The following is a 144,179-nucleotide window of genomic DNA, read 5'->3' on the forward strand; positions in this document are numbered from 1 at the left end:
CAGAGCATGTATTCATGTGGGACAGTCCCAGAGGAGGTGAGTGACCATCCCTGTGCCCTGGTCAGGTTCTAGCACCTTCTGAGTGCCTTTGATCTGGACCAGACCAGTGGCAGCTTGTGTACCTAGGGGACTCTTGTGGGTTACTTACTTTGCTCTTGTACACTTAAAGAGATATTTAAAAATATCTTCTAGCCTCGAAGTTGTGACTCTGTAATAGAATTTGCTTAGTTTGGGTGAGGTCATGGGTTCAAGCCCCAGCACAGGAAAGAGATCTTAGCTTTTGGGTTTTGTGAGGAGTGCTGTCCTGGAAATGGGATGTGTTCTGTGTTTAATGGAGGCCTTTCCACTATATTTAGAGACACATCGGTCCTCGCCAGGAAAAACTTACCCAGAAGAGATGGGAAGTTGAGGCCTCAAGAACACAAGAGAAGGTGCTCTGGACAGAGGAATGGGGGGCATCTCTGTACCCCCAGGACATCCTTACTGGTAGGTGGAGCCTCGGTGGCCTTAGAAGGATGGCTGATCTATTCACAAAGATGACTTTGCAAGGGGCCGGGGTGTTGCGGTGGGCTGCTGGCCTTGGAGAGTTGTATCAACGGAGACAGTTGACAGCAGAGCTGTGTTTAGGTCAGTTTCTCCTCTAGTGGGGTCTCAGTCCCTGTGCCCGGGGCATCACTCGGCTAGATCGCCTCATTCTCTAAGTGTGTGCATGTGCCATGGCAGGAGAGCTCACACAAAGCACTGATTTCAAAACAGATGTGTCTTTTCTCACACTGCAGATGCTGGGAGCTGATTCTCTGTCTGAAAGTGGGTTTGTCCTGGATGTGGGTTCTGGAAGCTGTTATGGGCAATGGTATGATTGGATCTTCCCAGAATGAAGGCATCCCCCTGCAGTGGTTCTGCAGAGTTTTCTGGAGTGAAGTCTGGCTGGAAAGGCAGAACGCAGGCCTGTGAGTGGTAGTAGAGGCAGCCATTACGGACGGCTTCCTCTTCCCAGCCAGAGCTCATGCCCATCTCTACCAATGGATAGTTCTGGAAGTCTCCTGCGTGTGCTTCCTCAGCCCAGTGACATCATCTCCTGGGGGTCCCTGCCATTTGGAAGCTAGTCTTCTAACTCCCCAGCTCTTCTGGGAAGGTGTGTGGGAGCAGGGTGTGGAGCGGGAGCAGACATCTTCGGGACCGGAAGAGGAAGGCCACTGTCAGTAGAGGAGGCTGCAGGCGGAGGAACCCCCTGCATTGACAGGAGGGGCGGGTGGGGCTTGTCCTTTCAGGGAACCAGACTTGTGTCTTAATTTTGTGGAAATATGGAACCTTGTTGCAGACTAACCTACAACCCTGAGGTGCCGTTTGTTTATGAACAAAAAAGGCACCTTATCTGGTGAATCTGAACGCAGAAACTCCTTTACTGTGCTTGACTATCTTCTTGGACATTTGGAGTGAAGTTCACAACTGTAAACGAGCCTCGCCGTCAACTCCGTCCGCTCGAAAGCTTCGTTCTCAAGCCAGAGTTCATTCCACTGATTGTCCCTCTGCGGGAGTCAGTCAGGTCCTGACGTGCTGGCCCCCAAGGGTACTTGTCTCTTGCAGATGTCTTCCTGGCCCAGAACCTCCAGGACTGGGGATGGAGGGTGGGGGGTGGGGGAACACAGGAAAGGGGTGGAGAAATCTTTAAGCACTTCCCTCACGACCAAGGAGAAGAGCATCTGCCACTTCCTGGAAGGTCTTGGAGGCATCCGGGCAGGCACCTTGGGCCCTTGGCCGCAGGGTGGTTTTGCTGCCTGCTTCTAGGTCGGTGTTTCTCCTGAACCCCGGTTCTGGCGTGGGGAAGAAGTCTTTGTCCTCACTTGTATCTCTGAGCAGCGTCCCACGGAGGGGAAACCTCACATCATTTCTTGTTGCCACCATTTCAGAAAGACCCAGCTAACCGGTTTCCTCCTACCTGTTCTAGTCACAACCGAGAACAGGCGCTTTCAGGCTCCTCGCGGGATTAGCCCCTCTCAGAATATCCTTGCAAAGGAGGTATTTTGAAGGTTTTCAAATCCTAAGGAAATAAAGCTATTCCTTAGCTATGAAATGTGGAGGATTCCAAATATACCATAACTCAGGCCGGGCGGTGGTGGCACATGCCTTCAATCCCAGTACTCAGGAGGCAGTGGCAGGGGGATTGCTTCAAGTGGAGGCCAACCTGGTTTACATAGACGATTACTGAGATCCTGTTTCAAAATAACACTTTTTGTTTGTTTTTGTTTTTTATTTCTTTCTTTCTTTCTTTCTTTATTTATTTTTTATTTTTTATTTTTTTTGGTTTTTCGAGACAGGGTTTCTCTGTGGTTTTGTAGCCTGTCCTGGAACTAGCTCTGTAGACCAGGCTGGTCTCGAACTCACAGAGATCCGCCTGCCTCTGCCTCCCAAGTGCTGGGATTAAAGGCGTGCGCCATCACCGCCCGGCTGTTTTTGTTTTTTCAAGGCAGAACCCTGTAGTTCCTAGAGACTGTCCTGGAACTCACAGAGATCCCGAGTGCAGGGATTAAAGATGTGTGCCACCACCTCCTGGCCCAATCTTGCTTTTTAAGACAAAGTTTCATATAGCCCAGGCTGGCTGGCTTCATTATGTAGCTGAGGCTGGCCTTGAAGTCTGAATCCTTTTGACTTCATAAACCAAGTGCTAGGGTTTGTGCGACCATGCCTCTTTTTTTTGTTTTGTTTTTGTTTTTTGGTTATTTTTGTTTGTTTGTTTCTGAGCCTTTATGGCTCTGGCTGGCTTGGAATTTGCTATGTAGACCAGGCTGGCCTCAAACTTCCAGAGATCCACCTGGAATTAATCCTAAGTGTTAGGATTAATAAAGGCGTGTGCCACTACTGCTTGGACTTCCTGTCTTGTTTGAACCAGTGACACCATTTAGCCTCTTCAAACCAGATCTAATGGAACCCTTTATTCTACCAAGGTTGGCCTGAGTCAACTGTGTGTGGTCTCTGGTCTCTGGCTTCTTATTCATGTTGATTTCCTCTTTAAACATAAATATCTTTTATGTAATCTGCTCCAAGACACTTTTTTTTTTTGGAAAAAAGTACTTAAAAATGGCCTCTTATTGTAAAAATAAAAATGTTCTAAAATCAGATTGTGATGGAAGTATAGTTTTATAAAGCACCAAGGTTACAGGGATGGTGGGCACGGGAGGCTGGGCACACTGCTGTCATAAGGGCTCCTAATGTACCAACTCAGACCTCAGGCTCCATTTGGGCCATCAGGCCCCATGCTCCTTGGTGCTGCCTTTGCGTCACAGCCCTGATCCCCCCTGGGTTTGAACTTTGTGGCTGAACCCCTGGCCACCACTGAGTGAGTCACAGTGGGCATGTATCCCCAGCTGGTCAACAGACTACACTCTCCAATACTGTAGCAGAGAGGCGGGCTTCCCAGGGGCTGCCAACCTCAGGGGAAGCCTCCAACTCCAGCAGGTGGATGGGAGCCTGGCCACCTACACGGTCCTTCACAGATGAGGTCATCCTGGCATCCTTCCGGTCAGTCTCGCTGAATCAGATGGGTGGAAACAGAAGCCAGGCCCCATGGTCATCAGAGGCCCCACCCGAGTCCACTGCATAGACTGCTCACAGTCTGGAATGCCAGGACGGGAGCCAGCTCAGTTTAAAGTTGAGGAAGAGCATTTGGAGGTGGCTCCTGCTGGGTGCCACGTGACCCCAGGCTTCTTCCTCCCTCTGGACAGGCATTTGAAAATACAGCTCATTTGCTCATTTTATTTGTATGTCTGTGTCTACATATGTACCCGCGTGCCCATCCTGGAGCTGGAGTTACAGGCAATTGTAAGCTGCTAACCAAACCTGCTAACTTCTCAGCCATCTCTCTAGCCTCTCTGGCTAGGCCTTCACCTTCACAGGTAAAAGGGATTGGGTGCTAGCTAAGGCTATCCTCAAATCTAACGCTGCCTTGCACCCACGGGCAAGCCTGTGGCTTAGACCCAACTGACTTCACAATCCAGTGACTTCCAAGTTTGGCCTGGCCTCCTTGTTTGATACCTCTTGAGTTTTGTTGCTCAAGTGGGTCCTGGAGCTTTTAAAGATAACAAAATCTTGGGGCAACATGGCCCTTCAGCCCTTGCGGGACTGTGAATTAAATCACATTTTTACACCAAATTGTTCAACAGTGCTAACACTTTCTTTTGTGGAAGTGTTAAAGGGAAATGCATTTTGGGGGCTCTTTGTATTTCCGGTTTAAAAAACCACTGGAAAACTAGGGTGATGTTCTCAGCCCCTGCTAATGCATGCCTGCTAATGCATGCCTGCCTGCACTCGCGATGAAGAGGCCGGGCCACAGCTGTGTCAAGCCCTGGATGAGGCCCATGGCGCAATTACAGGCCTGACTCAGAACAAGCTGACCATGCGTGGGAGGAGCTGAGCTCAAGATGCCCCTGGCCTGCAAAGCAAGTTCTAGGCCAGCTATGTATAGTGAGACCCTGACTATGTTTATATAGAATCTAATATGCAGTTTGTTCTGTGTGACCTCTCTGCGTGCCAGCATACACAGTAAGGCTGCTGGGGGGACAGTCACACATGTGTACTTCAGCACTCCATTTGTTTTTTTTTTTTTAAATATATATTTATTTATTTATTATGCATACATTATTCTGTCTGTGTGTATGCCTGAAGGCCAGAAGAGGGCACCAGACCTCATTACAGATGGTTGTGAGCCACCATGTGGTTGCTGGGAATTGAACTCAGGACCTTTGGCAGAGCAGGCAATGCTCTTAACCACTGAGCCATCTCTCTCCAGCCCTTTTTTTTTTTTTAATTTTTTTTTTTTTTATTTTCGAGACAGGGTTTCTCCATAGCTTTTTGGTTCCTGTCCTGGAACTAGCTCTTGTAGACCAGGCTGGCCTCGAACTCACAGAGATCCACCTGCCTCTGCCTCCCGAGTGCTGGGATTAAAGGCGTGTGCCACCACCGCCTGGCTCAGCACTCCATTTGTGAGTTCACACTTAGTTGGGGAAGATGCTGAGTCTCAGTGGCTACAGCTGTAAACTGGGTCTCCTCACAGCTGGAGTGGACAGAGCTGAGGGTGCAAGGCGTCTGACCGCACCGTGCAGAGCCGTTTAGAACGCAGTACCGTTTAACTGTTAGCATCTTCCCTTTCTGCACAGCCCTGGCTGTCCTGGAACTCACTGTATAAACCAGGCTGGCCTTGAACTCAAAAGATCCACCTGCCTCTGCCTTCCAAGTGCTGGGATTAAAGGCGTGTGCCACTACCTCCTGGCCCCACTGCTAGTTTCTTAAAAGGTACATAAATCCAGAAGAAATTTAAGTGGAACCCAGTGAATTAATTAACTGATTAGTTTTTGAGGCTGTGTTTTACTCTGTAGCCCAGCCTGCCCTGGAAGTCTGTATCCAAACTGACCTCTAATGGCAATTCTGTCAGCCTCCCAAACACTGGGATTTAGCACATGGGCCATCACACCTGGCGGGACCCAGTTCATTGAGTTTTGCTCCCAGTCCTCCCTCCACCAACTGTGTTGGGTTTTGAACCTGGGGCCTTGCAAATGCTAGGCAGGTAATCTGCAAGAAGCTACACCCTCAGCCTCACGACTTCATCTGCAAGGGCATTAAATTTGGGGGAATGCACCTAGCTCTTCCCGCAAATAATAGCTCAGCCACTTAAAAATATAACTGTGCCCTTGCACGCGCCACATTTCCCCAGCTCAAGCATATGAAGTAATATTTCTGGGTATGGATTCTAGGCTAGCCCTCCTGGCTTCTCTCTTTCTGGCTGAGTGAACTTGGTGTGGTAATTTAATTTGCTCTCTTTGGAGCTCGTTGCGCAGGATGATAGTACTTCATCCAGGTTCAGTCGGCTAGTAGCGTAAGGACCGAAAACTATTATTTCTCTAGACGTCCTCTAATTACAGGCAAGCCTGTGTTCATAGTAAGAACTAGGAGCGCCTGTGGCAGGGTTAGGGCCCAGCCTGACCTCACCTGTCTCCTTAAGGCGGCTCCAGAGAGACCCCATCTACCCCCACTCACCCTGCAGATGATACTACCTTCCCCTTCTTTCCCTTCCCTATTCTGGAGAAATGCATTTCAGGCCCTAGCACTAAAAATTAAAAAAAAAAAAAAAGCTAGCAAACCGCTCGATGGTCTTCAGGAGGGAGAAGCTGCTGAGGAAGTGCAGCCCCAAGAACGGATGGCAGGTGGAGAGCCTCCACTCTGTAGCTGCTTCAGTGCAGCCGCAGCTCAAAATCCGGGCTCCCTTCTATCACCCCACCTTCTATCACCCCCACCTTCCTCTTTTTGAGACAGGGTTTCCATGTGTAAACAGGTGTGATGGTCCTGGAACTCGCTCTGCAGACCAGGCTGGCCTCAGAACGCAGAGATCCGCCTGTTTCTGCCTCCCAAGAGATGGGACTAAAGGCGCGCACCACTGTCCAGCTTCCTTGCTTCAAGAGCTGCTGGGTGAGGACAGTGATCTCAGTGACAAGCAGCTGAGGCCTGGGCCAGTGACCTGCGTGACCCACAGCTGCAGTGTGGGGTAAGGGGGATGTGGACCCTGTTCCACAATCAAGTTGGTTTTCTCCCAGATAGGTCTGCTGCTCACTGCCCTGTGCCCTGCAGCCTGAGCTGCTCTTCCAGCGATCTCAGCTTGGTCACTGGAGTGTAGACGACTCCAGCACCACCAGGGCGTAGCTCTAGCTGCAAGACCACCAAGAATTCCTGGATCGCAGGTCTCTTGGCTTCTCTGAGCTCCGGATTCCTGTCTGCAGCACAATGACAGGCTTTTTAGCATGGATGCTCAGGATACAACACACTGGCTGGCGCAGGTCCCACCATCTCGGGCTGTGACAGTCTGGTGACAGGACCATCTTCTCTATTCCTGTGAGTGCTGGACCAAGGGCTTTGTGCACGCTGGGCAAATGCTCTACAACTCAGCACAACCCCCCAAACCTCCTCTTACTTCTCATGGACAACTGCCGTGTGTGTGTGTGTGTGTGTGTGTACTCACACGTGCCATGCTACATACGTGGAGGTCAGGGGACCACCTTAGGGAATCAGTTCTCTCCTATGTGAGCTTCAGGGACCAAACTCGGATCACAAGATTTGGCAGCAAACACTTCTTACCGGCCAAGTTACTTCCCAGGCCCACGCCAAGCTTTCTTTACCTGGGACATGCCAGTATTTGTGAATTTAGCCTAACAGACCCTCAGGTCAGCTCTAGATGACAGAACAGATTATGTTGTGCCTGCAGAGCACATTCTGAATTTTATCTTGCTAATAAAATCACATTTCATATAAAACCCAATTCCCCAGATCCTTTTGAAAGTAGCAAGGCCTACTGCCTTCGAGGTGACATTCAGTTAGAACCAACTTTGGAGACACTACCCATTGGTTGCCACTTCGCCTGTCTCGTGCCCATCTCTACTGTTGCTCTTCTTCATTGACTAGACTTAGCTGGCTGCTGGGCACAGATCAGTTTAGAGGCCCCCGGCTAGTGGTTTAGGCAGGAGTGGAAGAGAAGCTTGGTGTCACCTGTGGAAGACAGTGTCGACACAAGCTTGGAGGAAGGCACCGTCTGGGTCTGGCTGGCAAACAGCAGGGTTAGTAACAAGCATCTTGGAAAGGCCGATGCCCAGATAACCTGTGTTCTGGGCAGCTGCACCCACTCTGGTCCACCCTCTCTGGAGAACATGGATGGCGGTGCACCATGTATGCACGCGGAGAAGCAGGCACCTGACATTACTGAGCCAAGGTTAAACACCAAAGGAAAACGTGTCCTCGTTCTTCTGTTACTCTTTAATCCTACCAGAAGGAAACGCAGAGCCATTTACTAACAAAAATGGGCAGAGAATGGGCATTCGGGGTGAGTAAGAAAGCCAGAGACTTTTGGGAAGTGTCCAAGCTAGGGTGTGGCAGGAGACAGCGGAGTGGCAGTTGCCATCTTAAAACAGTGAGGGAGTGAGGCGTGTGGCTGTGTGAGAAACCAAGACATGAGGACATAGGAGCAACGCAGCGCCTTGTGCTCTGAGGACATTCCTGTATCAAACACTCACTGGGGGGACCCTCCACACCCCGAGTGGAGCCCTCACACCGTGACCTTGAGGCTTTCTTTTTTTTTGGGGGGGGGGGGATAGGGTTTCTCTGTAGCTTTGGAGCCTGTCCTAGAACTTACTTGGTAGACCAGAATGGCCTCTGCCTCCTGCATGCTGGGATTAAAGGCTTGCACCACCGCTGCCTGGCTTATCATGAGGTTTGCTGAAGTATGACTGTTCCACAACACCATAATATAGAAAACAAGAGTTCACCCAGCACATTCCTGGAGCCTCCCGGAGCCCCTGGAACGTTCCATGTAAAGACCTCTAGCACATGTCTTTTGAAAAGGACGAGCCACCCTCCCCCACCCCCAAGAGGCCGAGGCTGCTGCAGAGAGGGTCACGTCTTATTGCCACATTTAAACTATTTATTGAATGAGGCAGTTTAGACAGAATGGAGAACAACACAGAATCCATGCTCTGCTACTGGGGTCTTGCTTGTTTCTTCTTGGCAATTTCTCAAACTATTGGGAGGTTATTTTACCACAAAGGAACACGGACCTTAAAGCCCCTGAACGGCTTCACAATATATGATAAAAAATAATAATTAAAAAAATAACAAATTGTAGAACCAGGGCTGTTTATATGCAAATCTCCCGCTCCTCCCCCATTACGTACAGAAAAGAACATACAAAAAACATTGGATAGTTTTATATAAAACAAGCAAATATAAGAATTGGAAACTTTTCTCAAAGGCTGAGCAAGACATGAAGAATCTTTTAATGTCTCATTAAAAAACAAAAAACCAGAACAGCACATTAAATACACTATCACACACATGGGAGGACCCGGGAGGAGGGAGGAAGAGTTGTCCCTGTACGCGAGGAGCGGAGATTTGGCTTGTCAAGAAGTCAGATGAATTAGCCCCTGGAGACTCAGGGCTGGTGGCTGAAGCACAGGCCACACCGGCAGAGAACGCTCAGTCCAGTCCACACTGTGAGCAGGAAAGCTGTGCCAGCCTGGGCTGCCGGGATGTGCCTGGGAAAACGTCCTTGCAGAGTCCTCCTGGAGCAGGGCCACACCAGGAACATGGTCCCTTCTGTCCTGCCGCCCTGTGACGGCCAGCCTTCAGGCAGAGGTCCTTTGCGGGGCAGTCTCCTCTGCTAACGTACTAGACAGCGGGAGAGCACGGCTCCCATGGGTGCACCCTGGTTTATTAAGTTTTCTCCCTCCTTCCCTTCCCGCTCTCCCATACTCTCCTCATTCTCTCCCCAGCACACACACACACACACACACACACACCTGCATTTACACCCGCCTGCTCCACAAGCATTTCCTTAGCCCCCCAACACTCCTGCTGCCTTCAGTTCACAGGGAACTGGTTCCGGACTGCCCTGGCAACCAGAGCAACTCTTTATTAGTCAAGGATTTATTAGACCAAGGATTCCCGGGAAGGGAGGAGGTGGGAACCAGAGGACAGATTTCTTGCCCCTGCCAGGAGCCTGTAGGGCATTTACCTGCCTGAGGCAAGGTCAGCACCTGGGCCAGCCTGAAGAGTCTCTGCGTGGTGACTGGACTCCCTTAAGCACTTTCTGGACTGCATTGCGTCCTGGATCTTCCTCCCCTCGCTTGAATCTAGCAGAGTTCTAGGCGGCCACTGGGAGGCAGCTTTGGTGAAGGACGTGGTCACCTCTGCCTGAGTTTGTCAGTAGCTCAATGCATGACCCTGGTATGAACGAAAACCAGGTGACTGTGTCTGGCCATGTACCCTACCACCCACTACACTGGGTGGGTTATTTTTCCACAGTTCACCTTGATTTCATACAGTTAATTCCATGCGGGTTTCATACATATATATGTATGTACATATATACTTTATACACATATGCAAATGTGTATGTCCATATGTACACATATACATATATTCACACTCACACATACACACACATAAGTATACACACGTTTCCGCACAATATGTCCGGCCACAATTTGGCTTTTTTGGGACAGTGAAATCGGTGTGGTTTCTCGCTCCACCAAATCCCAGAAGTGGTGCTTTAAAAAAATGTGATTCCAAAGTCTGCTGCCTTTCGTCCTTTTTAAAAAAAGGTTACCAAAACTTTTCTTTCCAAGTCGAGAGACTTAATTCCATTTGATTGCACCTCTGCAAACATGTAAAAAAATTGAAGTAGACTAGAAAACGATGCCACGATAGGGCTGCGCGTCACTGTTCCAATGTCACCACTTCCACAGCCTGGCCGTCCATGGTGACTGCGCTGTCCGATATCCTGGTGGTTACTGGGGCCATGGCCACCTGCACTGGCCCGTTGCCTTGGGCAAGGCTGGTTACCACAGTCTGGTACATGCTCACAGGGATCTGGACCAGGCCTGGAGAGACAAAGCAAGACCGTTGGTAGGGCCAGTGCTCAGGACCCAGGTGCTGGCGGGGGCAACTGGCCCTGCTCCTTCAGGCTACCAGCGTCTGCCAGCCCCAGCTAGTGACTCACCTGCTTCCCTGGCACAGATAAGTTTCAATTCTTTTTTTTTCCTTTAAGTTAGAGAGGGGCTGGTTGTGGAGCCCAGGTTGGCCTTGAACTCTGAACCCTACCATCTCTGCCTCCTATATGCTGTGTGTGTGGGGGCCGTGGCAGTTCGTTTTAGTTCTTTAAGAAACTTCTAAGAAAGAGAAGTGTGGAGACACTTCCACACAGACCTGCCTGCCTCCAGCCACAGGTCGCCCGCCGTTCTGATCCTCTGCTAAGCTGCTGTCTCTTTCAGCTCTCTAGTGCCCAAGCTCGAGCTTCCATCAGCTTGAAAAGAAACAACGAAAACACACATTTCTGTCTTCTGTCCTGGTGTTTGGCCACTGGTCCATCTATGTCCCTTCCTCCAGAGTCAAGGGTATAGAAGAAACAAAACCAAACTAAACTAGCCTATTTATCTACTAATTTTAGAATTTCATAGGCTGGTATAATTTCAAAACCATTTTAGGGTTAACTAAAAAAAAAAAAAATCAACAACCCCCCAATCTATCATCTCCCAGCGCCACCATTACTTAGAGCAGAGCCACTGCACAAACAACCGGCATGGAACCTTCGAGAAGGGTGGCCCAGTTCCAGTTAACTTGGGCCAAATAATCGTGTGCTTTGGTCTTGTCTTCCCGTTGGAAGTAGAATTACAACGAACAGGGAAGGGCTATGCTTGGGAAGCCGCACAGCACAGGAGTAGTTCTGTCAGTGAAGCAGAAGATATAATCCCTGCCCCAACCCCCACGAGATCTTGCAGGAAGGCGGAGGAGGCTGATAGCAGGAGTTAGTGTGAAATGAGTGTTTAGCTGAGTGGGTTAGTAACATCTAGACCACTCAGACAGGACATCTGAGATTTAGCCCGAAGAAAAGCTGCCTAGCTCTGGCCCTGAACAACCTGGGAAGCAGCATCATTCTGATATATCTCTCTTAAGGGGCACAGGACTATACAAAGACAACTTAGGAAGAAAACAAATAAGTGCTGGCACAGCCTAGTATCCTCAGAGATTGTCTTAAAATGGGATCTATTAAAAACAAAACAAAGCAAAACAAAAAACAAACCCACACCTGCTGTGGGAGTGTGAGACAGGCGCATCACTTGAGGCCAGGAGTTTCAGACTAGCCTAAGACATAACATAGGAAACTCCATTTTAGAAATACAAAATATAGAGCTGGGAGTATAGCTCAGTAGAAGAAATCTTATCCAACTCTAAGTTAGATCCCTAAAACCACAAACAACAGCTACTCAAACTAACCAGGTAATCAGTCAACCAACCAGCCAACTAACCAGTCAGCCAGCCAGCCAACCAACCATCCATCCATCCAACCATCCATCCAAGAAACCAGCCAATCAACCAATCAACCTCAAACCCCAAGACCTGTGATGGGGGTATGTCTATAATCCTAGCATCCAGGAGACTGAGACAGGAGAATTGTGGGTTTGAAACCAATCTGGGCTACATATAGACCGTCACATAAGAATAACAGCAGCAACAACAAACCCCTAAACAACTCCTCCAAAATCCTACAACTAATTAGAAAAATGTGAGGTATTTTAAAAATAAAAAGTATAATAAATTAAACACATTCCAAAAGTTGTAAGATAACGAAGAAATCTTCCAAATTCAGAAAAGATTAGAAAGTAGGGAAATTAGACACACAAGAAAACTTCTGTTACTAAGAAAATGAACTTGTCACGGAAAAGGCCACTTGGTACACCTGGTACAATGGATGACGAGAGACCCAGACACCTAGACACATCTCGGAACATGAGGGAAACAGTGAAAAGCCCAAAAGATTCCAGAAAAAATGAAGTACAGAGGGGGAGCATATGAAAAAACTGGGCATGAGAATACAGGACTCTGTGGTAAACCTAGAAGCTAAGATGATGGAGTCATGCCTTCAAGCACCCTGGTTCAAGTATTCCAGAATAGCTCGCAGCCTAGAATCCCATACCCAGTTACAGTGATCTGTGTGAACTACAGACCACACAGCTTTAGATAGGGCTCAACACTCTGGCTGCCCACACACACTTTCTCAGGAAGTTTGAAAGAATGTGCACAGAAACCTCAGATGGCAGCCACACGGACTTTGGAGATCCTGAAGAGAGAAATGGGAGCGAGGCAAGGAACAGAGCTGGGTCTAAGCGTCAGGAGCCACTGGAAGAGGCAAAGCCAGGTACCGCAGTTATAGTAGGCCATGGCACTAGTTTCTGTGCCCAGTCCATATTCAAGTGCCAAGATTGGTTATCTATCTAGCAGCTCGACTTTAAGACCCCCATAAAAGTGGCCATAAATTTGGGTCCCCTCTCATGCTCTCCAGCTGTGTGTGACTTTATGTGGTACCATACTTGGGCTGGTTTTATTAAGCTCTGTGACGCTGCCAGAGGCGGCAATCCTGGCTAGAGTTGCACCTGAAAATAAAAATGAGTGCACCTGGGAAGTAGAGGCGGGTGCACCTCTGTGAGCTGGAGGCAAATCTGATATACACGTGAGTTCCGAGTCAGCCATGGCAAATAATGAGACCTAGAGAGAGAGAGAGAGAGAGAGAGAGAGAGAGAGAGAGAGAGAGAGAGAGAGAGAGAGAGAGAGAGAGAGAGAGAAGGGTGAGGTGGGGGAGGCGGAAGCTTTGGGCCAGTTAGTAGGCCCAGTGAGTGAGAGTCCTTGTCACCAAGCCTGATGACCTGAGTTCAATTCCTGGGACCCATGTGGTGGTGAGCACTCACTCCTACAAGTTGTCTTCTGACCATCACCTACACTTGGTGGCATGCATCCACATGTGTGTGCCTGCCCAGGTGGTGGAGGGAGAGGGGGGATCTAAACCGAAAGAAATCAATGCAAAAGAAAATCTGATTTCATAGTATTAACTGTGTGTGAGCATTTTCTAGGAGTCAGTCTTGCCAATTTAGGGATAAGCACTTGATGGCACAACATGAAGCAGGGCTTGACAGGTTGGTTTTGACGACAGTCACTTTTAAAACCCCACTTATACGGGTGTGTTAACAAAACAAAGGCAGAGTCAGTGAGAGTCTCCTCTGTGTGACAGGGAAAAGCCAGCAGTGGAAGGAACGAGAGCTGTGACTTCGGGTTTCTTCTGAACCAGTCCAAATGGGTTTTGTTTGGTGTTTTTGAGACAGGGTTTCTCTGTAGCTTTGGAGCCTGTTCTGGCACTAGCTCTGTAGACCACAAGAGATCAGAGATCCGCCTGCCTCTGCGTGCTGAGTGCTAAGCTTAAAGGTGTGTGCCACCACACCGCCAGGCTCCAAATGGCTTTTAAGTGCTGAATCAATTCTGTCCCTTCACCCTTCCTTGCCACAGAAGTTACTTTTATATATACAACGTTGCTTAGCCATCTAGTCTCCCAGTCAGTGATGTTAACATGACCCCAAAGCCCACAGCAGTCTGTTGGCGGGGTGCTCAAGGCACTCAAGATTACTCTAGTCTATCTTCTTGCTTTGAGGCAGGATCTCAATATGGAGCACAAGCTGGCCTTGAACCTTTGATCCTTCTGCCAAGTGCTAGGAAGAGATGCTGCACCCACTATGCTTCGGCCTGTAAAGGCTTCGATGCACTTGATCTTCTCCACAAGTACCTCTATGCTTGTGCACACCATGACTTCTGCAGCACCTGTCCTTGACTTGTTCGCTGGTTCTTCCAGTCTCTGCCCTCCAATGGTTTGGGTCCTTTTCCCTGGTAGCTCCATGGCACTGTGCCCAGTCTTCTACAGAGGAACAATCTTACATATTATCATTGTTTGCATATTTTGGTTTCAATTCGATTGCAAATTTCTTAAGAAGTGACCAAGTCTATCACTGAGTCCCTAACAGTGAGCAGGTGCTCCATGCATTTTTCCACACTCACAAATGAAAACTCAAATGTCAATCACAGCTAAGAGTGGCTGCTCCAGGGTGATCTCAGCAGTCAGTAGGGCTGCCTCAAGTTCAAGACCAGCCTGGAATAAATAGTGAGACATTTTCTCCTAAAAGCAAAAACAAAAAATACCATACCCAAGACCTATCCAAATAAAATATTTTTTTACAGACTGCATTTTGTGTATTTTACATAACTCAGGGAAGAAGTCACCTATCCAAATAAAATATTTTTTTACAGACTGCATTTTGTTATTTCACATAACTCAGGGAAGAAGTCAGTTCAGCCCCAACAACTGAGTTCTGAAATGACTTCCACAGAAAGCTGTCTCAAGGTGAGTAACTGTGACAGGCACCACATAGCTTAAAGGGGTCTCAAAGACAGAAATTCCATATACAGGGTCATTGCATAACCTCAAAGGCGTTGAAAACTCAACTCCTGCCTTTTTTTTGGTCTATGTCCACCTTAAATAACATAAATGTATTGCCATCTTCATGTGCTGATTTTAAGATCTCTCTCCCACACAAACACCCACGCAGGCATTTGGACATGGGATTAGATTAAATCTCCCCAGTCTCTGACCTAGCAGTCTTTACGTCCACAGCATGGGGGAGGGGCCAAAAGCTTGGAAACCCAGTACACACTAAGTCAGGCGGCTGCCCTTGGAAGAGATGATTAAATGCTGAGGTACAGTAATCAGTCTGGGAGTGTCCCTGCATCTGCTCAGGCTGCCCCTATTAGCCCTAATCTAGGGACACACGCTAATCCATACTTGCGTTCTGGGTCATTTCAATTGATTAAGCAACAGGAAGCCCTTCATGTTCTACTTTAAGGGCCTGAAGTTCTTTTTCCTTTCCAGGGAGACCCAGTGCTGTCTTAGTAACCAGACTCCTTGCTGTGTGTGGCTGCATGCTCCTGGATTTGTGCTATGACCCCAGAGAGAGATGTAGGATGAAATCTTTCATAAATGAGCACTCTATCAGCAGAACCTTGGGCCTATCAGGAAGGCACAGATTCACAATGTCCTCAAGACTCATATTCCAAAACGTCAAAGTCACACAAATACCAGAGTTTAGCAAATCTAAACTGTTTCTTTAAATTCAAAGTTTATTATAATTTGACCTGGGCTGGTCTCAAATTCATGGCACAGATATGATGCCCAGCTGTAAGTCATTTATTCAATTCCAGCACCTGGGAGGCAGAAGCAGGTGAATTTCTGTATGAGGTCAGTCTGGTCTACACAGCCAGTTCTAGGTCCATTAGAGCCACAAAATGAGACTCCCCCACAAAAAAAGTCTACCAAAAAAACAAAATGCAAGGACAAGCAAGATGGCTCAGCAGGTGAAGGTGCTTACCACCAAACCTAACAACCCAAGTTCAATCCCCAGGACTCACGTGACGGAGAGAAAGGACTTCAATAAGTGGTTTTCTGATCTCCACTTGTGTGCCCTGGGGTGTGCACACACACACACACACACACACACACACACACACGCACGCACGCACCAAACAAGTAAATGTGATAACAACACCCAGCAGCTATAGACTGTGGTGATAGATGTCCAAGATAAGCACTTGAGCCGGGTGGCGGTGGTGGCGCACGCCTTTAATCCCAGCACTCGGGAGGCAGAGGCAGGCGGATCTCTGTGAGTTTGAGGCCAGCCTGGTCTACAAGAGCTAGTTCCAGGACAGGCTCCAAAGCTACAGAGAAAGAAACCCTTCTCAAAACAACAACAACCAAAACCCAACCAAAAAACAAAACAAAAAATCCAAACAAACAAACAAAAAACAAAACAAAGATAAGCACCCGAGAAGTGGAGGCAGGAGGATTTGAAGTCAGCCCAGGCTAAAGGGTGAAATCATGTCTCAAAGTCAAAACCAACCCCCACACCCCAAAGCCTTTCCATGCCCCAGAACACCCTTGACAAATGGCAATCCTTCCAGGGCTCACTGCTGCCTCTTCAGGCTCCATGGTAAACCATGGCAGCACTGTCCAAATGAGAACAGAGGTGAAAGGGGAATTCAGAGAGCCAGGTCTCACTACTAGGATCTTCTAATTAACACTCCAACCCCCTGAAGGAATGGTTAGCCTAGAAAATGTTTCCTCTGGAATGAGACCTGAGCCTGCCCTGTCTTGATAAGCAGAGACAGGGAGCCCGCCTTCTCTCTCCTCCTTACCTCAGTACATGGCAAGTACATCCTTCCCGTTGCTCAGGTTCAAGTTTCTGAAGCCTCCCTCACCACCCTTGACTTCACATCCAATACACAAACTCATGCCAGCTCTCCTTCCTTCCCCCTTTTTAAAAAAATGTTTTTATTAACTTGTGTGTCTATATGCATCCGTGTAAGCAAATGGCAAGTGTGAGGTACCCCTGGAAGCCAGAAGAGGGCACTAGGTCCCTTGGACCAGATCCACTGATGCTCATGGGGTGGGTTGGTTGTTAGGACAGTGAGCACTCCTGACTGTTGCTTCCACTCCAACCAAACTCTCCTTCCAAAAGGAAACCAGAACTCAACTTCTATTTTAATGTAACGATTTTTACAAGAGTCCCACGCCAACTGTGTGCCTTCAGGTAACGGACACTTGAGCTAAAAACAAAAACAACTACCCCAAAGTCAAAACCAAAACCATACATATGCTAAAGTTAAGAGCTAAACTTTATTTCTTTTTCAGGTGCTGAGGTGAATTAAATTTGAAGAAGATAATATCTCCATCTTCAACAACGTAAGTTCTGCCTTGTTGTCTGTACTTCCCGGCAGCCATAGCTGCATTGTCAGAACTTTCCTCTTTAAGATCTTCGTCTTTCATTACTTCCGCCATAATGAATCCCTTTCCAAAATCTGTATGAATCTTTCCTGCAGCCCGATGAGCCTTCACGGCTTTCCTGATGGTCCATGCATGAACGTCATCTGGGCCTGCGTGAGAAAGTATTCTAGTTGGCGTGCTGTCAACCCAGCCTTAGTGGTCTCCGGTAAAGCACTCAAGCTCACGTCCGGGTACTTCTGCTTCTCCTCAGCACTTTAACCCAGGGTAGTCTCAAACTCTCAATGCTACTGCCTCCGCTTCCCAGATGCTGAGACCACACAACCACCATGCCAGGTTAGCTGAATTTGGAGCAAGTACACACTAATTGGCCCCAAATTGTCAGCATTGTCCCTCCATCACAAGCCTGTTTGTTCCGTCAACACCCTAAATGCTACACATACTTGTTCAGGCATATTTCCCTGCCTAGGGCTCTTTTTCTTTTTGAGACAGGTTTCTCTGTGTAACCGTCCTGGCTGTCCGGGAACTCGCTTTGTAGACCAGGCTGGCCTCGAACTCACTGAGATCCCCTGCCTCCCAAGTGCTGGGATTAAAGGTGTGTACCACCACCACCCAGCCCCTCCCTGCCTAGATTATTCCTGCAGATTGAAGTCAGACTCTTTTGACAATCCAGGGGGCTCGAGCAGACACACAGTCCGCTCTGTTCTCTGCCTCCTGTGATGTCGTGGGCTGCACCATTCACTCAAACTTGCGTGGACCTGCCCTGCTTCCGAGTAGCTGCTGGGTCTCTCTTTACAAGTCTGCTCACTTCAGTTGCTGACAGGCCTGTCACTAAATACCGAGCAGCCTAAGCCCAGTAGCTGCTCACTAATAGGACACATTGTGACAGAATCGATCACATTCTTGGTGACTCTTTAGAAACTGGGCTACACTCCTTACAGCCCTGCCCTCTGCAGACTGCTTTGCTCTGCTCTAGAATGACCAGCTTTCTTCACATCATCCTTAAGGTGCTGTAGTCAAATATTTTGTGGAAATCTGGGACTTTGCATGGGAAAGCCATTTTACCCTATAGGCTATCTTATTAAAGGGTTCTTAGTCACAAAGACCTGTTTGATTTCTGTCATTCAAAGTCTGTGGGCATTAGTTTCCTCATATGTAAAATGCTAATTACTAATCTCAAGGGGATGCTGAACCCTTGGAACAGTGTCCGGCACACAGAGGTCTACAGTACTTGTCTGTTCCTTTTCAAGACGACTGTGAGAAGTCTAGCGCTCCCAGGGAGCAGCACACAAGTGGAAACAGCACACACTTTGCAACATATCATTTGCCAAAGGCCTCCAAAGACACAGATCTGAGCTAAAGGTCATGGAATCACGCCGAGAGAAGCGGCAGGCAATCTCCATCTGCAGCACAGCAGCGGTCTCAATAGCACGGGAACCGTTATGAGGGAGACAAAGCAGCTGCCAACCCAGTGCACAGGTGAGTGAGCAATCCTGGGCAAACCAAAGTTAAACACAGGATGGACAGGAGCTGGGGATGTAGCTCTGCAGTAAAATACTTGTCTAACATATGCAGGTCTCTGGGCACAATCCCTGGCGCTGACCTAAGTGTGTTATATATATGCATGATCAGGTATAATATATTATCAACAACTCTTCAGCAGTAAACAGGATAGACATGAATCAAACAGAACCCAGGGCATCAGGACTGGCTGGCCACTCAGCACCACAGCTTTCCCTCCCCCTACCCCACGACAAGATAGGGCAGGACAGACAGCTTTCAGAAGAATGGGCCTTTCATTTGCCCTCCAAGCTGGGAAACCTTTGGGAATTGTTGTTTGCTGTAATTCAACCTTTCAGGCCAAAGGTCTTGTGAGTTGGCTGTGGAAATATCTTTAGTTGGGAGAACATGGACGGTCATGAGAGAGAGAAAAATCTACACAAAACAAACACAACAGTTGGTGGAAAAATTTATTCTTTCTTTTGGAGACAGGTTTCATACTGTAGACTTGGCTGGTCTGGAAATCACTATATGGTGTTGGCTGGCCTTACACTCAGCTATCCTCCTGCCTCAGTCTCCTGAGTGCTGAAATTACAGGTGTGAGCCACCACACTTGACTGAGAAATGATTCTTAAAACTAAAAGGAAATGATGTTGTAATGCCTTCTGTATTTATTTTATTCTTTATTTTTTGTCTTTTTAGACAGGGTTTCTCTGTGTAACAGCCCTGGCTGTCCTGGAACTAGCTCTGTAGACCAGGCTGGCCTCAAACTCAAGAGATCCACCTGGCCCTGCCTCCCAAGTGCTGGGATTAAAGGCGTGCGCCACCACCTGGCTTCCTTCTGTAGCTCGTTAACTAGAAGGCTAATATATGTACAAGAACACTGGTGGAGAATCCAGTCTATGACCAGGACAGATAATGAACAAGAAAGGGCTGGAGAGATGGCTTAATTTTCAGCACCCACATGATGGCTCACAACTAACCTCAACTCCAGTTCCAGCGAATCTGATGCCCTTCTTCTGACCTGCAGGCGCCATTTGCACATGTGTATATATACATGTAGGGAAAGCACTCATTCATACAAAACTAAATATATCTGAAAAAGTGGGGGAGAACAAAGAATTAAACCAACCACTCTCCCATCATAAAACTCCTCAAGTTCTTGCCAGGTGGTGGTGGTGCAGGCCGTTACTCCCAGCACCTGGGAGAAAGAGGCAGGTGAATCTCTGTGAGTTCAAGGTCAGCCTGGTCTACAAAGGACAGCCAACACTGTAGAGAGACCCTGTCTTGAAAAATCAAAACCAAAAAAACTTGTCATGTTCTTAGGACAAGCAAGGGGAGGAAAATCTTTCTTGAAAAAATACACCAGTGGCTGATGTCTAAAGAAAGGCACCATCACACAAATCAAATTAAGACTGGTTACCTGGCAGGGAAGGTAGTCCAGCAGGTGGGAGACAGAGGCGGAGGTCTAAATGAAGACCAAACAGAAAGAAGACAGACAGAGGACAAGAATGGAAAGTCATGAAAAGAATGCCAACCTCAAACTGAAGAGAGGCCCAGGCAGCCCTATGCTAGCAAGGCAGGGAGCAGGGGCCATTTAGCCTTTATTTGTGTGCTGTCTTGGTAGAAACTCCTCTTGCTCCCGACATAAATCAAATATTAAAACTAAATTTATCTTTAATTTTTAGTACATATATCTCAGAAGAGAGCTTGGAAATATACACTCATTATTTCCTCTTGACCACTGTGGGGATGCTCGGGAACACTATGAAATGAGGTTTGGGCTTTGGTATTGGATCCCCTGTGGTTTATTATCCTGTAGACTAAACTCTAGGCTTGCTGACCATAAAGGCTCTCCTGAAAATATAAGCAAGGACCAGCCTTCAATTAGAATGTGCAGAACTGCCGGGCGGTGGTGGCGCACGCCTTTAATCCCAGCACTCGGGAGGCAGAGGCAGGCAGATCTCTGTGAGTTCGAGGCCAGCTTGGTCTACAAGAGTTAGCTCCAGGACAGGAACCAAAGCTATAGAGAAACTCTGTCTCAAAAAAAAAAAAAAAAAAAGGAATGTGCAGAACACAGCTCAGAATGTGTGATCAAGCTACACAGAGAAGGCAGGGGCGTGAGAGCAGGGCTACAAACCACACAGCAGTGGCTTGCATCTGCTCAGAAGTCACCACGCTGAGTTTTACTGCAGAGATGAGGAGTTCCCCGGAGTGCGGAAAGGAGTGGTAACTGGACAGTTTCACAGCTCGACAGTCACCCAGAAAGACAGCTACCTCAGTAAAGCCTCATCTTTTCTGCAAAAACAGTCACTTTTTATTGGGTGTCAATTCTGAGGGTAGGAAATGAGTCAGCAAAGACGGAGTTCCCCACACAGGCGCTGGGGTGAGGCGATCATGATTCAGAGTGCACCCTGGGCACTGTTCCCTATTCAGTGGTTATATGGTTGCTGTTCAGGTTTGCGTTCTTCATAGCTGAAAAGGACGTAGGCTACCAGCACCAAGCCACCCTAGCAGTGCTTCCTTTCTTCTGACTCCTGCATGTGCTGTAGTGACCACTTAGAAATGCTCCACGATGCCTTTAGGAGTGAAATCCCATATCCATGGCTAGCATGGCAGCTGCTTCACTTTGACATCTAAAGGTTTCTTTTTCTTCTTCACTGGTAGGACTGGCGCCATCTTGGAGTCCAAGCCTTGTAAACTTCATCTTGACCGGAGAGTCATTCTTTCTGAACTTTGCTTGCATAGCCAACTTGTCCCAGAGACAAGGCTTTATATCAAGGACTCCAGCCAATCAACAACCAAAAAAGCAACAACACTAAAGGCAGCAGTTAGCAACAGTTACTAAAGCTAGTAGGTGACTAGGTGAGGGAGGCTGTATCGTAGGGAATGAGGGCATCCACGGAAGACAGAGCCTGGGAAGGCCTGCTGCAGCTACTGTGCCCTCAGCTGCTTCCTTCTCTCCCCACAGATGAACCCACCTGCAGCCTTCTTGCCAGGATCCACTTGGAACCTCCATAGTCTGCCATAAAGAGGCCTGACAAGAACATAGAACTGTTAAAAGGCACTGGCCAAGATGGTCCACCAGAACCTGCCAGAGTTCTGCAGCTTCCCATCCACCCCAGTGCACAGCGTTCTGTGAAACAGTGACCAGACCCAGCTCATCTGAACACACCAGCTCACTGAGCGTGAATGGTGCATGTGTTTACAAAAGTGTATCTTATAGCCAGTCCCTACCTGGGCCAAAGGGGAGTAGATGACTCCCGCTCACCGCCTTCCTCAAGCAGCCTTTGTGACATGGTTTTCTTGTAGCGGATCTCCCTTCCTAATTACGTCTTCATTAAGCTAATATGAAAACTAATTTGTGTTTCCTAAGCTCCTAGCAGCTGGGCTGAGAATGGTGGGGATAGCCTAGGCTTACACTGGCCCGCTTAGCTCGAAATTGCCCAAGGATTTAGAATGTGTCACAAGCAATCTACATGAGAGATAATCCATATGTGACAGCTAAGACTTCTAACTGTCAGAGCTGACCTGTGCTAAGAAACATTACATGCATTAGGAATACATTAGAAAAATAAAATACTGCCGGGCAGTGGTGGCACACACCTTTAATCCCAGCACTGGGGAGTCAGAGGCAGGCAGATACCTGTGAGTTCAAGGTCAGCCTGGTCTACAAGAGCTAGTTCCAGGAGAGGCATCAAAGCTACGGAGAAACCCTGTCTAAACCCTGTCTCGATAAACAAAATACAAACGGGGGGGGGGGGGGGGGGGCAGGGCAGAAAAAGAAAATAGTCTAAACTTGAGGTAACAGTATTTATTTTATTTGAGCCTTCTCCCAGGAGACAAAGCAACCATGTAGTGGCTACTGGAAGCAGAGTGAGGAGGAATGATTAAAAGCCACTTACACATTGGTCTTAAAGTCTACTGGGAAGGGAAGGTGCCAATAACCTACATTTGAACTTTTTGCTGTCTATACAATGTCAATTCCTACACATCTGTGGCCCCCGAGTTTCACATGGCCTCTTGTTAGAGGCTGCTCACGAGAAAAGCGTTCTCTAGTCCTCACAGCTGGGCCATGAAAACTGAGGGGAGAGAAGAGAAGGCTGGGGAGAGGAGTTGAAAACAGACATTCATTCCTGCTGGTGGTGGTGACACACACCTTGAGTCTTAGCACTGGGAGGCAGAGTCAGGTGGAGTTCCAGGATTGCCTGGTCTACAGAGCGAGTTCCAAGCCAGCCAGGGCTGCACAGCGAGTCTGTCTCAAACAAAACAAAGTAGGCATTCCTAAAATTAGCATTTCCCCTTCCTTTTGTGAGGTTGGTGGTGAAATTCTTGGAGGTAAACATTTTGTAGAACTTGAGAATACAGTCTGGGTAGCATAGCTAGAAGGAGGTATTCTACATGTTCAGACACTCCTTCCTTTCTCTCTCTCTCTTTTATTTTTTATTATTATTATTTTTAAAGATTTATTTATTATGTACACAGCATTCAGCCTCCTTGTATGCCTGCAGACCAGAAGAGGGCACCAGACCTCATTACAGATGGTTGTGAGCCACCATGTGGTTTCTGGTAACTGAACTCAGGACCTCCAGAAGATCAGCCAGTGCTTTTAACCACTGAGCCATCTCTCCAGCCCCTCTTTCTCTCTCTTTTATTATTTTTTTTAAATTATTTTATTTTATTTTTTATTTTTTTAGTTTTTCGAGACAGGGTTTCTCTGTGGTTTTGAAGCCTGTCCTGGAACTAGCTCTTGTAGACCAGGCTGGTCTCGAACTCAGAGATCCGCCTGCCTCTGCCTCCCAAGTGCTGGGATTAAAGGCGTGCGCCACCACCGCCCGGCTTTTTTTTTTTTTTTTTTTTTTTAAATGTGTTTTTGAGACAGGGTTTCTCTTTAGCTTTGGAGCTTGTCCTGGAACCTGCCTGCCTCTGCCTCCTGAGTGCTGGGATTAAAGGCATGCACCACCACGGCCTGGCTTCCTTTCTCCTCTTTCACCAAGACTGCACTAGATACTCCAAGGACTCTAAAGCAACCAACACATTTCCAGTTCAGACCAGTGTCTCAGAGAATTCCTCATGACAGGAGACATTCAGTCTGTGTGTTCGCTACCATAGTGGCTATGGAGGGTGATGAAGGAATCACATTTTAAATCTTATTTCATTTTAATTAACCTAAATAGTTACAATATTAAAAACCTTTCTAGAGTTTCTAGTATGCCGATTCCACATCATAGATGTGTGTCAGTCACACGCACACACACACACACTCAGACACAGAGACATACACCGTGGAAGAGCTGCCTTTGTTTAGATGGAAACTCAATCTGAAAATGGACACTTTGTATTACCCAGAAATATATTTCCTGGACATTTCCTTGTTTTATATCACAATTCTTTCTTTCCTTTTCTTCCCTACCTTATCAATTTAGGTTAACATTTTCTTGCTCCTTAGGCCCGTCCAGGAGAAACTACACTATCATTACAAGCACCTTATGTTAGTACTGAGCACCACGGAGAGGCCGGGGCGGACAGAGTCAGAAGAGCCAATCTGATAGCATTGCCTTTGTTGCCCTGCTCAGAGTCGATGTCTCTGTTCCCATACTTAGATCCCTTCAGTGATTCTCAGATCCAATTGCTGGCTTTACAACAGCAAAGATTTTTTTAAAAATCAATTTCACTTTGAAAACCCCATTTAGGTTTTCAAAATCTCTAAATTGGAGCCCTTCTGACAATGAAGATTTGGTGTAATTATAATGTCACAGGCAATTGTGCTGACAAAGCAGAACCAGCACGTCTTCTTGCTGGGCCCTTGCTCTCAGTCTGACCAACAGGAGGAGAAAGGGGCTTTGTCAGGAGCAGATGTGCAGTGGGAGGCCCAGGAAAGCAGATCTATTGAATGAAGCAGGTGCCACTTAGACATTCATAGTCCCGACTCCAGCCACAGCCTTCCCTTCATTTGATACCCTACTCCTGGAGGAGACGGAGAGAGCGCCACACAAAAAAGAAGCATGCTTATCCTGCTCAGACTACTTCTCCTGCCAGACTGCTGCTGCTGGGCTCTGCACATTTGCTCTTTATTAAGCAAATGGAATAGCTGGATGCAGGGAAGTGAATCCTGTATTATACAGGTAACCTGAGAGTCAGAAGGCCCCAAAGCAACCACACTGTGCTGTGCAATTTATTAGAGTTAATAACAGGCATGCTGACATTCCTTCAAAGTTCTAACAGAAGCATAAACTAGAGGAAGGTCTTCTCTTTTACCCAAGATCTTTGAGAACTTTATTCTCCAAAAGCTTGTCCTGTTATGATGTGGGTCCCTGTGTGAACAGTAGCTAAGGCCCCTTGTACACAATTTACTAAACCTGCAAGAATATGGAGAAAAACCAAATAACTACTTTCCAATCATGAATTGAACAGAAATGACTACAATTAAATTTGTTCAATTATGTATCTTAATTTGATATTAAAAAAGAAAAAAATCTCTTTGTAGAGTATTGACTTTAAGTGTGTCAAGCTGGCTTGCTGGCATCTGCTAATACCCTTTGGAGTGCTAAGGAACCAAATGGAAGGCATCTAGCTTTAAACACGAGAACAGCTAAGCACTACATTCGAAGGCCACAGCACAGATCAAATGAGCACTAAGAGTACAGACGAAGGCACAATAGTCTAACATTTCACACAAAGGATCTCAACGCACACTAGCAGTCTACCATCTTAAGGCAGAGATGAGAATCAATTTCTCTCTCATTTTCTTTCTCTCCCTCTTTCCTTCCTCCATTCCCTATTCCCGAACTCTCTCTAGCAGGGTATTCCTGTGCATCCCAGAAAGGTCAGAACTTACTATGTGGTCTATACTCAAACTTGTAAGCCCCCTGCCTCAGCCTCCTCAGCGCAGGAATTACAGGTAGAACAACATGCCATACTAAACGATGTGTTAGCCCATAGGAAGGGACAGGAGACCTTGCAAAAGGCACTGTTACTTCTTTTGAAGGTGTCCACAGCACACTCTGTTTGCAGGGGCAGAGTGAAGAGCTAGAGGCTATGTCCCAGGGACAGGAAGGCCTGAGACCTCAGAAGAACACAAACTCGGCATGCCTGAGGGATATAATTCCATCAGAGGCTTCCTGAAGTAGGCTCTTGCCTCCCTTCCCCACTCAAGTATTTTTTCTCTAGTGACAATGGTAGTTACTTCCACAGTGGTAACTGAGGGAAGATATTATGCGCACAGACACCCCAGGCACTAAAAAAGTGTGACAAAACAGTTTCTGCTGTCCCTTAATTAGTGTAAATATTACACCTCCCTGGATGGGAAAAACTGCGGAGTTAGGAAAACTACCTTCTATAGAGAGCTATTCTGGAAGGCACTTTGGATTTCAGAGTCAGAAGGGAGGGAGAAGAGGCTTCCGGGATGAAGACTCACTACTGCACAGCCCCTCTCTTCTTCTGGGCTACCAAAAGGCAGACTCAGTAACACCCATGAGCAGAGATAAAGAATTGGAGGCTCTTCTGTGCTACAGAACAAGGGCTGCAGCAGTTTCATGCTCCCACTTCTCAGCAGCATCTGTTTGTGGTGCACTCTGGAATTCATTCAGTAGTAATGGCTACTTTCAGACTCAGGACCCTCCAGGCTTTCCATATTTGGTTGTGGGTACCATTACAAATGCATTAGGGCACCTGGCTCCAAGGACCTATAACTACAAGGAAGAACTCGCACTGACGTGAGGATTCTAAGCAGAAATAAGCAAGTGGCTGCGCCATGAAGAGTGGAGCGGACTAGGAAGTGGGACTAGGTGTTGCCACTGACTCCTGCCTCAGGTTTTCCTACTCTGCTGTCTGCAGTCTCTGAATTACTGTCGTCATACGGATGGCTTTTTCTTTTCTCTGTTTCTCTCTCTCTCTCTCTCTCTCTCTCTCTCTCAAACAAACAAACAAACAAACAAACAAAGCAAAGCTGTGATAGCCAGGTGGTGATGGCGCGTGCCTTTAATCCCAGCACTTGGGAGGAAGAGGCAGGGCGGATCTCTGTGAGTTCAAGACTGGGCTTGTCTACAGAGTGAATTCCAGGAAAAGCACAACTGCACTAACTAGCACTGTGAGCTCGGTACCGCTTGACCGTCTATGTAAAACATGGAGACACTGCCCCACGTGCAATGTACCTACATACTTGTTATGCTACGCCCTAGACAGGCATCATCTTGTTCAGTGCTCACTGCCATATGAACAAAGACCAAAACCTTTATCTCACTGCACAGCTAAGGCTTAGGAGGTTACCCTGTAGCCTGCTGTCATCTTAGTGATACACTGTTGCACTTATCATCCCCCACTCTCAACCTGCCACACCAGATACTCACAAAGTTAAACAACCCTGTTACCACTCCCCCACTCACTGAGGAACCACAGCTCTGCACAAGCAAAGCACATGCTCTACTACTGACCTGTATCCCTGCCCCCCCACCTTCTGTGGCAGAGCATCTTAATCTCAATTTGCGTGTGTGCACCTAAGAGAGACGTAGCTCTATTACATACCTGATTACAACTATGATCCCAGAAGGAAACAGTTTATAGACCTCACATTAAAGATATTCTAATGTTCTTACAATACACACCAAGGAGGTTTTAACAGGAAATTAAAACACGTGCACGCTCCTTTGTGTTCAGCTGTACTCATTTGCTTACAGGCAGGCCTTAGAGCCTGTACTTTCTATTGTCTCCTGTGAGGATGCCCCCTGGAACGCTGCTCCTTTCGCAGAACCTCACGCTTGTTAGAAAAAACGATCAGTTTTTCTTTTCTTTTCTTGCCTTTTAGTCCTAGGTCCTGCACATGCCAGGCAGTCTCTCTACCACTGAACCCACAGTCTCAAGGCCTAAAGACCAAACGTTAGAGAGATATTTTAATACAGTTGAGATCAAGTTAAAGCAGAGATTTTAAAAGTAAGGAGGACACAGGGCATGGTAGTACATGCCTTAATCTCTGTGAGCTTGAGGCCAGCCTTGCCTACAGGCCAGGATAGTCAGGGCTATGTAGAGGGACCCTGCTTTAAAACACAACAAATGGTGGGATGGAGAGATGGCTCAGAGGTTAAGAGCATTGCCTGCTCTTCCAAAGGTCCTGAGTTCAATTCCCAGCAACCACATGGTGGCTCACAACCATCTGTAATGGGGTCTGGTGCCCTCTTCTGGCCTGCAGGCATACACACAGACAGAATATTGTATACATAATAAATAAATAAATAAATAAATATTAAAAAACAAAAGAGTAAAGAGGTCAGTAAGAGGCCATGTTAAGAGGAGAAGAGACAGCACAGCAGGATGAGCAGTGAACGGACACGTGCTTGTGATACAGCAAGACTGTGGCAGAGCCTTAAAGGAAGCTGAAGAAGGGAGCTGCTGCCAGGGCCAGCTGGGGAAAGCAGGCTCTGCAGCCCAAAGGTGAGCAGGACAAGACAGGCGCCTTCTGTAGATGCCCTGCAGGCTGGCAGCTTTGATGTTTCCACAGTCTCCAGTCCTTCTGAAGGAAGCCGAGACCCCAGGTCGTAGCCAGACAACACAGGGAGTGCTGCTAAGAGCTCGCAGGGATCAAGTAGGTGAACTTCAAAGCTAGTGTAAAGCTCACTCTCTGTAATTTTGATGACACACATATGCACACATTTAACAAAGAACATTATCAGGACAAAACAGTCACACGAAATGCACAAATGCAGATAAAAATAAGAGTTGAGCAGTGTTTACTCCCGCCTGTAACCCCAGCAGTTAGGGATGATGTGGGAGGGCCACCTTTCAGTTTGAGGCCAGCCTGGACAACATAATAGCCCATTTCAAAAATAAAAATTAATGAAAAAGGCAACATTTATTACTAATATAAAAATGCAAATTAAATAAGACAGAACTTATTACCTGTCCTAAAATAGAGAAAAATTATAATCATGCTAATATGCTCAGTGCAAGGCAAAGCAGCAGGTCAATTCCAGTATGGGAGAATAAGCAAGCATGGGCAATGTGACACTAACTAACTAAATAAAGGTGTGTAAAATCTTGTAAAAAGATAACCAATACTATCTTACTGGGAAAAAAAAACTATTAGTAAGCTAAATTACTAATAACAGATGGCTCACTAATTATGGACAATATCATGAAGTATTATCAAGCATAATAAAATGTCTTTTTGAAAAATGATTTAATGACAAGAAAATGGTTAAGACACTTTAAAAAGAGTTACAAAATAACACTGACAATACAGTCCTATTTATCTTGAAAACTTTTTTTTTAAAATATACATATATTGTTCTTTTTTTAATTTTTTTTATTTATTTATTATGCATACAATATTCTGTCTGTGTGTATGCCTGAAGGCCAGAAGAGGGTACCAGACCTCATTACAGATGGTTGTGAGCCACCATGTGGTTGCTGGGAATTGAACTCAGGACCTTTGGAAGAACAGGCAATGCTCTTAACCACTGAGCCATCTTTCCAGCCCCCAACTTTTTTTTTTTTTTTAAAGAAACAGAAAGAAAGGCCAGATTTAAAAAACAAACTTCAAACATCAACATTCTACTATTCAACTGGGTGGAATTATCAATAATTTTATAATAAAGGCAAGACCAAAAAATACTGAAACACTCCCACAAATAAACAAACAAAAGGAAAACAAAACCAAACAAAGCAAAGGCAAACTGGAGGCCACATCAGATCCTATCTTTGTCCTGTCTTTTCTCTTCTGGCTCACTGGAAGAGTGAGGTCAGCTAACTTAGGAAATGCTTAGACGTTCAACAGCTCTAGGAAGAAGCAAGGGCACCTAGCAACTTCAGGCATCTGTTTTGCTTGGCCTCATCTTGTTTTTAGGAAGAAAGAATCTGTGATAATATTTCTGACATTAAAATAGGCGTTGCTGAGGTGGCCAGGAGCTGTAAAATAGGAAGGAGTGCCTGTATCTGATGGTCCTGCAGGCCACGAGTCCTGGGAGTACAGGGGCCGGGGCCTGGCAGAGAAGAGGACGGTAAAGGGAAATGAACAGGCTGATGTGCACAGCCTCTCGGAACACAAACAGAGTCAAGCAACGCTAGGGTTCCAACTTCCTGTCGTGTTGGGTAGAGCTGGTGCCCAGAAAAAAAAAGAGTATGTCTTCAGGGGTGAAGAGTGCATTTATCAGGTCTGCCTGACGACCCAGAACTTTACCTCTGCTATGCATGGGTCATGATCTTCAACACTGTCTTACAGGATAACAGTTTATATTCTCAGTACCTTAACCTACCAAGGTTACTTTACTCCAGCAAATTCTGAGGCCAGTCATCCTCTATTCCTGCTAGTTCTGCCCACAAACTCCTCTTCAGGCATGAACCCCTATCTGAATGGCTCTAAGAAGAATCATTTTTGCTGGGCGGTGGTGGCACACACCTTTAATCCCAGCACTTGGGAGGCAGAGGCAGGCGGATCTCTGTGAGTTCGAGGCCAGCCTGGTCTACAAAAGGAGTTCCAGGACAGGCTCCAAAGCTACAGAGAAACCCTGTCTCGAAAAACCGAAAAAAAAAAAAAAAAAAAAAAAGAAGAAGATTCATTTTTATTTGGGTTGTTCTTTAGACTTCTCTGGAGTCTGTGATGCACTTCCCCCAGGGAGTGTCCATTTTCAAGTCAGGATTTTATTCTACCATCATTAGTCTTCCTGATAATAAACTTTCTGATTTAAAAACAAACAACAAAAAAATCTTATTGGCTTACTGGCAGATACTTTGAGTTTATCAATACACAAGTGACAAGGACCACAAGAACATACACAGAAAGAATGAAGAATGGTCTGGCCAGCTACCATTAGCTGGATGAGGAGGACACCCAACTCTACCCCGGAGTAAACCGTACAGCACTCTAGATGAAAAGTGTCAGCACAGAAGAGACGTCGGAACAATCAGGATCGTTCCCACATCACACCCGTTAAGTTCCTAAGAGCAGATAGAAATGACTGGCTTTTGCCTGAAATCAATGAGATGAGGCACAAGGCACTAGTTTAGTTTGACTGAGAAAGGGACAAGCCCAGGTCAGAGGTCCTCAGTTTGGCAAGCACTGGCTTGTTTGGGAGACTAATGATAGCTTTTTAATTAATTAATCTACTTATTATTATTTGGACGGGGTTCAAGACAGGGTTTCTCTGTAGCTTTGGAGCAAGTCCTGTAACTTCCTCTGTAGATCAGACTGACCTCAAACTCACAAAGATTCACTTGCCTCTGCCTCCCGAGTGCTGGGATTAAAGGCGTGCACCACCACCGCCCAGCTAACAATCTTTTTTTTTTTTTTTTTTTTTTTTTGAGATAGGGTTTCTCTACGGAATTGGAACTCACTCTGTAGCCCAGGTTGGCCTTGAACTCGTATTTTTTAATTTTTAAAACTTTATTTTTATACTATTCTTATCGTATTGCCTAGGATGTTCTCTAACTCATGGGCGTGAGTGGCCCTCCATTCTCAGCCTTCTGAGAAGTAGGACTACAGGCATGGTCACTATGCTTGGCTGGAACTATAGGCTCTTGGGGCATAGATCACAAATGTGGTCTTATTAAGAATATAGCCAACAACATGAAGACTACTAGACAAGAGGCGACTTCCAGTACTGCTAATGAATAGCAGAGAATGTGATTCGATATTATTATATTGCCCATCTATCTGGCTGCATACCCAGAGCACACTTAGAATTCTCTCTAAGTTTGTCATCCTGAAAAGGGGAGCCTGGGGAGGAGATGGGACCCAGACAGTGACAGCACCTGTACTTGAGGAGAATGTCATGGCTAGAGAGCCTACCTTCCTCTCTGAGTAGATGAGGAAGGGAAAAGGTAAAGAAACAGAGGCAGGGTCCCAGCCACAAAGGGAGCTTTTCCTTAATTCTCTGCATGGTCCACTGCATCCTGAATACACAGGTGTAAGATATCCTTTATCCTGCAGTATTCTGGCTAAAGCCAACCCTACGTCCACTCAGGTTAGTGGAGGAAAGCCCCCCAGCCTCAGAGAAAAGAGCCTGTGGTTGTAGTATGTAATTTGGGAAACTGCTTCTCAGAAGTGCTAATAGCTCTGGACTTCCTACATCTCTGTCCCTGTGTCTTCACGGCACTGTGTCTTCCTTAGACTCCCCGACTAGCAGGGTATCCAGCTCTTACGGGCTGACCATGTAAACAAACAGTGCTATATCCCCTTCCCTCAGACAGAGTCTCACTGCATAGCTCTGGCTGTCCTTGAACTCAGTGGTCTGCCTGTCTCTGCTTCCCCAGGTGAGATTAAAGAAGAGTAGAAGAGTGCCACTATGCCCAGCTGAAAGTTTTCTTTCAGGCACTTAATGCCAAGAAGAAACTTTCTGTCTAAATAGGGCTGGTTGTCCTTTGACCCAGACTTCTGAGGCACAGACCTGGGAAGCCACAGTCTCCCAGGGGCTGCTGAAGTGGATCCAAAGAGCTGGGGCTGTAAGCCTTTGTCACCATAATTCTATGAACTTTATCCCTTTTGTTTATCTGGGATAGTCACCAATATCCAGGAGGTCAAAGAGCTGGGAAAGAAGGGTGGGGTGGTGGCAGGTTACTGGCTAAATCCAGATGTCCTTGCTAAGGCCACACACATAACAAGAAACAGGACCCACAGGACCAACCAGAAAAGTGCCTTCATCACAGCCTGCTGTGTCCCCTGGGACAGACAGTGACGAGGTGGAGCCTTTATGGGTGTCAGTGCATTCCATCCACATGCAGCTCTCTGCCCCAAGACAGTAAAGACAGGAAATGCCCCACAGCAAATTCTAAAGTAGTCCTCAGCAAGTCTCATTTATCAAAACAGCTAATTTTTGAAAGGCAGTCCAATTAGATGGCCATTACAGAGGCATTTTCCTTCAGGGAACCTCAAAGATCCTATTAGTGAGAGGAATCAGAGGACCCTCGATTTTCCTAGGCGTCAACTGCCGAGCTATGAAGAAAATCTCAAACCAAGCTCAACCTCTTCCTAAAGGGTTTGTTGCCAGCTATATCAGGAAGGTTTAAGTGGAAAGAGGGAATAAATTCAATAAAATATTTATGATCTCTTACCATTAGCATCTTGGACTCCAGTAAGTGCTCCAACGGCTGCTGCGGTTTCCCCAGACAAGACTATCTGTCCCCCGCCTTGTAAGGTGGCTTCAGCCAGTGTGGCGACAGCATGGGCGGCAGCTTCACTGTGGGCACAGGGACAGGACAGAGGGGACATATGCAAGATGAGTGAAGGCACAACACTGTCCTTCCTAGGCTCTCTGGGTGCCAGGCACCAGGGCTAAATGGGTAAGAGCCAAGAGAAATTTTCACTATCAGATGGCTAGTCTTACATCTTCCTGAAGCTCATGTGAAATTTTCTTTAAAACGAGGTCACGAGTGTTTGAGGACAGAGGTATTCATTGCCAGTCTTTCCCTATCATCATCAACTGAACCCAAAGTGGAAGCCCCGTTCACAGTCACACAAAACCATCTTGGTTGTCAATCACAAGGTACCATAAGACAATCAGAAACAGTTCCTCTAACTCAAAGATGGATGATAATCCGAGGAGTCCGCAAGCTGGACGTGCTCTCGGATCAACGTAGTTTACACACTGCCTTTTCAAATACGAAGCAATGGCTGACCAGTAATGTGAATAATCCAGCTCTTCCTTTTGTTTCATTAAAAATGAAGTCTTAGTTTAAAATCATTACTGTAAACCAAAGTTCTGGCCTTTCAAGTTCAAGGAAATCAACAATTCCCTTTCCTACAAAGCCAACACTGCATACAGCAGAGAAATCTGTTTAAAGGGAGCACATGGTTCTAGCAGTTTGGGTCCCGTTTTTTGTTTTTCCTATCTTTACTATCTGCTTTTACTATAGAACTAGCTCTCGTAGACCAGGCTGACCTCGAATTTATAGAGATCCTCCTGTCTTTGCCTCCTGAGTGCTGGGATTAAAGGTGTGCACACCACCGCCAGGCCTAGACTATTTTTTTTTTTTTAACTATGCCAGTAAGGAAGAAACTTCCTGAAGATGGAATTTTAAGACTAAAATTTGTCATCCGAATTTCAATGATTTTAAAAACAAAATAAAAGAGCTCAGAAATCTCAGAATCTCGCCTATGAAGATGGAGGTCATCAGCTGACAACTGGGGTCCCTGAGGGAGCATGAGGAGATAAGGCAGTTTGCTCTGCAAGCTCAAGGATCTGATCTGAACTGACCACCCATAGGAAGATAGCTGGCATGGCTGTGTGTGTCCCGTCACCCAGTGCTGTGGGGCCGACAGCAGGATCAGAGGGGTTTGCTGCCTGCCAGCTTGGCTCTAAGTCAGTGACAGACCCTGTCTGAAACAGTGACAGAGCAGGACACCCACCACTCTCCTCTAGCCCCCACGTGCACACAGGTCCAAGTGACTGCGGCCCCGAAGAAACACCACACACAAACTAAAAACATTTTTTAAGTAAGCGAACACTGGCCAGCAAGATGGCTCAATAGGTGAAAGCATTTGTCACCCAAGTTTGATCCCCAGAACCCACATGGTGAAAGCAGAGAATCAACTCCTACAAACCATCCTCTCATCTCCACATGTGTACTGTGACATAGGCAAATGTGCACATACATACGTAATAAGCAAATATTCAAAAATGCCTGAGTGAGCACACAGTAGAGAAGCTAGTACCATTTAGTTTAGCAGAGGTGGGCTAAGGCCTGGTTCCATCTTCACATAAGGTAATAGATGCAGTTCTGCTCTGAAACTGCAGGCTTTGCACCAATAAAGCCGTTTTCTTGCAATCCCAGGCACTAGTGGGGACTGGTGAGGGAAGAGGACTGGCTGGTATAGACATGTCACTGACTGGGGCAAAGCCATGCACACCCTATTAAATACAGTTCTTTTATTGAAGAAGCTCAACAGGTAAGGCAATGGGCACAGCAACTCCTCAGGGAAGAGAGACAGACCCAAAAGACAGAAAACCTCACAAGTGACAGCTGTAGCAGGTGCCTTTTAGAAGATGAGAAAAGAGTTGTTTATTCTTGAGAACAAAGGTAAAGCCTATGTTTTATATAGAAAAATTACAAATCTTATGAATCCACAGACAGAATAAAGGGCCTGTACAACACAGACATTGGTGGAAACATTACATCCAGACAGCTGTAAGCAGATCCTGCTTTTAATTTCTCATTTGGGAAGATGAGGAAGGAGGAATGCCACAAGTTTGAAGCTAGCCAGGGCTATCTTGCAAGATCCTGTTCTGGGGTAGTTGGAGTAGGGGAAGCCCTGCCTGGGACCTCTAATCCTAGTTATTCAACAGGCTGAGGAGGAATAGCCAAACTGTAGACTACAGAGTAAGTTCAAGGCCAGCCCTGAAACCTTTGTGACACGTACCAGAAAATCATTAAAACTTAAAGTACTGAGGAGATTATGTATGTATGTATGTATGTATGTATGTATGTATGTATCCATCTACCTATCTACCTATCTACCTATCTACCTATCTACCTATCTACCTACCTACCTACCTACCTACCTACCTATCTATCTATCTATCTATCTATCTATCTATCTATCTATCTATCTATCTATCTATCTACCTACGTATCTATCTATCTATCTATCTATCTATCTATCTATCTATCTATCTATCTATCTATCTATCTCTATAAGACAGACAGATAGATATAGATATACTATAGATATAACCAGGTGGTGATGGCACACACCTTTAATACCAGCAGAGGCAGAGGCAGGCGGATCTCTGTGAGTTCGAGGCCAGCCTGGTCTGTAAGAACTAGTTCCAGGACAGCTAGGTCTGTTACACAGAGAAACCCTGTTTCGAAGAACCAAAAATAAACAAGTAAATACAGGTTAAGCGCTCAGTGGGAGAACATGTGCCCAGCATGTGTGAAGTCCTAGGCTCAGTTCTCTATTGAGGAGAAATCTTTAACTTGGGCTGGGGAGAAAGCCTGGTGGTTAAGACTACTGCTGCTCTTGCAAAGGACTCAGGTTTGATCCCCAGCACCCACACAGTGGCTCACAACCACCTGTAAATCCAGTTCCAGGGGATCTGAAGCTCTCTTCTGACTTCTAATAGAACTAGCCTGCATGTGACATACATACATATATGCAGGCAGAATACTTATACACAGAAAATAAATAAACCTAATTTTCTGATTACTTAAAAATATAAATCGGGATTAAATAATGTTCCTTAGCTACCACTTTGTAAATTTTAGTCAAAACCCATTTTCAAGGCAGAACTCTAAAAGACTGATTCCGATCAGTGTGTGTGTGTTGGCCAGAGGCCCACCTTGTTTTCTGAGGCAGGGTCTCTCATTGGCCTGGTGTTCACCCATGAGGCTAGGCTGGCTGGCTACCAAGTCCCAGGGATCTGCTGTCTCTACTTCCTCAGTGCTGAGCCACAAAAGCAAGACACCACACTCTGTAGCCGGGGGATGAGGGTCAAACTCAGGTCTGTGGGTCTGCTACACACCCCCAAACACTTTACTAAGTTATCGCCAAGACCCCTCATCAGTCCTCCCGTCCCCTCCCACCTGAGACAGGGTTTTCTCTGTGTAGCTTTGGTTGGTGTCTGTCCTCCTGGATTAAAGGTACGCACCACCATTGCCTGGCCCCCAACCTTTTATTTGTAGATGTCCAATTTTAATCTAAAGGAAAGCGCATAGTCCTTACCTATTATAGATAAGGACCATCTGATTCACATTCTCCATCCCATCTTATTGGACCAATGTCAATCTATATACTAGAGCAACATTATATTTTAATAATATCTCTAATAATATTTTCAGTTTGAAGAGTATAACAATATATTGAAATGTCACAATACTCCCTAAGTATGTATATTTATGTATCAGTTAAAACTAAAAAGAGAATGAACTTTATTTCAAAATGGTTTACTTCTTTTCCTTCCTGCCCCTTGTTTTGTTTGCAGCTGTTTGTTTGAGATAGGGCTTTGCTAAGTAACCCTGGCATGTGTTTATTTATAAAACACCATGCTATTTTACTTCTTTTTAAAAGCAGTTTCCACAGTTAAAGAAGGGCACATTCTAAGTTTCCTGAAAAGAAACGACCCAAGCAGCAGCTTCCTCACAATGCTGAGTGGAAGCACCGTGCTCAGCAGAACACAAAAATCACACTGACAACACAGGGTAAATACAGGCCCAGCCTCCTAATCCCCACCACGTATCTCTATGCAGGGCTGCGCTGGAGATATGAGAAGTATCTTTGCGGGGGCCTGGTTAAGAGGGACTGAAAGTACAGAAGAGCCGACCAATTACGCAAAGTGTCAACCTCATCAGGTGTCACGATATCACTTCCTTCCCCTGCTGTCTAAGCTGAAAAGCTATTTTTTTGTTTGGTGTGTGTGCACGTGCATGTGTGATACTGTGCTCTGTATTTGTTAACATGGTTCCATTCCCATCTCCTTCCTAAAAGTGCTGGTTTATTCTTTTATTTGAATTATTAAAATGAACACACTTCCCATTTTTAATACTGGTAACTTCTCCATAGCCCTTTGGGTTGTTATGATGCTAGGGTGGGCTACGGCTGTGCATCCCTGGGTCCTGTTCTGACTTGCAGTAAAAATTCTTTTAGTAGCACAGTTGAAAAACAGGTCTGCCTATAGTTGTTCTGACCCTGTCCCCTCTAGTGAATGAAGGAACCTTGTGCCTTCTTAGGCCCCCACTGCCTTTCCCCACAGCTGGCTTCTCCTTTCTTGCTCTGCATTCACATCTGCTGTTTACAGTGCAGCAGAGGTGCAGGTGCTTATTAGAGAATCATGCTTCTTCCATCTGCACCTGAAACAGAGACTGGTGACAGATTATGAAATCACTTTGTTACCATAGGAACAAAGACCAGTGTTCTCTGTGTATTTTTTTTCAAGAGGACTTCCAACAATAAATTTTGTGGGGATAAAGGATTTCATTGCATCTCATGCAATGAGTAAGGGGTTGTCTTGGACCCAGCTAACCTGAAAGTCATTCACTCGTGGGGTACAACTTGCTTTGCTGCCAGGCTCGGCTTCTGCCAGAGGCTGAACATATCACCCCAAGACTCACTGAGCACTGGACTGTCTGATTGCAGACAGATTTCAACATCCCTCTGCTCCTCCTTCAAGCCACAAGGAACCACACTCTCCTTTCTGGAGTTAACACTGTAGCCACCTCGGCTGCACCTGAGGTGCAGCTAACAAGCCCTCAGGGGACACCATTATGCTCATGGCCTTTAGAAATAAGCGTGTCCTCACACAAAGGGAGTCAGAATGTGCTTCAGATTTTCCACTATATGCAGGCTTCCCAGGACACCACATGTCACCGCAAGTCAAGGTGTTGACTAGAAGGCTAGGGTCTTGCTGGTCTTTAGTGATGGTTTGTTAGAAACAAAGTAACAGTAAGGGGACACCAGATTGAAGGAGGGGCTCTCCCTCTGAGGAGCCCTTTGGGAAATTTATCTGAGTACCTGAAAGGAAGGGGTGGAAGAGGGCCAAAGTGTACAGAAGTTATGAGTTCTATGATTCTGAACAGTACACGAATCACTGGGCTGGGAAGTTTCAGCTCCAGGTCACACGGAAATTCATCTGGTAAGTGTGAGAGGCAGAGAGTGAGCGCATGCCTGTGTCTCAGTATTAGGAGTCTGACCAACTACACCTGAGACATGGCTTCCTTCAAATGCCTGGTTTCCAAGCCTTTAACAAAGCACCCCTGGATTCTAGGTTGCCTCATCCTGACTGCTTTTATAATCACACTCCACGATCACAATTCTGACTAGACAAGTCTTCAAGCACAGCTTGAACCTAGGCCTCCCTTTAAGTGTAATTTAAATAAGATGAGCAAGGTGGCTCATACGTATAATCTCAGGAGGCTAAGGCTAAGGATCACATGTCTTTGAGACCAGCCTGGCCTATAGTGAGACCCTCTGGAAAGAAAGAGAGAAGGGGCCAGGTGGTCATGGCGCCGCCTTTAATTTCAGCATTTGGGAGGCAGAGGCAGGCGGATCTCTCTAAGTTCCAGGCCAGCCTGGTCTACACAATGAGTTCCAGGACAGCTATGACTGTTACACAAAGAAACTGTATCTCTAAAAATCAAAATCAAAACAACTAAAACAAACAAAAAACAAAGAAGGAATTAAGGGTAGAGACTAAGTTTCTTAGGGTCAAAAAGATAACAAATGGTTTAGCTGCGATTCAAGCCAGAAATCTATGGACTTTGGAATCTTCTTCTCAAACAATACACTGTACAGCGCTATACACACACTGCACACAGACACACCATTGCTCTCCAGTCATCTGTATCTACCAAGCTAATTCAACAACACACTGTACAGCGCTATACACACACTGCACACAGACACACCATTGCTCTCCAGCCATCTGTATCTACCAAGCTAATTCAACAACAAAAATAGGTCTCTCCAAATCTACACTTCAGTTCATTTTTGTATGTCAGGGAAGGTGACCCCTCTCTCTAGATTTCTACAATGTCCAGTCAGAGTTCCACAATTTAATAGTGAAGAACATTCTAGTATCACCTGATAGGTGGTTTGCTGAAATTAGAGCCTCTCCTCATGGCCTCCCCCAGGAAGAGTGCTGGCTTGTACCGAGGTCAAGGACTATGTGAGACTAAGAGCCACACAGATGACTAGCAGCAGCTCTTATCATATGCCAGGCACCGATCCAAAGATCTCACCCAAAGTGACTTTAGTTGTCTTAACACTTCCTTAAGGCAGGTATTGGTATTACTCCCAGTCTACAAAAAAAGACACCTTGGGCAATGAGAGTTTAGAAAACTGTCCAGGGTCAGCCGGCTAGCAAGTGACAGGGCAGTCCCTGTTCTTAATGATTAATCAAAGTCTGGGTCTCTGAAAATAAAATTGTGTCAACAATGAAGAACAATATGGGCATGATCTTTCCTGTCAATAACCAGCAGGAAGTGGCCAGAAGGAAACTTACAATTCTGTTTTGGAAAAGGCCTCTCTTCCTACATTGCTCTTCTTAACTAGCCCTAAAGAGAAAGGGTTCAATTTTCCTTGGCGAGGGCTGATTAGGAACCAAAGTGCAGTAACTCAGTATTAGAATGTTAGTCTAAATCGGGTGGTGGTGGCGCACGCCTTTAATCCCAGCACTTGGGAGGCAGAGGCAGGCGGATCTCTGTGAGTTCGAGACCAGCCTGGTCTACAAGAGCTAGTTCCAGGACAGGCTCCAAAACCACAGAGAAACCCTGTCTCGAAAAACCAAAACCAAAACCAAAAAAAAAAAGAAACTGTAGAATGTTAGTCTAGCTTGCACAGGGGCCTGGGAGCTCTACTCCCAGGACTGTAGAAAACAAAACAACCCAGCCTCCAGTGTTTTATGACCTTGAAGTTATCCCTAACTGTCACCTCTGACTGAGAAAGAATGAGTCTCTCTTAGGACAGACCTGCAATCCCATTTATTCCCCACCCCTGCCTCCACCTGTTGAGTGCCATGGTGACAGTAGCTCCCTGTTGCATTTCCTGAGAAGCTGCCACTGCGGCCTCTGCCAGTGATGCCACCGCCTGAGTGGCCTCTGATGCCTGCGTTGTCTGGATGGTCATTTCACCTCCCTGTAACGTGGCCCAATTTTGTTCCACCTGAAGCAGAAAGGACAAGGACAGTCAAAAGTCAAAACATGGAACACTATGTTTTCATCCAAATGAACGCACACATGACCTATGATATATGGGGAGAATTTCAGTACACTACAGCTTGTGTGAAAGGGGACCGTTAGAGTTTACATTTGAATTTGTGTCTGTACCAAGAAGTTCTGGAAACACACAGGAGAAATCACTGAAAATACTTTGAGTCAAGTATGGCCAGACCCACCTAAATCCCAAGTCCCAGGTCAGCCTGGGCTACACAGCAAGACCTTATCAAGAAAGGAAAAGAAGGAGGCCAGGGGAAAGAAACAGATGGATGGGAGGCAGAAGGTAGACTTGGCACTACGTACTTCTAAGCAGTGCTTCCCTTGGCCGTGTTTGCTTGAGTGCCTGCTACATTACTCTTCCCTCCTGTATGTAACTGTATGTGCCTGCAGGCTACCATGTTCCAAAGAGAGCTCTAAGCCCAAGAGGTGAAGCTATCCAGAAGATGTCCTATTGCTGAGAGAAACTCACTGTGGTGAAGCCTTTCAAATGGTAGCTCCTCTTACATCTAGCTAGAGCAAGCCACTGTAGCCATTTCACACTTACAAAACTCAGGGCATTTCCATGCTTGCTGCCTTGGCTAGGACATACCCCCATCCCTGTAGCCTTTGCTTTTGCTTGCTTCCCCTAGTCTGAGCTCAGGTCTATTATTCCTCTGGAGAGCACTCAAGCAAATCCACAGCACTACACGCGGGCGCCATTCTCCCCCCTGCTGCTGTTCAATGAATGGCTGACCATGGTTTCCCCACCACCTCTTATGAAAGAGGGTAATCTTTACTGTCCTGTCTCTAGACTGCAAAGCCTGGCATTTACTGAAGGTGAGGGTGGAGAACACACTCCTTTATTTTCCTACTTGTTATTAAGCCTACCCATATTTCAGCTGAACTGACAGTCACTAAGAACCTACCAAAATATGTCATATAATTTCAAACTCATCACATGTGCTGGTGTCTCACTTTGAAATTCAGATCTTTAATGTCTTTGTACTTGGATGGTTTTTTTCCTTTGTGCAGCAGAATTACATATGCCATCATCACCAGAAATCATTTGATTTTTGTAATGTCTAATGTAATCAACATGACCAATAGCAACTGGTGGTCCCATTGCGCAAGATAACTGTTTCTTAATTGCATCTTCAAATAAACTACATATTTTTAAAAGCAACATAGTTCACTTTACAATTTAATGTGGAATTCTAAATGTCCATGTAATTTGTACAGTGTCCCTAAATAACTTTAAACTGCTTAAGGTTAGAGATTTTTTTTCTTTGCAACTACTTACTTAGCTGTGGTCAGCAAGGGAACCCTGAAATGGCTTTTCTTGTAAAAATACTGAAAGGATAATCCCTTTTATTGTGTATACAATATATAAAATACATTACTAATGTGAAATTCTAAGTTTGTATCAGGTCAATTTAGGTTGTAGTGATCCACGAATTTTAATTGTTACAATTAACATACAAAGTATAAAATACTTCTCCAAACTTTCATAGTCTGCTATTACATGGGTTCAAATAATACATGCTGCTCCTTTGTCTTCTGGGCCCTTACTTCTCCTTACTTATTCATGCACTACTTCAATAGGGGCATACCGAAACCTTTTTCTTACCTCTCCATCAGCCACAGCAGAATAATTCACTTGGGCAACAGTGACTGTGGTCGGCAGTTCTGAAGCATCAGCCAATGTAGCTACTGTTGCCCCCGTACCCACCTAAGAAACACAGAAAGTTAAGTGTCTGTAGATGGGCCCTCTGCCTGGTCCCTACAAAGAAGCTAAGTCTCCCTGAATTCAGCACAACATGCCTGGGATATGAAGAGATTACTAAAATCATCTCTCAGGGACTAGCACGAGTTCAGTATTAGAAGAGTGAGTGCAGCTTATTCCAACACTTGGTGCCAACCAACATTCTCCTCTAACCCAACGTGAACTTTAGAGATTCATCTGTCAATAAATGGCGTTTCACCTCAGAAAAGGTATTTTCCTGATGTGCGTGTTCTCAAGTACCCTTATCTATTTTTCCTTCCCTTTCTCCTTCCCTAAATCCTCCTCTAATTCTCGCTACAGGTGATAAGCAGGCATTCTACCACTAAAGTGGACCCTAACCCAAGAAACGATTTTCAAATGCTTTGTTTGGAAATGTCCCAGAAGCTATTGATAGCTCTGAATTAAACAAAATGCAAGCAATGTAAAATACTATTCCAAGACTGGAGATAAACGTAGCCATGTGGTAGAGTACTTTCCTAGTGTGGGTGAAGCCTCGGTCGCATTCCAAGCATCACAAGAAAATGAAATAAAAAATAAATAGAACACTGTTTAGAAGTTATCTCCAAATAAGACTAGAGCAGCTATATGATACCCAGAGAAGAGTGTCTGCATAAGAAACTTCTCCAGTCTGAGGCGAGATGCCATTTGCCCACCTCCCCCAAGCCCGGGCTTACCTGGATGAGCGACACGGTGCCATCAGGGTTACTGAAGGTTTGCACTACAGTCTGTGACGGTACGAGGTGAGCTATACTATGTGTGGTGGTGGCCTGTGTTTGTGTTTGCTGATCTTCAAAAGCATATAAAAGATCTTCCCGCCCATGCTGCTTATAACAATTTTTAACTATGGTCCGTAATGCCTGAGTCCATGAAACCTGTCACCAAAAGACCAGGAAAGCACAATAAGTGACAAAGAATTTTGCTATGTAGGCCACTACGGAATAATCATCTGTGTATTTATTGAACCTTTTGTAGAGCGCATCACAGGAGTTCTCACAGAATTATTCTGGAACAAAAAACTGATTTTTTTTTTGGGCTTTCATTCCTAACCAAGGTCTGGTTTAGTTTTGGTTTTATTTTTTAAGTCCTAGTCCAAACTCTCAAATTTCTCATAAGAGATCTCACTCTGATCAAGAATTATATATTAAGTCTCTTAATAAACTTCCAGATAAAGTAAAAGATCAAATGTATAGAAAAAGTAAGAAGGTTATCTAGATCAGCCTTTCTTCTCCAAGCGTTGGGTAACTAGTACACACTTGGCAGACTTCCCCTCTGCTCCTACACTGATTTCAGAAGTGACAGAAGGTAAGGCAACTGATTCAGAATGGCAAAGCAACGGGCAGCTCAGAGGAACTTACCCTTTGTTTTTGCTCTTCTGTGCGGACATCACTGCGGACATTGGCCCATGGGATGTCTTCTGGCCACCATATAGGTTTGCAGCTTTCTTTCCCCCAGCCTGGTTTTCCCCGACCTGTGGAATACTTGAGCATCTCTGGGATAAATGCCCGGAGCTGAGCCTGAAAGAGAAGAGCATGGTTATAACAATGAAGTCATGACAGACACCTGGGACGTGCTTGTTGCCCCCACCAAAATCTAAGATCATGAAACAGGTAGCTTTCCCAAGTGTGACTGCTGACAGCCTATTGCTTCCTCCAGGTTACTTCTACTCCACGGATGACTGGGGAGGACACATCTGTTGATTAAGGAGACCTTAAAAGCTGCCATTTGTAGACTTATTCTTCAAAGGGCAACAATGTCTCTCTCCAAACTTCACTTCTGCTGCCTGAGACACTACTGGCACTAGGGCCTATTTTTCTTCTCTAACTTTCACGAGCTAACTAACAGTTCATACAAAGGAGTGCAGCACTGTTCTGGAGGTGGCAGTCAAGTCATAGCAGAAGAAGAAAATGAGCAACAGGTTAACCATCAATATCTGTACATGAGAGGACTCGAGCAGGAACACCTCAGAGGAAAATGAAAAACAGTATGAACACTAAAAGGTGGGTTACACCCACGAAGAGGTGGATGCCTATAAAATAAATGAAAATAAATTGCTTTTCTGTTAATAAGATGAAAATAACCCAAGAATTCTTCTATCAAGTTTCTTGGAAGCCAGGCCAGTGTGCACAAGTCTCAAAGTTAGATGTATTGACACTTGTGTACTTTAAATACATTATGGACTTCATTCAGCTTGAATCTGCAGAGCTAACTGAGATCAAATCAGGTTTAAACCACAGACGGTTGACATACACTTCCTGGCATAGTAACTAGTACACACGCTCAGGAAGGTTTGTGCTATGAATATTCTTCAACAAGGGTGAAGATTTGGGGCTAGAAAAGCAATTTATCAGGTTAAGATTTTAGACCCTGCACAGAGAGCAGTATCCTGCATATGCCAAGGACACATCTGTGCTGCCTTTGTACCATAAAACCAGAAGGAGAAGCCATTCTGAGCAAAGAGTCAGAATGAGTACGTCAATACTGCCATATGGAAGAATGTATCTTCTAGGTATATCTATAGTTCTTCATATAATATGGAATCCCATTCTACCAGAAGACAATACAAATTGCTATATAGTAGGGAACCATGAATCCAAATCATCTATGCTTATGTAACCAAGACAGGTCTGGTTAATTCCTGTGCAGACAATGCCACTTCATCTCTTCCTAAATTTTTCCTACTCAGACAATCTCCTGCCTCCAAGCTCTGATTTAATACACTCCAGGTATATTTGACTCTGAAGCATCAAGTAGCAGACTAATAGAAATGTATCCATTTGCAAACCCATGCTATCAGCTGGCTCATGAGGTCACTCCTCCAGTTATTTTAAGAAAGTTCCCCTTTAGTCCTCCACAGATACACAGAGGAAAGACTATCTTTTTGTATTGCTGTTGCTGTTTGTTTGGTTTTTGGTTTTCAAGGCAGGGTTTCTGTGTAGCCCAAGCTGGTATTGAATTTAGAGATCACCTGACTCTGCCTCCTAAGTACTGAGATTAAAAGTGTGTACCACCACCCAGCTGAGACTACTTTTAAACTGTCCCAAATAAATGCTAAGACTTTTTTTTTTTTTTTTTTTTTTTTTTTTTTTTTTTTTTTTTTGGTTTTTCGAGACAGGGTTTCTCTGTGGTTTTGGAGCCTGTCCTGGAACTAGCTCTTGTAGACCAGGCTGGTCTCGAACTCACAGAAATCCGCCTGCCTCTGCCTCCTGAGTGCTGGGATTAAAGGCGTGCGCCACCATTGCCCGGCTTTTTTTTTTGTCTAAGACTTTTTAAAAGACTTAGAATCTCTCTCTCTCTCTCTCTCTCTCTCTCTCTCTCTCTCAAAATAGGCAGTAACAACAACATTCTTTATATATCAGCCTGGTTTTGAACTTGAGATTCTCCTGCCTCAGCCTCCTCGGTGCTGGGACTAAAGGTGTGGATCATCATGCCTGACCTGAAAGGACTACAAAGGAAAATCAGCTATCAACTGTTTAGCATAGAAAAAGTTAAATAATTTCTTTCCAGACTTTAACTCTGTGTCTTCATTACCAGCTGGATTAATTACTGGTCCTAGAGAGTTTGGGAAAGCAAAGCTTCTCAATGTGCTTGTTAAGGAAGGTTCGTTTATAATCCATAGGGAGCCAATCAACAGGGTCAGCAAAGACAAGGCCTTACTTCTCAGGCTGGGCTTTAATTAGGCTAGAACATGCTAGCTTGGTGTCTCATTCTGACGTAGGTCTCTTTGTGAGCCTATAGGACACTAGGTTGGCCAGTAAACTTACTCCAAGTAGAAAATACTACTCCTTCCAGGGCACAACTGCAGAGAAAAGGGTATCAAATTCATGTAAGCAGCAATTAAAAGTAAAGATTATAGGAGCTAGAGAAAGGGCTCACTGAAGAACACTGGCTGCTCTTCCAGAGGACCCAAGTTTGATTCCTAGAATCCACATGGTAGCTCATAATAGTCTGCTAAGTGCAGTCCCAGGGGATCCGATGCCCTCTTCACACATATAAACATAGAGATTATGTGGAAGCTAAACTGTGCATGGTGACCTCTGTCTAATCCCAGAACTTGTGACAGGAAGGCATAAAATCAGTTCAAGGTGATCCTTAGCTACATAGTAAATTCAAGGACGGCCTAGGTTACAGGACATCCAGCCACAAAAGAGCCAAACACATATACATCATAGGTGGTTTTAAAATAAGATTTTATAAAATGCTAAATAGTCTATTTGAAGGGCTGGGGACATGTCACTAAATGGTAGAACATTTCATTCGCATACTCAAGACATGAGTTTTGACTGAGCATTTGGATATATAACAAAAGCCTAAACTAGCTAAAATGAATCAATAGCTCTTACTATGTCAGAAATCTGTCATTTGTAAACTCGATTACTTATCTACTGTTCAGCAAATGCAGAATCCTCAACACATTCCAAAATGCCATTCACGGCTCATTCCCTGTATCTTTAAACTCCAGAGATTTTTGAGGATCCTCATTGGTATTTTGGCTCAATTGTAAGGTAAGAACTCTGAAGTTAGTATGCCTCCCAACTCCATCTCTACTGTACTGGTCTGACAATATAAAGTCAGGGTTCCATATCTGTGAGTTAGGCATCTAAAGATTCCACCAATTGTGAAACAAATACTCGGGGTTAAAAAAAGTCACCTGTACTGAATATGCACCAACTGGTCTTTCCTGTCATTATTTCCTAATAATACAGTGCTCTGAGAGAATGGTCTGTACCTTGTAAAGTTTTGTTACTTGTATTTTAATAAAACACGGATTGGCCAGTAGCCAGGCAGGAAGTAGAGGCAGGCAACGAGAACAGGAGAATTCTGGGAAGAGGAAAGGGTGAGTCTGCCACAGAGGAAGCAAGATGAGACTGCCTCACTGATAAAGGTACCAAGCCACGTGGCCAACACAGACAAGAGATGATTTAAAGTATATGGAAAGATTCAGATAGATTTCATACAAACACTATGTACCATTTTCTGTAAGGGTACGTATAATGAGTCCTCTATGGACACTGAGTATAACTGTGTAACAAATTTAAAGAGAGAATAGCACATATTAAACTACGAAGAAAAGGAAGATTTCTATAGTTGTCAAGAAAATCGTGATGTGGTAGAGAAGATAAACTGGAGACTGGAGGTTTTTATTTTTTTTTATTTTTATTTTATTTTTTATTTTTTTTAGGGTTTCTCTGTATAGTCCTGGTTGTCCTGAAACTAGCTCTTGTAGACCAGGCTGGCCTCAACTCACAGAGATTCACCTGCCTCTGCCTCCCAAGTGCTGGGATTAAAAGCATGTACCACCACCCAGTTCAACTGGAGACTTTTGTCTTCTGTGTGTGTATGATTCATGTTATGGCATTTGTGTGGAGGACAAAGTATAACCTTGGATGAAGGTCCCCACTTTCTACTGCTTGAAAAAAGGTCTCTCTCATTCTTGCTCACCACTGTGCCCACCAGCCAAGTTGGCCTGTGAGCTCCTGGGATTCTCCAGTCTCTGCCTCCAATCTTTCTGTAAGAGGTGGTATTACAGACATGTATTACCATACCTGACTTTATGTCATTCTGGGGATTTGATCAGGTCCCCACACTTGTGAGACAAGCCTTTTATCCAGTATTGAATTTTGGTTCTTAGGATCAGAGACAAGTGCCCCCCCCACCCCCCGGCCCTTTTCTGTTTTTTTGAGACAGGGTTTCTCTGTATAACAGCTCTGGCTATCCTGGAACTCACTCTGTAGACCAGGCTGGTCTTGAACTCACACTCACAGAGATCCACCTGCCTCTGCCTTCCAAGTGCTGGGATTAAAGATGTGGCCACCACTGCCAGGCTTGAGGCAAGTCCCTTTAACTGCTGAACTAACTTGCTGGCCTACACCATATATTTTTGTTATCTCCTTTTTTTTCCTTCGAGACAGGGCTTCCCCGTGTAACAGTCCTAGTTGTCCTGGAACTAGCTCTTATAGACCAGGCTGGCCTCGAACTTACAGGGATTCACCTGCCTCTGCCTCCGAAGTGCTGGGATTAAAAGCATGTACCACCACCACCTGGCATTATCTTCTAATTCTAATCTGCCTATCACACACACACACACACACACACACGCATTCTGGCTATTTGAATTTAGGACCTCATACTTGTGTGACAAGCTCTTTATATAATCTCCCTCGCCAGGTGAAGGCCATAAAGGAAGATGTTTTCTTTCTTTCTTTCTTTCCTTCCTTCCTTTCCTTTCCTTCCTTCTTTCTCCCTTCCTTCCAGTGGCACTGAAGCATGAGCTAGGGTATGGTGCATGTTAGGCATGTATCTATCATCAAGCTATATCCCCTCTACCTGATTATTTTACAAAGCATGGCATATTACACATTCATACTCTGAAAACTTCAGACAGTAGGAAAACCTCACTGAGTGTGGCAGCATATGTCTGTAAACCAAGTATTTGGGAGTCAGAAACAGGAGGACCAGGAGTTCAAAGTCAACCTGCCTGAGTTACATGACACCCTACCCACAAAAAAGGAAGTCTGCTTTTAATGGAGAGGCAGTTTGGAACTACTGTTTATAACAGTGGATAATACAAAATCTGAGGGTTTAAAACTACAGCTAGGCCAGGCGGTGGTGGCGCACGCCTTTAATCCCAGCACTTGGGAGGCAGAGGCAGGCGGATCTCTGTGAGTTCGAGGCCAGCCTGGTCTACAAGAGCTAGTGCCAGGACAGGCTCCAAAGCTACAGAGAAACCTTGTCTCGAAAAACTAAAACAAACAAACAAAAAAACAAAAAAACTACAGCTAGCCGGGTGGCGATGTGCACCTTTAATCCCTGCACTTGGGAGGTTGAGGCAGGCGGATCTATGTGAGTGTGACATTGAGGGCAGCCTGGTCTACAGAGTGAGTTCCAGGACAGGCTCCAAAACTACAGGGAAACCCTGTTTAGGAAAGATAAATAAATAAATAAATCCACAAAGATTCAGACTTAGCTGGCCTGGAGTGTGAACCGCACACTGAGGTTTTAAATCCCCCAGGTGAGTGTGAAGTCATCCTTAAAGACCACCAAACTAGAACACACTTTAGTCAAGCTGCCCCTTCCTCTCCTTTAAATCGCTTTACAACATGAAATCTACTGCGCTAACATGCACAATTCATGGACATTTTGAGCACTCACCATGTGTGATCTCATCACTATTTCCAGAATTATTTTCATCATCATCCCAAATAGAAACTACGTTAAAACTTTAACTGCATTTGGATTCCCCCGTCCCTGGTAACCTTTACTCTTTATCTCCATGGCTTTCCTATTGGAGAACACTCACTTTTGTGAGGTCTTATGTTCATTTTCTTTACTTTATGTAACAATGTTTTCTGCTCTTTGTGTAGGAAAAGACCCGACCTGCGTTTCATGGAAACAAACAAACAAAAAACCTTCAAAAAGCCCAGACTGACAATAGACTGGCAGTTTTCTAAGGAAAATGAACAGTTTGTGACTGTCTTCCTAATGAAGCAGCTGCTGAGTGGACTATTTCTTCCTGACACTCGTGAATCACTGCCCGGTTGCATCATCACTCCCAGGGACTACTTACTAATGCAACGACGATGGCCCAGTGAGAATAGAGGAAGACAGCAAGTTCAAGGGGCAGGAGAAGAGCCAAGGGAAAGAGGAGAATGAACCAGTGATACTGCAGGCTTTCCAGGGATGAGGAGTTTTCTATAATTCTGCCTATAATAATACACTCTTTACCTCTATCTTTTCAAACAGCTCTCTCAAAAATGTCCAACCTCTGCAGACCAAGAGCCCTTTCGTACTCACCTGGGGCACAGGGAACTGTCTCTTTCTCGCCTCTCCCCTAACGCACTACAGAGCTCTGGTTAGCTTGGAACTCACTGTGTAGACCAGGCTATCCTCAAATTAAGAGATCCACTTCCCAGTCTCCCAAGTGCTGGGGTCAAAGGCTGTGTCATTCCTCTCCCCACAACCACCAAGAAGACTGTTTTAAGTGACAAAAACCCTTCAGGAAACAATGTAATTCTCAGGCTCAGAGTGCAGCTGAGAACTAGCAGCACTGGCTAGAATCAGCTGGAGCTAGGCCCCAGGCCTCGTTCCAACCACAGCAGGCATCTGACAAGATGCAGGGCAATGTCTGAGCATAGATGAAGCCCACTCTCTAGACCCTGGTCTGACTGACATACCTACAACAATTTATTAACACAACACTCCAAGTTCCTGAAAAACAAGGCATACGCAGCAGCACACAACTAGAGTCTCTGTTACCTGGCAGACGGAGGCAGAACTGCTTGAACTCAAAAAGTTCAAGACATTCTGGTTATGGTGGCACATACCTTTAATTCCAACACCTGGGAGGCAGAGGCAGGCCCAGAGCTATATAATGAGGCCATATCTCAAAACAAAACACAAACCAATTTAAGGAAGTTATAAATTACCCACAGAGTCTGAAATCCAGGCCATACTTGTATTGTTTCTTTTTTGGCTATAGTCATATATGAATTCTGCTTTCTTGCCTATAGTGTTCTCTCTCTCTCTCTCTCTCTCTCTCTCTCTCTCTCTCTCTCTCTCTCACACACACACACACACACACAACAAATGAATAATTTAATAGTGTGCCTTCCAACACTTGGTAGCTCTAAAGAAATACAAGGTGGTAAAAAGAGTTCTTGCCATTTTTTTGTTCCAATATAAAGAAGAAAAGTGTTCTTTGGTCAAAACAGAGCAGAAACATTATCAAACTTGTACCCTAAAAAAAAAAAATTCAAGCTTATGATGAAAACAAAAAAATTTGATTTGTGATTATAAAAACAATCCATAAGGAAAAAAAATCACAAAATTAATAATTGGTGTTTATCTATCTACAAAGATAATGAAAATCATTCATGATGTCATCATGCAATAGTAATCACTTAATAGTTTGAGGTACATTCTTATACAGAGCACTCTTTTTCGTACCTATTAGGTCACTGAATGGTATAGAACCGTCATCTTTGAGTCATGGTATGCCTCCTCCCATGTAAGCAGTTGACATTCCTATTATAATTTAACCCACTAGTTAAGTTATATATTCTCAAACTTTCCTAATGTAAACAATGCTGCCACAAACAGTAAACAATCACCCCAGCTTTACTAGAGAGCAAACCACATACCTTTTAAAGATTATTTATATTTTTATTTTCAATTATATGCATGAGCTGTCAGGTCTGCTGGAACTGCAGTTATAGGCAGTTGCAAGCTACCCAACACAGGAGCTGAGAAGCAAATTCAGATTAAATGCTGAGCCAACTGTCCAATACTGGACACGCACACTTTAAACTTCACTCTGCCCTACTCTGTTCCTGCCAGCTTATATTCTCAGGGGCAGTACGTACAAGTACTTTTCCCAAACATGGCTCTTGTCTATCTATTCAGGCTTGGTTTGAAATTAAACACTCTTTCATTACTACTATTAAAAGGGAAAGGCTTTTAGATCATTTAAAATTGAGAGATATTTGGCTCATCTTAAGATGAATGTATATGAGGAAAGCAAAACAATAAAAGGTAGAGGAAGAAAATGCCAGTTTCTGAATACTTAGAGATTTCCAGCCAATTAGGATTGGTCTTTTATCACCCTACTTATTCCTCCTCACACTGTAATTACTGTTTATTTATTGTGGGGACAGAAGACAACTCTGGAGGCCAGTTCTCTCCGTCCACCATGTGGACTCCCCCAGCTCCTTTAGAATGCTGAGGCACTCAGCTGTCTGTTATGTTCGTTTCCTGTCGTCGTCTGTAGTGAGAGGGACAGCAGGGAGTGCACAGCAGTGAACACGCAGGCTTACGAGAAAGCACCGTCTTTCCTTGGCTCTGTCACTGTGTCATGATCTATCTACCGAGCGTGTGGCATGGAACGGAGCACACAGAGGTTCCAATGTTTTCCTTTCAAACAGCAGCTGTTTGCTCTAACTTCTGTGATATTGAATGTTCTTTATGAAAATCAGCATTTAAGCATATTCATTACCATCAAAACCTTGGACTAGCCGGGAGGTGGTGGCGCACGCCTTTAATCCCAGCACTTGGGAGGCAGAGGCAGGCGGATCTCTGTGAGTTCGAGACCAGCCTGGTCTACAAGAGCTAGTTCCAGGACAGGCTCCAAAACCACAGAGAAACCCTGTCTCGAAAAAGTAATAAATAAACAAATAAATAAATAAATAAATGAACAAATAAATAAATGAACAAATAAATAAATGAACAAATAAACAAACAAACAAACAAACACAAAACCTTGGACTATTTCAACTAACACATCAAACATGGCAGTAAGGGAGAAAAACCCACGCAGAAAAGGGTTCTACACTAGTATCCTACACCAGAGGAAAAGCTGGTTTTACATGTATTTCATGGCTGAGGAAGCAGATTCTTAAAGGTAACCATGCACAATGGAACTAGCAAAAGAATGAACACCAACTATGAAAACCTAGGAATGCGCCTTTCTTTCTAAGCCCTTACTGAAATACTCTACATGTCCACAGACAGGCCACAGTTCAGGTTTAATATTATTTTCTTTAGACAGGGTCTCAGCTTTCTATTTATAAAATGCAATGTTTCCCAAGTTCAGACCTCTTCACGGAACCAGCTGACCACTACATTACTGAAATCAGCTTTGTTCCAACAATAGTCTTAGGTCATTTCCTAAGCAGGTACTATTGTTCAGATGGCCTGAGATTTTAGGTGCTGGACATCTGAACTGAACAGCAGTAAAAAATAAAAGTTATTGCTCTAAAATTGTACATGGAGAAACAGACCAAAACCAAAAGTTAGTGAAAAAGTCAAGTGTGGTGGCACATGCATTAGTCCCAGCACTTGAGACAGCTGCTTTGAATTTGAGGTCAGCATGGTATTCATAGCAAGTTCCAGTTCAGTCAGGGCTACAGAGGGACCCTGCCTCAAAAGCCTGTTTGGAGGGTAAAGGTGCAGACCAGCCTCTTACACTCATCTCCCTTGACACCTGAACTGTCTAAGAGTTTCCAGGTCAAACCATTTCCAAGCAGAAAGCTTCCTTTCCTAGCACAGAGACCCCAGAGAGGGTGGTCAGCAGGAGGAGAGGGCATGTATGTGCTTGGTCAGGAGGCGCCCCCTGGGACTCTGTCTTCTCCAAGGCTGCCACACACTCTAGTGTATGTCTGTGTGTGACCACACTACCCAAGACAAAGCTAGAAAAGTGAAAAGAGGCCCGCCCACGACTGCATCTCTTGTCTTTGCATCTCCTCCTCCTCACTTCCCGCCCTGTACCTGGGTCATTTTGTCCACAGAGACAGGAATCCCGTCTATGGTGAGAGGTGGCAGCTCTGAATTAACCTCCTGTGGCGCAGGGGCGTGTTCTGCCAGAGCAGACTCCAAGTCTTCCAGGATCATGCTCTTGTACTTTCGCACCTGCAGGGAATTAGGAGCAGAAATAAACAAGATGCTCAACAGCCAGGGAGGGCTGGTGCTAAGCAACAAGAAAGTGGTTGGGCTGGTGTCCCTTAGCCACCGCAGAGCCTCAAGAACAAACACTCCTCCAAGTAGAAGGTGAAAATACCCATTGGCCCCAAAGACACCACTAAACAGAATCAAATAAAAAGATGATGAAATTTTAGGTTAACAACAATAGGAAGGAGCCAGTAGAAAAGTTCTATAGAACTTAAAAGTCATGTTTTCTCAATCCACAGAGATCCATCACTTGTTCCAGGTACAATGTAAATAATATTCATTACTCTGCATTTCCCAGGCCAGTTGTACAGGTCACATCAAGTATGACAGTTCACTGTCAAAATCATTTTCCAGATCTGAGAACTTACGTCTCTAAACTCTAATGTATTTGAAACTGCTGCTATTGTTTGAGAATGCCAGGTACCATATGGGCAGGAGATCTAAGTGCTTAAGAGGCTGGACTGAAAAGAATCAGACAAAGCAAGAGATGGATAATACATCTCAGTGCCAAAAGTACCATTACTAGTCAGGCCTGAGGCTAGGGAGCCCCATTGGTCAACCTCTGCTCCCTTCAGGTACTCCCTGGAGACAGTGGTGAACTCCAAAGCCATGTGCCTCACTGCGTGTCAGTGCAGTTCTGAATCAGTGTTGTTCCCTGAATCTATTCTTCACCAGTGTAGTGAACGGTTATCTCAAGACAGCAGATCCCCCTGCAGAGACAGTGCAGAGTGCAGTGCACATCCTTCTATTATGAGCAAGAAGAGGAGGCATGCTGGCTAATGGTGGTGCACACCTTTAATCCCAGCATTTGGGAGGCAGAGGCAGGTGAGTTTGAGGCTAGCCCGGTCTACAGAGCGAGTTCCAGACAACTAGGGCTACACAGAGAAATCGAGAAACCCTGCCTCAAAAAACAAAACAAAAAACAAAACACACACACATACACACCAAAAAAAAAAAAAAAAAAAAAAAAAGAGGAGGTGGCACACACTAGATCCATAACCATCAATAATGGGCTTATTCATTTAGAAGAATATACAAGGGGGATAAGGATGTCTCTAGAGATAATAAAGCCATGGAATTATGGAAATGTAACTAGACAAGATGGGAAATTAACTTGTTTTCAGGCCTTAAGACATTCTCTTAGGACAGGGTAGGGGGACAAAACGAATTTGCCAAGAACCAATAATGTTTTCTGCTCAGTGAGCTTACTTCCTTACTGGTGTCTCACTGTGAGGCTCAAAAGAGAGAGTTCCCATACACGACCCCAAACACCTGAACAGAATCCAGACCAAGTTCCAAAGCTAGAAAATCTACAGCTAGGAACACTAAGGAGAAGAAAGAAAAATGGCCCAAATACTAGACTCATTATAACCCAACTAATTCAGTTTTATACTAAAACAAAAAAGTTTCAAATGCATCATCAGTATGTTTATTATGGCATATGCACTGGCAATATATAGGCTTCTAATCCAAAAGGGGACTGGGACATGGAATAAGTCTAACTCTTCCAAGTCTTTTTTTTTTTTTGATTTTCGTGACAGGGTTTCTCCGTAGTTTTTGGTTCCTGTCCTGGAACTAGCTCTTCTAGACCAGGCTGGCCTCGAACTCACAGAGATCCGTCTGCCTCTGCCTCCCGAGTGCTGGGATTACAGGCGTGCGCCACCACTGCCCGGCTGGACTTTTTTAATTTAGTGCATCAAGTTGAATTTACGCGTGCAGGCCCATAGGAGGAATGAAAATGGTATAAAAACACCTTTGATTGTGTTGGCAATACTTGGCATTCGAAGATGAGAAAATACTGGGTTATTATTATTATTACATTAGTCAGTATCAAACAGTTTCAGTCTTTTGGGTGGGGGAGGTTGAGATAGGATTTCTCTGTATAGCCCTGGCTACCCTGGAACTCCCTCTGTAGACCAGGCTGGCCTTGAACTCACAGGGATCCACTTGCCTTTGCCTCCCAAGTGCTGAGATTAAAGACTTGTGCCATCACTGCCTGGTAACTTCAGCCATTTTTATGAATCAGGAAAAGCCATATTCTGGTATTTTGCTAAACTTAACAATGCTGTATAATTCCTTGACAATGCTTATTTAAAAATGCCAGTGGAGTAAGTTTTAGAGTAATTTGCAACAAAACAATTCCAGGTGAACACAGCACTCCCATCTAAGCTTGCTTGGTAAAGTAGATTTCTGAGAATCATAAAGCCGGTGTTTCAATTCCATCTGATCGCTCAATTCTGAGATGTATCCCCACCCCCTACTCACAAACCTCATTTTCCAGTCCTCTAAAATCTCAGTGCATCTAAAACTGCTGGCCAGCCTCCTCACTAGTTTTTGCTTCTAGCAAGTTCTTTTCTACTTCTGGGCCTTTAATTCTGCTTCTTATCCAAATATTGCCTCTTTTTCAAAGTCCAACTCAATTTCCACATATGTTCTGAAAGACCTTCTCAAGTGTTCCTGTCTTTACCTTCCTGCTTTAAATTTCTGGTCTCAAATAATTATGTGTCATTTATAGTATTGTTCCCAGAATACAGTGTGCACAATGACTACATGAATCTGCTGAGCAGTCTTTTTTAACACGTATCATGAAATATTTCATGTATTCAGATACACAGGAAGGTACATTACCACATATTCTCATGAATACCAGGGATGGAAGGTTAGGTTTAGGGTGTTTACACAAATCATTACAATTTTGTACAGATTTACTATTGAAAATTTAGAAACTGGTCTTTAGTCAGGTTGCAAATAAATAACCTTGAAGAATACACCGTGACTCTTCTGTATTTCTGAAGAACTCTGGACAGGAGTAGTCTTTGGAAAGTTCTATAAAAGATCTTTTTAAAACTGCACACAGAAGCCACTGAGACCGAAAGTATCTGGGGTGTGTGACTGAGAGCTGTACGAGCACGGAGCAGTCTCACACTGGACTCTGGCTGACAGGAGCCTGCTCCAGCTCCCCCACCAACTCTGGCTGACAGGAGCCTGCTCCAGCTCCCCCACCAACTCTGGACTCCTAGGTTTATTTGTTTTACACCAAGATTTTATATTTATTTTCTCCTGCCTCTCTATATGCACGTGCTATGGCACTGTGTGTGAAGGTCAGAGGACAGCATGAAGAAACGGATCCCCCCCTCCCACCATGTGGATTCCAGGTACTGAACTCAAGTCATTGGGCTTGTCAGCAAGAGCCTTTATCCACGGAACTGTGTCAGTAGCACAGATATCTGGTGTCAAAACTTGAAAATTAAAACACTTCTCTGTGAGTGTGGGTCCGCACACAGGTCAGGACTCAGCAGGAGCAGTGGGCTCACAGACACAGGCTACCACACCCAGCTTGAATTCTGAGGATTCAAACAAGGCCCCCAGGCTTGCATGGTGATTCACCAAAGGAGCAATCTCCCCAGCTATACTTTTAAAACATTTTTCTACATTTTATAAGTGAAACCACTTTCTAAAACCCATATAACCAAATGAGGGACACAGTCCACTTATCTATCAGGAAGAGGAAGGAAATAAAGGTAGGCAGCTGGTGGTCATTCCAGAGCTACCTCAGCCCTTTCTGACTGAATGGCTTGTCCTCAGTGGGCTCAGCTAAATGCTCCAGGCGCCTGGCTCTGACAAAAGAGTTCTACCTTCAAAAGCCCTGGAGTTCTTGCGAAGTTTTTACTCTGTTATTCAAGAAAATATTTTAGGCTATTTCTAAAAAGCTCAAGAAAGTCCAGGGTCCACACAGAGCCAGCTGCCCTCAGAGCACAGTCACAGCAATTCAGCTGCATCACCGCCTAAGCCCAGGGCTCTCACACCACTCCCCTTTAGGAGTTTACGTAGGCAGACAGATTCACGTCTGTCCCCAGGAAAGAAGGAACTCTTGTCCTCATTGTACACACACGACATCGAGGGAAAATGCAAGTGGAAAATATTTCCTTCCTTCCTTGCTTAAATTACGGGGTGTGGAAAGATGGCTCAGTGGTTAAGAACGCTGGCTGTTCTTCCAGATGACCTGTGTTCAACCTCCAGCACCCACATCACACAGTGGCTTACAACTATCTGTAACTCCAGTGCCAGGGGACCTCATGCCTTCATTGGGCCTCCAAGAGCACACATGCACGCACATGCACTTACAAGCCACACACACACACACACACACACACACACACACACACACACAAAACAAAAACAACATAACACAAAAGTAAAATTATGTAGACCAAGCTGGCCTTGAACCCACAAAGATCTATATATCTGGCTCTCCTGCTGGGAATAAAGTCATGCGTCACCATGCCCAACTAAACCAACTTTTTTGAAAAAAGCAAAAGATATTTTTAAAAGACATACCCAAATATGTGATTAATAATACGCTTCCAGTTTAACTCATAAAATCATTATCCTGGAATCATCTAGTGTTTTGTTTCAGATATGAATAAAAACTTTCACATTTTTTTTAAAAAAGTGGTATCTAATTTAGCACAAGATGGCCTTGAACTCAATTTGTAGCCAAGAACGAATGACCTTGGATACCTGACCCCCTTGTTTGCACACTCCTGGATGTGAGACTACTTGTGCCATGGCAGCGGGTAAAGCGCTTAGGATGGAAACCAAGACCTCATGCATACTAGGCAAGGGCTCTCCCAACTGGGCTACCTCATTAGTCCTATACTGGTTTCATAACAAATCAAATATTGTCCTTGTGTTCACTGCTCCTGGTGGGGTACAATACCTTGAGTTAGCAATGAGAAACAGCAATGAACATTTTTTTAAAAATCATCATTCTATGTGCACAAGGCATAAAACAGCTCTGGTCAAGTCAAGCATCAAACTAGGTTCAAAGTTCTACCATCTGCTCTGTTCTTGATTGACAAATGAACGCAAGCAATAAGGCATCTTTCCGACTATCGCCAAGGCGCTGATCTTTTTGGTTTCAACCTGCACAAAGTTGTGGGAAATATTATTTTAAGGTGTGTTACTTTTATTTATATTTGTTTAACTCTGGGAAGCTGTGATACTTTGCCTGTCTTGAACAACTGATGGTCTGAATGGCCAATAGCGAGGCAGGAGAAAGGGACAGGCAGGGCTGGCAGGCAGGGAGAATATATAGAAGAAGGAAACTGGAAAGGGATTCTGAGTAGCGGCCCGAGAGGAGGAGGATATCAGGGGCCAGCTACCCAGCAATCCACAGAGTAAGTTAAGGTAGTAAGAAAACGGGAAAAACGCAGAGGCCAGAGGGTAGACAAGATAATGTAAATTAAGAAAAGTGGGCAAGGATGGGCAGTGGTGGCGCACGCCTTTAATCGGGAGGCAGAGGCAAGAGGATCTCTGTGAGTTCAAAGCCAGCCTGGTCTACAGAGCTAGTTCCAAGACAGGTTCCAAAGCTACAGAGAAACCCTGTCTCGAAAAACCAAAAAAGAAAGAAAAAAGCAAAGCAGGCAAGAAACAAGGCAAGCTAAGGCCGGATGTTTATAAATAAGAATAAGATTCCGGGTGTGATTCATTTGGGCACTGGATGGTGGGCTCCCAAATCAGTCCAAAGAGCATAATATCATATTACTACATAAAGTAGTTTGAAAACCAGTCGCCACCTTCCATCCCTAGAGAGGTGGAAGAAAATACTGAGCACTGAACTGGAAAGAGGAATAAACAGAGAAAAATCTGCACAAAGCAAAGGGCTTCCGGGAGCACAGCTGAGATCCGACTCACCACATTCTCCAGAGGCGCTGCTCCGAACACCTTGAAGACGGGGTTGGGTTTGGAGGGTGAGATACAGAGAACGATAGCTTGCTGTCCCACTCGGGTAGTGTATTCATCTAACGTGGCTCTCAGCTTCCTGAAGAGAATACAAATAAAAGGTTACAGGGTGATAGAAACTACCGTGATGGAACAGACTAAACTTGCTATGATTTGAGACAATTCTGATCAAATATGTTCTGAAATTTGAGAAAGGAGAGTGAAGTATGGAATTCTGTCAGAGAAACTGTACATACTCTCTTAACCTACCACATACGGATGTACTGGGCTTATGCCTCAGGACACAGACATGACAACTTTTAATGCAGTAAGTTACATCTTTTTTCTTTTCTGTTTTTCTTTTTTCTTTTTTTTTTTTTGGTTTTTCGAGACAGGGTTTCTCTGGTTTTGGAGCCTGTCCTGGAACTAGCTCTTGTAGACCAGGATGGTCTCCAACTCATAGAGATCCACCTGCCTCTGCCTCCCAAGTGCTGGGATTAAAGGCCTGCACCACCACCACCACCCGGCTCATCTTTTTTTCTTGAGGCAAGGTCTCTACATAGCTCTGGTTGTCCTAGAACTCGATATGCAGACCAGGCTGGCCTCAAACTCAGAGATCTGCCTGCCTCTGCCTACCAAGTGCTCCAATCAAAGGTATAACCAATACACCCAGCTAAGCTTCAACACTAATTTATTTACAATTTTAAGTGTGACTGCTGAGATGTCACTCACAGACTTATTTTGTTATCTCTATAATTAATAAAAGTGGTTCAAATGACAATTTTTTATTGATACAGTCATTACTCATTTCACACTGATATATTTTATTCAAAGAAACTCCTGATCCTCTGCCTCCATCCTCCAGGTCAGGTTTGCAGGTGGGCATCACAATGCCTAGCCACAGCTTTATATTTTATTTTGACATAGACACACTGTCAACGTGACACAGCCTAGAGTCACCTAGAAGGGAGTCCATTGAGTTCAGACTGGCTTATGGGCAAGTCTGTTAACTGAGGACCCAGTTCTTATGGCAGCACTATTCCCTGGACAGGTGGTCCTGGACTGCGTTAGAAAGTTACTTAAAGCACTCGGGAGGCAGAGGCAGGCGGATCTCTGTGAGTTCGAGACCAGCCTGGTCTATAGAGCTAGTTCCAGGACAGGCTCCAAAGCCACAGAGAAACCCTGTCTCGAAAAACAAAAAACAAACAAACAAACAAAAAAAACAAAAAGAAAAAAAGAAAGCTACTTAAAGTACAAGTGTACAAGTGGTGTGGTGGTGGACACCTTTAATCCCAGCACATGGGAAACCAAGGCAGGCATCCTTGTGAATTCAAGGCCAACCTGGTCTACATGGTGGCTTCCCACATAGCAAAAAATAAAAAAAATAAAAACAAATACCAACAATATAAAACGAAGCCTATAAAGCCTATAAGGGAGCAAGCTGGCAGTATTTCTGGTTTCTACTACAAGTTCCTGCTCTGACTTCCCTCACTGATGAACTGTGACCCTCCATTGCTTGTCATCAGAGTACTTACCACAGCTACAGAAAAGAAACTAGAACACAAACCCACAGTGCTTTCCACATGAGGATGAAATGAGAATCCCTGCAGTTCCCCACTATCTGTGGGGTCTGCTCCAAAGCAGATACCACTGGATACCTACCGTAAGTTGAGATAGAATCAAACCTTTTGCATATTGTGTTTTTATCCTGTACATACAGACCAATGATAAAGTTTAATTTATAAGCTAAGTCCAGTAAAAGATGAATAATAACTCATCATAGAAACAGCTGTAACAGAAGCTAAAGAGATGGCTCAGTGGTTAAGAGTTTACTGCTTTTTCAGAGGACCTGAGTTTGAATCCTAGTACACCTGTTAGGTACCTCACAACTATGTGTAACTTCAGCTTCAGGGAACTCAATGCCTCTGGCCTCCTAATGATGGAGGTGGGTCTTGTATTAATCTGTTGCTTTCATTGGTTAATTAATAAAGAAACTGCCTAGGCCCATTTGATAGGCCAACCCTTAGGTGGGTGGAGTAAACAGAACAGAATGCTGGGAGAAAGAGGCCAAGTCAGTGAGTCGTCATGATTCTCCCACTCCAGACAGACGCAGGTTAAGATCTTTCCTGGTAAGCCAGCTCGTGGTGCTACACAGAATATTAAAAATGGGTTAGATCAATATATAAGAGCTAGTCAATAAGAGGCTGGAGCTAATGGGCCAGGCAGTGATTAAAAGAATACAGTTTCCGTGTAATTATTTTGGGGCATAAGCCATGCGGGCGGGCGGGTGCCGGGGACGCAGCCTCGCCGCTCCTAATTCAACATCCTAAGGCACACGTAAACCGATGCAGGCACACAGACCCCTCTTCTGATCTCTGTGGGCACCAGCCACTTATACTGGGCAAACATACACACAGGCAAACACTCTTACACATAAAATAATTAAACTAAAATCTTAAAAATATTCAAATTATAACAATGATTAGTAAAATTATTTAAAACTTATTATTTATTTTAGAACCTTCCATTTAATATTTTTGGACTACAGTTGACCATCTGAGATAACCACAGTCACAGAAACAATCCCTGATACAGTGAGAATTCAGGGCCGGGCGGTGGTGGCGCACGCCTTTAATCCCAGCACTTGGGAGGCAGAGGCAGGCGGATCTCTGTGAGTTCGAGACCAGCCTGGTCTACAAGAGCTAGTGCCAGGACAGGCTCCAAAACCACAGAGAAACCCTGTCTCGAAAAAACAAAAACAAAAACAGTGAGAATTCAGGGTAGGAGCAATAAATGAACAGAATACCACACTTCTCCACTATCTTACAGGGATTATCCGGTGACTCAGGATCCTACATTTCACAATACCAAACAGAAACTCAGGCATCATTTCTTAAATGAATGATAGTCACTGCCTCCAGTTCTTTCTCTACTTTCCCTTGAGGTAAGAACTTGGTATGTAGCCCAGGCTAGCTCAAAGATCGTGACCTGCCTACCTCAGTCTCTTGAGTGCAAGGATTATAGGTGTATGCTAACGACGCCTTGAATCTGTGGCAATCCTCCAACCTCAGCCCTCGTCCCCAGGGCTGGACCTGGGACCTGTAAGCATGAACCGCCACAGAGGCTGGCCAGCCTCCCGATGGGCTGGGCTTTCCTTTATTCTTCTAATCACTCATACTTTCCCTGGCAGCTTTTAAAAAATAACTGCCTTGACAGGGTGTGGTAGTGCAGGGATTTAATACTCAGAAGGCAGAGGCAGGTGGATCTCTGAGTTCAAGGACAGCCTTGGTCTACAGAGTGAGTTTCAGGACAGCCAGAGCTACTTAGTGAGATCCTGTCTCCAAAAACAAACAATAAAATGACTACATTGGCTCTTAATACTCCCTCTGCCTACAATGCTCTTCCTAGGACTTAAACATAGTCACTCTGTTAGTTCCTCCCAGCTCTGTGCAAAGGTTGCCTCATCCAAAGGATTTCCCAGAGCATTCTCAGAATAGAGAAACAACTATGTTCTTTGACTTCCTGATACACTTGCTCTTTTCTCCCCACAGCACTCTCTGATTTAATACAGTGTATGTTTGTTTTCTTTCTCCCTCATATAAATTCTTTAAGGGGCTTTGTTGCTCAGTGTTACTCTCCACCTGGCACGCAGCAGACACACAAACTTCCTCTGGATGGATTAATGTGACATTAGACATCTTCCTTCCTTATTTTGAGACATGTCTCACTATGTAGCTCTGCCTGACCTGAAACTTACTATGTAGACCAGGCTGGTCTCGAACTCACAGAAATCCACCTGCCTCTATCTCCCAAACGCAGGGATTAAAGGCGTATGCCACCATAGCTAGCCAGTGTTACACATCCATTATGTCATATTTTCTAGATTTTCATCCATTTAATTTAATGGGAATGATTCTAAGTCTAACGAGGAACCTAGTAAAAAATGTTCTTGCCCTGCCATCCACACAGGAAGACTGTGAGGAACAGCAAGATGAGGTAGCACAACCCTCACCGAAGCAAACGTGTCTGCTGTCTCTTCCGGATAGACGGATTAGACTCAAACACATGAGGACGTTTCCGTTTCTTCCCGGTTGCCACAGCAGCAGCAGCAGCCATTCCCACAGGACCTGAAATAATAAGTATGTGCTGAGATTAGGCAGGAGCCTGTAAGGGTACAAGACAGAAAACACACTCAGTGAAAACAGAATGTTTCTGATATTATCAATGTTCTTCAATATATTGTCTCACGAACCATTTAAATTTACAATAAGTCTTTTAAGAAGCAAAATGGTTTATACCTTCCTGCCACACACCATCTTGAATTTTGTACAATGCTGTTGCTTTATTTTGCCAGCATGCCCACATTATTAGGAAAGTGTTCTCAAAGGCACCAGGAAATACTGCAGCATTGAGAGAAAGGCCTATCCACACTGAAACTGCATCTCTAGCTCCCTCCAACTGCTCCAAGACTCTGCCAAGTTATGGAACTGGGAGAACTGCGAGTGAACAGGCACACTCCCACCTATACAGGCCACCTGAAAGAATACTAACTAAGCTGAAAACTGGGCCAGGGAACGAAGACAGCAGCCATAAGGTCCAGATGATCAAAGGATCCTGGCCAAGGAGACAACACTCCTTTACTCCAACAAGAAAATGTTAATAAAGGCTGGGCTAGCTGCCCTGCAGCTGCTGCACAAAGGCCTTGGGGCGAGGGCGAGGGCGAGGGATAAAGAACTACTATTGCAGTCTAGAAGCCTAGGAGTTTCAACATATCAAAGACAAAATTTCACCTTTATCCTTTCTTGTCCGCCCTATAAAAGATGAAAATTCAATTGCTAACAATTAAATTTGCATGTGTATTCTAAAGCCTTTCTGTAAATCTAGACAGGCTTCTGTCTGCAGACTACTCAATACTAGCATAGTCTTGATGAAATGGCACCCTCTAAACAACCCCAGAGCAAGCAAAAGCCAGATGACCGCTTGCTTTCTATTATAAACATATGGTAGGGGATTTTCCTTCTTTCTTTTTCCGGGTCTCACTATTATGTAACCCAGACTAGTCTGGAACCCCAAGTGACCCTCCTACCTCAGCTCCCTAAGTGCTGGAATTGCAGGCATTCCATTACCATTGTACCCAGCTAATTGTAAGGGGGAAATTGTGCCCACCCCCCCCCATTTTATTGTAAAACCGTGGCAATATTTTAATAGAAGATCTGTCATTGAAGAAAACTGTGTGCAAAACAGTATTATTAACTACACTCACAATGTATAGATTTCTAGATTTTACCATCTTACATACTGAAATCCTCCCTCCCTCTTATCCTTTCGGGTTTTAGAGACAATTTCCCGTAGGACAGGTGACCAACTGAGGATGACCTTGAACTCCTGCTCTTCTGGCCTGGTTCCTGCTCTCTTCCCACCTAGTCTGCCTTCAGGCCTGCCTTCTCTTCCTCCTTCCTCATTTCCTTTCCCCTGCCTCCTCCAGCTCTGGTGCATACTAGCCAAGCATTCTGGCTCTACTACTTGTGGCTTTAACACTAAGCTCTATCTCCAGCCCAAAAAACGATCTGCTGAAGAGCAACTTCTCACACCTCCTTTCTCTCAGCCCTGGCAACCATTCTATTGTATTGTTTCTATGAATTTGCCTATTTCAATCCCTCACATAAGTGGAATTATACAATATCTGTCCTTCTGTGAGTTGCCTATTTGTGTTAGCTAGTACATCTTTAAGGTTGACCTATGTTGTCACATATGGCAAGATTTCCCATTGTGAAGGCTGAGGGTATGACTATATGTGTTTATTTCCTCGGGCCTTTCATCCACAGAAAGACATCTAGGTCGTCTTCCCATACTGGCCACTGTGTATACGATCAATATCTCTTTGGGATCCAGTTCATTTGCTTACTTACAACTGCCATATGAGCCAGAGGCCTACTTCTTCTATCTTTTTTTTTTTTGGTTTTTCGAGACAGGGTTTCTCTGTGGTTTTGGAGCCTGTCCTGGAACTAGCTCTTGTAGACCAGGCTGGTCTCGAACTCACAGAGATCCGCCTGCCTCTGCCTCCCAAGTGCTGGGATTAAAGGCGTGCGCCACCACCGCCCGGCTACTTCTTCTATCTTTTAACTTGGAGGAAACTCCAAATTTCTTCTATCGTGGCTTTATTTTATATTACCATGTGATGTACAAAGGACCCAACTGTTCCACAGTCTTGCCAATATATTATAGTTATCTCTTGTAACTTTGGTTAACAGCTACCCTCTTAGGCATGTGGTATCATCTCATTGTGTTTTCTATGACATTGAACACCTTTTCATGAGAAATTTCTCTTCAAATCCTTTGACCATGTTAAAATATTAGGCTGGTTTTCTCACTGTATTGCTATTTTATCATAAAAAATTTAAATGTATTAAGAAAGCTTAAAGAATTTTTAACATTTTACCATACATATCTATTCTCTATGTAAATCCATGTTTTTTTGCATTTCAAAGTAAATTGCAAATGTCAATATTAATACCCTTAAGTCAGGCAGTGGTGACACATATCTTTAATCCCACCATTTAGGAGGCAGAGGCAGGTAGATCTTTGTGAGTTCCAGGACAGCCAGGGCTACACAGAGAACACCTATCTCGAAAAAACAAAATTAAATCAAGCCAAATCAAATAAGCAATGAGCAAAATTATATATATACCATTAAATACTTCAGCAGGTTTATCATTAGCTAGATTCACCAACATCTGTTTGGAACTCTTTTTTAAAAAAAATTAATTAAGGGCTGGAGAGATGGCTCAGTGGTTAAGAGCATTGCCTGCTCTTCCAAAGGTCCTCCAAAGGTCCTGAGTTCAATTCCCGGCAACCACATGGTGGCTCACAACCATCTGTAAAGAGGTCTGGTGCCCTCTTCTGGCCTGCAGACACACAGACAGAATATTGTATACATAATAAATAAATAAATATTTAAAAAAAAATTAATTAACTAATTAATTAATTTGTTAGTTTGTTTTTTTTTTTTTGGTTTTTTTTTTGGTTTTTCGAGACAGGGTTTCTCTGTGGTTTTGGAGCCTGTCCTGGAACTAGCTCTTGTAGACCAGGCTGGTCTCGAACTCACAGAGATCCGCCTGCCTCTGCCTCCCGAGTGCTGGGATTAAAGGCGTGCGCCACCACCGCCCGGCTGTTGGTTTGTTTTGAAAAAGGGCTTCTCTGTGTAGCCCTAGCTGTCCCGGAACTAGCTCTGTTGACCAGGCTGGCTTTGAACTCAGAGATCCGGCTCCCTCTGCTTCCTGAGTGCTGGAATTAAAGATGTGTGCCCCCACCATCTGCTCTTATTCTGAGGTGTGTGAGAAGGAGCAGTGTGGGTGTGCACTCCACCTCTCACTGAACTTGAATCCTCAGTCAGCAAGCCTGAGGGGCTTTGATTTGGTCTATTACAAATGCAAATATAAATTCTAGAGAGTGTTTTTAGAAGTTGATAAACTAATCCACTTATTTAAATGTAAATACAAGGGCTAAGAGTAGGCAAAACAATTTAGAAGATACTAAACAGAGGTACTGATTCTATCACATATTACTATAAAGCTTGAGTTATTAAAAGTGAGGGACAGCTCCTGGATAGATAAGCACACAGAACTGAACTGCAAAGACCCTATGTCAGAAGACAAGGGTGAGAAGGGTAGGCTATCAAAGACAAGGAGAATTAAATTTTAACTATATAATTCCAGGTCTGAGACAAATATCTACAAATGGTGAAACATTCTGATAATAAATCCAACAGCCACATTATCAATATAACCAAATCTCATAAAAATACTGAATGAAAATGTCATTATGAAACTCATCAATTTGTACAATGGATATATATATGTTAAGCAGTAGTAGTGCAGATCTTTAATCCCAGCATTTGGGAGGCAGAAACAGGCAGGTCAAGGCCAGTCTGGTCTAGGACAGCCAGAAGGCTCAGTGGGTAGGGTAGGTAGAGGTGCTCATCTCTGGAGCCCATGTAAAGGTAGAAGAAAAGCACCAGTTCCGGTTTGTTCTCTGAACTCCATGTATGTCATGGCACTCATGTTTTCCCCAAGTCCTGTACCTCTGGCCTACACACACATACACAGTATCTCTCTCTCTCTTAAAAAGGAGTGATAGGGATTTGTCTCAGCAAGTGAAGTCACATGCCCTACAAGCATGACTTGGGTTTGGCTCCCTGGAGCCCATGTAGAAGCCACTACACATATGTAACAATGAACTTTTTGTGTGTTTATACAGTTTTGAGAAAGGATCTCATCATGTAGTCCTGGATGGCTTGGAACTCACTATGTAGATCAGGCTGACCTGGAACTCAGAGATCTGCCTGCCTCTGCCTTTCACCATACCTAGCTTTAAACAGTTTTTTAAAAAATTTTATAGAAAATTAATGTTAAACATAATAAAGTGCTAAACAGAAACAAAAGTTCAAAGTAGTATCATGAATATAAAATTTAAAGCATGCAAAACAATGCCAACTATTATTTAATGATACATGCACGTAGAGCAAAAATGTAAAGAAAGTCAAGAGAATAAAGATGAAATGCAGAATAGTTGTGACCTCAGCAGAAGGAAGGAGAACAAGGTTAAGAGGAGGTACACTAGCAGGACATGATTCTGCACACCTCTAACCCCAATATTTAGAAGCTGAGGCAAGAGGACCATCCTGGGTTGGACAGCAAAACACTGTCTCAAACAAATGGGTTGGGAGGGCACCAGAAGTTTCAACTGCATCCATAATGCTTACTCCTAAATAAGCCATCCGGGCATGGTGGTGCAAGCCTTTAATCCTAGTATCTGGGGAAGACAGAGAGGGGCAGATCTCTGTGAGTTTGAGGCCAGCCTGGTCTACAGAGAGGACAGCTAGAACTGTCACACAGAGAAACCCTATCTCAAAAAGCCAAAAAGCCTGAAGTGAACACGTTAAAACTGTAGCAATGCCTGACAAAGGTGGGCAACAGCATGTTTGCTTTCACCATGATTCTTTCCTATATTCCAGTGTCGGGTTATTGTCCAAGATTCGAGATTTTATATTCGACAGACAATTCATCAAACTCTATTCTTTTTTTAAAAAAAAATATTTATTTATTATGTATACAATAGTCTGTCTGCATGTATGTCTGCAAGCCAGAAGAAGGCACCAGACCCCATTACAGATGGTTGTGAGCCACCATGTGGTTGCTGGGAATTGAACTCAGGACCTTTGAGAGAGTAGGCAATGCTCTTAACCACTAAGCCATCTCTCCAGCCCTCAAACTCTATTCTTAAGGTAGCAATTATCTCTACAGATCATGTGACTCTTCTATCCACTGCCTTAGAGAAAATAATTCAATTTTGATTAAAATAAAGTTCCCTGGGTGTGGGTGAGAGAGATGGCTCAGCAGTTACGAGCACTTATTGCTCTTCCAGAGGGTCTACCACTGTCTCCAGCACCCACATGGTGGCTCACAACCATCTCTAACTCTAGGTCCAGGGGCTCCAACAGCATCTTCTAACTTTTGTAGGCTCCAGGCACATATGGTACACATACATACATGCGGCAAAACATGCATAAATCTAAAAAAACAAAATATGAAGTCCTCTGAAACCGATACTGGAAACTAATATGGAAAAAGGTTGACCATCCTGTGCATGTATATGTGCAATCACAGTGTACACATGTGTGTTCCTCATATGTACAAGAGTAGCAACTGGACTAGCTACCTGGCCAGCAGGCCCCAGGGGCCTTTCTGTACTGGGATTATAAATGCAGGCCACCACACCAGCTTCTTAACTGGGTCCTGGAGGTCAAACTCAGCTCCTCATGCTTGCATGGCAAGCACTTTGCTGACGGAGCCATCTCCCTAGGCCCTTCTTAACTTTTTTTTTTTATGTCCTGAAAAGCAACATGATCAAGAGCTCTTGTTCTGGGTTGAAGAGAATCAGAAACAGTTTCTGACAGGCAACATGACACAAATGGCCATTCAACTTTTCTGAGTTGCCTTTTAGATATGATGATGCTACAGTCCAGCCCTCAGAATTCTCTAGCGTGCGACAAGTTAGGAACACTTATAAACCTGGGCAGTTAATAAGGCACTCTGTCACCTCTGCAAATTCTCCTTTGCTTACTGTGATTACAGGTGTGTGTGCCTCTACACCCAGCTGCTTGTGCAAACTCCACACTGCAGAAGCCCCACATGGTTTGACTCACGCCAGCCCTCTTGATTAGTTTCTCTTCCTGCTCACAAAGAGGAGCCACAATGGCCTCCTTCCCATTTTTCATCTGAAAGTCCCTGCCTTTGAAACTTCCTCAGTCTGAAGTGCCCTCTTCTTGGCAATTCCCTACACCAATAACCTGCCACTAGTGGTCTGACAGTATCTTCAGAAGTAAGCTCTTAGTCAAAGAATCTATACCTTGTAGTCTATATAATTACAATTCCTTAGTAGCTACTCACTAGAAATTTGAAGGGCCTCTGTTTATACACTAGACAGATGAAAAACTTTAGTCCTTTCCTGTTCTTTTGTTTTGTGTGTTGTTTGTTTTTAAAACAAGGTCTCATTGTGATTATCTAGGTTGGTCTTGAACACCTGAGCTCAAGTGTTCCTCCTGCCTCAACCTCCTGAGAAGTAAGGACTCCAGACACAGGCAATTATACCTAGTCACTTCTAATCTTTTCTTTAGTCATGCTGGAAACTTAATGCAGGGTGTCACACACGCTAGGCGAGTGCTCAAGCCCTGAACCAGTCTCTGCTACCCTTGCATCATCCCCACACTATGACAGTGCAGGATGGCACAGCAAAGCCTTTTCTCAAAAGCATCTGCCCTCATAGGAACCAAGTTGGGCTTGGTTCATTGTATTAGGATGCCCTCTTCTGGGAAGTCTAAACATTTCACAAAATATATGGTATAAACACTTAAACCCAGTGCCTTGCACATGCTAGCTAGGCAAGTGCTCTACCACTGAGCTGTACCCTAGCCCTTCCCTTAGTTTTTAAGTTCACCTTTTGCTGGGTGGGGGTGGCACACACCTTTAATCCCAGCACTCAGGAGGCAAAGGCAGGTGGATCTCTGTGAGTGTGAGACCAGCCTGGTCTACAGGACAGGTTCTAAAGCTACAGAGAAGCCCCGCCTCAGGGGAAAAAAAAATTCACCTTTCCAGAAATAACACAGTGCATAATAAATTATAGTATGAGATTATTATACTTTTCTTCCTCATTTACAGCTATATTGGCCATTCCTGATAATTGGTTCCCTGTCCTGCTTTTCCTAAATAAAATCCACGCATGATTGGTATGAGTGTCCTCACCATAATACACACACTGTACACAGAACTATACAAGACACAGGTAGTTTTAAATCACTTGGTATTCTGGAAAACTTCAACCCACAAGCTGGACTGCGACAGGTCACTAGTGGTCTTGGTCTTATCTAGCCGAATCAAACAGAAACCATGTCCAGCAGAGTATTTTAGACCCCAAATTATTTTTTAAAATGATTTCAAAATGTCGCGCGGTGGAGCCATACACCTTTAATCCCAGCTATCGGGAGACAGAGGCAGGCGAATCCCTGTGAGTTCAAGGCCAGCATGGTCTACAGTGAGAGTTCCAGAACAGGTGCCATAGCTACAGAGAAATCCTGTCTCAAAGACCCCCTCCCCCCATTTCAAAACACATCACATAACATTCATTCACATATAAGTAGCATATGAAACAAGGAGCCAGCATAAACAAGACCTATCACTAAGAACAGCCAGCAACAGATCCACAGGTCCCTCAGAAAGAATTCCCACATGAACTGTAAAATCAGATTATTGTGGAAACCTAAACACAATAGTAATAAACTTTCACACAAACTGGAAACTCAAGTCCATGTCTGGACAGGTGGAGAAATGCACTCTCATTAGAAAGTCTAGGACTGAGATACACTGCTCAAGGTAGGATTTTTGTCTAGTATGCAAAAGCTTGGGGTTCATCCCAGCACAAAGTGAAAGAAAAGCCAATACTAGCAATTTTTTTTCTTAACCTTAAGAATATTAAAATCTAAATATGTCAGTCCTTGCATTTAATGTGAATAAATACTCTAGCTAAAAACCAGAAGACTGTCAGATGGATGAGAAAAGACAACCAACACTACCACACTAGTAAGAAGTGACCCCAGAACTCAACTCTCCCGGAACAGGCTAAAGTTGGAGATGCAGGTTTAAAATGTATGGTGAAGGGCTTGGGATGTAGCTCAGTGGTAGAGTACTTGCCTAGTATATGCGAGGCCCTGGGTTTGATCCCCAGCACTGAAAAAAAAAAAAATGATGAAAAGAAATGTGAGCGTGCTTGAATCCCAGGCCCTTCAGACAGGCATGGCCACAAGTCAGGAAAGAGGAACTTCCAGGGCAAACATTACCTGCGGCGGCCAGGTGGGCAGTTACCTCATCTGCTGCCGTGGAGTTGAGGATATCCGAGTCATCATAAGAAGTGTCCTCAGGGGAGGAAGGTGAGTCTTCATCAGCACTGAGCATACTGTGCTCGGTGTATGTGGCTACATGGACCTGCTGGACTTGCTGAGCCACTGCATGGGCTTCTATGGTAGCCATGTGTTCAGTTTGGGTCACTCCGTGGTCCTCCATGAAGATCTACTGCTAGAAAAGAAGAGGAGGAGGAGGAGGAGGAAGAGGAGGTGATTCAGTGTACAATGTAACAGAATGCTTAAACTAAGTCTTTTTAAGAGCAGAAACTCTTTTACAAACCTCTAATTTTATTCCTTTTGACCACAGCAAGATGTGGGAAATTCAAATGGCATAAAATAGCAGAATACTATTGCTGTAGGACAATGCTCTTATACCCTGTGAAGATTTGTCACTCATAGTGGTTTAATAAAATGCTGAATGGCCAATAGCCAGGCAGGAAGTATAGGTAGAGCGACCAGACTAAGAGAATTCTGGGAAGAGGAAAGGCTCAGTCTGCATTCTCCAGCCAGACACAGAGGGAAGCAAGATGAGAATGTCTCACTGAATAAGGACAGAAACTTCCGTCTACAAATGGCACCCAACATTTGGCCAGGTGGTGGTGGCGCACGCCTTTAATCCCAGCACTTGGGAGGCAGAGGCAGGCGGATCTCTGTGAGTTCGAGACCAGCCTGGTCTACAAGAGCTAGTTCCAGGACAGGCTCCAAAACCACAGAGAAACCCTGTTTCGAAAAACCAAAAAAAAAAAAATAAAAAAAAAAATAAAAAAATAAAAAAGAATTTCCAAATAAAGCCTGAGAAAGCAAAAAGGATTTGAGACAGACAAAAGAACAGAGTCGAGCGGCTTCTCGGTAGCAGCACTGCCTCAGGTGGGCTGCTTGCTAGAGGTGAGCAGAGGCACAGTTCCTTTAAGACAGGTTTCTTGACTCAGCGTTAGCAGCAAACACCGTGTAGCGAAGAGGCCCTGCCACCAAACACTTAAATGGCGTTCATGAGCAGCTGGTGGCATGCTTCTTGGTGGTAGCATGGGCCTAGAAACTGCACAGAGCTGTGGTTTAAAAAAATAAAAATAAAAATGGCTCCCCACCAGTACCTCCGCCATGAAGCTAATCTCTCAGGAAGCCAAGGTGGGGCAGATCCAGCCGTGAAAGCAGCTTTAATCCTAGTAATGTTGCTTAGCAGACTAAAGACTCATGTGGTCAGAAAAGATAGAGATACACAGTAAAGACAGATTCAAAGGGAAAAAAAAGAGAAGAAAACCTCTTAAACAGTTACAGTGTGCTTAAAAATACACGTAGGCTTGGGAGAGAAAAGAAAAAATAAAGAAAGTCCTTTTAAAAAAAGGGGAGAAATATAAACCAGGTGTTTGGTGGCACACACCTTTAATCCCAGCACTGGGGAGGCAGGTGGGTCTCTGTAAATTTGAGGTCAGCCTGGTCTACAGAGTGAGTTCTAGTACAGGCTAAAAAACTACAGAGAAACCCTGTCTCAAAAAACAAAAATTAAAAATAAAAGAAATAGTAAAAAAATACTAAAAAGTCACATAATGATGGAAAATACACAGAGAGTCTGGATACTGTGCTATTATTTGTCTTAGCTGAGATGGATCCAGCCTCAAAGAATATTCCAGTCAGGATTTGACCACAACCCTAAATTTTCTTTGGTTTGCCATAAAATTATCAGCATCTCCAATCAGCAGGAAACAGTCCAGAAAACTACGTCCACATTCCCAAAAAATGGATTATGGATGTTTGTTTTAGTTTAGAGTGTTGGTTACAAGTTATTATGGATAATGGTCAGGAAAAAAGCTACACAAAGGAGATTAGATTCAGTTCTTGTTGTGAAAAGAAAAAAAGGGGGGTACTGTGGGGTAATATTCTTGTACCCTGTAAAAAACTGACACTTGTATTGTTTAATAAAATGCTGATTGGCCAGGCAGGAAGTATAAGCAGAGTGACCAGACTTGGAGAATTCTGGGAAGAGGAAAGACTCAGTCTGCAGTCACCAGCCAGACACAGAAGAAGCAAGATGAGAATGTCTCACTGAGTAAGGACAGAAACTACATACTATGTGAAATCATTTTGACAGAAATTCACTATTATATAGAAACATACATACATGAGTCAAGTTACAAAACATTAAAAATCTTTGATATGTGTCTAACAATAAAAACATTTAATAGCCAGTAACCAGCATTTGTTATTGTGATATAAAAATACTTAATAAGCAAAACAGAATTATCTTTGTATTTCAAAGACAAATGGGAACAGCCTCCTCCATACAATAATTCAATTTTGTGGTATAATTACAAAACTATGTTCCTTGTAAGCCCTGAAATGGTACAGTGCCTTATGGTAAAAGCTGACTCTCCTATCAGTCTCTCTCCTCCCTTTCTCCACAAGCTCATAATTCGTTCGAAAAAAATGAAGCAAACGTGTACAGATTTAAAACAGGTTTACAACGACATAATGTTTTTCTCATTTTAATATGCCTAGCCATTTTGACACACAAACCTACCCTACTCGTTTAAAATAGCTACAGAATACTTTATTCTATAGCTATGCTGATGAAGCAAGATTGCTTTCAAAGTTTTGCTGATATAAACATTAGTGCAGTGAACATCCTTATATATGAAATTCTGTGTACTGGTTCCTAAAATGTTTTTTAATTAGAACTATTATGTAATTGGGTAACCCAATTTCTAGTACTTACCCAGAAAAACTGAAAGCAGGGTCTCACAGAGCTATGTGCACACCCATGTTCATAGGAGCATCATTCACAACAGCCGAAAGATGGGAGCTACCCAAGTGTCCATCAGTGGGTGGATGGGAAACAAAGCGTGGTACACTCAAATCACATATCATTCCACCTTAAAAAGGAAAAAATGCAAATTAGGAATAAAGGGAATTTCTGGACTTGATAAAAAACATCTATAAGAATGTCTATGCCCATTATACTTAAAGAGAGGAAAAACCGGAAGCTTTCCCATAAAAATCAGAAGACAAGGATGTCTCCTCTCACTACATCTTTTCAACATTATGACAAGAAAGACAGAAAAGAAAGATAAAAGAAATAAGGAAAAAAAGAAAAGAAAAGAGGGAAGGGAAGGGGAGAGAGAAGAAGGAGCAAAGAGGAAGAAAAGGCAGGACGGAAAAACAACTATCTCTGCATGGCAGGACCATCTATGTGAGGTCATCAACCACAGACTCCTGGACTGAACAGTGAGTGGGTTCTGAGATAAGGGTGGACACAGAAACCAATGTTTTCTTACACATCGACAATGAACAAGAAGAACTTGGAAGTACGCATAATTTCATTTCTACAAATGCCTCCTAAAAGTGAAATATCAAGGTATAAATACAACAAAATATGTATAGGAGCTACACAAAGGCAGAGGGAGGGAACTAAAAATGTTACTACTTAGTTTCAGGTTTAGCACTATCCAGTTTTAGCTGTCTGCTGGGGGTCAGGGAACATATCCCCTGCAATAAACAGGAGACATTGCAAACTCTTTTCAAATTTTAATTTCAAATAGACATATAAAACTGTATATATTTATCATGCACAGCATGATATTTGAAAGTACATACACATTTTGCAGAATGGTAAAAATCTAGTCAATTAAAATATGTATTACCTCATACAGGTATCATTTTGGAAACGAAAACATTTAACTTCAGTCATAAACTATAGTTACCATGTTATACCATAAATCTCCTGAACTTACTTCCATCTTTTAAAAAATCTATATGAGGAAAATTATACAACTCTCATGAAGAAACCAAAGGACTGAATACATAAAATACTGCATGCCCATTGATAGAAAGATACAATACAGCTAGGCATGGTGGTGCACGCCTTTAATCCCAGTGCTTGGGAGGCAGAGGCAGGCAGATCTCTGTGAGTTCGAGGTCAGCCTGGTCTACATAGCTATTTCTAGAACAGTAAGGACTACAGTGAGAGACTCTGTCTCAAAAACAAACAAAACCAAAAACAAACAACAAACAAACAAACAAACAAAAAAACCCTGGTCTCTAAATTCAACATTATTATTATTATTATTATTTTTTGAGAAATGGCCTCACTCTGGAGCCCTGATTTACTATGTAGACCAGGCTGGCCTCCAATTCATACTTTATCCAGATAAAAACTTTTATTCAAGGTTGAAAAAATGGCTTAGTGGTTAAGGGCACTAGAGACTCTTCCAGAGGATTCAGTTTCAGCTTCAGGTACCCACAACTAGTTACAGGCTAACTGTTTGTAGTTATAGTTACAGGGGATCTGAATTCCTCTTGTGGTCTCTGAAGATACTACACAACATACAGGCAGACAACCCCCCCCCCCAACACACACAATTAAAAAATAAACAATAAAACTGTGCGGTGGTGGCGCATGCCTTTAATACCAGCACTTGGAAGGCAGAGGCAAGTGGATCTCTGTGAGTTCAAGGCTAGCCTACTCTACAAGAGCTAGTTCCAGGACAAGCTCCAAAAGCCTCAGAGAAACCCTGTCTTAAAACAAACAAACAAACAAACAAACAAACAAACAACAAATCTTTTGCTCTTTGAACATATTAAGTATTAAGTAGCTATTTCTTCTGGATCAAAACTTTCCCTCCTGAAGGAGCAGGGATACTCCTAGGCTAATCAAACTGCAGCAGCTGAAGTTCAGGAAACTTATAAGAGTCAAGAGGCTCAGAAAGTTATAGGACCCACAAGCCCCCCCTCTGAGGTCATCTGAGTAGTCACAATTGCTGAGGAAGGGGGATTTCTTCAATGGAACCACCTGCAAGTTGAGCTAAGGGTTCCAGAGGTGCAGCTTCCATGACCCATCATCCACACTGAGTGGGCTTCAGTGCTGCAGTGACCTTCTAGTTGCCTGTTGTGTGCAAATCCTCACCCATACTCCTGCGAGTGACCCCAAGAAACTCACTGGCTCACCAAGCTAGACTTGCTTGGGTAGAATCATGTCTCTGGTTTGTTGCTGTTGCCCTACCTGAAGCCAATAGACATTTGTTTACATCTCCCCACAAAAGGTCACATAATAGTAACACACTGTCAAGAAACTAAGTCCCAAACAGGGAAAAGCATTTACCAAAAGATAAAGGGTTGTTATTCAAAATTTTAAAAATAACTAAAACTCAACATTAAGAATATAACTCATTTTTAAAATGGACAAAACGCTGCCTCACCAGGAGGGTACGGTAAACAAGCATATGTAAGTAAAAGTGTTGACTATCATGTCCCTATGGCATTGCACAATAAACCACAGCAATACACAACTATATACCTATTGCATGGGCAAAACTCCGCCACAGCTCCCTCGTTCTCTTCACTGCCAGACCTCTGCAATCATGGTTGCATGCATACTGCTGGGAAGAGCTTGTCCCAGTCGGCTCTGCCCTATAGCCTTAGCGTCCCCACCCAGCTGAAGTTGACATCTGAAGGACAGATTTACAAACTGGCCAAGAAAGGCCTGACTTCCTCCCAAATAGGCATGATCCTGAGGGACTCACATGGAGTGGCATAGATCCGTTTTGTGACTGATAATAAGATCTTGAGAAACTTAAAAGTCCAAAGGCCTTGCCCCTGATCTCCCTAAGGATCGCTACCATTTGATTAAGAAAGTGGTCACTGTCTGAAAGCATCCTGAGAGGAACAGGAAGGATAAGGATGTTAAATTCAGCCAGACTGAAATAGAGAGAATTTGCTAGTTGCCTCATTACTCTAAGACTAGGCGGGTCCTCCCACCCAATTGGAAGTGAGTTGTCCACAGTATGCTCTAGAGGCACAAATTCTCTGTGTGCACAAGCAATAAAATCACTTTTAAAAAAAGAAAAAAAAAAAAACCCTCCACAAACAGCAACAGTGAACTGCCAAGGGTTTGCTATAGGGACTCACTCGTTGCTGGTAGGCACTTTTAAAGACAGTCTAGCAGTTTCTCCCAAAACTGAGCCAACACACTCCTCCCATATGACCCCATAATTAACTCCTTGGTATTTAATCAAAGGAGCTGACAACCTACATCTACACAGCAATTCGCACACAGTGTTTACCCCAGCTTTGTCTGCAGCAGCCAGAACTTGAATACCACTAGATGTCCTTCAGTAAGTGACTGGATACAAAAGTTTAGTTCATCTGGACAATGAAATATTGTTCAGTACTAGAAAGAAATGGGCCATTGAGCTAGGCATGGTGGCACACATCTATAATCTTGGCACTTAGGAGACAGAGACAGAAGCGTCACAAGACAGCCAGCCTGGTCTACCTATCAAATTCCAGATGAGCCAGAGCTATACAGAAGGAACCTGTCAAGAGGCAGTGGTGGGGGTGAGTTCCCAAGACATGAAAAAAAAAAAAAACCAAAAAACCCTTACACGGATATCATCACTAGGTGAAAGTCAGTCTAAAAGGTACAACTACAGGACCTTCTAGAAAAAGCAAGATCATGTAGTCAGTAAAAGGAGTACTGGGGGTAGGGGTAGTGGGGGGAAAAACAGGCAGAGCAGAGTTGATTTTCACTACACTGATGCATGTCACTATGCATCCGTTCAAATTCATAGAACGAACCATAAGATAATATAGACTCTGGGTGATAACGACATGTCAACCCATATTCATGAGTACTGCCATCCTACAGGATGCTGACAGAGGAGGTAGGCAATGTATTAAGCATAGGAGACATGTAGGAAACCTCTGTACCATCTACTGAATTTTGTTGTACTCTATTTGTTTTTTGTTTTTTTTTTTTTTGTTTTTTTTTTTGTTTTTGTTTTTCGAGACAGGGTTTCTCTGTGGTTTTGGAGCCTGTCCTGGAACTAGCTCTTGTAGGCCAGGCTGGTCTCGAACTCACAGAGATCTGCCTGCCTCTGCCTCCCAAGTGCTGGGATTAAAGGTGTGCGCCACCACCGCCTGGCTGTTGTACTCTATTTGAAACTATATTGTTTTGGTTTATTGAAACATGAACACACACTACACTATGTGGAACGTGAAGATTCTTTACTCAAACAAGCTCCCCACAAAGACAAATACTGTATGTCTCCATTGGGCTTTATTTATGCTTATATGCGCATGGTGGGGAAGGGTGATACAGCCTGCTGTAGAGGTCACGTCTGTCCTACTACCCTGAGTTCTGGAGATTGAATTTAGATGAATTTACATGGCAAGGGCTTTCACCTGCTGAGCCCTGGCCCTCTAGTCTATCTTTGCAAAGTAATTAGAACAGTCTATAGAGAAGTGGCTGGCAGGGGCCAAGTGCAAGCAGGTAGGAGTTGTCTTAGATGCACGAATTCTGCAGACTGGGTACACAATTAACAGAAACATGCTTAACGTTACTGAACTGTGCACCTAAAATTTATTGCTATATATACTTTACCACATGTGAAAATTAAAACACAATCATCCTTTACTCATCATCCCTCAGTAACTTCTGCATAAAGAATATATGAGGGGCTGGAGAGATGGCTCAGAGGTTAAGAGCATTGCCTGCTCTTCCAAAGGTCCTGAGTTCAATTCTCAGTAACCACATGGTGGCTCTCAACCATCTGTAATGAGGTCTGGTGCCCTCTTCTGGCCTGAAGGCATACACACAGACAGAATATTGTATACATAATAAATAAATAAAATATTTAAAAAACAAACAAAAAATATGAGCAATCTCACAGCAAAATAAAACTAAGTTCTTATCTTTATAAAAATTTGTACCTTGGGGCTGGAGAGATGGCTCAGTGGTTAAGAGCATTGCCTGCTCTTCTAAAGGTCCTGAGTTCAATTCCCAGCAACCACATGGTGGCTCACAACCATCTGTAATGAGGTCTGGTGCCCTCTTCTGGCCTGCAGGCATACACGCAAACAGAATATTGTATACATAATAAGTAAATAAATAAATATTTAAAAAAAAATTTGTACCTTATTTGATAACTATTAAAAATAAATTCTTGACATTTCTGGCGCTGTGGCAGTGTAGAAGGAAGAGGGCTGGCTCTGAAGAGAGGATGGTGGTGAGCATAGCGCTGGATCTAACACGAGCTGGCTCTGGAGCCTTTCAGCTGCATAGTGGAACCAGGCATAAGAAGAGTGTTTCACACAAGTCTGACGTTGTGGCCATGCTCTGTGAGTCAGATGTTGTGATCCAACTGTTTATGACCTCTGTTTTGGTTTAACTCAAATTTAGTAGTTAAAGAAAAAAGGTTCTTAGCTAGGTGTGGTGGCACATGCCTTTAATCCTAGCAGAGGCAGAGGTAGGTAGGTCTCTGAGTTCAAGGTTAGCCTGGTCTACCGAGCAAGTTCCTGGACAACCAGAGCTACACAGAAAAACCAATCAATCAAACAAACTGAAAAACCAGACAAACAAGAAAACCACCACAACAACATCAAAAAAGGATTCTTGACAGAAAAAAAAGAACTAAAGGTGAACTTATTGGACTGAACATATGAACATGCACAGAGATCTGACATGTATTTGAAGTTATGATCCATAGTTGAAGGGTTCGCTTGTGTGCTAACATCACCTCTCCTCATACAGACCGATGCAAATGCACTGTCAAACTTGACTGTTAGAGTAATAATATATATAGCACAGCATTCTAGAACATACCAAAAGAAATGGCAACCATATATGTGCAGAAATATGACCTTTATTGCCATATGTGGAAAGAATATGATTATTCATATGTAAGTCTTCTTTTATACTGCTCTACTGTACAAGTCTCTGAGAATGTCTAAAAACTTCTGTTCCTCTAATTAGCTGCTCCCCCACACACACACCACCCCTATCTTGTTTGTTTTCTGAGACAGGATCTCACTACGTAACCTTGGCTGGCCTAGAACTTGCTACGTGGAGTAGCCTGCCCCTGTTGAGATTAAAGGCATGTGCCGCCGTGTGCAGGGCACCTGGTAAAGCACTAAACAAAGAGAAAATGAAGAAGAAAACACAGTATTAACACGCGGGAACTCTGAGTAAAGAGTATTTGAAGATCTTTGTAACTTTTCAAAAAGTCTGAAATTACGTGTGTCATGCATTTATACTTATTTGTTGTGACAGGGTTTGAACTTGCAATATATTTTCAAAGAAAAAAAGTGAAGTACCTGGCAGGGTTTCTTTCCTATATTATCTTTGTTGTGAGTTTTTCAAAAGTATACAAGGATATATCTTAGCCCCCTTGTTGGGACTTCTCTAAAGCACAAATTAATACACCAGGTCACACAAACAGCATATAAGAGGAAGATACCAATAAAGAGTTAATTTCCCATTATTTCACGATTCTAGTCCGAGACAAATTGCTTGGGGCGTTTTAGAATTCTGGGTACTTCAAAACTATTTTTAAATGATTTGGGATTAGATGGCATCTAAACTGCTTTTCAAAGGGATTTGAAAGCTGTGTGCTTGGCATAATGGATTTCAATTCTTTGCTCCAGAATGCAGCTTGCAGCATAAATCAATAGGGCTGTCTGCTTCACAGGCTTGTCACTTCTGCCTGGTGCCTGCCTCTTCTCTTTCCACCCTCTCCCTCATCCGCCAGCTTCTCTAGCCGCTTATATTCTGGACACTCTAAAAAGCAAAGGTGGAGGCTTTTCTGAACCAGAATGAAGTACTTGTAAATACTGCTTTCACAAACCATAAATAAGTAAAGGACATCTAAGTCGGTTATGAGTAACATACACATGACGCTGGAGATTATCAGATTTCCACTTCCATAGTTAACAGAGAAAAAATGAAGAAGGAAAGATCCCACCACTCCCCTAAGTCAATTTTATTCTAAGATTTATTTGTTCTGGTCCAGGCATGGTACACACCTTTAATCTCAGCACTCTGGTGGCAGAGGCAAGCAGAGGCAGACAGATCTCTGAAGACAGCCTGATCTAATAGTGAGGTCCAAGTCAATCAAGACTACATAATGTACCCCTGCCTCAAACAAAACAAATCAAACAAAACACCAAAAAGATTTATTTATTTTATATCATGTGTATGAGTATTTTGCTTGCATGTGTGTGTATCACATGTCTGTCTGGTGCCCATGGAAGCCAGAAGAGGGTGTCGGATCCCTTAAAAAATGGAATTATGGGCAATGTGGGCCACCATACGGTTGCTGGGAATTGAGCCCAGGTCATCTGCAAGAGCAGCAAGTGCTCTTAACCAATCCCTCTTAACCAATCTTAGTAAAGCACTTCAGCTTTTATCTTCAAGGGCAGGGTCTCTGGCTAACAAAAGTAATGGAAATTGCTAATGGGGGAAAGATATGAAATAATGTACATTTGAAGAGAGAGCGAACTCTTACCAAGATACCCTGGACAAGTTACCACTAAGCCACAATCCTGTCACTGTTTCTAAGGTAGGAAGAAGAAATACATAACAGATATTCTCCAAAGGATGATGTGAGAATCAAATAAAGAGATCCCAGCAAAGTCTAGAACACAGAACCCAGCACCTAAGTGTTTAATATTAATTATGACAATGTCGAAACTCTCAGGCTTTAGAGTCTATCTTTCTTAGCTCATTTCCCAAACAGTCTCATGTGCACCATGCACTGTGCCTCAATTTCTTCGAAACTAGATACCTGTTCCTGAGGTTTGTGTTATGATGCACATATTATATCAATCTGAGCAGTTAACACTGGTTCAGACATAAAGTGAGAACGTCAACACACCCAATAAAACTTAAGACAGTGCACAAAATGGAGAAGAGAGGGGAAGCAAGGGGAGGGGGAAGGGAGAGGGAGCTAGAACCTACTGAACCAGAAAAGAAAAATGGTGCACCTGCCTATCCCACTACGGACAGTGGTATTCAGCAAACTTCTCAAAAGAATCTAAAAGTATTCCTGGGTTAAGAGTTATATCCTGCTCCAGCAGAGGACAGAGTTTGGCTCCCAGGACTCACATCAGGTGGCTCATAAGCATCTGTAAATCCAGCTCACAGGTATCTGATGCTTCTGGCTTCTTTGGGTACCCATATTCACACACATACACCCACACATACGTTATTATTTTTAAAAGAGGGGGATCTTTGCTAGACACGGTAGCAAAGACTATAACCCTACACTGGGCAGGCTAAGGCCTAGGCTACATAGTAAGTTTAAGGCCAGTGTGATCTACATCAGTGGTTCTCAGCCTTTGGGTCACGACCCCAGGGTTGAACAACCTTACTACAGGGGTTGCCTAAGACTATCAGATATTTACATTACAATACATAACAGCAGCAAAGATTACAGTTATGAAGTAGCAACAAAACGATTTTATGGCTGGGGGTCACAACATAAGGAATGGTATAAACCATTGAGCTATATAATGAGACTGTCTTTAAAAAGAAAAGAAAAAAAAGTTCAAACTGTAAGAGGTGTGGTTTCTGTTTTCTTCTCACAGACAGACCATCTAAGATAAAGCCAAAGGACAGGAGCAGAGAACACGGCGGGACTGCTGGTACACAGTGCCCTGGTGACATGATCTCTATACAGTACCTAGGGGGATACTGGAATCCGGAGGAGCCAATCAAGGGGCTTAAATTCAGTCTAATCCACACATAATGGATGAGATTAAGCAAAGAGCATTTAAAAATCAAAAGAGAAAGATCAGGCCAGGAAATCTAATCAAAGCATAACAAAGCATAAGAGAGAGCATTAGTCTAATCAATAGCATTATCATTTCAAAAGAAAAAGAAATCAGTAAGATAGGTCTAAAAATCTCAATCCAAGATTGTGTCCATGGGAAAAGAGGCTCAAGTTACATCCCTGGACACACCTGGAACCCAAAATTTATCACTAGAATAGAAATCATACTCAAAAGTCAATAAACACTAATGTCAACAACAGGATCTGCCTCATGGGAAACAAAGTAATAGACCAAGCCTGCACCTCAGCAGAAAATCAGCAGTCACCCCACCCCAAGCCAGAGAGTGACTAGAAGCAAGGCAAAATGTGTCTTAAAACTCAGTGCAAGTAGAATCTAAGAACAGAAGAATGTGTCTGCCAAGAGTGACATCGAAGTTAGAGAAAAGCAATTAGCCTCCCACAAAACTAACCTGGGCTGGTCTACAAAGGGAGTTCCAGGACAGGCTCCAAAGCTACAGAGAAACCCTGTCTCGAAAAAACAAAACAAAACAAAACAAAAAAAGTCATGTTCATGTAGTCTGTATTTGCTGTTTCCAGACTTCAATTATAGAATGAACAAAATGCAAAAAAAATTAAGATGGCTCAGCAAGGCACTTGGCCCCAAATCTGACAACCTGAATTCAATCCCCAGAACCCACATGGTGGAAGGAGAGAATCGTCTCCTGCAAGCTGTCTTTTGACCTCCACATTGCATTATGGCATGTGCATGTATATTTTAATTTAAAAACTGATTATACCAAACATAATATAAAAGTTAGGACACTGTACAAGTGAAATAAAGCTGATACAAAAGGGCCAAGAGGGGTGGAGAGGTAAAAAAATAGATAGGAGCATTAATAGTCTATTTTTCAAGATGAAGACTGCAGATGAAAAAGAATATTACAATATCATTATCAAAAAAGGGGATGGTGCGATTAACCCTCACACCTCTGAGGAAGAAGTCCATAGTGCTCAAGACTGATAAATCAAGAAAAGGTGGTATAGGGTTGCAGAGTTTAAGGGATCAGCAGTTTAAGAGCACTTGCTGCTTTTGCAGAGGACCCAGGTTCAATTCCCTTCACTCACATAGCGGCTCACTGGCATCTCTAATTCTAGTTCTTGGTGGACTACAATAGCCTGCACATATCTGTGAGTGTCACATTCTAAGGCCACAGAGGATCCCTGAAACTGTAGACAGTGCCAAATCCTACATAATCCGTCTATTCTGTATAACACTGATGACCTTTACCCTCCCACTTGCAGGAAGCTCTTGAAGCTTTTCTCTGACCCATCTGCCCATATCGCTATTCTTACAACGTTGGGCTTTTAAAAGTAAATGACAATTACTTGAAAGAAAGCACCGTGGTGCCTCTACAGCTGAGCTGGAATTTCAGGCAGTTAGTAAGCAACAAATGGGAAGACAGACTACATGGCACGGCCAAGCTGGACAAAGGATGCTAACATACCTGGTGAGACAGAAAGGATGGTGTAGTATTCTCTCTGCTCAGAACATTATTCAAGTTAAAAGTTGTGAATCACTTATTTCTGGAATTTTCCATTTCATACTTTTAGACTAGGGGCAATTAAAACCAAAGGAAACAAGATGGGGGCGGAGCCGCTACACACTTATCTACTAAAAATCAGTAGCGGATAGTGACTACAATTTCATGTGTGGTCAGCAGTAACTTAAGAGTTCCATTATTATGAACATTATTAGTGTTTTGTTACTGCTACAACACTGGCCCCAGGGGCTGCAGTCTCCTCTCCATCCACCAGACCCACTTCGGGGCAGACCCTCACTGCGCCTACAGGGTGGTTGTGAGTACACACTCTGGAGCTACAATAGTGGCTCTACCACTTCCTGACACCTTAGACAAGTTTCATTTGGTGTGTATGCTGTAGTTTCATCATCTAAGTGCAGAAGAACAGATGGGCTCATTGTGAGGACAAAATGAATTGCTCTTTGTAAATACCCAGTATGGGATGCGGCACACGTTGAGTGTGACCCAGAAGTTCACATAAGGGTAGGTATAAACCTTCTTCAGGTTACACTACACTCTCTAATTTTAAAGACACTACAAGAGTTTTGACTACACAAGGACTTGTATCAAAGAGCAAGTCTTAGTCTTTTTTTTTTTTTTTAAATCTCAGAATCTCAGGTCCTTTGGAGGATGGGTAAAAGGTACAGACACTTCCCCAAAGAAGGGAAGAGACAAGAGAGGGAAGGAGATGTTGGGGAGAAAGGAAACAGATTTCCAAAATGTTTTAAGTTTCTTTGACTACAATCAAACAGAACATTTCAAGATGGCATTGCTACAAAGTTGAAGCACTAGAGGGCGCCACAGCCAAAGGAAAAAGGAATGTAAAGCCTGCACAAGGAATTTCCAAGTCTTTAAATGTTTCCACTAAAACAAGCTTTAAAGAGCTAGGGCTGGAGAGAGGGCTCACTGGGTAAGAATACTTAACTGTTCTTGCAGAGAACTCAGGTTAGATTCCCAACAGCCTCATAGTGGCTCACATGAGTAAGCCCCGTTTCAAGAGATCCAGGGGGAAAACCCGTGGTGCACGTACATACATGCAGACTAAACACACACACAAAGTAAACACAAATCTTCTTTCTTTGTTTTTCGAGACAGGGTTTCTCTGTAGCTTTGGAGTTTGTCCTGGAACTCACTCTGTAGACCAGGCTGGCCTTGAACTCACAGAGATTCACCTGCCTCTGTCTCCCGAGTGCTAGGATTAAAAGTGTGTGCCACCACTGCCCAGCCAAATCTTTTTTTTCTTTTTAAAGCACAGTTAAGCTAATTCACTTCACCAAATGCTTTAAAGACATGCCTACTCTTCTATAGGCTCTAGATTATGCCAATTAACAGAACTTTTAGCATGACATTTTTGATCTGCCATGTACAAGGAAACAGCCATTACACTCCTGTGGCAACTGACCATATTGAAATGTGACTACTGTTACTTAGCAATTAAAGTTGTCAATTCAATTTAAATTAATCTTCAGGTTAATGTGGTTCTAGCTTCCATAACAAATGGGACAGTTCTACATTGTATTTTTATGTTGAAAAAGACTTGCTTCTAATTATAGGCCACGTTGCATCATTGTTAAAGAAATTTATAATAGAGAAATTCATACAATAACTCAGGCCAATCTGATGTGGTGATTTAACATTTTAGAGATCTGAAGATTGCCAAAGCCTCTTGCAATCTGCGGACACAAATTCAAAAGCAATGCTTTTTTTTACTTCCTATAGAAGACTTTACCTACCCAGTTCCTTTTGCTACTTTATTAAACAAATGCTTAAACTCCTAGGTCATAATAGTTTTTAAATTATGTGTATGTGCATCTGTATATGCATGTGTGTGCTGGTGTCCACAGATCAGAGGGTGTGTTAGAACCCCTGAAGCTACAGTTAGAGGCTGCTGTGAGCTGTCTGTTGTGGGTAGTGAGAACTCAATTCCAGTCCTCTGGAAGAGCAAGCACTCTCGAACTGCTAAACCATTTCTTCAGCCCCTAGAACAACTTTTATTAAAGTGTATATTAAAAGACTAAACCAACAAAAAAGTAGGCATTGCCATTTTCAAAAAAAGGAACAAATTCCATGCAGCAAGAGCTGCCAAGGGCTAAGGAACACCGTGAGGACAGGATTGCCGGGACATGAGCAGCATCTTTACTTTTTTTTTTTTTTTTTTCTGAGACAGGGTTTCTCCGTAGCTTTGGAGCCTGTCCTGGAACTCGCTCTTGTAGACCAGGCTGGCCTCGAACTCAGAGATCCGCCTGTCTCTGCCTCCTGAGTGCTGGGATTAAAGGCGTGCGCCACCACCGCCCGGCATGAGCAGCATCTTGAAGGAGACAGTCTTTGGGCTCCAGAATGAAAGGGTGCTGTAGGCAGAGGCAACAGCTTGGGAAAGTGCACAGCATGGTACAGAGGCATCAATGAATACCCGACAGCAGACATGGGGGAAGTCTGGGACCAAAGGAAAACAGCCCTCTGATGCCTTTCATGCCAGACTCTTTAGCAACTTACTGTGTAAAAATAAACCTAACGCCGACCCACCTGTCAGAGAGGAAAGTGAGCATCCACACTCAACATCACATTACAATTACAGCCAGGGTCAGACACAGCACCTTCAATGAAACAGGTGCCTGATAAATGTCGGTGACGGTGATAAAGAGAATTAGAAAAATGCCTCCTTGCCAAGTATGGTAGCACAGGCCTTTAATCCTGGCACTTGGGAGGCAAAAACAGGTTTATCTCTATGAGCTCCACCCAGCTAGAGCTACACAGAAAGACTGCCTCGAAAGAAAAGAGGCAGGTGAGGAAAAGAAACCCGTAGGTGCTTAGGCAGGAAAGTTGCCAAAGTTATCTATAAGATCCTAGTTTAAAAAAAGCAATGGAAGGGAAGTTTGGTATGACCAACCACTTGGTGACTGGGTCTGAATGTGGCTGCTTGGCTCTTCCACCCCGGTCTGCACACACACTGAGATCCAGGCCAACCAGGAAACATAGTAAAACCCTGTCTCGGGGGGGGGGGGGAGTGGGAAGGGGGGCAGAGAAGAGGAAAAGAAAATGTATTTTCAAAGCCATGGGCGCTTAGAAGCAGGCGAGCTGCTGAAACGATGCCTGCTTGGGAAGGCTGTGGAAGGAAGCTTGCTGTTTCAAGCCACCGCTTGGTGACTGGGTCTGAATACAGCTGCTTGGCTCTTTCTGTAGAATAATTGTTTGTCTGCAGCTGCTCCCAAATTACCAAAAATCAAATAAGTAGCTGTCATGTGATAGCAGATTAGAGGCTGCCTCAATTTCCATTAAGCAGAAATAGCATAAATGGCCACAGGCACCGCCCCTCAGTCTGAGCCCAGCACAAAGGGCACTTTTATTCAAACTCTGCACACTGAAACAGCACTGTGGCCTAGCTGCTTCTGTGGCAGGCCTCAATTCTGCTGGATCTGTCACCACACAATCGACACTCAGTGAAAGCTGTTTCCTAATTTCTGAAGAACAGTTCAATGCATGAGTTTTCCTTTTTTCTTTGTTTTGGGTTTTTACTAACAAGGTCTCGCTATATATGTTGTCTTGGCTGTCCTGGAACTCACTCTGTAGACCAGATTGCCCTACACCACACAGAGATTCACCTGTTTCTGCCTCCTGAGTGCTAGGATTAAGGAGGTGAGCTACTACACCAGGCTCTTTTTTAAAGCAGAGTCTCACAACATAAAACAAGCTAGCCTTGAACTCACCAGGCTAGCCTTGAGCTCCAGACCTTGCAGACTCAGCATCCGTGCTGGGATTATAGGGAGAGGCTCAACGATACTGGCAGGGCTTTAAATTTTGAGATAACTGAGCCAAGGATTTTTTTTTTTTGCATACAATTAGGAGAGATGGCTAATTGGTGCAGCAGTGCCTGCTGTAGGACCTGAAGATCAGAGTTCAGAATCGCAGGACCCACATGCATGCAGGGCATGGTGGCACCTGTGTCTTTAACCCCAGCACCAAGGAAGAGGAGGGTAGCAGCTTAGAGGAGTGGATTCTGAAGATGACTCACTGGCCAGTCAGCCCAGCAAAAGGGATGAACTCAGGTTCAGTGAGAGGCTCTGTCTAAAAACAAGGTGGAGAGCAATGGAGGAAGACACCCAAAGTGAACCTTGGGTACCCACACACTCACATACACATACCCATGAGCACACACATACATGCATATGTAAATACCTATGTACCTACAAGCATGTGCAAATATGCAAATACGTAAACCACACAAAAATCATGGGAGTATTATAATGTGAACGGCATTCATCTAGGAATATCTACAATTCAATCACTTATTCATTTAACAAATATGTACTTGTCAGGCATTGTATCATTTTAGCATACAATTCTGAGAAAAACTGTGGCACTCAACTCTCACATTTTAGCCATTTTAATGTATTCTCATAGTAAAGTGATGTCACATATTCTTTGGGGGTAACTGAGAAAATACAGGCATTGAAAACCAAAAAGCACTGAGCAGTGGTGGCACACACCCTTAATCCCAGCATTCCAGAGGTAGAGGCAGACACATCTCTATGAGTTCAAGGCCACCCTGGTCTACAGAGCTAGTTCCAGGACAGGCTCTAAAGCTACAGAGAAACCCTGTCTTGTGGGGAGAGAGTGCGGGAGGAAGGGATGACAGACCAAAAAGCCTGATCCTGGTCCAATCCTCAGACCCCTACATACACCCCTAAAGGAAACAAAACAAAAACCTAGAGGCATCTTTAAATCACTACCCCAGAACACTTTTGCCAGGTCCATTGTGTATCCTGATCTCTAACGTCTCTTCTCTAACATTTACATTTTTTTCTTTTTCGATGTGTCTGGTTTGCCCTGCATCTATGTATGTCTACCATGTAACGACGTGATGCCTGCAAAGGGCAGAAGAAAGCATCAGACCCCCTGGAACTGGGGTTACAAACCAAGGGTTGTGAGCTGCCATGTGGTGCTAGGAAATGAACCTGGGTCCTCTGTAGTGCTCTTAACTGCTAAGCCATCTCTGTAACCCCTACTAGCGTCTTCTATACGTTGTTTTGAACACAAACTAGCCTATACTATAGACTGTCTTTTTTACATTTTTCTTATTTTCTATTTATGCGTATGTCTATTTTTATGTGAATGAGTGCTCTGTGTGTGTGTGTGTGTAGCGCGCATGGTTCCCTGGAAGGCCAGAAGAAAAAGACTCAGTCCCCTGCAGCTAGTTATGGGCAGCTATAAGCTACTGAAGTGTATGATAGGAACCAAACTCCATTCCTATGTACTTTTAAGTGCTTTTTGCATATAATACAAATAAAAAGAGAAAAAATTCCTCACACTATTAAAATGTTTTGTATCATTCTAAAACTTTTAATGAAGTCTAGCTTGGTGGCACACCAAGCTTCTGAGAGATAAAGGCAGGTCAAGGTCACTGTTGTTACAACAGAAAAAAGTTGAGCATATCTACTGTAAAGAATGCACAGCAGGGGCTAGAAACATCTCAGAAGCCGGGCGGTGGTGGCGCACGCCTTTAATCCCAGCACTTGGGAGGCAGAGGCAGGTGGATCTCTGTGAGTTCGAGACCAGTCTGGTCTACAAGAGCTTGTTCCAGGACAGGCTCCAAAACCACAGAGAAACCCTGTCTCGAAAAACCAAAACCAAACAAACAAACAAAAAAAAAAAACTCTCAGAAGTTACGAGCATTCACTGCTCTTGTAGAGGGCCTGGCTTTGGTTCCCAGGTCCCCAAAGGTGGCTCATCACTATCTGTAAATCCAGTTTCAGGGGATCTGATGCTCTCAAAAGAGCCTCCTTGGACGGATTTGTGTAGTTCACAGACATGTCTCAGGCAAAACACCCAGGCACATAAAAGAAAAATAAAAACCCCAAACTCTATTCTTTTTTTTTTAAAAAAAAAAGATCAGGTTTCTCTGTAGCTTATTTATTTATTTTTTTGTTTTTCGAGACAGGGTTTCTCTGTAGCTTTGGTGCCTGTCCCGGAACTAGCTCTTGTAGACCAGGCTGGCCTCGAACTCAGAGATCCGCCTGCCTCTGCCTCCTGAGTGCTGGGATTAAAGGCGTGTGCCACCAACGCCCGGCCTCTCTGTAGCTTTGTAGCTTATCCTGGAACTTGCTCTGATGACCAGGGTGGCCTCGAACTCACAAAGACCTGCCTGCCTCTGCCTCCCGAGTGCTGGGATTAAAAGTGTGCACCACCACCACCCAGCTGATAAATCTTTAAAAAACTAAAACAAAAGCCGGGCGGTGGTGGCGCACGCCTTTAATCCCAGCACTTGGGAGGCAGAGGCAGGCGGATCTCTGTGAGTTCGAGACCAGCCTGGTCTACAAGAGCTAGTTCCAGGACAGGCTCCAAAACCACAGAGAAACCCTGTCTCAAAAAACCAAAAAAAAAAAAAAAAAAAAACTAAAATAAAAATAACACCTTTTTAAAAGAGAGAACAAAGGTGGTAGCAAACACTTTTAATCCCAGGACTCGGGAGGCAGAGGCAAATGGATCTCTGTGAGTTTGAGGCCAGCCTGGTCTACAGAGTGAGTTCCAGGACAGCCAGGACTGCACAGAGAAACCCTGTGGGAGGCGAGGGGGAGGCATGGCGGGGGTGGGGGACGACTGACAAAAGACGCGAGGCTTTTTCTAATGGAAAATGTGGCTCACAATTTTTACAATTGTAGTCACACCAATATGTAAAATATTTAAACTGAGCCAGGCGGTGGTGGCACACACTTTTATCCCCAGCACTAGGGACAAATATATATAAACTGATTTGTTTTTATGTACACAGATGTTTTGCCTGCATGTGTGTATACACCATGTGTATGTCTGGAGGTCAGATGATGGCATCAAATCTCCTAGAACTAAGTTGTGAGCCTCCATGTCAATGGGGAATCAGCTATTCTGGAGGAGCAGTCAGTCAGTTACCTCTAACCATTGAGTCATCTCTACAGTCACCTAAACTGATTTTTTTTCTTTTTTTGAGACACGTCTTGCTAAGTAGCCCAGGCTGGTTTCAAATTCATAACTCTACTTTCTTAGTCTTCAGGGTGGTAGGATGGGATTACAGTATTGTACCACTTTGCCTAGATCTTAAATGGTATTCTGAAAGTATAAATGCCACTCAAGTTATTATTTTTATAAATTTAAGGACAATGAACAAAAATTAACATAAAAACAGTTACAAACCACCGACTTAAAATATGTATACTGAATAGTTGAAAAACTTGTCTTCTCACATGAGCTGAGCAAAAGGAGGTCTACGTGACTGTAGCACAGTGAAAATTTGGGCGGGGGGAGAAAAAAAGAAAGACAGAATCACAGGCCTTGCAAAGGAGTTTAGACTTCACACTAGCAGGAAAGCGCTCTGAAATGGATATGGAAGAGATGTTTTGGGGGAAGCAGTGGGACCCAGAACAGTAGCCTCTGAGCGGAAGAAATGGTATGCATACCCTTTGGAGTACAATCAATGGGTTCAGCTGGGGGGGGGGTGTTGAAGACTGGGAGTCTATTTCACTGTGCAAACTAACCCATAGGTATTCTATTCAGTGGTACTTAAAAAAAAAAATTTATTTCTGTTCTAAAGAAAGTAAAGAGAAATTTCTACTATGAGGTTTCAAGACTATTTTCAATTTACAATATAACACTTAAAATTATGACTATAAAATAAGAATATAAAATAATATATGAGGACTGGAGAAATGGCTCAGCGGTTAAGAGCACTGCCTGCTCTTCCAAAGGTCCTGAGTTCAATTCCCAGCAACCACATGGTGGATCACAACCATCTGTAATGGGGTCTGGTGCCCTCTTCTGGCCTGCAAGCATACACACAGACAGAACATTGTATACATAATAAATAAATAAATATTTAAAAATAAATAAATCTCTTTAAAAATAATATATGAATTTTATGAATATAAGATAAGATGAGAAGAGGGGCTGGACACATGGCTCAACAGTCAAGAGTGCATACTGCTCTTGCAGAGGACCCAAATTCTGTCCCCAGTACCTGTATCCAGCAACTCACAGTCACCTGTTAGGACAAGGATTTGACACCTCTGGCATCTGCAGACACCTGCACTCGAATGTACATACCCAAACATATAAAATAGCAAATCTTTAAAAACTGAGGTAAGAGGCCTATGTTAAACATTATTTACAGCAAGCAGTATCTCTGAGAGACAGTATAATCCAGTCTGCCCAGGGACTCCAGGTCTGCAGTGACCCCAGGCTTTGCTATAAAGATGAGGGCTGGCTGTTTCCCATATCCCAGTTGTGTGCACAATGGGAGGACTGAGGAGATGTAATCAGGTGTATCCCTGGAGGAACCTACTAGAGGTGTGAATTAAAACAATGAAGACAATGCTGGGTAAGGTGGCCCATGCCTTGACTCCTAGCACAGGAGAGACAGAGGCCGAGGTAGATGGATCTCTGTGGCCCAATCTATACTGCCAGCTTAGGTCAGCCAAGACCACATAAGGATACTCTGTCTAAAATTGAAACAAACAAACAAAAAAAAACCAAAAAAAAAAAAAAAACACAAAAAGAACTGAGATATGTAAGTAGTGAAAAGCACAAAAACTTAGTGAAGTAGATGTGTCCAGAGTGAAGAACATCAGGACTGCCTTCTGCTGCTAGAGTGAGAGTGATCATTTGCCAGGGTACAGACAAGAGAGGGGGAGCACATCTGTGGAGAAAGACGGTAACTAGGAGCTGTCCCACAGATGCTCACACTTGGAACCTGGGGAAACCTGTAACACGGGTGGAAGTACTGGACTTATCAACAAGAAGAGAGCTGACAGAATAAAACAGAAAGCAAAACAATAAAAGAAGCAACCACACGGACTCACATCTTTACAACATTTGGGATGCTGAGGCAGGAGGATTGCCATGGACCCCAGGCCAGCCTGGCCTAGAGAACAATAACCTGCTCATAGATAGATAGATAGATAGACAGACAGACAGACAGACAGACAAAATAATACTTTCAGAGGGAGGGGACACCAAAAAACATAAAAGCCAGATGTGACCGAACATGTCTTTAATTTTAGGACCCAGAAGACAGAGGCGGATGGATCTCTGAATTTAAGACTAGTCTGGTCTACGTAGTGAGTTCGAGGCCAGCCAGGGCTACAAAGTAACCCTGTCTCCATAATAAAATAAAATAAAATAAAATAAAATAAAATAAAAATTAAACCAAACCAAATAAATAAGTAAATAAGAAGTAAAAAACTTGGGGGACAACTGAGATGTCATGGAAGGGTAGAGGGAAAAATATAAAGCAATATCAAAAAAAATGAGAAGCAGGAGACTAGTGTGGTGTTGCAAAGTCAAGACAAGAGATCCAAGTTCAGCAAAAGAAGAAAAAGAACAGAAGTAACTTACCAAAATTTCACACATTCATTCCTAAGGCTAATGTGAACCAACCCATCCCTGACTTCTAGGATTTCACATCCTTTAGAGGAAGGAGATAGTAATAAGCATACATGTAAATTTTTTTTTTTTTTTTTTTTGGTTTTTCGAGACAGGGTTTCTCTGTGGTTTTGGAACCTGTCCTGGAACTAGCTCTTGTAGACCAGGCTGGTCTCGAACTCACAGAGATCCGCCTGCCTCTGCCTCCCGAGTGCTGGGATTAAAGGCGTGCACCACCACCGCCCGGCTACATACATGTAAATTTAGGCACAGTAAGGAAAAATAATGAAATAAGATCAGGGAGATGGCAAAGTGACAGCAGGGAGTGTGCTCAAACAATGCCCCCCATTCGTGTGTGTGTGTGTGATATGTATGCATATATTTGTACACATGTGTGCAGGGGGAGGAAAGCAGGTGTGGTTGGGGTGTTGGTGCCTGCGGAGGCCTAAAACCAATGTCTTAACTCATCTTCTGACTGCTCTCCCACCTTGGCCATTGAGACTTGCTGACATGACTGGTCTCACCAGCCAGCTTGCACTGGGTATCCCTTGTCTCCACCTTTGGAGGCTGAAACTACAAATGGAGTCCAGTATTTACATGGGTCTGGGTATCCAAACTCTGGATCTCTGGTGTGTTCCTGTGTGGATACCAGGACAGTAAAATTGACCCTGTATGTGGACAGGAGTGACAGATGAGACCAGAAGAGCAGCACCAAGATCAAAACTGCATGGCTTTCTGCCAGTGGTGGTGCACGCCTTTCATCCCAGCACTCGGGAGGCAGAGGCAGGCGGATCTCTGTGAGTTCGAGGCCAGCCTGGTCTACAAGAGCTAGTTCCAGGACAGGAACCAAAAGGTACGGAGAAACCCTGTCTCGAAAAACCAAAAAAAAAAATTAAAAAAAAGAATAAGAAAGAAAAAGAAAAACAAAACAACAACAACAAATGCATAGCCTTGTGGGCTAGGTAAGATCCTTAGCTTTTACTCAGAGCAAGAAGGAAAGTCTTTGGAAAATTCTGATCAGGTGGGTTATGATCTGTGTCTTAGCTAGGGTTTCTATTGCTGCAACAAACCACGGAGACCAAAAAGCAAGTTGGGGAGGAAAGTGCTTATTCTGCTTCCACTTCCATATGGCTCTGCATTAGTGAAGGACGTCAGGACAGGAACCCACAGGGCAGGAACCTGATGCAGAGGTCATAGAGGGGAACTGCTTACTGGCTTGATGTGAATGGCTTGTTCAGCACACTTTCTTATAGAACCCAGGCCTGCCAGCGCAGGGTCAGCTCCTCCCACAATGGGCTGGACCCTCCCCATATTGATCTCAAGAATACGTGCTACAGGCTTGCTTACAGCCTTATGGAGGCGCTTTCTCAATTGAGGGTCCCTCCTCTCGGATAACTTTAGTTTTATTATGTTGACATAAAACTAGGCAGCAAGATCTAATTTTGAAATTTGTGTTTCTAGATGAGCACTGTGGTGACGTGTAAGGGAGCAGCAGCGGGTGGGGAGAAGTATCAGATGTCACACGCTTTGAGGGTAGAGCCGCCAAGATTTCCTGATGATCTGATGAAAGAGTGAAAGAGCAATCAAAAGTGGTTTTTTTTATTTATTTCCATGCTGTTTCTATTTTTGAAATACTTTTTGTTTCTTCAGTGATGGGAATTGAAACCAGGAGTCCTGTCCATGCTAAGAAAGTTTGCTACCACAGAGTCAAGCACACCTGCAGTCCCCAAACTCCCAAGGTTTGGTTTGGTAATTGGAAGAACTCAATAGTCATTTTTTTATCAGCTGAGATGCCAACTTCTAAAGGGAAACATCGAGCAGAATGTCAGTTGTTGGCCCTTTTGTAAACAACACTGAGAAAAAATTTACTTCTGTTCCCATTCTGAACACTATAATTAAGAGTTGTCTTTTTCCCTCACTGGCCAGCTGAAGGCAAGAAGGTCACCCACAGCTGTACTGAGTCACCAGGTGGAAGTTCCACTTGACACGATCTGATGTGGGAGAGGGTTGAACATACGCCGGAAAGATGTTGGTGTCATTCATTACATGGGACTGATTGACCTTCCTTGTATGGCTTATTCAAGACTATCTACCAGCGAAAGAAATCATTATCTTCGTACATAAAAAAATTAAGAAAATTTTAAGATGAGAGAGAGAATTGCACGTATATTTTTCAAAGTATTACCAACATTTATTACCCAAGACCATCAATTTCTTGGCAAATTGATTATAGAAACACCACTGTTAACTTTTTCAAAGGCAGCAGCATCACAATGATAGTTTATAAACATTTTGGATCTGTTTATGATTTTTGTCAAATTTTCTTTTTCAAAGAAGGTTTGGCTATGTAGCCCTCCTGCCTCCATTTCTGGAATGCTGGGATTCCTGACTTAAATATTCTTTTTTTTTTTTTTTTAGGATGCAAAGTATTTTATTTTTAAACTTCTAAGTTTGAACACAAGAGAGCCTAGTTTAGGTGAGTTTCCAAGCTGAATGCGCTTGCATGGAGCTCAGTTTCTGGCTGACAAATGGTTCCTAACACCCTAGGTGGGCGCCTACGTTCTGATCTGTGAGTGGTGAGCGAACCAGCATTCGCTGGTAACGTCCCTTTTTTCCTTGGTAAGGGCTTAACAAACATTAGGCATAGTTCTGGTCTTACACAGCCAGTGCTGTTCCAAATGTCTCCTGGGAGGCATACACCATGTACAGAAAGCCGTCTTCATCTTTCTTGCTCTTGTACACTTCAGAGATGGGCGTGGACACACTCACCATGCTGTGCCCGTTCACCAGGAGGAAGAAAGCTTGATTGGCGTTGAGCTGTAAGCGCCTTCTAATTATCTTGATGAGTTCGCTCATGTTCACGTGATCGGGTACAAGGAACTTGGTTTTGTCCAGGACGGGCAGTTGCTTCTCACCCTTATATCGCTCTATTATCACCGGGATCTTGGTGGGGTGCTGCTCCCGGATGAGCCGGACATCTTCCACTCTTTGTTCGAAGCTGCGGCGTTGCTTGAAGGTCTTCTCGGACAGCATGGCCCTGGGGTCCGGGATCGGAGGCTCAAGCTCCCGCGAGGGCCACTTCCCTTGTGTCTCCTCAGCCCGCAGCTGAGTCAGCCAGGGCGGGACCAAGGGCGGCCCCAACAACCGCCATTTAAATATTCTTCTTGATGAATGCTAATAGGACAGTCCAGGCTGGAGCTGGGGCTCAGTTGGCCATACCTGCCTAGGGGCAGAAAGCCCTGGGCTCAACATTCCCTAAAACTGCACAAACCTGGCATGGTAGCATACACTTGTGATCCCAGTGCTGAGCAGGTGGAGGCAGGAGAATCATAAATTTAAAGTTATCCTCAGACACATAGGGAGACAAGGCCAACCTGGGAATCATGAGAGACCCTGTCTCAAAAACTACACACCCCAAAAAGACAAATGAGGCAAACTAACTGCTCTGGGGCAAACAGAAAATGCCAGAAACAATCTGTATCTTGGCAATACACGTAAATCTCTTTGAGGTTTATAAGACAGTTTCATATTTTAATTACACTAAACATTATGAAATTGAGTTCTGCATGTCTAAATATCAATAGTTTCTTTCTTAAGTGATCTTTTTGATTTTGAGATGAAATCTTGCTATTACACTATGGGTTGACCTCACTTCTCATGCCCACCTTCCAAGTACAGGCACTACTGGTGTACCCCAGCACAGCTGCCTCACACCCCAGGACAGCACAGGTAGCTGCCACACTACACTTTAGGGAAAGAAAGACGCCTGAGAAGGTTCACTGTAAATCACACTGGAAATATTACTTCTTTGCTGCTTTCCTTCTTATGCAGTCTCACTGTGTAGCCCTGGGTTGGGCTGGAACTTGCCAGTGTAGACCAGGTTGGCCTCAAGCGTGTGTTGACTCTCCGTCTCTACACCATGATTGCTGGAATTACAGATGTCCACCATGTCCAGAGGAAGGTATCAATTTATGTAGTAATAAATGAATAACACAATTGTGAAAGTAGCAGGCAGTATGAAAGAAAACACACAATTAGGTATGGAAAACCGTCAATCCCTCAAACTCATTTGTTACATGGATATGAAATAGAACTAACTAAATTACTTGAAGAAAACACATATAAACCAAAGCAGATAAACAGTACCGATTGGTGGGTGGTCCTTGGACCTCCCACAGGGCAGAGAAACCTGCTTGCTCTTTGGGCTGAGGAGGAAGGAAGACTTGATTGGGGGAGGGGGAGGGAATGGGAGGTGGTGGCGGGGAAGAGGCAGAAATCTTTAATAATTAAATTAATTAATAAAAAAAGAATAAAAAAAACAGTACCGATTTTGTTACTTTAATAATAAAACAAACCTTTCCGAATGACATAAAACAAAAATGTTTTCAAGAACTCCAAACAGTATCAGAAATGTAAATATGAACTTTTCTGGTTGATCAAAAGTTAAAATTTCAGGGCTGGAGAGATGGCTCAGAGGTTAAGAGCACTGCCTGCTCTTCCAAAGGTCCTGAGTTCAATTCCCAGCAACCACATGGTGGCTCACAACCATCTGTAATGGCATACAGACAGAATATTGTATACATAATAAATAAATATTTAAAAAAAAAAAAGTTAAAATTTCAGCTGGAGAGATGGCTCTGTGGTTAGGAGCACTGTTTGCTCTTCCAAAGGTCCTGAGTTCAATTCCCAGCAACTACACGGTGGCTCACAATCTATAATGGGACCAGATGCCCTCTACTGGCATATGTGTGTATGTGCAGACAGAGAATTCATTTAAAAAGAAATTGCTGCAGGGTCTTGTAGACCTTTAATCCCAGCACCAGGAGAATAGAAGCAGGTGGAACTCTTTGAGTTCAAGGGCCAGAGGGTCAACATATTGAGTTTCCATCTTTACTTTGTAATTCACTAATCTATCTAGAATTACTTAAAAAATTTAGTATAGCATAAAATCAAGACAAAAAGCACAGCAGTATAAAGAAAAACACATTAGATTTTTGAAAGATAAGGAAAATAAAACAGCAGGCTTCAAGAGTAAGGGCAATGAAATTTAGAAAGTGGCTGATTATAAAACTAAAACACGGGCGGTGGTGGCGCATGCCTTTAATCTCAGCACTGGGAAGGCAGAGACAGGCAGATCTCTGTAAGTTTAAGGCCAGCCTAGTCTACAAGTTCTAGGACAGCCCAAAGCTACACAGAGAAAGCCTGTCTCAAAACCTCAAAACAACAACAACAAAAAAAAAAAAGAAAGAAAGAAAACAAAAGAAAAAAAGAAAGAAAGGAAGGAAGGAAGAAAAGAAAAAACTAAAACAACTCCACCTAAAATTAAAATTAACATCTCCATTGTGGGCTTGGTTTAACCTGTAAGAGAGATCCGTAAATCTAAAAGGGTATAAATTTCTAAAATGTTACTCCAGATTTTAAAGAAACCCAAACTGCCTACACACTGTTTACACAGCATCAATTACAAAAAAAAAAATCCTCAAGCTGGGCGGTGGTGGCGCACGCCTTTAATCCCAGCACTTGGGAGGCAGAGGCAGGCGGATCTCTGTGAGTTCGAGACCAGCCTGGTCTACAAGAGCTAGTTCCAGGACAGGCTCCAAAGCCACAGAGAAACCCTGTCTCGAAAAACCAAAAAAAAAAAAAGAAATATCTCTAATGTTTCATTTTTGAGGTTTCCCAAAAAACAAGCAAAAAAATAAAACAAAAACCCTTAAGACAGCCAGACATATGGGCCACACCTCTGAGTTCAGCACTCAGGAGACAGAGGCAGGCAGGCCTCTGTGACTTTGAGACCAGCCTGGGCTACAAGAGCTAGTTCCAGTACAGCTAGGACTGTTATACAGAAAACCCTGTCTCAAAAAATGAATCAATCAATATAAAACTAAAATAGCACTTAATATTTAAAAGGTTAAGTATCAATCTGGTAAATATGTTTACTAGAAAATTCTTGTAAAGTTTTAAAAATGTGTGGCTTATTTTAAGTGTGTGTATAGTGTAGGCATGCACACCCAACACAGAAAACAACTTTAAGGGAACTGGTTCTCTCCTTTTCCCTGGGTCAAGGGGTCTCATTGTTTGAGCCCATGCTGATATACCTTCTAGGCTGGTTGGCCAGCAAGGTTCCAGGGGTTTCTCCTATCTCTACCTCCCAGACAAGTGCTGGGACGATGGATGTGTATCACCACATCTGCTTTTTATGTGGGTTCTGGGAACTGAACTCAGGTCAGGCTGGTGTGGCAAATAGCTTTACCCATTTAGTCACCTCCCAGCACCCTAACAGAATTTTTAAAATATGCTATACAATATAAGATTCCATAGATGTTATTAAAAGATGTCTCTCTATAGTAATACACTGTCAATATTTAGTACAATAAACTTCCTAGGCATGTCTCATATGGAATACTCCTTCATTTACTGTCCCTTTTCAACTAAAATTAGATTACAACTTTATGTGACTACTTTCCAATTTTATGTAATCCCCAAAAAAATCAGACCCCTTTGGCATTAAAAGGCACAAAAAGAACACACACACACAAAGTGGGTAAACAAAGAAAATACCAATACATTAGGATGGTAGATTTACAAATCTTTATCTTTTGAACTAGTGTTTAAGGTCCCAGCATGCTTTATTTTTTTTAAAAAAAATATTTATTTATTATGTATACAGTATTCTGTCTACATGTATGTCTGCACAGGCCAGAAGAGGGCACCAGACCTCATTACAGATGGTTGTGAGCCACCATGTGGTTGCTGGGAATTGAACTTAGGACCTTTGGAAGAGCAGGCAATGCTCTTAACCACCGAGCCATCTCTCCAGCCCCCCCGCCCCCAGCATGCTTTAAAACAAACAAACAAACAAAAAAAAACTATACACACCTTTAGGATTTTTAGCTGGGCGTCGTGGTTTCTGCCTGTAATCTTTGCTCTTGCAGGCTGAAGGAGGAGGATCAATACAGTGAATTCCGTGTTAGCGGGAGGGTGTAGGGGGGGAGTGCAGCAAGGAAGAAAATCATCAACTTAGTATCCTTTATGATTTTCCTTTGTCTTGAGATGGGGTAAAAGTGGGGAACAGATGGCAAGCAATATGGCACAGTGGGTAAAGGCAGTTGTCCAGCAAGCCATGTAACCAGAGTCAATCCCAGAACCCACAAATTTGGTTGTCCTCTGACCTTCATACAGACACTGTAGCACACATGACTCCCCCTTGGTAATAGTAGTAATAATAAAATGGGGGATGGAGGCTAAAGATAGGCCAGCAGTAAAAGCACTGGCCAAGTGTGCATATACTCAGACACATAAACAGTCCTAAAGGTAAGGGTGGGGGAGGGAAAACAGGATGTTTTAGATCTACCATTATTTCCACCTTTGATTGTAACACTCATCCCTACAGAAATAAAGACCACAACAGCCACCTAAAACCAAAACAGAGGTATGTGTTATTTAAGTGACGGAGATTATAAAAATGCAGGCAGGTGGATGAAGGCTCGCATACTAAAAGTGGACAGGATGTCTTATCACTCTTCTTATCCTTTGCTGAAAACACCAACGATAAGAAAAAGGAATAGTGTCTCTTAAGCACAAAGGTATCCCACAGTGAACGGGTAAATTATTTAATGCTACACAGATCTATGGTTTATATGGATGTAAGATTTTTATTCACTATCCAATAAGAAGTGCTCACACAAATGACATCAGGGATTTCTTGAGGTTATTCATTTTACTTTTGTAGTTAAGCTAATTCTATTAAAGTAGAATCAGTATTGCTTTCCTGGTTACCAGGTGGTTTAGTTTATCTTATATATTCTACAGAAACCAGGTAGAAACCAAGAAAATAATAAATAGGCTTTCCTCTAAAACTCAAGTTCTGAAGAAAACTCAGAAATATTCAAAGATGTTTCCAGGTTTCCTGCTATAATCTCACTTAACTTTATGAATAAGGATTAAGCAAAATTACAATAGCACATAAAAATGCCTCTCATAAACCAGCTCAAACACTGTATCAGTTTGATCAAGTTATAATATACACTTTTTAATTGATTTTCCCCCCTTGGGTAAGACAGGGCCTCGTGTACCCCAGGAGAGGTTTGGACTTAAGCTAAGGATCATCTTGAATTCCTGGGCCTATTGCCTCCACCTCCCAAGTGCGGAGATTACAGGTGAGCCATGTCCAGCGCTCACTCACTCTGTCTCTCTTACCACACACATGCACACACAGAAGTGTGCACAATTTTATTTTTATTACCGTGTATATGTGTGTGTGATGTGCTCTAAGTTTAGACGTGTACCTCAGCACACATGTGGGGTCAGGGACGACTTTAGGAAGCGGTTCTCTCCTTCCACGTGCTTGCACCCGCTGAGTCATCTTACTGGCACTACAATTTTGTAATATAAAACTCTTACTCAGGGGGCTAAAGAGATGGCTCAGTGGTTAAGAGCACAGCACTGGCTGCTCTTTCAGAGGTCCTGAGTTCAATTCCCAGCAGCACATGTCAGCGCACAACCATCTGTAACTGTGGTCTCATGGGAACAGATGACCTCTTCTGATGTGCAGACAGATGTATATGAAGATAAGGCCTCCCTATACATAAAATAAGTAAATCTTGCTTTAAGAAATATTTGCAATAGCCAATCCCTTCATTAATTTCTATTAAGAGAATAAACCAACAGTCCCTGTTTTGAAGCAATGCCTTTACTCAATTTTTATATCTATGAGGATGAAATAAAATTTATCCTATGTAATCTCTTTCTTCCTTTTTGTTCACTGATATTTTACTTACATGTATGTCTGTGTGAGCATGTCAGATCCCCTGGAACTGGAGTCACAGACAATTGTGAGCTACCATGTGGGTGCTGGGAATTGAACCAGGTACTCTAGAAGAACAGCCAATGCTCTTAAATGCTGAGTCATCTCTCCAGTCTCCCAGATTCTTTTTTTTTTTTTTTTTTTTTCCGAGACAGGGTTTCCCTGTGGTTTTGGAGCCTGTCCTGGAACTAGCTCTTGTAGACCAGGCTGGTCCCGAACTCACAGAGATCCGCCTGCCTCTGCCTCCCAAGTGCTGGGATTAAAGGTGTGCGCCACCACTGCCCAGCTTCCCAGATTCTTTCTTAAAATTATTTATTTATTTATTTATTTATTTGTTTGTTTATTTATTTATTTATTTTTAGCGAGACAAGTTTTTCTCTGTGTAACAGTCCTAGCTGTTCTTGTTGACCTGGCTGGCCTTGTAACACAGAGAGATCAGCCTGCCTCTGCCTCCTGAGTGCTGGGATTAAAGGCATACACCACTACCGCCTGGCATCTTATAATTAATTTTGTAGGTAAACACAGAGTAATGAGCTTCATGGAGGCATCTTGATACATACTATACTTTGTTCTAATTCCCTTCCCGTAGGCCCTCCTTCCAAGTGCTTTTTTCTGAGTGAGGACTGCCAGGGCCTACAAACACCAGGTAAGCACTCCATCACTAAATTATAGCCCCTCTTCAGAAATAGCTTAAATCCAAGGAACATAAAGATTTATAGTAAACAATGTTCCCTAAAACTAACTCCCCCACAAACAATGAAAGGAGGGATTGTTTAGAAAACCAGAAAGAAGCATCACTGTGTACTAATGCTCACATTTCACATTCTGTGGTCCCTTATCAACAGACTTTAACAAATCAACACAATAATGACCTTTATTGTGAACTTCAAACTGGTGTTTGCTTTTTTGATCAGCTCCATCCTACTTGATGAGCTGATATGGGATTCCCCTCTGTATGCTATGAATGCACGATTACCATTGGTTAATAAAGAAACAAGTTTGGCCTATGGCAGGGCAGAATATAGGTAGGTGGGAAAACTAAATTGAATGCAGGAAGAAAGAAGGCAAAGTTAGGCAGAAGTCATGTAGCCGTCTAAGAAGCAAGAGGTAACAAACCACGAGCCTTGTGGTAAAATATAAAATAATAGAAATGCGTTAATTTTAGATGTAAGAGCTAGCTAGGAATGTGCCTGAGCCTATAAGTAGGCCAAAGAATATTTAATTAATGTTAATCCTCAAAATGTTTATTTCATAAGCGGCTGCAGAATCCAAGGGGGACCAGCAGGATGGAGAATATTTATAGTTACCTGTGGCACTGGAAAACAAAAGAGTAGCCTCCATTTACAAGGGGCACCCCACCTTACCAAACTAGACAAAAAATAAAACCATTAACAGAACCTTAACAAGGCTTGAAATGTTGGCAGTGAAAAATTTTCAAACTGTATTTGTCATGGTCAGATGTATGGAGACATGCAATCTATACTCTATTTGCTCACACTGCTGTCACAGCAGCAGCAGAAACTCCACTCTCCAATCAGGCTGCCTGGATGGACATACGGTTGCCCACAAAACTGTACTCAGTGAGCTTTGTCCTGTTTAAATGCTAGCATATCGAGTTCATTAATGTCCATACCATATTTTCTGTGCATAAAGTTCAGGATCAGTCTGTAAGTGACCACGGAACTGGAGATTCTTTCACGGAATCAATGATGTTAAAACTACTTCCACGGGGCTGGAGAGATGGCTCAGGGGTTAAGAGTACTGGCTACTCTTCCAGAGGATCTGAGATCACTTCTCAGCACCCACAACCATCTAAATGAAATCTGGTGCCCTCTTCTGGCATGCAGGCAGAACACTATACATAGTAAATAAATAAATAAATCTTTAAAAAAAAAAAAAACTTGCATGGCAGCTAAGATGCCCAACACCCCACCACCACCACTGTTTGAATTAACATTCAAGATGTAGGAGCAATGGTGGGGTAAAAGTACCAACAGAACAATTCAATGCAACAGTGCCACAGTAGCCATTATAATCTTCATTTTCATCTGCTCACAGTAAGGAAGAAGAGGTTTGTTTAATTTAAGCATGCACTTGATGAAAGAGCAAAATTTATTTAATTTGGGGGGACAGGGTTCACTATGTAGCCCTGGCAGATCTGGAACTTCAAATGCAGACAAGGCTAGCCTTGAACTCACAGATAATCTGCCTAATCTGCCACTGCCTCCTGACTGCTGGGATTAAATGTCAACACACCATCTTTCTTTGGGTTTTTGAGACAGTCCCTGATGTATGTAGTCCCCACTATGTAGGCCTTGAACTCATGATAATCCTACTGGCTTAGCCTCCTGAGTACTGGGTTAACACACACAACAGGTGTGAACCACTCTACTTGGTTCCAAATACTACTAGTTCCAACACCTTTCATGCTTCCGCTCAACAAATGCAAAGTATGCACCAAGTATTTCTGTCCTTTTGACAGCAGTCACAGGTCACCAAAGCATGGTGAGGCATGGTTTGAGTTGCAAACTAAATTAGTAACATTTTCCTCCCAATTATCACTTTTCATTGATAAAATGGCCAACAAACTATATAACATTAAGTCCTGCACAAATTAAAGTGAACCTGTATCACTTGAAGTGTCAGATATACAAGTGATAGTCAGAATTTTGGAAAATTTTCTATCTGCTCCAGTAAGCCTGATAACTTTTCATTACTTAAAAGTCTTTTCTAATTAAATAATGGAGTTATTAATAAATGGTTGTGTCAATATTTACAAGATCTGCATAACTCAGTAAACTATTTTCCAAACTTCTCTTGTCAGATACCACAAGATCATTCTTGAGTTGAAAGACCCATTCTGGCTAGGCTTGGTGACAGGTCCAGCAAGAGGGACACAGAGGCATCACATGAGCCTAGGAAATGTAGGCAGCGGGACAACAGTCAGGCTGTCACAGCAAACATGCATCCAAAGTGTCTGACAATCCATAGATTTTAAATGAGTTTGTATTCTACTTTATACCTCATGTTCAAGAAGCTAATGTTACGCAGTTTGGGTTTAATATCTAAGAAAATAATATCCACAAGCACCTAAAAAGGCTCTTAAATACCCAATTTGTGGTGTATGTGTATGTGTGATGTGATGGAGATATATCCTTATACTTTAAACCAAAGAAATAAAAAATATTTCAACATGCTGTATGCTATTTGTAGTTTTAAATTAACATTTTTGAAATATCCATTCCAGTATTTAACATGGCGAATACCAAAAATACAACCCACATTAAACAAAAGCTTTTTACAATGCTCAATTATTTGTCTGTGTGTGGTACGTATGTAGTTGCAAGTGTCCAGATATGCATGCATGATGGGTACATGCACGTGAAGTCCAGTTGATGCCAGGTGTCTTCCTCAATGGAGCTCCACTTCACTGACACAGGGTCTCTTGTCACACCCAGAGCTGGTCAGTTCCAACTAGTCTCACCAGCCAGTTTACCCCAGGATTCCACTTCTGCCTCCTGCCCAGCTGCTATATGAGCAGAGTACCCCCACTTTTGCTCCTAAGCTCGTGCCACGATCACTTTACCCACTCATCTCTCTGGAGATAAGAGATACATTTCTTTCAAAGCACTAAGCTTTTATCAATTTGATGACAGTCCTCAGAGAGTACTACAGCCCTTCCTTCCCAACTTTACTTTTCTAACTATACCTGCTTTTCTTCCCAGGAAGGTTACAAGACATAGGATATCTGAACCAGAATGGAGACATTATTGTAACAAAATGTAAGTTAGACTTGTTTTTGGAAATCCTAGAAAACAAAAGATCCACAGAAAAAAATTCCAAGGTACAATTTCAGTTGAAATTCTATTTTCTTTAAAAATATTTTTTTTTTTTGGTTTTTCGAGACAGGGTTTCTCTGTGGCTTTGGAGCCTGTCCTGGAACTAGCTCTTGTAGACCAGGCTGGTCTCGAACTCACAGAGATCCGCCTACCTCTGCCTCCCAAGTGCTGGGATTAAAGGCGTGCGCCACCACCGCCCGGCTCTTTAAAAATATTTTTGTGGAGCTGGAGAGATGCCTCAGCAGTTAAGAGCACTGGCTATACTTCCAGAGGACTTGGGTTCAATTTCCTGCACCCACATGGCATCTTACAACTGCCTGTAACTCTACCTCCAGGGGATCCAATGCCCTCACACAGATATACATGTAGGCAAAATATCAATACACATAAAGCAAAAAATATATCATTTTAAAAAAAGATTAAAAAATACTTTTGTACAGTCTTGGAAAACATACACATACACACATGCATGTGTATGTTAATGTATTTGTATATGGGGGTGGAGAGATGGCTCAGCAGCTAAAGGCACTGGCTGTTCTTCCAGAGGTCCTGAATTCAATACCCAACAACCACACAGTGGCTCATAACTGTCTATAATGGGATTGATGCCCTCTTCTGGAATGCAAACATACATTCAAGTAAAGCACCCATAAGTATATCTTTTTTAAAAAGTATTTTTGTGTGAGCGTCTGGGCAGGAATATGCTTGGTAGAAGTACCAAGATTACAGATGTACACCATAGCATACAACTTTCTTACGTGGGCCCTGGGAATTAAACATGGATCGCTGGGCTTGCCTGTCAGGTGGTTTTACCATCCCAAGCCTGAATTTAAATTTCTAGCCACCTCAAGGTCTCAAAGAGTAGCTGAACTTCTGACAGGCAATAGTTAGACTGTCACTGAATATGCTCAAAGAGAAATGGAAAACTTTGTTTTGTTTTTCAAGGCAGGGTTTCTCTGTGTAGCCCATGTTATCCTGGAACTTGCTTTGTAGACCAGGCTGGCCTTGAACTCCCAAGAGATCTGTCAGCCTCTGCCTCCCAAGTGCTGGTATAGAAAGTGTCACCATCACACACTCTCATTTTGAGAAGACACTCACTCGATCTTGCCTCTGTGTATGCTGGAATTACAGACATGTGCCTCCAAGTCTAGCTCTGGATCTTCTCTAACTTCACAGACCTAATAATATTCCCAACAAACTGAGGATGAAAACAAAACTCGTTCTGTAGCAGTCTGTTTCCTTGAACCTGACTACTGTTTCTTCTACCCTCAGCTCTCGGCTCTATCATTTTCCTAGGGGTTTTACCTAAACACCTTCATTTTCCAGACTTTTCTTAACCACATGTATCCATGTACGTAATTTTACAATTATATGCCTTGTAATCCTAAAGCCAAGAGTTTTAATACTTGAGTAAATGTTCATGGTGTATTTTCTGCTTACCAACAGCAAAAAATGAATGAATGAATGAATGAATGAATGAAATAAAAAGGTAAATAAGCCACTATGTACATTTTCTGAGGAAATAGATCTCAGTGCCTGTGAGATTCTTCAGGAAAGATCCAGAAGGCAGCTCTGTAGCACTGTCATTACAAGGTAACAATCCCTGGACTTTAAGTGGGACAGAAGGCAGAGGTAGATGATAGTGATATTACCCCAACCCTGTGTAGGTCTAGACTAAAATACGCTGAATGAAATTTATTTAGGCAGAATCTCATACAGCCCACATTGGTCTTGGACTCCCTGTGTAGCTCAGGTTGACCTTGTACTTCTAATCCTACTAAAGTTACTACAGAATATAGACAAGATTATGCCACCATGCCCAGCTTATGTGGGTTTTAAACAAAAACTCTTAAACATTTTTGAAATTTGAAAATAGATGAATGGAATAAAGATATAAAACACTAGCCAAGCAGTGGTGGCTCACACCTTAAATCCCAGCAGTTGGGAGGCAGAGGAAGGCAAGCAGATCTGAGTTCAAGGCCACCACAGTCTACAAATTGAGTTCCAGGACGTCCAGGACTACACAGTGAAACCCTGTCTTGAACCACCACACGCTCAAAAAAGATCTACAATACTGTATGTTCAATGTTTGGGCCGTGTTGTGGAAAGTGTCTGCCTGAGTGCTGGGATTTAAGCATGCACACTACATCCAGCTTAATGCATGTTTTATGCTTAGTGTTCCAAGAGTAGAAAAGCTTAGGAAGTGGCAATAAATAACCTATTGAAGAAATTCTTTTCATAAATTTAGCCTAGTCTAAGTGCACACCATTTGTTCAACAGTGTCCACTAAGGTGCAGCACTTATCACCTACTAAGCAAAAGCAACTCCTCTTCAGTCCCACCTTTAAGTCTTTACAAGGCATCGCAAAAAAAAACCTTTAAGCTGTATTTTACTGTACCTCTTGTTAGATGTGCTGCTGAACTGCTTGTGTCTTGTATGCTAGTATGATAACAGGTTTGATGGCAGTAGACAATATAAAACAATGCAGAAGAGAAACTGAGGTTAGTGGAGGCACAGTTTCACTGAGCCCTCCTGGAGAGACCTTGACCCTGACTTCAAGTCACCCTTACCTCAGCCAGAGAGCAGACAAACAGTACTGAAAGGAACAAATACACATTTCCCACTAAACAAAAGCATTTGCTACTGTCCCATTAAGAGTATCCGAGAACTAGGTGTGCTGGTGCACATCTTTAACCCAGCAGAGGGAAAGGCAAAGGCAGGTGATCTCTGGGAGTTCAAGGCCAGCCTAGTCTTCAAATCGGAATCCAGGATACTCAGGGCTGTCACACAGGGAAACCCTTTCTCAAAAAAGAGGGAAAAAAATAGAAGGAATAAAGGGAGGGAGAGAGAGAAGGAATATTTCAGGAAGTCCAGTATAGTGGTGCCTTTAATCCCAGCACATTGGAGGCACCAACTCAAGGATCTCCGAGTTCTAAGACATCCAGGACTACATAGAGAGATCCTGTCTCAAAAAGAAAATAGAAGTTTCAGAACAAAAATAAATTGGTGATGTCAAATACACTGAAGATGATCTAGGTCAGTATACACGATATTATTATTCTGTCAAACACAGCGATACGGGTACTGTGTGTACATGCATGCTCAGGAATGATCTAGAATCTACCTACTGAACGGGCAATGGCTCAGTGGGTAAAGGCCCTATCACCAAGTCTGAGGACTTGAGTTAAACCCCCTCACAAATATAATAATTTAAAAAATTAAAATCAAATATATTAAAGTGTTCTTTACATGGTAGGGTTATGTTTCTTTTACTTTTCTATAGTGAATTCATATTACATGTATGTTTACATCCAGTAAGTATAGTTATTAACATGCCAGACTCAGTTTATTTTAGAAGTAACTTTTATTTAGAAGAAATTTTATAAAGCCAAGAATTAAAGAAAGGTAAATTTTCAACAGTCACACAATTAGCGATAGACTAGGACCACTTCTTCCTTCTATTTAGTACCTGAAGTCCACTGTAGGCCAAGACGCTGGGTCCGTGATGGTTCACCTACTTAGCAAACCCTGGTTGATTCTGTGATAAATGGGCTTTTTTATATAGGAAGTTGATCACTAAGACTTTTATTTCCCATCTACTTAAAGACAAAGAACAAAAGAAAAAAGGAAAGGGCCCTAAGAAACCTACAAAATACTTTCTTCAGTTTGGATCCTCGTAGATTAGCGCATACAATAATCTACTTGAGAGCAGCATGCATGACCTGTTATAACAAGTGAAAAAAGCCAGGCACAGGAAGATAAATACCACATGTGAAGAGGTAAGAAGCAGAGTGGTTGCCAGAGGGAAGGCAGTAGCAAAAAGGACACACAAAGGTTGACTAACAGGCACAAAAATACAAGTAGGCTGAAGTTCCTATGTTCTACCGCATAGTATAGCAACCATAATCGGTAGGAAAGAGGATTCTGAGTATTTACAGCATAAAGAAATGTTTTCGATGTCGAATGAGCTAACTACTCTGACTGGAATATTGTATATTGTTTACATTTAAGTCAATAAAACTACAGCCCCAAATAAATATAATTGTGTCAAAAGTAATCAACACAAGTTTTCTCTGTTTAAGATTACCCCAAATTTATCTATCCATCATTCCTATATTTACCAATATTTCTGCAGGACAGCTTATAAACAATGTCAGCTAAACTAGGTGGTGGTAGCACACACCTTTAACCCCAGCACTTGGGAGGCAGAGGCAATCAGATCTCTGAGTTTGAGGCCAGCCTGGTCTACAAAGCCAGTTCTAGTACAGGTTCAAAAGCTATAGAGAAACCCTGTCTAGAAAAAACAAAACAAAACAAACAAAACCTGCAAGGAGCTGGCAGATCTCTGCAACTTCCTTAGCTTTGCTCTGGTTCTCCTCCCGCCCTCCATCAAGTGCCCCCACTCTGTCTCTAAGAAGCACCTCAGAGCAGATCTCCTCACTCAAGAGGCCCACTCAAAGTCCCTCCCTGGAACGTATTTCAGCCAACTGGCCAACACAACCATCACTGGATTCCATCATTGACATTACTGAAAAGGCCCTTGACTTTTTTGTGTCAAGAATCCCCAAGAATCTTCTAAAAGACTGGGTCCTTCTCAGAAATAGGGATTAGACACACAAATTTTTTTTATTTTTTTTATTAATTAATTTATTTAATTATTAAAGATTTCTGCCTCTTCCCCGCCACCACCTCCCAACACACAAAATTTTGCATGTCATTTCAAGACTCAGAGTTACAGTTACAATACATCCCTGAACTTCAGAACTAAAATCTTTATATATTTAGCATACTAATATCATAAATCTTCAAAGCTCAAGATATATTTGTGTCTGAAGAGATGCAGGGCACTCTCAGCACCAGCAACACAAACTTAAAACCAGAATGTCCACTCTGCTGAAACCCCCTTATGGCCCCGGACTGCCTACAGAAATCCATCTCTATTCATGAGTGCCGATTACCAACTTCCCAAACTTCCCCATTCAAATTTCCAAGTGGAAATTTCATTTTCTATATTCTTCAAGTACAAGTAAAATCCACTCACTATTTCTCAGGTCAAACTGCTGTTGTAGCTTCCCTCTAGCCTCTCAGTCCTTCTCAAACTCTATTTAATACACATAAAATCTTACCTAATTTCTGTTTTCCCTGTGTCATGGTCCCTCCTCCAAACAAACTCCTCCCTATTCCCACACCACTTTTTTTTACCCTATTTTAGTTTCTACAAGTTGTAGAAGACTTGAGCTCATCTTTCCCGTCCTGGATAAGGCCCAAGGTTTGTGACTCTGTACCTCGAATGGATCTAAAATACAGACTGTCTTTAATTTAGTTTGACAATAGCAAAACTCTCAAGTGAGGCCACACTTGAGTTTAATTCTCAATGGGGGGTATGCTTCACTCTCTTTTAAACATAAAACAAGAATGCAGCTCTGTGTTTCCTGCTCCCCATTTCTAGTCCACTGCTTAACAGCTTTCAGCAATGTTTCACAGAGACATTTCTTCACTTCCTCTTGTTCTTTGTAGCTTAGCTGCCAGCCTGACATTAACATTCAAGAGCAGCAGCAGCAGCACTCTTAAGTTCCAAAAAGCTTCCAACTGCCAACAGTAAAACCAGGCGCTTTAAAAAATGGTCTTAACATATATGCATACAGCTTGGGCATAAGGACCACATAATGATGCCTTTGATGTCTTGATAACAAGTAAATTAGGGAGAGGTTGAAACACATTAACCTAATTCTCAACTGTATGGGGGAGGGTAATAATCCAAGATATATATACACACATACATACACACACACAAATAATTTACTTTCCTTGAGCAGTCAAAAAACAAAGTCACTTTCCAAATTTTCACCACATAACATTAAAGTAACTTCAAAACATTTCTGTTGTTCCAAGATTGTTTCCAACAGTTTAGTATAGCTGTGATCTGAAAATGCCTGTAATTTGTTTCAAGTCCTATTTCTCTTCAGCCTGTTCACCTTAGAATAATGATGGACAAGTATTAACCAATGGCTAAGATGTACCTCAAATGTTTAAAGTGCTTGCCTACCGCACAGAAAAGCACACATTTTTAATCCCAGCATTTGGAAGGTGGTAGCAGAAGGATTAAAAATTCAATCTCAATTTTAGCTACACAAGTTCTAGGCCAGCCAAGGATACACAAATTCTTATCTTTAAAACAAAACAAAACAACAGGATGGAGATGGCTCAGTGGTTAAGAGCACTGCCTGCTCTTCCAAAGGACCACAGCGCTCTTGCTGGGTAGGTCACTACCACCTGTAACTCCAGCTCCAGATGATGCCCTTTTAGTCACCACAGGCAATTGTACTCACATGTACATTCCCATATATAAACACAGATACATTAAGCACACAGACACATAATCAAAAAATAAAAGCAGGGGTCTGAAGAGGTAACTCAACGGTTAAAGAGTATGTACTGCTATTCCCAAGGACCCAAGTTTGGTTCCCAATATCCGCATGACGGCTCATAACTGCCGCAAATCCAGCTCCAGGGGATGTGATGCCCTCTTCTGGCTTCCCCAGCACCAGGCATGCACAGACATATACACAGACTCAACGCTCATATATATAAAAAAATTTAATAAGAAACCATGATACATAATACACACACACAACCCACTAGACTTAGTTTAAGCAACTCTTCTTGTGCTGGAGATTGAACCCAATGCCCTGCTCAAGTTAAGCACTCCTTCTACCATTGATCTATACCACCAGGCCCCAGTGTATCTTTGAAAGAAACTTATAAACATGCCTTTTTAGCTGCTGCTAGTTTACTACGGGATAGTGGAAAACTGTTCGGGAAGCTTGGGCTTAAAAAGTGCTCCCATGTTCTAATGAACTCAAAAAAGTACAAATAACTAACATTCTGTAACAGAGCATTTCCTTAAATGCCTTTCACAAGCCTGGTGTTTGGGAGACTGATTTTCAAAATATATACGTGTACACACAAGAGCGTGTATGCAAGTATGTATGTGTGTCGATGAACATATTACACAGTCCCAGAGAAAATGAGTAAAAGATCTCATTTTCTGGAGAGACGGGACATCTTAGCAGTACAGAGTCCCCCTCAGCCTCCAACTTTGAGAGGATGAGCAAGTGTGTTTCAGCATGGTGCACTGCACTTGTCCAAGAACCTGACAGTCGCTGACAGGTTAACTTCCTGGAGAGTGTCCTAAGACTGACAGATTATCTTCCCCGCCCAAACAAAAATAAATCAACAGGCCCTTTTATGCTGATTTTTTGTCCTGAAACAAAATCCAACTTCAATAATTGTTGTTCATCATCACTATTATTCCAACAAACATTTACTGAAATGTCTTATTGCAAAAATAAAGAACTATCAGCTGGGCATGGTGGTGCACACCTTTAATCCACTCCTGAGGCAGAGACAGGGAGATCCTTAGAGGCCAGCCTGGTCTCTACAACAAGTTCCAGGATGACCAAGACTATGCTATATAACCAAGGTATAAAAATGTAATTCTAAGCCACAAGAACCTTAATTTTCCCTTAAAAGTCACCTGCTTGTGGTTGTTTCACATAAAATGCTTTGAACAGACAACCCAGGGGTCTGGTTAAACCTGCAGTATACCAGCAATAACAATTCATGCATTTACTCAAGAGGCCTTCACCTCCCTAAGTAAATTAGCAACGGGTGTGTAATTAAGCCTTAATTTAAAAAAAAAAAAAAGCCACACAACCTTGGATTCCACTGATATATATGAATATCGAGGGAAATCTAAAATTTCTTCTATAATTCTGTAGGTTCTTTTAACAGTATTTTTTGAGAAAACACCTAGCTTCAGTTGGCTAGTCTTGGATAAAGAGAATATGAACCACTTACTACTAGGCAGAAAGTCATTTTCCCTTCTGCACGTTGAGTTTGAGATTATAATGAAGTCAAGAGAATTTAAATAAGGTGGGCTAAAAGACTCATAATCTGATTATTGTTTTACTTTTGTTTGGATCAAGTACCCAACTGAAAGAAACAGTCTAACTCCTATCAGGAAAAAGAAAAACAAAACAAGGCTGCCAGTAGGTTAGCAGCAACTGGTTCTTTGCATGTCCAATGCCCCGGGTTAGATTCCCAAGCACAGAACAAAAAATAGAGGAAGAGAAAAAAAAAAGCCCCCCCCGAAAAAAAAATTGCACACAATTCAGCACCCAAATTAAAAGTAAATACACAGTACGACTATATATTTCCTTTCGTGCTCATAACTAACCATATTTTTACTACCTTATAGGGTAACTGGTCAAGAACTTTCAAACAATGTTAAGAAGTTAGGACACAACTGAATAAAAAAAAAAAGCAAAAACCAACACACATATAAAAAAAGGTTTCTCCAATGTTCCCCTCTTCTCTTCCCTTGAGTGAGGAACAATCCAATAACTCAGTGTTCAAGACCAAAGAGAAAAGAATTTAAGAGGAATGGCTGAAGACTAGGAAAGGACCACTCCTCCCAGAAGGACAAAAGCGTTCCCACTCTCCGCCAGAGCACTGTCCCAACTGACAGGTTCACTCCCACTAACTTTCACCCAAAAACACCGTTTAAACACTCAGTAAAATGTGAATTTTTGCTCTACCTAGGGAAAAGAATTGGGCCCAACCGATGCCAACCCTAACGTAAACAATTAGTACACGATATTTTAATGGTTGGGAAGATGGGATGAACTGTTCGCAGCTCCTCCAACTGGTCAGAGCGGATAGCCTTTGAAGCCCTAACAACATTAAGATAATTTAACAATTCCAAGTTCTGGGGGCAGTCAGGTGCACCGTACCAAGTTTGGGACCAGCAGCAACGACACAACAGGTGAGAACCGCAGTGGACATCATCACTACAAAACATGCAATGGCAAACCCCTGAATCCACGAAAGCCTGGGATACGGGACAGGATCAAGCACAAGACCATCCCCATCCCAGACCCCGTTTTAACCGAGGCAAAGGTCCGTTCTTTCCGAGGGGTGCGTCGCCTCCCCGCTCCCCTACCCCGGGGACCACCACGCTAGGCCCCGGAAGAACCCAGACCCCTCGGTGGGCATCTCCGCCGTGGAGGAAAACACAATGTCGCTCCTTATTTCTGCGTACAAAAGGACTTTGCGCCCTCCTCCTCGAACTGCCGCCTAGGCGCCTCATCCCAACTTGCAGGAAGGTGGGCAGCGCGCCATATTCAGCGCCCCCCAGTCCACCTGGGGAAGCAGCCCACGCCACCCCGGCGGGAGGGAAGCTTCGGAGGTCGCCCGGCCGAGCCACCAGCCTCCTTCTCCCGCCAGAGACAGCCACTCCCGCGCCCCACCCGGCCGGCCGCGCCGCCGGCGGACGAGACCCGGGAAGAGCCGAGGGGGCGAGAGCCGAGCCGCCGCTCCGGTCCCGCGCAGCCCACCCACCTCCCGCTCCCGGGCCCGGCGCGCTCTCCGGGCCGCCCGCTCCCGAGCCCGCGGGGGAAAGCCAGGCCCCGGGGTTCCACGGCGCGGAGAAGGCCGCGGCCCGGAGAACCCGAGGCGGCAGGGGAGGCCGGAACCCTGGGGCTCTCGGGAGGGCAGCCGCCTCCCTCTCGAGCCCGCCAGGACGCCTGGGGCCTAGTGCGGCCTGCGCATCCTCGGGGTGGCGGTTTGGCTGGGCCGGGCCCGGGTCCCCCGCCCCAGGCAGGCCGAATCCGGCGGGGGCCCAGGCCCCGAGCCGGGGGCGGCAGGGTGCCGGCTGCGGGGCGGGCCGGCCGGCCGGCGGGCGGGCGGCGTGTTGCGGCTGCGCCGGGGCTGAAATAGCTGGAGATTGCGCGGTAGGGCACTCACCTCAGAGCGGCTGCGCTACCGTGGGCCTGCGCCGTGGAGACTGCGACCGCGCCGGCTCCTCGCAGCCTCCTGCCACCAGCGGCAATGGCGAGCGCTGCCGCCTCTGCCGCCGCCGCCGCCGCCGAGGAGGGGGAGGGGAGGGAGGAGGCACGCACGCGACGCACGGCTCAGCTTCCCCGCCCGGAGACCGCCATGATGGCGAGGCCGGCGCGGCTCTAGCGACCCCGCGGAGGGGGCTCTCGGCGGTGCCCTCGCAGCCCCCGGCCGCCTCGTCGGCCTCTCGTGCCGCTGTGCAGCCTTAGCTGGCGCCGGGAGGCGTCTGGAAGAACGAACCGGGGACGCGGCGGCCGAGAGTCTCATGCGGTCCAAAATGGTTGCTAATCCGAAGGGGACTCCGCTCAGTCTCCGGCGCGGGGAACTGGGACCTCCGCTCCAAAGGGGCTCCCCCACATTTTCCTCCGCGCGGCCTGGGTCGCAGCCTCGACCCCCTCTCTGAAAGGAGACTTCCTTCTCTCTTTCAAAGCCCTAACCAGACCTTTCAGCGAAAAAGTTTAGTACAAAGCAATATGGCAATTTATTCTCTCGTTATTAGATGAACATTTCTAAGGAACCCCTTCTGTACTGGATGCTGTTGTGGGGGCTCCGAAGTGCACCTGTTAGCAAACCAAAGCCCTTTTTTAAGAAAAAATTAAAAATTAAGTTCTTGCTTCTTGCTTTTTTTTTTTTTTTTGAAGCCTTGGGGACTTCAGTTGCATGCCTAACAAATGAGGTTGGAGACATGAGGGTTTGGGTTGGTTTTTTATGTCATCAGGAGTCACCATCAGAATCACCTAGAATCTCAGCTGTTACCCCGAGAGCCTGCATTTTTAACACTTCCTGGAAATTTTTATGCACCCTAGATAATTTTAAAATGTCCCAGAGGGTGTCAGAAAACAGCTTAACAAATAAGGAAGCATCCGTTTTTACTAACGTTTTCTTCAAAAATTGAATGTCTTTTTTTTTTCCTTAATGCCTTCTAAAACAGCGTCGAAGATACCCACCCATCGCTGTGGGAACAATTCCTACTCCTTTACCTCAACTTTACATACTCCGTGCAATCTTTTCTATTTGTTTTTGAGACAGGGTCTCAACTATGTAGCCCTGTATGGGCTGAAACTCGACATGAAGGCCAGGCTGGTCTCCAGCTCAGAGATTTTGCCTGTGCTTGCCATCCAGGTACTGTAATTAAAGACGTGCCCCTGTGCCCAGACATCCAGTGAAATCCTTCAAACTGTTGCTGCCTGTCATTTCTTACTTCTGTTCATGCTGCACTTAGACACCTCATGCCTCATGGTCCCCTGTCACTAGACTGGCCCCCTCTAGTCCATTCTGCACACTTCAACTTGAACGACTTTTTTTTTTTTTTTTTAAGCAAATCATTTAAATCAAGTTCCCTGCTTGGGATGTTTAATTAGATCCCATTACTCCTAGGCTAATGTCTAAAATTTTTGAAGGTGGGTTTAAGGACTTTGATGACCTCATCTGCCACGTCTCTCTCAGACTGTAGAAGACCTGGGAAGCCTTGGGTCATATAGCCTAGGAATTCTGACATTCTGCAGTTTTTGAAAATACTGTTCCTCTTGCTCAGAACTTTTTTTCTCTTCCGTCTTCTCAACCTGCTAGAAAAATTCATCAAAATAACTGTTAGTCTTTTAGTCTCAACATTTCCTTCATCCCCCATTGCCCTTTCCTCATTAGACCCAGGACTTCCCCCCTTCTCTGTTTGTTTATCCTGGGCCTCATGTAGCCCAGGCTAGCCTCCATTGTATAGCTGAGAATGCTGTTCAACCTCTAAGCCTTCTGCCCCCACCGGTTGCTGGGATTCCAGGCCTCTGCTACCATGCCTGGTTAATGTGTGCTGGGGACCAAACCCAGGACTTTCTGCATGTGAGACAAGCAGTCTTAACAGCTGAGCAACATCCCCAGCCCACACTTTATTCCCCTTCTCATTTCCTTCTCAGATGCAGCCCACATAAGTACATTTGACAGATAAAGAAACCAGAATATGTAGATGTTATTTGCCCAAAATCAGACGGTAAGAGATGGAACCAGTTCTGAGCCTGACCTCAGAGCTGCAGTCTTACCGTCATCAGAGCTTTTAGATGGCAACTCAGAGCCGCTCACAAGGCACAAGAGAAATTTAGCGGGCCATGGCCAACATTCCGTAAAAGAAAGATAATATCAGAAGGCATTAACTTAGCCTTTTGTGAAATTTTCACAGATTTTTCTACTATAAATTTTCTAATTTTACAAATATTAAAATAGCAATTAGACACTATTTATTACCAAGGTTTGTATAATGGGATGACTGTTACATATGGCTTTGACTTCTTCATCATCCTTGTATTAAGTCTGTACATCCTTAAGATTTAATGCCTGGTCTACAAGAGCTAGTTCCAGGACAGGCCCCTGTCTCGAAAAAACAAAAACAAACAAACAAACAAAAAGATTTAATGACATTCAGCATCCCAAACAAATTGAAATTACTGCCCCCAAACCAACCTGGCTGACTTTTGCAAGAGAATGGGGATTCGTGTCTTGGCAGGCCAAGGCTGCCTGTTAGCCAGATATTTGGCTCAGATATATCAGACTATTCTGTCAGCACAGTGAACACACCAAGTCCTTTGTATGCAAATCCTGTGTCAACAGGTTCTCAGACCGCCCTACACATTCAGTTCTGGTTCCTCTCACCTGTCTCCTGAACTTATTGATTGGGTTATCAATGAAATTCTGGAAGCCTCCACCCAGATACCTTACCCACCTGGTTAGATCCGACTGACCTCATCGATGACTACGTTTGGCGTTCTTTTCTAGTCTCGCTGTGGAGGGAGAGAACCTCCACCCGAAAGGTGTCCTCTGACCTCTGTGTGCCTGCCATGCTGCGCACACCTTCACACAAACACAATCGTTTCTTTTAAGGCAGGTGATCCTAATGGCCTCTTTGAGCACTAATGCTTAACTTAGCATCAGAGACAGCTTTTGTCAATGCTGAGCAAGGGCTAAGATGGTAACAGTGCGGCTTCACTGGGGATCAAACATGAGTTCAGCAGGACACTCATGTCTCTCTACTTCTCATGACTCAGGAAGACTGTGAGCAAATTTTACCCACCCTCCCCAACCTGTCCCCCCAAACAGAAAGAAAATCTTGCTCATTGGGAGACTATGAAGTAAGTTCTATTTTCCTGGGTAGAACATTTACAAGATTACAAGTTAGCCTTCCTATTATTTCGCACAGCCTGAGAGGTGGCATTGGAAGAGACAGTCCAGCCAGGTCATACAGCACATGCGCACATACATGGTCACCAAATCCTAGGGCAACACAGGCTTGGACAACTCAAGCCTTGGACAGAGGCTACCAATTACAATCCTGTCTAAACTAGTTTCTCGGTTTGGGGTGACTCTGTCTTGCTAAGAAGTAAACTTCTTAGACTGTTGTTTGAGGGATCTGGAGAGGTGGCTCAGCAGTTAAAAACACTGACTGTTCTTCCAAAGGACCTGGCTTCAATTCCCAGCACCCACACGGCATCTTGCAACAGTCAGTAACTCCAGTTCCAGGGGACCCAACACGCTCACACAGACATACCTGCAGGCAAAATATCAATGCACACAAAAAGGTAAATAAAAGTTATCTTTTAAAAAGCACTCACTTTAATCCCAGCAGGACTGAAACATGGATCTGTGAGTTTGAGGCCAGCATGGTCTACATAGAAGGCTACACTGAGAAATGCTGTATTGAAAACCAAAACAGAGCTGGCTTTGAGGTTAAGAACACTGACTGCCTTTCCAAAGGTCCTGAGTTCAATTCCCACCAACCACGTGGTGACTTACAGTAATGAGATCTGGTGCCCTCTTCTGGCCTACAGGCATACACACAAACAGAACACTGTATACATAATAAATAAAACTTAAAAAAGAAAACAAAACAAAAAGACTCCTGTTGGGCATTGATGGGGTGGTGGTGAGGAACAGACAGAAATGACCAGCGTCTAGCCTGTTCTGCATCGTGGGGGGTGGGGGGGTGTTCAGTTAATTATTAAGTTTCTCTTTGTTTGATTGTATCATTGTTCCCAAGGACTTCCCTGAGTAGATGGCTGGTAAACACACAACAGCAGTATTCCTAGGTGTCCAAGAATATCTTTTCCATCCTGTCTTCCTCTCAGCCACTGAAAGATGCCCTGAAATTCCTCACTGGTGGGGATTAGGGTGGAGATAGCTAGCTGAAACAAAATGGAAAGGGCCAGTGTAAACAAAGATAATCAAGCAAAGGGCAGAAGGAAGACTTTGAGAGAGGCTGGGAAGTTTCCTATATCGCTATAGTGGAGTGTGTTTTCCAATTGCTCCCTAATACTTAGCTAATAGTGTTGAAAAATTGCCCCCTTTAAAAGGAGATCATAGTCGGCAGTGGTGGCGCAGGCCTTTAATCCCAGCACTGGGGAGGCAGAGGCAGGTGGAACTCTGTGAATTTGAAGCCAGCCTATTCTACATAGTGAGTTCCAGGACAGCCAGGGTTACACAAAAGAAACCCTGTCTAGAAAAAAAAAAGAGAGACCATTCCATCAATTTATTCAACAACTACTCACTAACAGTCACCTTTAGGCATGACTCGCCAGCTGTCTGCCGGCTCGGGAAACTGTCCTCATGCATGGAACACCCTGATTATCTTTCCTATACTATAACACCTCCCTCTCCCTGGTTTCCATTCCCGTGGTCCCTTGACCAGAGCTGTGTCAGAATGTGTTTTTTGTGCCAGGACTTTCGAGTGTTTGGCTAAGACACAGAGACTAGGAACTGAGAGGTTTTTTTTTTTTTTTTTTCGAGACAGGGTTTCTCTGTGGTTTTGGAGCCTGTCCTGGAACTAGCTCTTGTAGACCAGGCTGGTCTCGAACTCACAGAGATCCGCCTGCCTCTGCCTCCCGAGTGCTGGGATTAAAGACGTGCGCCACCACCGCCCGGCCTGGAACTGAGAGTTGAATCACATTCATGATGAAGCTATGGAGAAGTCATGAACACTATCAGGGTACCCAGGATTGTCCTCTTCCTTCCTTCATTGCCTTCTGATCGCACATGACTGGTCCAAAAATAGGTTCAAAGTAGCCAATCAGATCCTTCCATGGAGATTTAGAAAACGGAATTGAAAAAGTTCAAGCAGTCTCTCTCCAACTTCCCCCTTTTCCCTCACCCTTCTCCCTCCTTTCTCCGTCCCTTTCTCTATTTCTATACTTGAGTTACGTCTTAACTGGCCTGGGAGCTGCAGCCAGAGGCCATTTTCTACCAAAATAACTGAGAAACAGGAAGTCTACCAGTATCAAGAGGGAGACAAATGCCCTGGGGGTGGGGATTAGGAAAGGGGGTTCCCTGGTGTGTTGGTTAATCTTCGTTGTCCACTTGACTGGACTTTAGAATTGGTAGGAGATACCTTTCTGGGCATGTTTGTGGGGGTGTCTCCAGAGAGGTTAACTGGGGAAGACTGACCCAGCCTGGAGGCTGACAGCACCATCCCGAGGGCTAGGTAGGTACTTGGACCAAATAAAACAGAGAAAACCAGATGAACACCAGCATTTTGCTGTGTGTTTCCTGACTGTGGGTGTGATGTGACAGGCCTGGCATATCAGGTCGCACCTCAAAGCCAACCTTTGCACCTTAAGTATTGATCACGATGAAGAGCAGAGCAACAAGCACTCAAGGCTCCCGCTGTTCCCTTCCTAAGCTGTAGGACCCCTGCCTATGGGCTTCCTGAGTGACCCCTCATAATTACCCTTTTGCTGATAGCGTTCCAACAGAGTTTCTAATGGACAGGCACTTCCAGTGCAATTTATACTCATATCTGCTGGGTGATATACCCGGTGAGGCACCAAGGAGCCGGCAAGAACCAGGGGTGCCTCCATAGAGGAGCTTAGCAGGGGGCAACAGACCTACTTTGTCTTCCTACAGTCATGGCAGAGATACGATCAGCACACACGTTGGAGTGCCAACCAAACTCTCGGGGTTTAGAGGAGGCCTGGGGCAAGGCTCGGACTGGGAAGACACAAGCAAGGCACAGACGGCACCAAATCATTTGAAAGATTTATTTGCATTATCTTTAATCATGTGTAAATGTGTGTTTGTACGTGGGTTTGTGCAAGTAAGCACAAGTACGTGAGGAGGCCAGAGGTGTCAGCTCCTCTGCAGCTGGAGTTCTAGATGGTTGTGAACCATCTGACATAGGTGCTGGGAGACAAACTTGGGTGGTCTAGAAGAGCAGCAAGCACCCCTGAGCACCAGCACCGTGCCATCTCGTCCTTCCAGTTGGCACAAACTTAAGGAGCCACCTGCTTTGAGGAGTTGTGAGCACAGGGCTGAGTCTTAGGGAAGCATCTTCCACCGTCTTGTACACTGGGCGGCTTGTGAGGCTCACTGTGCCTGAGCTTCTCATAGTGGTGTTTGGGAAGACTTCCTAAGAAAGTTAGCTGTAGGCAGAGACTCCTTGTTCATTCCCGGAAGCCAAGACATGAATAAACACATATATTAATTACAACACTATTTGGCCAATAGCTTGGACATATTTCTGGCTAACTCTTATATCTTAAATTAATCCGTTTCTTTTCTTTTTTTTTTTTTTTTTTGGTTTTTCGAGACAGGGTTTCTCTGTGGTTTTGGAGCCTGTCCTGGAACTAGCTCTTGTAGACCAGGCTAGTCTCGAACTCACAGAGATCCGCCTGCCTCTGCCTCCCAATTAATCCGTTTCTGTTATGCTGCGAGGCTGTGGCCTACCGGGGGAAGGTTTCACTGTGTCCTCCTTCAGCAGCTACATGGCGTCCCCTTGACTACTCCCCTGCCCCCACCCCTCTCTCTGTTCTGATTTCCTGCCTGGCTTTATTCTGCTAAGCTATTGGCCCAAATAGCTTTATTCATCAACCAATAAAAGTAACACATATACAGAAGGACAAGGACATCCCACATCAGTCAGCAATCAACTGGGCGGTGGCGGCACACACCTCGAATCCCAGCACTCAGGAGGCAGAGGCGTGCCGATCTCAGTGAGTTGGAGTTGAACTTGGTCTACAGAGTGAGTTTCAGGACAGCCAGGCCTATACACAGAGAAACCCTGTCTCTAAACCGGTCCACACCCCCACCCCCAAAAGAAAGCAATCTGAGCTGAACCTGGGAGGAGACAGTGTTGAGTGCCTCAAAGTTAAGTAGTGAAGTTCCATCTCTCAGGCAAGGATCCATCAGAATCATCAGACTCCAGTGTGCCCTAAGTACCCAAGGCAGGAAGGAAGAGCGAGAAGAAAGAACAGAGATTCTGTAGGCAGGCATGTTGCTAAATTCCTTCCCAGGGTGAAGATGGAAGCAGAGACTACTCCTCCTCCCAAGAGCCTAGCAACAAACGCAAGCACAATTCCACCACAGCTTTGGTGAGTTCATTGGGCTTTCTTATAGAGCACAGGTTAGGGGCAACCTATAAGGGTGTGGGGTGTGGGCATCCCTCCCCTAAAGGCCAGGAAGTCTTTTTTGTTTTGTTTTGTTTTTTTGAGACAGGGTTTCTCTGTAGCTTTGGAGCCTGTCCTGGAACTAGCTCTTATAGACCAGGCTGGCCTCGAATTCACAAAGATCCACCTGCCTCTGCCCTGCCTCTGCTGGGATTAAAGGCTTGCGCTGCGCTGCTGCCGCTACCACCACCTGGTTGGCCAGGAAGTCTTTAGACTGCCAGACTTTCCCATAGCTTGTAAATGGAGCCCCACCCCCCAGTCAGCCCCGGCCTTTCCCTAAGGCCACGTAAAACTAAGGCAGAGTTGCCTTCACAGGTGCTAGTGAGCAAATGGACACTAAAATGAGGGTCTTGCACTCTCCCCCAACCCTCCCTGAGGGGATGCAAACAGTCAACAAGCTCAGTTGGAAAAATCTGTGTGCAAGGGAAGGCGCAGCTGACCTCAAGATGGCAGTTGCGTGGCTTGGAGGGCAGTCATGCATGAGATAATCAGAAAAATGTGATGATGATTACTTGGGTTGGGGATGGAGGTTTTGAGACAGGGTCTTGCTATATGGCTCTGGCTGTCCTGGAACTCACTATGTAGCCCAGGCTGGCCTCAGACTCACAGAAATTCACCTGCCTCTGCCTCCCGAGTGCTGCTAGGATTAAATGCGTGAGCCACGGTGTCTAGCAAAAGCAGTGATTACTAAACTAGGAAATGATGCAATCAGAACAGAAAATTGGATGAACCAAACAGAGCAGCGTAAACCTAAGAAGCTGCTAAGGTCAGGGCATACAGGAGGCCATTGTGCCAATCCAGGCAGATGGCTGAAAGTCTAAACTAATTAGCACTAAGAATAGAAACATTGTAAGAAAAACAATATATGATTAATATAATTTGGCAGTTGATTGGGGGGGACAAGAAAGTAGAAAATAATTAGAAGTGCAGTTAAACAATAAGCTACAACCAAGGATGAAAGTATCCAATACATAATGTCATATATATATATGGGGTGCATAGGATTTTTTAGGAAAAGCTCTTTAAGTGGACAAGCTTTCTGATGGACAGTTTCTTTCTTTCCTTCCCTCCTTCCTTCCTTCCTTCTTTCCTTCCTTCCTTCTTTCTTTCTTTTTAAAAATATTTATTTATTTATTATGTATACAATATTCTGTCTGTGTGTACGCCTGCAGGTCAGAAGAGGGCACCAGACCCCATTACAGATGGTTGTGATCCACCATGTGGTTGCTGGGAATTGAACTCAGGACCTTTGGAAGAGCAGGCAATGCTCTTAACGTCTGAGCCATCTCTCCAGCCCCTTCTTTCTTTCTTTCTTTTTTTTTTTTGAGACCGGGTTTCTCTGTAGCTTTGGAGCAAGTGCTAGAACTTCCTCTGTAAACCAGGGTGGCCTTGAGTTTTGTCAGAGCTGGGATTAAGGTGTGCACCACCACTGCCCAGTGGGCAGGCACTTTCAGTGCAAAGTTCTAATTGCTTCAGTCTGCTGGATGCAGAAGGCGCTGAAGAACTGGCAAAGGTCAGGATGGGGGTCAGAGGTCCGTGTGTACTGTGTGTGATCACTTAGACTTCTTATTTGTCTTTGGTTGGTTGGTTGGGTTTTGTTTTGTGAGACAAGTGTCCTGGATCTCACAGAGATCTTCCTGCCTTTGCCTCTCCCTGGGATTACAGCCATGCCCAATCACACCTGGCTTAGAACATGTCCGTCATCAAAAGTGACTATGTGTCCCCAAAGACATGTCCACAGAAGTGATGACAATAATGGCCTATTAAAATAGAATATTGAGGGGTTGGAGGGATGGCTCAGTGGTTAAGAGCACTGACTACTCTTCCAGAGGACCCTGGTTTAATTCCCAGCATCCACATGTCAGCTGACAACTGTCTGTAACTTTAGTTCCAGGGATCCGACAGTCTCACACAGACATTTGTAGGTGAAACATCAATGCACATAAAATAAAAATAAGTCACTTTTTAAAAAAAGCTAGAAAAGCCGGGTGGCACACGCCTTTAATCCCAGCACTCGGGAGGCAGAGGCAGGCGGATCTCTGTGAGTTCGAGGCCAGCCTGGTGTACAGAGCTAGTTCCAGGACAGGCTCCAAAGCCACAGAGAAACTCTGTCTCAAAAAACCAAAAAAAAAAAAAAAAAGAAAAAAGATAGAAAATTGGTATCTGGAGGCCATTAACTAGGAGAGGGCTTTTTTTCAGTTTGTCATTGAATATTTGGCTACTTGGCTAGTAGATTTCTTTAGGAATGGTAGATTAAATTAATAACGAAGTTGTGACAGAGAAAGCTTATGGTCATAGTAGACCACACACCACACACATACTAAAATCTGTAGGCTTCTGGGAGAGAGCCAGTAGAAAGAAAAAAGTTGGGGAGAGGAGAAGCTGAAAGGAAGAGGAGAGGAGGTTATGGAAGTGTTGATTGAGCCTTTGCCTTATTGACTGGGGTTGGGGGTGGGGGCAGTAGCCCAGAGATTTCTCAGGAGCCACAGCGGAGGTCAGAACAGGCTTTGTGTAGGGAAAGCATCCAGAAAGGGAAGAGGGGAGACCACCAGGCCACCCGGACCACCCAGGCCTTCCATGCAGGGAGCTCAGCCGAGATTAGAGCCATGTGCCACACAGCCCACACACATCTGTGTAGGCAGCGTAGCTTCACTTTGGGTGGTACTGGGGACCGAACCCAGGGCCTCATGGTGCTAGCTCTAACACGAGCTACATTTTCAACCTGGTAGTACGTGGTTTTATGGACGTTATTTGTTTTGGGTTATTATTATTTTTATTTTTATTTTTATTTTTTTGAGACAGGGTCTCTCATTTAGCCCTGGCTGTCCTGGAACTCACTGCATACACTAGCCCAGACTGGCCTTGAACTCACAGAGATCTTCCTTCCTCTGCCTCCTGAGTGCTGGGATTAAAGGCATGCAAAAACAACAACAAAAAATATTTATTTGCTTGCTTATTTATTTGTGTATTTTACTTTCCCTTTGTAGTTTAGACTGGCCTCAAACTCTGGGATACCCCTACCCCAACCACCTTGGCCTACTGAGTAGATGGAATTTCAGGCCTGTGTCACCATGCCTGGTTCTGCTTGTCTGGGACTGTAGTTTTTCAGTAGTCAATTTGGCGATGCTTGGGTTGTCAGTCTGTCTTTTAAATTGTAGTGAGAAGGACCACGTGTTGTTGGTTGTTTTTTACTTTTTAGGGGCCCGCCACCCAGCTCCCAAATAAACCATACATGGAAGCATATTTGTAATTTTAAATGCCCGACCTTAGCTTGACTTGATCCTAGCCAGCTTTTCTTATCTTAACTGATTCCATCTACCTTTTGGCTCTGGGCTTTTTTCCTTTTCTTACTTCTGTGTATCTTACTTTCATTTTTACTTTATGACTGGCTGGCTGGGGGGCTGTGTGGGTGGCTGGGGGGCTGTGTGGGTGGCTGGGGGCTGTGTGGGTGGCTGGGGGGCTGTGTGGGTGGCTGGGGGCCTGTGTGGGTGGCTGGCCCCTACTGTACTCCTCTCCTTGTTCTCTCTTGATCCCCCTTCTTTGAGATTTCTCCTTCTATTTATCCTCTTAGCCTGCCAGTCCAGCCTATCCTTTCTCCTGCTTCACTATTGGCTGTTCAGCTTTTCATTAGACCAATAAGGTGTTTCAGGCAGGCAAAGAATCACAGCTTCACAGAGTTAAACAAATGCAACATAAAAGAATGCAGCACATCTTTGCATCATTAAGCAAATGTTCCACAGCATAAAAGAATGTAACACATCTTAAAATAATGTTCCATTATTTTCTGAGGCACCAGAACTTACTTGTAAACCTGATGACCCAGCCCCCCAGTGCACCCCCAATATCTGGAATCCTTGTAAAAGTGAAAGTAGAAATGACTTTATAATATTGTCCTCAAGTCAGTGTGGTGGCACAAGCCTTATTCCAGCATTCAGAAGGCAAAAGCAGATGGATCTCTCTAAGTTCAAAACCAGCCTGGTCAACATAATGAGCTCCAGACCAGGCATGGCTGCAAAAAGTGAACAATAAAAACCCCAATATTGGGGGCTGGAGCGATGGCTCAGCAGTTAAGAGCTCTGGCTGCTCTTCCAGCTGGTTCAATTCCCAGCACCCACATGGAGCTCACAACAGTCTATAATTCCAGTTCCAGGGGATCTAACATCCTCACAGACATACACACAGGCAAAACACCAATGCACATGAAATAAATAAGTAAATCTTAAACAAACAACCAAGACAAAATTCCCAATGTTGTTCTCTGACCTCCACATGTGTGTCATGGCCCATGAATACCATCCCTCACCATACACACAGACACACACAGACACACACATACATACATACACACACACACACACACACCAGTAAAAGCCTTTCTCTTTCTTTCTTTCTTTCTTTCTTTCTTTCTTTCTTTCTTTCTTTCTTCCTTCCTTCATTTATTTATTTATTATGTATACAATATTCTGTCTGTGTGTGTTTGCAGACCAGAAGAGGGCAGCAGACCTCGTTACAGATGGTTGTGAGCCACCATGTGGTTGCCGGGAATTGAACTCATGACCTTTGGAAGAGCAGACAATGCTCTTAACCACTGAACCATCTCTCCAGCCCAAAGCCCAAAGCCTTTTTTTTTTTTATTGAAAAGAGATTCTTCTTTCATACAATACATCCCAAGCACGGTCTGAAATTTTCTTTAAATTGTGGTGAAAGGCCTATATTGGTACACTATAGTTAGTGCTACTGTCCATGGTGGTTTATACAATAGAAAATGATTTCTCTAGACTCTAGAGGTTGGAAGTCAAAGACAAGGTTTTATCTAGTTTGGTTTCTTCTGTGGTCTCTGTGTGAGTGAACATGCAGTTTCTCTCTTTCTACACTATTTTTCCCCCAAGACAGGGTTTCTCTGTGTAATAGCCCTGTCTGTCTTAGACCAGAGATATACCTACCTGCCTCTGCCTTCCGAGTGCTGGGATTAAAGGTGTGCACCACTAGGACCCCTTGTACCCTGACAGATAGCAGGAAATGACCTTGACCTTGAACATTTGGTCCTCTTGGCTCCACCTCCAGAATGCTGGGTTTTATGTTGAGATTTTCAAGCATACTAGATAAGCCTAGAAACTGAACTTCCTCCTCTATCTCTATATTCCTTCTTCTTATAAAGATTATGGCCCACGATAATTCAACTGCGAAATCCAACTGAAAGAGCTCCCACTGGTCGGAGATGGAGCAACTTGGGGCAGTCAAATACATGAGGTAGTATTGGAATTTTTGTTTGCTTCTTTTGTTTTTTCAAGACAGGATTTCTCTGTGTAGCCCTGGAACTAACTCTGTAGATCAGGCTGACCTCAAACTCACAGAGATCCTCCTGCTTCTGCCTCCTGAGTGCTGGGGTTAAAGGTGTGTGCCTCCACTGCCCCGTTTATGCTTGAAGTGGGTGAATCCACTTCTTGTTCAGTCCTTTGAGGTAGTAAGACACCCGCCTTTGAGCCCGATCTTGAGGTGTGAAGACATACTTACATGCCTTTGGTCCAGTTAAGGCTGTGAAGACACGGGCCTTCAATGTGGATCTTGAGGCAGGAAGATACATCTTTAACATGGGCCACACCTTCTGTTGGAAGTCTATATAAGGACAAAGAAGAAGAAAACTTTTGTTCTTTGCCAGTTTGTACTCACCTTGCCAACACTTCCATTTATTCCTTTACTGGTATTGAAGCCCACTTTACTTGAAGACTAAGTGAGACATGCAGTCTCATGGGACTGAGAAACTACTAGATTCTTGGACTTTATATTCACAGCTATTGTTGGGTTAGCTGGACTACAGTCTGTAAGTCCTTCTAATAAAAATAGGTCATATATATATGTGTAATGTATATGTAATCTATATATATTACATATACATATATATAAGAGAGTGAGGAAGAGAGAGAGATTCATTCCATAAGTTCGGTAACTCTAGAGAACCCTGTCTAACATATGTGGTTACACACATCTTTAATCCTAATACTTGGGAGGCAGACACAAACAGATCTCTAAGAGTTTCAAGGTCAACCTCTGGTCTACATAGTACATTCCAGTCTAGGCAGGGCTACGTAGTAAGACCCTGCCTCAAAACAACCAAACGAACAAATAAATAAAATTAAAATAAGGCTAGAGAGAAGTTTCAGTTGTTAAGAATGCTACCTGCAGCCAGGCAGTGGTGGTGCATGCCTTTAATCCCAGCACTTGGGAGGCAGAGGCAGGAGGATCTCTGTGAGTTTGAGGCCAGCTTGGTCTACAAGAGCTAGTTCCAGGACAGGCTCCAAAGCTTCAGAGAAACCCTGTCTCAAAAAAAAGGGGGGGCCGGGCGGTGGTGGTGCACGCCTTTAATCCCAGCACTCGGGAGGCAGAGGCAGGCGGATCTCTGTGAGTTCGAGACCAGCCTGTTCTACAAGAGCTAGTTCCAGGACAGACTCCAAAGCCACAGAGAAACCCTGTCTCGAAAAACAAACAAACAAACAAAAAAACAAAAAAAAGGGGGGGGGATAGGAAAAAAAGAATACTACCTGCTATTCAAGTGGACTCAGGATTTCCAGCACCCACAGGGTAGCTCACAACAGATGTGGAATGTCCTTCTGTATGCTGAGAATATGTGTTGCTTTTATTGGCTGATGAATAAAGCTGCTTTGGCCTATGGCAGGGCAGAATATAGGTAGGTAGGAAAGACAAACTGAGCACAGGGAGAAACAAGATGGAATTGAGAGAGATGCCAGCAGCCACTGGAGGAGAGAGGCCAGAGCATTACCGGTAAGCCACAGGGCATATGGAAATACACAGATTATTAGATATGGGCTAATTTAAATATGTAGAGCTAGCCAGTAAGAAGCCTAAGCTATCGACCAAACAGTTTATAATTAATATTAAACATCAGAATGGTTAGTCAGGAACTGGCAGGTGTGAGAGAAACCCCTGGTTATACACAACCACTTTTAACTCCAGATCTAGAGACTCCAGTCTCTTCTGACCTTCAAAGGTGTCAGACACACAATAGTACGCATATATACAGGCAGGTAAAACACCCATCAACATAAAATTAAATTTTAAAAAAATCTGTGGCTTTTCATTAAAGTCAGGTGTGGTGGCACACACTTTTTTTTTTTTTTTTTTTTTTTAGACTTGGTCCTTCTATAGCCCTGGCTGTCCTGGAACTCACTCTGTAGTCCAGGCTGGCCTCAAACTCACAGAGATTTAATCCCAAGTGGAATTAAAGATGTGCTGCCATGTCCCATTTAAAGTAAGGTGAGCCGGGCGGTGGTGGCGCACGCCTGTAATCCCAGCACTTGGGAAGCAGAGGCAGGCGGATCTCTGTGAGTTCGAGACCAGCCTGGTCTACAAGAGCTAGTTCCAGGACAGGCTCCAAAACCACAGAGAAACCCTGTCTCGAAAAACAAATAAAGTAAGGTGACACTTGCCTTTGAACCCAGCATTCAGAAGGAAGAGCTAGGCAGCCTGGTCTACATAGAAAGTTCTATGTCAACCAGGAATACACAGAGACCCTGTCTAAAAACCTCAAGACAAAAGAGAATTTAATCAGGTGTATCACATTAGAGCCTTACTTCATCCCTTTAGAGGGCACTATATCAGCACACACAGGGCAGGGCAGGGAACCAGATGAGAAGACAGGAAAAGAAAGAGAGACACGAGGCTGGATTCGAACTCACAGAGATCCACTTGCTCCTGCCTCCTGAGTGGGATTAAAGGCAAGTGCCACCACTGTCCAGCTAACAAAAACTTTCTTAATAACAAATATCAAAGAACAATGAGATGATTCAGAGGATAAAAGCACCTGTTGCCAAGCCTGATGACTTGAGTTCAAATCCCAGGATCTACACTGAGGAAGGAGTAGCCAACTCCATCAGCTTCTCCTCTGACCCACAGAAACACTTTGGTGAATGAACACACATACATGTAGATGGAAGTTTCTGTCTCAACTGGTCCTGCAGCTGTTTAGTGCCAAAGAAACCACAGAGGCTTATATTAATTACAAACTGTTCGGTCTATTAGCGCAGGCTGATTATTAACTAGTTCTTACTAGTTGACTTAAATTAACACATAATTCTTGTCTATTTTTAGACAAGACACATGGCTTGGTACCTTTACTCAGTATGGCATTGTCATCTTGCTTCTTCTGCATCTGGGTGGTGACTGCAGACTGAGCCTTTCCTCTTCCCAGAATTCTTAGGCTGGTTGTCCCACCTATACTTCCTGCCTGGCTACTGGCCTGATGGAGGAAGGTCATTGGTTAATTAATAAAGAAACTGCTTGGCCCTCATGGGTTAGAACCTAGGTGGGTGGAGTAAACAGAACAGAATGCTGGGAGGAAGAGGAAGTGAGCTTAGATGCCAGGCTGCTGCTCTCCAGGGCAGATGCGATGAAGCAAGCCACCAGGTCAGACATGCTGAATCTTTCCCGGTAAGCGCACCTAGTGGTGCTACGCAGATTATTAGAAATGGGCTAAATTAATACGTGAGAATTAGCCTAGAAGAGGCTAGATATAATGGGCCAGGCAGTGTTTAAAAGAATACAGTTTGTGTGTTGTTATTTCGGGGCATAAGCTAGCCAGGCGACCGGGAGCTGGGTGGCAGGAATGCAGCCCGCAGCTCCCTCAACACTGGCCAATCAGCATTTTATTAAACCAATATGAATGACAAATCTTTATGGCGTAAAAAAGCATTATACCACAGTATTCCCCTTTTTTCTTTTTAAAACAAGACCCAGAATCTAATATCCTTTGTTTAGCTTTTTTCCTAAATATTGTCCATAACAGCTTGTAAACAGCACTCTAAATAAAGACAGACATCCATAATCCATTTTTGCGGGGGGAATGTGGGAGTAGTTTTCTAGAATACTTCCTGCTGATTAGGAGCATTGGTAATCTTATGGGGACCCTAGGATTATGGTCAAGTTTTGACTGGAGTATTCTGTGAGGCTGGATCATCTTAGCCAGCAGCCTTGAAACTGTTCTGGATGTAGAACTTAGAAGAAACTGCAACAGAGGTGCTCTGAAATGCTGGATCATATGGGCCATCTGCTCCCATTGGAGATTTTTCAGGGGGTCTTCCTTGATGAAATCTAATTTTTCTTTTTTTTTTTTTTTAGATTATTTATTATGTATTCAGTGTTCTGCCTGCTTGTATCCCTGCAGGCCAGAAGAGGGCACCAAATCTCATTACAGATGGTTGTGAGCACATGTGGTTCCTGGGAATTGAACTCAAGACCTTTGGAAGAGCAGGCAAAGCTCTTAACCACTGAGCCATCTCACCAGCCCCAAATCTTATTTTTCTTCATTTCCTAAAAATGTATCCGCAGCCTCTGCCCCATTTTGGGTGACATTTGTAAATGGACATTTCTGTCCCACCTGATCCACAGCCATTCAGTCAAAGAAACACACAGAGGCTTATATTTATTACAAACTGTTTGGCCTGTTAGCTCAAGCTTATTGTTAACTAGTTCTTAAATCTTAAATTAACCTGTTTCTATTATTTTACATTTTACCACAAAGTTCATGGTTTGTTACCTGACATCTTGCTTCTTGGGAGGCTACATAGCATCTGCCTAACTCTTCCTTCTTTCTCCCTGCATTCAGTTTAGTTTTCTCACCTAGCTATATTCTGCACTGCCATAGGCCAAAGCAGCCTCTTTATTAACAAATGGTAATAAAATATATTCATAAATATATTCATAGCATACAGAAGGGAATCCCCCCCCTCACACAGACACACACACGCACACAAGCAAATATAAAGGAGTTGCAGGGGTGATTTAGTGGTTAAGAGCACCATCTGCTCATCTAGAGGACCCAGTTCAATTTCTAGCACTCACATAGCAGCTCACAACTCCAGTCTCAGGGGATTTGACACCCTTTTCTGGCCTCCATGGGTACCAGGTAGATACATGGTATGTAAAAATACATGTTGACAAAACATTCATATGCATAAAGTAAATAAATTTAAAATAAAAAATCAAAAACCAGGTGTCTCCTTATTATCACTTCCTTTTTTATTATTGATCAATTCCTGATCCAGACAAGGTCTATGTATTTTGACAGGCTGGGTTTCCTTTAAATCTTTCATGTATGTATGAAAGATATCTATATCTATCTATCTATATATATATATCTGTATATATATTAACTTGTATTTCCTTATAATTCTTTTTGTGGCTGAAGAAACTGACAAGTGGTATTGGAGGGCGTCTCATAAATTGAGATTTTGATGACTATATCTCCATGATTCTCTACGTTGGCAGTTAGATCTACAGACTTGATTAGGGTGTGGAGCAAGCTCTCTTCCATGGTGTGTGCCTTCCTCAATAGGAAGCTGGCTCTTTGGTGTCACATGATAGCTCCATTAACATCTTACAGAGGGCCTGTAAGGTGTAAAGGCATCTGTCACCGAGCCTGAGGACCTGAGTTCCATTCCTGCAGGTGGCCACGCACACACTGTGGCTTTTTGCTAGAGGGCAGGAAGTGGTTCCATCCATCTCAGTATCTGTGGCTTCTTCTTCTTTGGATTCAATCAACTGTGGATCAAAATACTCAGAAAAGCAAAACTTGCATCTGTATTGAACACATGTACTTTTTTGGGCCACTATTGCTGAAAATATATAGTCTAACAACTTCTTATAGTATTTACCTTGTTTTAGGGGTTGTGTTAGTCACTTTTCTGTTGCTGTGGTAAACACCATGACCAAGGCAGCCTATGGAAGGAAGGGTTTATCTGGGCTTATGGTTCCAGAGGGAGAAGAACCCATCACCAGGGTTGGAGCGATGGCTCAGCAGTTAATAGCACTCAGAGGATCTGAATTTAGTTCCAGCACTCATGTTGACTCACAACTCTGTAATTCCACTTTCAGGGAGTCCGAGGCCCTCTTCTTACCTCCTCAGGCATTGCATGGCGTAGTTACATACAAGCAGGCAAAACGGAATAAAAATAAGTAGATCTTAACTGGCGCATGTCTTCAATCCCAGCACTTGGGAGGCAGAGGCAGGTGAATCTGTGAATTTGAGACCAGCCTGGTCTGCAGATCAAGTTCTGCAATAGCTAAGGCTGTTACACAGAGAAACCTTGTTTCAAAAAACAAAACAAACAGAACAAACAAACAAAGGAGATTGCATCGCATCATGAAGGAAACACGGCAGCAGGCACAGTGGCGGATCTGGGAGCTGAGAACTGAGGGTTCACATCTTAAACCACAAACTGGAAGCGGAGAGCAAAGTGGGAAAAGCCAGAGTCTTTGAATGCCCAGAGCCCACTTCCTCCAGCAAGGCCACACCTCCTAATCCTTCCAAACAGTCACTAACTGGGGCCCAAGTACTCATGTGCAGGGAGTAGGGGCCTCTCCTTCAAGCCAACACAATACGTGAGTCAAAGTGTCTAGGAGGACGTGAGAGCTCTTATAACCAATCCAAACCATTTCCAATAAGGGACTTGAGAGCGCCCGTAGGATTTGGAATTCTTGGGAGATCCTGTGGATATTGAAGGATAGCTGTGTCTGTGAAGCATTTCCTAGCTCAGACTCTGGCTTTCCCCTACGGCAGTAGACATTAAAGGACACCCCAAAAAGGAATGGTCCCACAAGGAAGGCACTAAATATCACCAGTTTACCCGTGGAGATAAAATGTAGAGCTGAAGACAAATGTAGGACAGTTGCGTGATTCTTTCTGAGGAGACAAGAACACTTGCCTGTTCACTCCAGTTAGGGCCCCAACAGCAGACCAAAGAGAGAATTCCACTGTAGTCTAGGTTAGTGAACCGTTGAGTTTATGGGGTAACTTACAGCGGCATAGATGACTCAAAAACAGCTGCATCTTCAAAACCCCACCCCAGTAGGGGGACCCCCCCAGTAGGGGGACGGCTCACAGTTTGTAGGCAGCTCCACAGTAGGCTCTTCTCTCCAACAGTTGTTGCTGCTTATACAACTTTGGGTACCAGACCTGTGAATCTTGTTTCAGGAGCCTCCTAAAACGTATAAATTGTGTTTACTTCCTGAGTTCTAAAACTTTACCCACAGTGATAATAAAGATGTTACATCTCCATGGGCACAGGAGAACACTTCCTACGTACAACCCCAGCAGCACAAACACTAAGGACATCATTGAATAAATGGGACCTCCTGAGACTGAGAAGCTTCTGTAAAGCAAAGGACACTGTCACTAAGACAGAAAGGCAACCCACTGACTGGGAGAAGATCTTCACCAACCCCGCAACTGACAAAGGTCTGATATCCAAAATATACAAAGAACTCAAGAAATTAGACCGTAAAAGGTTAATCAATCCAATTATAAAATGGGGCACTGAGCTGAACAGAGACTTTTCAACAGAAGAAGTTCAAATGGCCAAAAGTCACTTAAGATCATGCTCAACTTCCTTAGCAATCAGGGAAATGCAAATCAAGACAACATTAAGATACCATCTTACACCGGTCAGAATGGCTAAAATCAAAAACACCAATGATAGCCTCTGCTGGAGAGGTTGTGGAGAAAGGGGCACTCTCATCCATTGCTGGTGGGAATGCAAACTTGTGCAACCACTTTGGAAAGCAGTGTGGCGGTTTCTCAGGAAAGTCGGGTTCAACCTACCTCTTGACCCAGCAATACCACTATTGGGAATATACCCAAGAGATGCCCAAACATACAACAAAAGTATATGCTCAACTATGTTCATAGCAGCATTGTTTGTAATAGCCAGAACCTGGAAACAACCTAGATGTCCTTCAATGGAAGAATGGATGAAGAAAGTATGGAATATATACATATTAGAGTACTACTCAGCAGTAAAAAACAATGACTTCTTGAATTTTGCATACAAATGGACGGAAATTGAAAACACTATCCTGAGTGAGGTAAGCCAGACCCAAAAAGAGGAACATGGGATGTACTCACTCATATTTGGTTTCTAGCCATAAATAAAGGACATTGAGACTATAATTCGTGACTCTAGAGAAGCTAAATAAGAAGGTGAACCCAAAGAAAAACATATAAGCATCCCCCTGAATATTAACCTTCATCAGGCGATGAAAGAAGACAGAGACAGAGACCAACATTGGAGCACTGGACTGAAGTCTCACGATCCAAAGGAGGAGCAGAAGGAGAGTGAGCACGAGCAAGGAACTCAGGACGGCGAGGGGTGCACCCACACACTGAGGCAATGGGGATGATCTATCGGGAACTCACCAAGGCCAGCTGGCCGGGGACTGAAAAAGCATGGGACAAAACCGGTCTCGCTGAACATAATGGACAATGAGGACTACTGAGAACTGAAGAACAATGGCAATGGGTTCTTGATCCTATTGCATGTAATGGCTTTGTGGGAGCCCAGGTAGTTTGGATGCTCACCTTAATAGACCTGGATGGAGGTGGGTGGTCCTTGGACCTCCCACAGGGCAGAGAAACCTGCTTGCTCTTTGGGCTGAGGAGGAAGGAAGACTTGATTGGGGGAGGGGGAGGGAATGGGAGGTGGTGGCGGGGAAGAGGCAGAAATCTTTAATAATTAAATTAATTAATTAATAAAAAAATCAGCAAGAAAAATAAAAAAAAAAAGACAAAAAAAAAAAAGAAGGGAAATTGGACAGAATAGATTAGATTAGTGTGAGCTTACTCACACTAATAATAATAGTGAGTAATAGAGTGAGCTATTATTTATAGGCAATTTACATTGGTATAGATTCTTGTATAGTGATACAAATTCAAATTATATTGAATTTTGTCTATAATATTTGTACACCAAGCAAAGTTATGTTGTCATATTGTATGCATGCATGTTTCTACCTCTGCTTAAGACATTTAGTATAGTGATACAATTTTAGGATATATTTATTACATTGCACTGTACATTTTGACCTCCGATCAAGATACTTATACATTGTTTACATTTTGAGGTCATTGTTCTAAATTTTTGCACAGTTGTTTAAAGATTGATTAATATTCTAATATGAAATCTTAGTCTTTAAGCTATATAGCTATTAAAAATTTTAGATCAATAGCCACCCATGTTTATCACACTTACAGTTAGACTAATCAGGTTTTTTTTTTAGATACATAGAGATTGTATTCTGCATAGATCTCCAACCACTTCAAAGAGCTGCAGAATGTGGCATTTAAATAACTTAGGGTTCTGTTGACATGAGACACATCTGCTCCTGGCAGCACCAATCTACTTCAAGAGGATGATGAGCATTGAAGAGGCTCCTAATGGAGTTTGTTAGCCATTTGGGCAAGAAACTGCTCTTGCCTGAACTATTTGATGTTATGCTGTATGAACTAGACATGGAGGACCCACAGAGATGACTGCTGAACTTGCTTAAAGATGAGAAAGTCCTTAGGGATTCATGCTTAATAAAAGAGTCTACAAGACATTCTGCAGAACACAGAAGAAAGTTACTGACAAACTACCAATATAGGCAAAATTGTCTTTGAAATTCCCTGCTTCATTGAAAAGTCTGCTGGATCTATGGACCTGTAGGCTGAAGACGAATGCTCCAATGTTACAGAAGAACTTTGAGTGCCTGTGCAGGCAGCAAGATGTCTCTGTCAACTCTAGAGTATTGGAAGTTGAATACAATGCACTTCCTGTTTACTTAGGTAATATTATATCCTTCTGGGGTCTTTGATGAAGTTGAAGAATAGATAGTTATAATTGTAGTTTTCCTTAGTTATGATAAAAGATAAAGTAAATATAAGTATTGTAACTGTGGAAAAAAAAAAGATGTTACATCTCTACTGAAAAATTGTTTAGATTTTGATGCTAATTCTCAGCTATTTTCTCCATTTGGGTGAATAAAACAGAGGATGCAGTTTTCATTGGAGGATCAAGTAGGAATCCAAGAGACTGGTCTATGACAGCTGTATTGGGAATTTCCCTGGCATAGCCACCATTGCGACCTGGGCTTTCCTGGGGTGGTTTCCATTTCAAATTCTGTTTAGTCCAATTTTTTTTATTTTTTTATGGTTTATTTAACTTTATTTTATGTGCATTGGTGTGAAGGTGTCACATCCTCTGCAACCGGATCTTCAGACAGTTGTGAGCTGCCATGTGGGTGCTGGGAATTGAACCCGGATCCTCTGGAAGAGCAGTCAGTACTCTTAACCACTGAGCCATCTCTCCAGCCCGTTTAGTTCAATTTATCTCGATCTTTCTCTCACTTTTCGATCCCATCATCCCCATCCTTAATTTCTTTCTCGACAGAGTCTCGGGTATGCAGGCTGCAAGCTCACTGTGCAGGTGAGGATAACCTTGCCCTGTGTCTCCACCTCCTGGGTGATGGCATTACAAGAATGTGCCGTTACGCCTGGTTAGTTATCTTGAATTTTAACTTTAAAAAACACAGTCATAACCTGTGTGTAGTGGTGCATGCCCGTAACCCCAGCACTTGGGAAACTGAGGCAAAATTATTGTATAGCGATCAAGGTCAGCCTGGGCTACAGCACAAAGCCCTGTGTTCCGTCCTTATGACAGTGAAAACCAGGTGTGGTGGTACGTGCCTGAAATCCCAGCATTCCATTCCAGACGTGGAGGCAAAGGGATCAGGCGTTCAAAGTCATTCCCAGTCAAGCAAACAGTGAGTGTGAGGCCAGCCTAGGATGTGTAAATCTTGGTGAGAGGGCTTAGAGGAGGGAGGAAGAAAAAAGAGTCCTCCATCTCACTCACAGTTGCAAGCTCTACCAAGACAAACTGGACCACTTCCTCTCCAGTTCAAGGCCCCCACCCTCTGGCCTCAAGCTTCATTCCTTTCAGTCATGCATTCCCTGGTTTTAGTTTTTGTTTTTTTTTTCCTTTTGCAAAAATGTATCTGATATTCACAACAGTGTCATTTCATCTGTACATTGCCAGGAGAATTCTGGGGGCTCCTTAGGCTTCTTTCCATTTATCCTGTGTCTTTCATTATTTCAAGCTCTTAGTGTTCCTGCTGTGATAAAATCCTCTGGTTGAAGCTGGGTATGGTGATGCACAGCTCTATACCTAGTGCTCAGCTCTCTGTGAGTTCAAGACCACCCTAGTCTACATAGTGAGTTTCAGGATAACCAGGGAGGGTTTGTAGAGAGAGACCCTGTCTCAACAGACAAAATCACCAACAACCACAGCTGATGTGGAACTCTCCTCTGTATGCCACGAATACTTTTTATTACCATTTGGTTAATAAAAGAAGCTTCTTTGGCCTATAGCAGGGCAGAATATAACTGGGCGGGAAAACTAATCTGAATTCAGGGAAATAGAGCGCAGAGTCAGGCAGACGCCATGTAGCCGCCAAAGGAGAAAGATGCAAGGACATTACTGGCAAGCCACAGCCTTGTGGTGCTACATAGATTAATAGAAATGGGTTAATTTAAGAGCTAGCTAGAAATATGCCTGAGCCATTGGCCAAACAGTGTTGTAATTAACATAGTTTCTGTGTGATTTTTCAGGTCTGGGTGGCTGGGAAATGAAAGCACCGTCTCTGGTTACATAACAAAACAACCACCACCACCACAATAAGAAAAACTCAGGTTGGACAAATGGCTCAGCAGCTAAGAGCATTTGCCGCTCCTGTAGAGGATAGGGGTTCAGTGGCTCACAACCGTGTGCAAATCTAGTGGGAGTATGACTCTCCTGGCCTCTGGAGGTAGCAAACAAGCATGTGTTACACATAATGACAGACAGACAGACAGACAGACAGACAGGCAGACACTCATCTACATAAAAAAAGGGAAAGGATCCAGAAAGATGGATCAGGAGTTCAGAGCACTTGCTACTCTTGCAGAAGAACTGATTCCAGTCCCTAGCAGCCACATTTGGTGAAACTGCCTGTAACTTCAGCTCCAAGGAGTTCCAACACCCATGTCTAGCCTCTGAGGGCACCATGGCATGCACACACAGACACAGGAAACAGGCACATGAAAATAAATAAGTAAATGAAATTAGTGAACGCCTAGTGGGTCTCCTGTGTATGAGAGTTCACTCTGTCGGTCAAGAAGCTGCTCACAGGTCCTTCCAAGACCCGCTTTCCTTTGTACTCACTACTCACTGAGATATCTGAAGGGATTTATGAATCACACACTCTTTAAAATGTTTTCTTGCCGGGCGATGGTGGCGCACGCCTTTAATCCCAGCACTCGGGAGGCAGAGGCAGGCAGATCTCTGTGAGTTCAAGACCAGCCTGGTCTACAGAGCTAGTTCCAGGACAGACTCCAAAACCACAGAGAAACCCTGTCTTGAAAAACCAAAAAAAAAAAAAAAAGTTTTCTCTACAACGAGGCATTCAGGCCTTTTGATCTTTTTGAGGTTGGCCAAGCATTCCTTTTGTGTTTTGCTCTTGAACAAACTTTTCTTATAGTCTTGTTTCTTTCTCTTTAAAAAATATAATATTTTATGTGAACGAGTGTTTTGCCTGCATCTTTGTCTGTGCACTCAGTGCATGGCCAGGTGCCGCGGAGGCCAGAAGAGTGTGCTGGATTCCCTGGAAGTGGAGTTATGATGGTTGCCCTGTGTGGGGAATGGAGCTGGGAATGAAGCACAGGTCCTCCGCAAGAAGGTGCTCTTAGCCACTGGGCCAACTCTCCAGCTCCCCAAGAGCTCTCCAGATCTTAGCATCTTTGGTCATCTAGATAGGCCGAGAACTTCCCACATGATCCAGGTCTTCAGTCCTCTTCACTTGACAGTTCTTTCTGCCGCTGTTTTTCTCTCAATTGCACTTAGCTATAAACACTGAAAAGAGCCTGTGCTGGGCTGTCAATGCTTGACTGGGAATCTCCTCAGCCGGCCTTATGTTCCCATGTGACCACAGAATGTGATTCTCCTCAGCTCCTTGCCACTGCATGGCTTCCCTTCCAGTTCCCAACAATCTGCCCGTCCTTTCCCTCTGAGCCCTCATCAGCAGTGTCTGTAGCGTCCGTACTTCTCCCCACAACTTGTTATGCCTAGCATGTGTTCTCCGCAGTGTACAGCCTTTTTCCACCATGCTCCTTGTTTCCTCACTGGCTGACTCATTAACATCAGTCTTTCTCCCAATACTCCACTCAAGGGACTCTGGATTCCTTCTGGTATACTTTTCATTGACCAGTTCCACATTTTGGGGCATTTTCCACAGCAGGTATCAAAACCATTGTGAATTTGCACAAAACCGCCCCAAGGCTAGGACTGTAGGCATTCGCTCAGGCAGCAGGAGAACTCTTTGGGTATCTTCCTGATTAGTTCCTTTTCCATTGCTGTGATAGAGCACCAAGACCAAGGCAACTTATAAAAGAAAGCTTAAGGTGAGAGTTAGTGTTCATGGCCACCACGATGGAGAGCTTGGCAGCAGGCAGGCATGGCGGCAAGAGCAGCTGAGAGCTTACATCTTGATCCAAAAGTTGGAGGCAGGGAGGGCGACTGAAAATGGTGGGAATCTTTCGAAACCTCGCAATCACTCTCAGTGACATACCTCTTCCAGTAAGATCACACCTCCCAATCCTTCCCAAACAGTTCCACCAACTAGAGTCTATGGAGACCGTTCTTGTTCAAACCACCATGCTCCCCCTTCATGAGGATTTACAGGGAGTCAATGGCTGCTGGGGGAAGGGACAGTCTTTTCCAATAGTGTAGTCAACACTGCGTTACTACACTGCTATAAATAAATCTTCATGCACATGACCACATGTAACACTGATAAAACACATTGGCTCACAAAAATGTACTATTCTGATATGATTTTTTAAAAAGTGTGTGTGTGTGTGTAAACACTTGTACCGCAGTGCAGATGTCCAGATCAGAACTAACTTGCAGGAGTTAGCTCTTTCCTTTTGACCATATTGGTCCCAGCAATCGAACTTAGGGCTGTCCTAGAGCTCACTATGTAGACTAACCTGGACTCAAACTCATGGATATTCACCTGCCTTGCCACTGCCTGCAAGCCTGAAATAATGTCAACATCGAAGTTGAAGACAGGGAATTATGGAAAGCTGGCCTCGGATACTCACGGACAGCGCTGCAATAAAGTGAGACCTGAAGCCAGCTGGTGACAAGCTGAGAATTGGACTGGGGCTGGACGATGGGGAAGGAGACCCCTGTCCTCAGAAGTGTGACCTCAGAAGAGGTAGTGATGGGCAGCTGCAGAGAGGCAAGGTCACCAGGTCACCAGTGGTGGCGCAGGCCTCTAATCCCAGCACTCAGGAGGCAGAGGCAGGAGGATCTCCATGAGTTGGAAGTCAGCCTGGTCTACAGAGTAAGTGCCAGGACAGCCAGGGCTACACAGAGAAATCCTGTCTCAAAAAACCAAAAAATAAAGCCGGGCGTTGGTGGTGCACGCCTTTAATCCCAGCACTTGGGAGGCAGAGGCAGGCGGATCTCTGTGAGTTCAAGACCAGCCTGGTCTACAGAGCTAGTTCCAGGACAGGCTCCAAAACCACAGAGAAACCCTGTCTCGAAAAACAAAACAAAACAAAACAAAACAAAACAAAACAAAACCCAAAAAATAAAAAATAACTAGGAGAGGCAAGGTCAGGGGTTATTTTCTTCCTTTTTCTTCTTTACTTCCCTTCCTCTCCTCCTTTCTTCCTTTCCCCTTATGATGGGCACTGGGGTCAGGACATATGTGTGCTAACACCTGCTCTCCCATTATCTAGAATTTTTTCATTTCCTTCTCTTCCTCCTCCCTCTCCTCCTCTTCCTCTGGCTTCTCTTCTTCACCCTCCCCTCCATGCCCTTCCTTCTTTGTTTTGATTTCTGAGACAGGGTCTCACTCTGTTGCTCAGGTTGGCGCTTACTATGTTGCCAGGGCTGCCCTAGAACTTGCAAGTAATCCTCCTGCCTCAGTCTTCAAATGCTGGGATTTCTGTTGAATGTCACTGGAATTTCTCTTTGTCCCTGTCTCCCTGTCTCTTTGTCTCCCTCAACCCCCATTGGTTTTCTTGAGACAGGAGACAGGGTCACATGTCTCTGAGAATGGCCTCAAATTTTTATGGCTGAGTTTGACCTTGAAGTCCTGCTTTCTCTACTTCCACCCCCCACATGCTGGCATTAAAGGCGTAC

General features: G+C 43.9%; 2 protein-coding genes across 8 annotated transcripts; both read right to left on the reverse strand.

Annotated features, from left to right (window-relative positions):
• Nucleotides 1-8,472: 8,472 nt before the first annotated feature.
• Nucleotides 8,473-116,781, reverse strand: Nrf1 (nuclear respiratory factor 1). 7 transcript variants are annotated; one of them, XM_057766915.1, is made up of 14 exons: nucleotides 101,084-101,377; nucleotides 83,711-83,765; nucleotides 74,411-74,567; nucleotides 71,638-71,872; nucleotides 71,492-71,527; nucleotides 63,259-63,373; nucleotides 59,220-59,346; nucleotides 53,343-53,483; nucleotides 43,439-43,597; nucleotides 42,758-42,955; nucleotides 41,928-42,029; nucleotides 40,111-40,268; nucleotides 32,726-32,850; nucleotides 17,080-17,337 (listed from the first exon to the last, which is right to left on the reverse strand). In XM_057766915.1, the coding sequence occupies exons 4-14, from the start codon at nucleotides 71,858-71,860 to the stop codon at nucleotides 17,081-17,083; spliced, it is 1,641 nt and encodes a 546-aa protein (XP_057622898.1). In that variant the 5' UTR covers nucleotides 71,861-71,872; nucleotides 74,411-74,567; nucleotides 83,711-83,765; nucleotides 101,084-101,377; the 3' UTR covers nucleotide 17,080. The 7 variants fall into 7 exon arrangements, with proteins under 7 accessions (XP_057622915.1, XP_057622922.1, XP_057622898.1 ...); XM_057766932.1 differs by lacking the exons at nucleotides 17,080-17,337; nucleotides 83,711-83,765 and adding an exon at nucleotides 8,473-10,415 and having other exon boundaries at nucleotides 101,084-101,365; XM_057766898.1 differs by lacking the exons at nucleotides 83,711-83,765; nucleotides 101,084-101,377 and adding an exon at nucleotides 116,657-116,781.
• LOC130872733 (microtubule-associated proteins 1A/1B light chain 3B-like) lies at nucleotides 96,638-97,315 on the reverse strand. Its single transcript, XM_057766947.1, has one exon. It carries the CDS (start codon nucleotides 97,238-97,240, stop codon nucleotides 96,863-96,865), a length of 378 nt encoding a protein of 125 aa, XP_057622930.1. The 5' UTR covers nucleotides 97,241-97,315; the 3' UTR covers nucleotides 96,638-96,862.
• Nucleotides 116,782-144,179: the final 27,398 nt, after the last annotated feature.

The sequence above is a fragment of the Chionomys nivalis genome, chromosome 1 (assembly GCF_950005125.1).
Source record: "Chionomys nivalis chromosome 1, mChiNiv1.1, whole genome shotgun sequence".
NCBI lineage: Eukaryota > Metazoa > Chordata > Mammalia > Rodentia > Cricetidae > Chionomys > Chionomys nivalis.

Excerpts from the sequence above, each read along its gene's own strand:
- LOC130872733 (XM_057766947.1), bottom strand. The coding sequence starts at position 97,240 with ATGCTGTCCGAGAAGACCTTCAAGCAACGCCGCAGCTTCGAACAAAGA.
- Nrf1 (XM_057766898.1), bottom strand. The coding sequence starts at position 71,860 with ATGGAGGACCACGGAGTGACCCAAACTGAACACATGGCTACCATAGAA. Across the intron at positions 42,030-42,757 it reads GCACCGTGTCGCTCATCCAG|GTGGGTACGGGGGCAACAGT; the intron begins GTAAGCCCGGGC and ends TGTGTTTCTTAG. Across the intron at positions 32,851-40,110 it reads GTCACCATGGCACTCAACAG|TGAAGCTGCCGCCCATGCTG; the intron begins GTGGAGGCAGGG and ends CTGTGCCCACAG.